Raw genomic sequence first — 141,586 nt, 5'->3', positions numbered from 1 at the left:
CCCTTGCCATGCCTTGCCTTGCCTTGCCTTTTCTTACCTTCCCTTGAATTGACTTCCCTTGCCTTACCTTCCCTTGTCTTGCCATGCCTTGCTATGATTTTCCTTCCCTTGCCATTCCTTGTCTTGCTTTGCCTTGCCCTGACTTGCCTTCCTTTGCCTTGCCTGGGCTTCACTTGCCTTGCCTTGCTTGGCCTTCCCTTGCCTTGTCTTGCCTGGCCTTCCCTTGCCTTGCCTTCCCTTCTCTGCCATGCCTTTAATTCCCTTGCCATGCCTTACCTAGCCTTGCCTTGCCTTGCCTTTTCTTGCCTGCCCTTGAATTGACTTCCCTTGCCTTACCTTCCCTTGTCTTGCCATGCCTTGCTGTGATTTTCCTTCCCTTGCCATTCCTTGTCTTGCTTTGCCTTGCCCTGACTTGCCTTCCTTCGCCTTGCCTGGGCTTCACTTGCCTTGCCTTGCCTGGCCTTCCCTTGCCTTGCCTTCCCTTCTCTGCCATGCCTTTAATTCCCTTGCCATGCCTTGCCTAGCCATGCCTTGCCTTGACTTGCCTGGCCTTGCCTTGACTTGCCTGGCCTTGCCTTGCCTTGCCTTGCCTTGCCTGGCATGGCCTGGCCTGGCCTTCCCTTGCCTTGCCATGACTTGCCTGGCCTTTCCTGGCCTAGGCAGGCCTGGACATGCCTTGCCTTGCCTAGCATTACCTTCCCTGCCCTTGCATTGCCTTGCCTTTCCTTGCATTTCCTTGCCTGGCCTGGCCTGGCCTGGCCTTGCCTGTCATGGCCTTGCCTGGCCTTGCCTTGCCTTGCCTTACCTTGAGTTGCCTTGCCTTGTCTTGCCTTGCCATTTCTTGCCTTGCCTTGCCTTGCCTTCCCTAGCCTTGCTTTGCCTTCCTTTGTCTTGCATTGCCTTGCCTTGCCTGGCCTTGCTTGACACAGATCTCTTGCTGTGTCATGTGCACTTGCCAATTACTGAGGAAAGTATCCATGGGCTGGGAAAGGAAACAGCGCAGGAGGGAATTTTTAGCTAATTGTAGCTCTTCCTGGTAAAACCTGTAGGGCTCTAGCATCTTGTTCCATAATTTCCGTGGTCACTGGAATGGGTTTCATTATTAAAAAAAGTATTTCATTTTCTACTTCCCTGTGTTCCAGGAGAAACAGCAACAAGGGCCTCCCCTTGTGCCACAGCTTGTGACACTGGGCAAGACGTGACTAGAAAAACAGATGGGCTAGAACTTGTGGAGAAGCCTGTGGCCTGTAGAGCTTCATCAGGGACAAGGACAGGTTTCTGTGTAAGCACTGACTCAGTTCAGCCCAGCTGTGCTGTAGTGAAGAGCAGCACCCCTCGCTGCCCTGTGCGGAGTCGGGGCTGGGGTGCGTGCTCCCCACCCCTTCTCTCCTGCCTCCTTTGTCTGCAGTGAAACAGAAACCATGTTCTCTGAAGAAATTCTTTCCGGGGAGGGTGGTGAGACACTGGAATGGGTTTCCCAGAGAAATCCCGCGTGCTTCTTGTGAAACTCTTTAGGATTGCTGAAAGAATCACTTCCACACATACCAGCAAAAGTGATTTTAATGTGAATTTCTAAAAGCAGGATTCCTCAGGATTTGGTGGCGAGGCCCCACTCCACCATCTACAAAAAGAGATTGTGTCAGACTCGGCAAGGATTTATCCAAGACTGGATTCAAGTGATTTATACGGCATTCAACTGAAATCATGTGTATAGAAACTGCAAACAGAAAGGAATAAGGGAGACCCTCTTGTTGAGTCACGAGGTTCAGATTGGATCTCTTTGCTTTCTAAGATCCCTCTCTGAGAGCAGTCTGCGTGCAGCTGGATTCCATCTTAGTCTCAGGCCTGGTATTCATCTAAAGGATCACAAATGCCAGCTAGCAGCAGTTTGCATTTGTAAACTCAATCACAGGATTTCTAACAGCACTTGATCACTGAAGCTAATATACACGCACCTGCAATTAAATATCCAACCTAACACAACACACTGAGATGGAGCTAGATGGCTGTGCACAGATCTAGATGCATCCCTATGCTGAAGCTGCCCTTGGTGCAGTGAAAAGTAAAAGCAGAGCACAATATTCACAGCAGCTCTGGAAGCACTCCTCAGCGGGCGAAGGGCTGAGTGTCAGTGAGCAGCAGGATCGGCCCAGCCAGATGATCTCCCTATTAGCTAAACTGGAGAGTTTAGGGAGCTCTCAGAGATGCCTCACTATGAGGGAGATGCCGCTCACAGCACACTGCGGTCCAGGAGAGCTCAAAGGATCTCTCTCTTGGCACCACCACTTGTAGGGTCGTCAGATGACGGGCTTTAGTCATCAGTCAGATTTCATCCTGGCCACAACTCTGTGTCAGTTTCAACAGTGCACAACAGCTCTGTTGCAGGCTGTCAGGGAATGCCTGATCAACCTGAAAGAGCTCCTGGTATGAGCAGGGAGTATCCAACTTTCCTGATCTCTGTGTGCTGCTCCCACCTTTGCCAGGCAACCAGAGCTCCTCGTGCAGCCAGGGAGCAGCCAGCATCCAACTCCTTGCATTGTGCAAAGGCTGGGGCCTAACAGGAACTCCTGGGGAAGCAGAGGGCTCCAGGAAATCGGGGGGAAGTGAGTCAGCACATTCCGCCCCGTAACTAAAGTCAGTTCATCTTTCTCAGAGTGGTGTGCTCACCTCTTGCCGCTGTGCCAGTAAACAGAGTAGTGCTGAATTCCAGTTATAAATTGAGGGCAATGTTTGGTTGCTTAGTTGTTAAGAATTTCTTAAATGAGTTTAAGTACAATTATATATATGGACAGGTTTCTGCATCAACATAACTTGTTCAGCTGATTTCTATGCTCTAATGTATAGCAGAATGTTTAACAACAAACAGAATAGGATATAAATTAGTGAAATTAAGGTAGGATGTAAAATTCAACTTTAAAGCCCCAGTTGCTGTTGCTGACCATCCAAGCAGGGTATCCCACCAGAGATGTTCTCATGCTCAGTGTGTGCACTTGCCAGAGATAGGTTAATGGTTGGATTCGATGTTCTCAAAGGGCCATTTTCAAATTAATTGATTGATTGTAAGAAACAAAGATTTTTAGCCTTAAATCTTTGTATCATCAGGCTGTTTCCCATGGTGTTTCCCTGGAGCCCCAGGGAGCCCTGGAAGGAGCCCGGGGGGGCAGAGGCAGAGCCACCTTGGGCTGGGCCTCTGCTGCTAAGCTGGGACCGAGGGGAGACCGGCGAGACACAGGGAGCTTAAAGGCACTTGGCAGTGGAGGATGCTGAGGAGGAGGAGGAGGAACCTTCTGAAGGAGAAACCTTCCCAGCCCTGTTTGTGGTAAGGCACTGGGTGCAGGGCAATGCAGCTGCAGTTTCTCTCTGTAGATAAGGAGGAGGATGTGCTGCAGAGCAGGGCTTCCCCTGCACCATGCAGGGACAGGACAAGGCAGGTCCCTTGTCCCGGGGCTGGCTGCAGGGTGTGAATGTGGGTGTGCAGCCGGGGGTGCCCAGCGCTGCCCTTGCAGCAGGGTCCCTGCAGCCCAAAGGCTGTGTGCAGGGGCAGGGACTCTGCTGTCTGCCAGGGTCAGCACTCGGCCTGCCCGGGAGCTCCCCATGGAGCTCGGGGGGAGCTGAGGGGAAAGGAGAAACCCCTGAGAGGGAAGGGAAGTGCTGGGTGGGTGACGCTGCTCCAATCTGCCATCACTCTGAGCACTTCTTCAGAGGGTCCCTCTGAAAGACACTGAGGCATCATTTACCTGATAGGGAAGGATGCTGAGCTTTGATGTTTTTCCCTCTTGGTGGGCAGGTAGGGCAGTGGGAGCTGGGAATTTTCTTCTCTGCTTTGGGGGAGGCATCAAGAGTCTTGTGAGGGCTTGTGTGAGCTGCTCCTGAGCCCCTGCACAGGCAGGGGTGTGCAGGGCAGAGCTGAGCACACAGCCCATGGCATGGGCTCTGGGAGCACTGAGAGGGAGCAGAGCTGGGCACAGAGCAGCAGCTCCTGGCAGGGACAGCTCCAGGCAGCAGAGATATGGATGGGCAGGGAGTGGGGGCAAAGTGCAGCCCAGCCCTGGGGAGGGTGCGTTCAGGCAGCTCTCTTGGGGTCTGGCACTGGAGGTGGCTGCTGGCCGTGCTCTGCTGCCCACAGCCCTTTGCTTCTCAGCGTGAGAGCTCTGTGGACTGTCCTTTGAAACCGTTCTCCCCTGGTCTCAGCACAGGACAGATGTCTGTGGGGGTTCTTAAGATCAATTTGTGTGTGAAGGCACCTTACAGGCAGTGCAAGTTTGAGCACAGGGCAAGTGGGAGAGGACTGATGGACACTGCAGCTCTCTTGGTTCTGCAAAGAACTGAGACTTTTTGCCTGATGCAATGCTCTTCTGATTGTACCTAGGAAGAAGCCTCAGCAGTGTAATGACATCACTTGCGACGACGCTGAACCTCTCCTCTCCTGCTAAAATGTGCTCAGTTGTGAATGTGTAAACTGAACTTCTCTATCTGACATCCCTCCTGTCCTGACCTGTCACTGCCTTTTTCTCCTCTGACACTGCCCCATGCCCAGAGGCAGCAGATGTCCAACGGCAGCTCCATCACCCAGTTCCTCCTCCTGCCATTCGCACACACGCGGGAGCTGCAGCTCTGCCACTTCTGGCTCTTCCTGGGCATCTCCCTGGCTGCGCTCCTGGGCAACGGCCTCATCATCACCAGCACAGCCTGTGACCAGTGCCTCCACACCCCCATGTACTTCTTCCTCCTCAACCTCTCCCTGCTGGACCTGGGCTGCATCTCCACCACTGTCCCCAAATCCATGGCCAATTCCCTCTGGGACACCAGGGACATCTCCTACACAGGTTGTGCTGCACAGCTCTTTTTTGTTCTCTTTTTTCTCATAGCTGAGTTTTATCTCCTCACTGCCATGTCCTACGACCGCTACGTGGCCATCTGCAAGCCCCTGCACTATGGGACCCTCCTGGGCAGCAGAGCTTGTGTCCACATGGCAGCAGCTGCCTGGGGCAGTGGGTTTCTCAATGCTCTGCTGCACACAGCCAATACATTTTCACTGCCCCTGTGCCGAGGCAATGCTGTGGAGCAGTTCTTCTGTGAAATCCCGCAGATCCTCAAGCTCTCCTGCTCACACTCCTACCTCAGGGAAGTCGGGCTTCTTGTGGTTGGTGCCCTGATTGTTGTTGGCTGTTTTGTTTTCATTGTGGGGTCCTATGTGCAGATCTTCAGGGCCGTGCTGAGGATGCCCTCTGAGCAGGGACGCCACAAAGCCTTTTCCACGTGCCTCCCTCACCTGGCCGTGCTTTCCCTCTTTGTCAACACTGCTGTCTTTGCCTACCTGAAGCCCCCCTCCATCTCCTCCCCATCCCTGGACCTGGTGGTGTCTGTGCTGTACTCGGTGGTGCCTCCAGCAGTGAACCCCCTCATCTACAGCCTGAGGAACCAGGAGCTGAAAGATGCTGTGAGGAAGCTGGTGACCAGATGTGTTTCAGCAGATACACGCTGCTAGCTTTACCCTGGAAAGGGTTTCCAGTGTAGGTCATGACAGGCCGTGCCTGTCTTTGCTGCTTTACATTTGTTTTCCTATTTCAATTTGTGATGATGTTGTGTTCATAGAAATGCCAGTTTTCATGTCCTAATTAATTTGCCACTCGTGTTGTGTGACCCACAGACTTTGTGTCACTCTGGTCTCTGATTGTATTTCAGTAAAATAAATGATCCTGCAGCAACTTCTTCTCTGTGATATGTCCTCACATGGCAGGAATGAAGGGGAATGAAAGCAGCTTTCTGGCTGCTCCAGCTCTGGGATGGCTGCTCTGTGCCTGCAGCAGGAAGAGCTCTGGGGGAGCCCAAGGGCCTGGGGCTGTTGTGCTGGTGTGGGGAGATGGGATGGCATGGGGGGGGGGGTGCAGAGCTCTCAGGGGAAATGTCTGGGTGGCCAGGAGCTGGACAGGAGGCAGCAAGGGAGGACAGCAGCATCGGGGGTCGTATGAGCAGGAGCACGGCAGGAGAACAAGGGAAGGGATGATCTGGAATCCTCCATCCAGGTTTCACATCCCCCCTTCAGGAACGTTATTGGCAAGCAGGAGTGGGTTCAGCAACGGGCCCTCAGGACAGGCAGAGGTAGGAACACGGTGCCTGTGGGGAGAGGCTGGGGAAGCTGGGCTTGTGCATCCTGGAGAAGGGAAGTCTGATGGGGACCTGAGATCTTGGGAAGGGAAGGCTGTTGGGGACTGGCTGCCTGTAGCGGCAAGGAGGACATGGAGAATACAGATCCAGGCTCCTTATCGTGGTGTCTGGTGGGAGGACAAAAGGCAGTGGGGGATAGTGACAGAGGAGAGGTTCAGTCAGGACAGAAGGAAACCTTGTTCCCATCGGCTCAGGCAAGTGCTGCATCAGGTTCCCCCACTCCCTGCCCATGTCTCTGCTGCCTGGAGCTGTCCCTGCCAGGAGCTGCTGCTCTGTGCCCAGCTCTGCTCCTTCTCAGTGCCCCCAGAGCCCATGCCAGGGGCTGTGTGCTGAGCTCTGCCCTGCACACCCCTCCCGGCAGCAGGGCTCTGCCCAGGGGCATCTCTGCCTCTGCAGGAACCTCACACCTGGCACTCAATGGATCCATCAATGGTGAATGGAGAAACATGGTCAGCCCCTGAGGAAAGACTTGAGAGCTTCTTCGCTCTTCAGTTAGTTACTGGTGGCAATGAGCAGTGTGTAGGGAGGTGAGAGAGGGTGGAGGGAAGTCAGCAAGAAGCAAGGTGGTGGTTCAGGGCTTTAACAAATCCTTACAAGCAGGACGGAGCCCAGCAATGGGGAGCAGTTGGTGTCTGTAGGTGGAGAAGGAGTAGGTGTTCCTGGAGTGTGGCTGCAGGCTCTGGACAGACAAGAGGCTGAGAACTTTCCCTCATGGGAACATGCCTCAGTGTGGCACATGGGGAACCCACTGCTGGGGGTGCCTGAACGCTGCTCATCATGCCCCATGAGCCCACCTTCCTGTCTCCCTCTCCTGCACTACCCAAACTTGCCTGGAATGCAGCATCCATCCCTGAGCCTGGGGAATGCAGGAACCTCCTGCAGTGAGGAGTCGCTGCTGCAGGGGAAGTGCAAAGCTTCTGTGAGACACTTGAGAGTGCAGGCAGAGAGTGGGGTGTGTGCAGCAGAGAGGGTGCTACAGGCAGGAAGCTGTCCCAGATGAGGTGCCCTGTCCCCAGAGCATGGGGTACCTTGCACCCAAGGACACCACCTTTTCTTTTGGCTCTTGCCAAGAAGTTCTCAATCCAGACCATTGTGTTTTCCCACTGCTCTCCCATGGTGCTTAGTTCTCTAGACTGATGGCATCACTCATTCCTCTAGAAGCCTCCTTTAGATCAGCTTGCTGAGGGGTATTCACTCCACCTGCTGAATTGACACTATAGTAGCAGCTGACAACTACTTGAAATGTGGCTGCAGAGATGATGGAGGTTTTCTTGCTAGCAGGAAGAGAAGAAAACCTCTACAAAGTTGTCCTGGGTTCAGCAGTAGCAGTCATTTTTTCTCCTTCTTGGTAGCTAGTGTAGTGCAGTGTTTTGACTTTCGGCTCGGGAACAGAGCTGATAGAGATGTTTTGGTTTGGCCAAGGACTTTGTGAGCCTCATGCTCTGCCAGGGAGGAGGGGAAGCCGGGAGGAAGCAGAGACAGGACACCTGACCCAAACTGACCAAAGAGGTATTCCATACCACAGCACGTCATGCCCAGGATGTAACTGGGAGTTAGCCGGAAGGGCTGGGAGACCTGCAGGGTTGGAGGAGGTATCGGTCGGAGCTTGGTTGGGCTTGGGGGGCGAGTTATCAGTTGGCTGGTGCTGAGGTGTTGTATTCTCTTCCCTTGTTATTTCCTTTATCATTATTATCATTGGTGGTAGCAGTAGTGATTTGTGTTATACCTTAGTTACTAAACTGTTCTTATCTCAACCCGTGGGAGTTGCATTCTTTTCGATTCTCCTCTCTGTCCCTCCGGGAGTAGGGGGAGGGAAAGAAGGGGGGGGGGTGAGTGAACGAGTTACCTGACTGGGTTTAAACCACGACAGTTCTTTTTGGCGCCCAGCATGGGGCACGAAGGGTTGAGATAACGACAGATTTGACTGGATTAATAGTCATTCGTCACAATGCTGATTTATTGGGTATCAGAGTTGTTCTTCTTGATCTCACAGCTTCGGACCGTTGTAACTTACTTAGAGCCGGTATTTGCTGTGTTAGTGTTTATCAAGTGTGGGGCCTGGGCTAAGGTTCTTGTCTCACTGTGCTTTATGGCAATGGCTTGTAATACGGGTGGGCTCCAGCAGCAGGGCGGGACGTACGTGGCCGTGGACTTGTACCTGGCCGTCCGGCTGCTCTTCACCGTCCTGGCCCTCACCCTGCTCTCCATCTTCGTGAGGCTGCGGGGAGCCGAGGGGGAGCGGCCCCGGGAGCCGGCGGCTGCCGAAGCGGCCCGGGAGAGCGGCCCCAGGGACCAAGCGGCGGCGGGAACGGGGCCAGAGGCCACGAGGGGACGGCTGCCGGTGGAGGAGATCGGGGCGGTCGCGGAGAGGAAGGAGGCGGCTGCCGAGCAGCGGGAGAAGGCGGTGGAGGAGCCGAGACCCGCCGAGGAGCCCAGCTCCGCGACGGCCGAGAGCATTCCCCGGCAGCCGCCCGCCGAGCCCCAGGAGGATGCAGGAGACCACGCAGCATTTCCCAGCAAGGCAGAGGAGGAAGAGCTGGACTCAGAGAAGCCGGTGGTGGGAGAGCCGGCAAGCACAGCAGCTACACCAGCCCCAGTGACAAGTACAGCAGCATCAACTGAGAGTTCTGAAGGTTTTGAATGGCCTTTGGGTATCCTTGGGACCTGCCTGCTGATTGTGATGGGGATCAGCATGTTGGCACACACACAGGCTGTGTTCTACCCACAACCATTTTGTCTGATCTCAAAAGTTACGCAGAGTCGGGTTTGGGTCTTGTCTGGGGTTAGACAACAATATAGGGGGACCAAGAGATTTTCCCCAAAGCTGGACAGTCATGAGTGGCAGGGTGTGGGGGACAGTATGGGCAAGTATCTAGTCCACTGGGCCCCTCCAGTGCTTTGGAAGCATCGGAGATGGAAGGCAGCTGTATGGAGTCCCCAGCAGCAAGCTGCAGAAACTGCTTAAGGGGACAGTGAATTATTTTAAGTCTGGTGGGCCCATGGCACTTCAGGCCATCAGAGCAGAGATGCAACATAGAGATGGACTCATGATCGAGGGGTGGACTTAGCAATGGACACTATTGCCCAGGTTATTCACGAGTGTGAACACTGCACACAGTCTCTCCTGCTCTGGAAGACTGTTACAAGAGATGAAGCCTGACATCATGGACCAGATGGACGCAGCAGCTTTATAGGGACTGGTCCATGCACTAAGATAAGAGTGATGGTATATTGAAAATGTGGGAACTGAGCATGACGTGAATGGTATGGAATAAGGGGTGGATAATGTCCTGGGTTCAGCAGTAGCAGTCATTTTTTCTCCTTCTTGGTAGCTGGTGCAGTGCAGTGTTTTGACTTTCAGCTCGGGAGCAGAGCTGATAACAAGGATGTTTTGGTTTGGCCAAGGACTTTGTGAGCCTCATGCTCTGCCAGGGAGGAGGGGAAGCCAGGAGGAAGCAGAGACAGGACACCTGACCCAAACTGACCAAAGAGGTATTCCATACCACAGCACGTCATGCCCAGGATGTAACTGGGAGTTAGTCAGAAGGACTGGGAGACTGCAGGGTTGGAGGAGGTATCGGTCGGAGCTTGGTCGGGCTTGGGGGGCGAGTTATCGGTCAGCTGGTGCTGAGGTGTTGTATTCTCTTCCCTTGTTATTTCCTTTATCATTATTATCATTGGTGGTAGCAGTAGTGATTTGTGTTATACCTTAGTTACTAAACTGTTCTTATCTCAACCCGTGGGAGTTGCATTCTTTTGATTCTCCTCTCCGTCCCTCCGAGAGCAGGGGGAGGGCAAGAAAGGGGGGTAAGTGAGCGAACGAATTACCTGACCGGGTTTAAACCATGACAATAGTGAAGAAATACTTCAAATGATTTTGTTTATATACAGAGCAAAGAATTCGACAGTGATGGTTCCTAAATGTGCTGTTGAGTGGAATTGTTTAGTACATATATTCAAACTTAATGTACAGTAAAGCCATGCTGCATTTGTTGCAATAAAACACATTTCTATTTTTATTCTTTTTTTTTTTCTCTAAGCATGTAGTTCTCTGTATCCACAAGACCATTAGTTGTGGGATTTCACTGCCCAAAAATGGAGTTTAATAAGCAGACATTATGTCTGATCTCAGTCTCCCTCCTTAGAAGGAACTCAAATGGCTCAAGTGAATGATGGTGCATAAAGATACAATAAAGATATATAAAGATATCAGCTGCATATAGAACGTATACCATGATTCTGATATATTTAAGTTCAGGACATCTGAATTTCAGGTGGCGGAGGCCCACCCAGCCTATGAGTCATGGCACCTCCTTATGTCAGATTTCATTTCTGTATAACTTCAATGTACTTTTTATTTGAAACTCCCCCTTTCCATTACCACCTTCATTATAAGAGGAAAATTAATAGGCTCAAAACATCCTTAGACACAACAGAGCTGATACAAGATGAGGAATTTAGTGATAAAAACTTCGAAGGTTTATACCTAATAACCTGATGACTGTCTACCTGCTTTCTACAAGTTGTTTTTCCTCCTTGTCATGCTGTTGTAAGAAGCAAAATAAGTTTATTCCAGCAATAACTGGAATATGTGTTTTTAGTCACCTTTTCAGGGAAGGGGAGCGTGTTTTGAGCTGTACCTGAAGGATTGGTGATACAGTGGGAACAAACAGGAATCACTGGTGAAAGTGTTGGCACAGAAACTCCCCAAATATAAACCTTGCTGTTAAAATATTGCCATTTGTAGAAGCTAAACCCAACCAGGGGTCAACACAGCTGTCTGCATTGCTCTTCTCCATCCATATTTGGGTTTGTTGGTGCAGGTTGTTGCTGGTTGTGCTGGTGACATTGATGGTTTCCTCCAGAAGCTCATGGGTTCCAGTGAGTCCTGCAGCATTTCTCAGCCATTCCTTTGGCCAACTGAATGGCACCACTGGAGTTCACAGACTGGAAGATAACCTGGGACACCTATAGCTCATGTGTTGGTCTGTATGTCACGCTGATGTGGAGCAGGGTGAGCCCAAACCCATCTCATTTGTCCATTTCTCAGCCAGTCCTCTAGGCTCTCAGTGATACAAATCAGTAGCCCAGTGACAGTCTCCCCAGGGAAGTGGTGGATTCCCTACAATTGGACACTTAAGCTTCAGCTGGAGAAGGTGCTGGAACATCTAGCTTAGATCAGGCTTTGCCTAGAAAGGTTGGACCAGATGATCCTTGAGGTCCCTTCCACCCTGGTGTTCTCTGGTTCTGATGGAGATCTTAGTCTGTTCATGCAACCATGTGTGGGTCTTCTCTGGACATGGCAAATCCTCCTTTGGGCTACACAGACTCTATTGATCCATCCAATTCCTCCTGAAGTATCATAGGATGTATGGACACAGGTCCGGCAGGCATGGCTTGTGTCCTTTAGGGTAGCCAGAGGGATGTATGGTAGGTCTTTGATAGTCCTGGACTCCCACGTATGAACAGTTGAGCCACCACCTTCATTTCTCCTGACTGCAATGAGACTCTTGGCAGTTAGCTCATATACCAATGCTTAATGCTGTTGGCAACTGATGGATGAATAAATCTCACTTATGGATCAAATCTGATCCAAATATGACTCTGTTCATGCTGTCGGTCTAATCTCAAAGCATGGGCTTCTAGTATTTAAAGGGAAAACTCAGCTATACTGAAAGAAACAGTGTGAATTGTAACACCCAAAAACGTTCCAGGCATTGGAAGAATCTGGTGTCTATTGAGTGTGTTGAGCAGAGGCAAACGACACTGAAGTTACCATGAATATACTATCAATTTGCTGCTACACCCCTCCAAAAATGTTATAGAAAGAACTGGATTAACATCATCCCTTTTCAAAAGAAGTTGTAATGGAATGGGTTTGGTCTTGCAATAGAAGTGGAGCAGTGGAATGACTTGTCTCTGTGCAAAAAGGAGTCAAGAATGGGTAGCTGAAACACTCTGGAAGTACCTGGAGCACAGTAAAAAGGTCTAATGGACCATCAGTCATGTTCTGACAAGTTGGTCCTAGATAGACCCCTGTGTTCCTAACCATCAGTAGCCTTTCAGGCTCATTTAGTGCTTGGAGGCTTGGGTCAGCCTTCATCTTCTATAATCCCAGCTGTCTTCTCCAGGCATCCGTCCAGAGGTAATTACCTAAGCTGCTTGCAGCAGGTGTTTAAGATAATTGACACAGACTGCCCTTTGGCTGCACCTTCTCACCTGCCCCTTGATTCTTCAAAAGGGCTTGTGAAGAACAACTTGTGCTTGCTTGGATCTCTGCTTTTCCTGTCCCTGGAGGCTGCTGAATGTTGTTACAGGTTAGAGATCTTTGTGACAACAATTAGAAGAGATTTTCCACCAGCCTGTGTGGGCAAGCTTGGAGCAAATGGCCACAGAGCAGTCCATTCCACTGTAGCTCCCTGGAAATGAATAGTGGGGATCCCTTGATGCACAGGGTGCTAATTGTCAAGTTACCCCATTCCAGTTCAAATAAAGGCATGGTTAACACTGTCCTTTGTTTTCCAGACTTTTTTCCTTCCTTGCCAGATACAAAAGCCCTGAATGGCAGAGCAGAATCTCACCTCAGCAGCAGAGTTCATTCTCAAGGGTCTCAGTGACCAAGCGGAGGTGAAGGCAGCCCTCTTTGTGCTGTTGCTGCTCATCGACACCGTCACCCTTCTGGGCAACACAGGGATAACTGTAGCCATCCGAGGTCACCCACAGCTCCACACATCCATGTACTTCTTCCTGGGCAGCCTCTCCATTGTTGACATCTGCTTCTCCTCCGTGGTAGCCCCCAGGACTTCGGTCAACTTCCTATTGGAGAAGAAGACCATTTCCTTTGCTGGCTGTATGGCTCAAGCGTTCTTCTACATCGTCTTTGTGAAAACTGAGTTTTTCCTGCTGGCTGTCATGGCCTATGGCCAGTATGTGGCCATCTGTAACCACTTGCTCTACTCCTCTGTTATGACTCGGAGGTTGTGTGTGGGACTGGTGGTAGGGTGCTACACTGGGGGTGTCCTGAACTCCATCATTCAGATGACCTTCATCATCAGGCTGCCCTTCTGCAGCTCCAATGTCATCAATCACTTCTTCTGTGATGTTCCTCCTCTCCTGGCTCTGTCCTGTGCCAGCACGTACATCAGTGAGATGATCCTCTTCTCCTTGGCTGGTGTCATTGAGCTCAGCACCATCTCTGCCATTCTGGTCTCCTACCTCTTCATCTTCTTTGCCATCCTGAGTGTCCGTTCTGCTGAGGGCAGGCAAAAAGCCTCTTCCACCTGCATGTCCCACCTGATTGTGGTGACCCCGTTGTATGGAACAACCATCTTCATGTATTTACGCCCTAGCTATAGTCACTTCCTGAACACTGACAAAGTGGTCTCTGTTTTCTACACGGTGGTGATCCCCATGCTCAACCCCCTCATCTACAGCTTGAGGAACAAAGAGATGAAGGATGCTCTGAGGAGAACTGCAGAAAGAATCACAGTGAGGTTTTGAAAACCCTGATCCAGGGATGTGGGTAACATGAGGCTTTGTTCCAGAGGCTGTGGAGCCTCCACCCATGGCCATGTTCAGAAGCTGCCTGAATGAGGCCAGGAGCAACCTGATGTGACCATGACTAGTCACTGATGTGACTATGACCAGCAGGACATAGTTATTGATCAGAAAGGACATCTAGGAGGTCTCTGTTCCTATGACTGGCAAATTATACACATAAACACATATGTATATGTGTCTATATATACAAAAGCACAATATTAAATACGTCCTAAACTATAGATTTATATATAACACAATATATTCTTATGTTAAATGTCAACACCAACACCCACGATACTGATTTTCCTTGCCTCAGTTTAGTTGGATTCTCAGTGATTTATAGGGTGGGGAGGGTCCATCTGCTGTGGGCTTTTCCCAGGAAGGATGGAAACCCAAGATCTAAATGGATGAACTGATGTTTTAATGCAGTTATGGAGCAATGGGTATTGTGCATGAGCCAAGTGAGTGAAATGCAAATTCTACAACAGGTCTGTGTTTGGAACCAGGCTGCTGAGTTAAATCACAGTCAAATTGGGCTTTGCCACCTCTTTTCAGGCAGCTGTGGAACTTCACCCTTTCAGTTTTCCTCCTCAAGTTCTGCCTTTCTCAAAGCCTTTAAGAGAAGCTCTAAGGAGTTTTCTAATTTATACCCACAGTGGTTTGTTAAAAACAAAGGCAAGAATGTTATCAGTAGAATTTGCCGCAGGAGAGTTGCACCTTGGTTTGAGGCAATAGGGATTAGAGAAATCCAAAGAGAACATGGAAACACACCAGGACCCTGAAACAACGGGAAAATCAAAGGTAATGAAAAAACCCAATCAAAAGTCTTTATTTCCTATGCAAGAAGTCATTCCTGGCACAAATTGCAGCTCCCCCATATCTTGGTTGCTGTAAAATCGCAATGCCACCAGGGAAAACAGTCACCACAGGGTTTCCCCACACACCCAAAACTTCCCTATTTCTTTAGAAGCTCATCACTCAAAGGCGAGAGATGTCCCTGATCCAGTTGTTTAAACAAGCTCCTCTGGGAATGGATTTGGAGCTGATGGGCTGATAGGAAGGAGAAGGCTTGGCTGAGTCCTGGATGGAGATTTTCCACCTGTGGTCACTTGACCTGTGGCTTCCCCAGTGGGAAAAACACTCTTTAATCCAGGGGAAAATAACCCAAACAGGGATGTGACCCTGGCCAGCACTAAGGAATAAATTTTTATTCTTTTTTTATACTTTCTTCCTTATTTATACTTTATCCTTTACATTTTATTTCTTATTATATATATATATTTATTATATATATATAATATATATATTCTTATTCTTTACTCTAATTTACTAAAGTTACCATCCTGAAGCTGACTCTTACTGTTGCCAGCAGGACATGACAGTATCCACATATGCCTGCTCTTTAGATGCCCATTTCCCCTTCAAAGCTACATTTCATCTACTTCTGAAGAAAATTCATTCCTTTTTCTATGCGATTTTTGTTCCTTCTTGGTACCATTGCTCTCTGTGGTCACCTCCAAGAGGTGCAAAATTGTCACAGGAGTCCCTCTAGGTATCAAAAGGCAGAAATTTTCAAATAAGTGGCTAGAAACTCATGGATCGGGATTTCTTATACAACACCACCACCGATTGGACATTGCTGGGAATAGCCACTCCTTTTTCTTTAAGATAAAAACTTTTTCTTACGTGCTGGGAAGCTTTGGGTACCCAAGTGGCTTGTTCTTACTCAAGAAACTGAGAGATAATAGATAAATAAACTAAGACCATCATGTTGCCTCTACAGTTGGCTGATCCTATGTAGACAGTTTATTTCCTGACCCTGTTAAAGCAATGTCAGATAGTTTAACAGCTTCAAAGTCCCCTCGCATTTAGAAATTATGCTTTAAACCCCACTTTTCCTAATGCAGTTCTTGGCTGAGGCTTCAGGTTGTATGAAATGTAGATTATTGTAGAATCATAGAGTGGTTTGGGTTGGAAAGGAGCTTGGTTCCAACCCCCTGCCATGGTCAGGGACACTACACACTAGACCATGTCATCCAAGACCCTGTGTCCAACCTGGCCTTGAGCACTGCCAGGGATGGGGCAGCCACAGCTTCTCTGGGCACCCTGTGCCAGTGCCTCAGCACCCTCACAGGGAAGAGCTTCCTTGTTATCTGTAACCTGAACTCCCCCTGTTTCAGTTCGAACCCATCACCCCTTTTCCTGTCACTACAGTCCCTGATGTAGAGTCCCTCTCCAGCATCCTTGAAGCCCCCTTCAGACACTGGAAGCTGCTCTGAGGTCTCCACACAGCTTCTCTTCTCCATGCTCAGCAACCCCAATGTTCTCAGCCTGGCTCCATACAGGAGCTGCTCCAGCCCCTGAGCGTCCTCGTGGCCTCCTTTGGACTTGATCCATGTCCTCCTGATGTTGAGGATATCAAATTCACTCTGCCTTTTAAATGCTTTTTTCATTAAATAGTCTGGGCTATCCATACACAATTTGAAGTGCTAATTCCTGGTGTTTTAAATGATTCCTTTCTCCATCAGTTGTTTCCTACAGATTCACAGATCCCTCTCAGAAAGTATCCCCATTGCACATCTTTACTCCTGACAAAGCCCTCCCAGATTTTATAATGAAAGCAAACAAAAACACATCAGATCTCAAATCAGGTAAGGTCTCAACCTTTATCCCATGGAGGTGAAGGATTTAATTCCTTGTTGTTGATGGATGTAAATCACACCCATCACCACCTAAATAATCCCTGGGGAGCAGCTGGGCTTATTTAGGTGCTCTCTGATGCTGAATTAAATGGGTGAGGATGCCTATACAGTAACCAAGTTCCTGGGTTACTGGTGGATCCATCCTGGTAACCTGCATGGGGTAGGAAACCCACCTTTTGTTGCAGAGCATTAAGTGCTAGGCAGGAATAGCCAGGGTCATTCCCTACTAGGGCTTTCTGGGAGTAAAGAGGTGATTTCTGTCCTTTCCTGGAAGGCCCTGCAGCCCCCTCTCATCTTTGGGCGCACAGTAATGGAAGCATTTCTGATTGAAATGGAAAGGCAGCTGCAAAGGAAGTTCTGCCTTTATTTTTTCCTTCTAAGTAGCAGCATGAACTGAGATAAAGGAGAGCTGGATTGTAACTACACAGAGGGTTGAACACTTCCAAGAGTGCTTCTCAAGAGGTAATCTTGTTTTTGAACACGGATATGACACACTACATACTGCTATGTACTAAACCACCTCTGGGGATTTTTGAAGGCTGGATAAAACTCTTAAAAGGGCTGATATTGTTCAAATAAGACCTTCTGGTGCCATTAATTTTAAATCCTGTTGGGTGTATCCTGACCTGGCTCTTGGGAGCACTTTGCCTGGTCTGACAGCTCCCTGGCGGTTAATGTGTAATCCCCTGACTTGTTTTACCCCTGGCTCTGTGAATATCACAAAGGACAAGGCTCTGGAAGGACGGGTAGATGCTGCATGGGAGAAGACAGAGCAGCATTACCCTTCTAGCTGGAGCCTGGAGAAGCTGGGAGTATTAAAACCCATTTCAAGTGGATCTGAGAGCAAAGAGGAAGAAATCCCTGATATGAAAACCCTGCTTTGTCCTGTGGCATCCACAGGATCCACAGGCCTTGTAGCAAACCTTACCTCCTCTGCTTTATTTCAGGGCAGCAGAAACCATCCCCTTGAGGAATCAGAGGGATGCTGGTGCTGTGAGCATGGGGCTCTTTTGCTTCATATTTTAAACAATCCTTTTCTTCACTCATTAGACAGTTTGTGCTGTAAGACTCTCGAAAGAGCAGGTAACCAAGCAGTGTGTTATAACTTTATATATCTGGCACCTTCCCCTTGTTCCTGTACTGGGATCTTGAGGATAACATCCACTATGATGGCTTTGGACTGACAGACTGGAAATTGAGATGAGCTCTTAGGCAGAAGCTCTTCCTTGTGAGGGTGCTGAGGCGCTGGCACAGGGTGCCCAGAGAAGCTGTGGCTGCCCCATCCCTGGCAGTGTTCAAGGTCAGGTTCAATGGGGCTTGGAGCAAGCTGCTCCAGTGTAAGGTGTCCCTGCCACGGGAAGGGTTGGAGCTGGAGGAGCTTTAAGGTCTCTTCCAACACAAACCTGTCTGGGATTCTATGGTTCCATGAGAGCAAGGTAACTGCTACCTAACCAGGAGGTTATGCTACAAGGTTTTGCTTGGCTGTAGGATCATAACAGCATCTGGATGTTCTCCTATCCATAATGTCAAGAGTTACATCTTGGATAACCCTAGCAACAGTCTGCTTGGTGAGTCCTAGGGCAGCTTGTTGAAAGCTTGGCCAAAAAACAAGATCTTACCAAATCGGAGTAGGAAAGGCACAAATGGAGGTCCTTTCCCCAGGAATACAGGGATAAATATTCAGTCAACTCTTCAGCAGAGTGTGGACCCACAACCTGCATGGATAATATCTAAACGAGGGCGGCAAGGTATGGGTTTTCAGATTAATTTATCTCCATTCCAGTGAGTGTGCTCAAGCTGCAAGGAGATGTGATTGCTGGGGGAAGCTGTCATGTATAGCACAAGCTGCAGCCTTAGAAACATCCCAGCTTTCATATCTGCCCTTGGATCACTTCAGACCAAGCACTTGGTTTGTCAAGCAAGAAAAAGTGAGGGTGAGCCTTTGTTAATTGTGAGCTTCAGGTCAATTGTCCCCTGGCAGGAGATGTGTGTGTCTGGGCAGGTGGATGCTGCCTCAGGGGGAGGATTGAGCCCCAGACCCAAACAGTTGGATTTTCATTACTTGGGTCACATTTTCCAGCTCCGTGGTGATGGCTCAGGAGCTGCTTTGCCTCCAGCATCTCTATGTGAGCAGTGAAAAGCAGCTCTAAATCCCCATTAATAACACCAGGAGACCACACGCATTGCTCACAGGACATCTGAAATGAGGAGTCTGGCTCTGGAGGTGGACCTCACCCCTTCAGCAAAAGGTCATCAAATAATGATGACTTAAGCATGGCTCTGCTTGTCAGATACCAGCCACGCGCACTCCTGCTTTGCTCTCTGGTGTAACTCTGTCAAGTGATGATTAATGTTAGGCAGGAAAAATCAGTGAAGATTTATTCTGCCTGTTGTAAGCTGTGATTTTTGGAGCTGCTGGTTTCTCCCAGGCAGAATTTATCTTTGATCAAGCCTGAATGTATCTTTTGTCTCCAAGTCAGGCATCGTGTCTAAAGCAAAGTGGGGTGGAGAAATCCTTGTTCTGCACCATCCTACCCTAAGGAAAGCCACATTTGCTCTCAAAGAGCTCCTCCTGGGTCACAGAGAACAGCTATTTTTTCCTCATGTACTCACCCTGGACTGGCAGCACCCAAAAGATGAGAAATAATTCCCTTTCCCCAGTAGTTACTCAGGAGTTCAAGGACTTCCATGTGTCAATGGCTTGAGAGGAACTATGAGGAACCCTGCAGTTTATTCATTCTGGTGTTGCCCTCCCTCCTTGCCTTAAAGTACCTACTAGCTTCCAGCTGTGTTGGTGGTGGTTGTGGTGTTCAGTCAAGACTGGCCTTGGTGTTTTCCTCTCTCAAAAAGAATTTACCTCATATTGACTTATATATATGTATGTGTATGTATATATGTATATATATACACCCTTTACATTGACTTAAAGTGGGGTAGCTGATTGATAGACAAAACCTGACATTCTTAATATTATTGAGGGATTTGGGCCTCTTCAGAATTTTCAGTTGCCTCTCCTGGATGTCTGCTACTCCTCTACCATCATCCCTCAAGCCTTGCTCCATGTTCTAGTGGAGAAGAAAGTGATTTCCTTCATTAGATGTGCCACCCAGCTCTTCTCATTCACAACCTATGCCACCACCGAGTGCTACATGCTGGCTGCTATGGCTTATGATCGCTACATGGCCATTTGTAATCGCCTTCTCTACTCCACAGTCATGTCCCAAAGGCTTTGCATTGGGATGTTGGCTGGTGCCTACTTAGCTGGTGTGATCAGCTCTGCCATACACATGGTTTCCATAGTTCATCTCCCATTCTGTCAGTGCAAGATGATCAGTCACTTCTTCTGTGATGGACCACCACTGCTAGCCCTCTCCTGCTCTGACACCCCTGCCATTGAGGTGATGGTTGCTGCCGTGGTGGGGTTCAAGGTACTGAGCACCACGGTCTTCATCCTCATCTCCTACTTTTTGGTCCTTTCCACTGTCATGTGAGTGTGGTCTGTGGTTGGTCAACGCAAAGCTTTCTCCACCTGTGACTCTCACTTCATCTCCACTGCTTTGTACTATGGCAGCTCCCTTTTCATGTACCTCCTGCCCATCTCCAGCCAGTCCTTGAAGCATGACGAGTTGGTCCCCATGAGAAGAAGCAGGCTGGATATTGCACCTTCAAGGATGGTTCGATATTGCACCTTGAAGAGGATGGCTGGATACAGCACCTTCAAGGACGCGTGGATATAGCACCTGCACAAAGAAGGGACTAAACATACTTGGAAGCCTGAAAACTGGAAAACACGCTTCTCCTTAAACCAAGGCTACATTCTGTGCTGGGATGGACAGGACTTTCTCTGGCTGCAGCCTGAAACCTGACAGTGACTGTGTATTGGAAAGAATGTTGTTGTCCAAAGTGATTGTTACTTAAATATTACTTGAAATTAATATATCTTATTATTTATATGCTATTAAACATAATAATAAACTTTACTTCAGGCTTCAGAGAGCAAAAAGGAGAAGGTGGTGGCTTTGCCCTGCTGACATCAAATCAACTGGTGTCTGAGCTCATGTTTTATATTAGCAAATGATTTCTGGTGTTATTTCTGGTTTTAAGGAAATATTAACTGATATTTCCAGGTATTTCAACTCCAGACCACAAGGTTTGGTCACGTGACATGACAGAGGGGATATTGAGGTGAGCTCTTAGGCAGAAGCTCTTCCCTGTGAGGGTGCTGAGGCACTGGCACAGGGTGCCCAGAAAAGCTGTGGCTGCCCCATCCCTGGCAGTGTTCAAGGCTAGGTTGGCCACAGGGGCTTGGAGCAAGCTGCTCATGTGGAAGGGGTCCCTGCCTGTGGCAGGTGTTGGAGCTGGAGGAGCTTTAATTTCCCTTCCAACACAAACCAGGCTGCATTTCTAAGAAATAAAGCTGTGACAGGCTATTGGTCAACAAAGTCCTTGTGTTAAATGGGGACAAGTCATATCTGAGCCTCTGCTCTGCTGTGAATTTAAGTAGGGGTGTAAAGAGCAGGAATGCTGGTAAAGAGGAAGGATTTGGGGTCTTCCTCTCCCCTGAACACCCAAGGTGCTGCTGGCATGGGTATACTGATGAGCCCGATGGAGCAAGTACAAAACCCAGCTGTCTGCATCTGGGACTTCAAGCTGCATTACTCCCCCTGCACAAGCACACCCAGGTATTCTCAGTGCTTCTTTTTGCCTTCATGTAGTTCTTTTCAATAATCCTTGAATTATATATTTTTCTTCTTTCCAGAATTTGATTGAGGGTTATTTCTCCCTCTGTTATACTGATTTTCCCACTTCACAAGCCTTGGTTTTAGCCCAGTACCCAATGGGGAAGAAAGACATTCAAATCCACTCAGAAATAATTTTCTGCCCTCCTCCAGTGCATCTCCTGGACTGTCAGTCTGGTGCCTTCCAGCAGAAAAACAGGTTGACATTGAAAACATCTAAAGCTATCTACATTCTTCTCTTTCTTGCTTCCCCACATTTTCATACCTCGGTTTTCTCTTCTATCTGCTCCATCCTTTGTCTTTTCTAAATGACTGGGACAAGGTTATCAGTTAATATTTCTACTAAGGGTTTTATCATGCCTCTTCATCTAGGAGAAATATTCGAGACACACCGGCACGCCGAATTCTTCAGAGGAAGACTGGGAAATCTGACTTCATCCTGCTATATCCTCAAAGCAGCCACGTTTTGAGCCAATGCTTTTGACCAAAGTGGTGTACAATCACTAGTCAAGTGCATGGAAGTAAATGCATGTGATGGAAAGGACTCCCCATGACCAGCGCAAACCATCCACACAGAGGATGCTTTGTTTTCAGCTCCCTTCAATGCAATATTAGATGAACCCTGTGGATGTAAAGGGCTTCCTCAGGAAACACAGAAAGGAAGAGGTATGTGGTAGATGGGGAAATACAAAGCAAAGTGTCCTGGGCCTGTCTTCCTGGGTAGGTCTCTGCAGGAGAACTGGTCTTGGAGGTGTTGATGCAGCCAGGAAGACTTTGGGGGAGAGAGGACTTGAGAGGTTGTTTTGCTGATCAAGTCAAACTAATTATCCGATGGAGGAGGGTCCTTTGGGAGAACAGTTTGCACAACACAAGCCTCTGAGGTAATGCTTCCTGTGAGATAAAAACCCCTCCACCAGCCAGCCTGGAGCATCCTGCTCCCAAGCATCTCTCCTTCAACCCATCACATGGTCTCCAGGAGGAGCTGCAGGCACTGCATCCACCACCACCTTCCTCTTTAACCAAGCAGGTAGAAAAGGGTTTGATGGGTGGTGGGTCCAGTTTGACCCTGGTCATGCTAACTCTCCCATGCTTTGATGGCATGTTGAATTTCACTCTTCTTCAGGGACTGTATCGATAGGGCAAGGGGTGATGGGTTTAAACTGAAACAGGGAAAATCAGGTTTGAAATAAGGAAGAAGTTCTTCCCTGTGAGGGTGCTGAGGCGTTGGCACAGGGTGCCCAGAGAAGCTGTGGCTGCCCCATCCCTGGCAGTGTTCAAGGCCAGGTCGGACACAGGGGCTTGGAGCAAGCTGCTCTAGTGGAAGGTGTCCCTTCCCATGGCAGGGTGTGGAGCTGTCTGAGCTTTAATTTCCCTTCAACCCAAACCATTCTATGATAACCCATGGTGTGAATAAAAGTGCCCTAGTATGCCTAGTAGGTTTGCTTCAAAAACACCAACCTTCCTGACCCCATCTACAACTGATTTAGCAATATTTTAGCATGAGAATATCCAAGCGTAAAGCCTTAAAATTTTGGTTTATATATGGTATGTTTTGTATTTTACACCCTTAGGTGCATATTTGGGTTGGTCATAGGCAGCTCACTGCATTCCCAGCAAAGCTCTGCTGGAGCGAAGTCCACTGATTTCCCTTAACATTATGCAGGGTGGGGGTTCTTCAAAAGCAGATAAACTTAGAACGTAAAACAAATTTCAAGTACATGGCTTTGTGTGGTGTTGAAAAGGATGCAGCACAAGTAATGAATCTATGGAAGAGCACTGATCCACTCTGAAAAATACAAAAAAAAAGGGAGAAAATAAATCCTTAACATTCCCAGAAATGAGCGAAGAAAATACAAAATCTTTTCTGTTTTCCACATTTTGTGATGTACTCATTTGGTTTTATTGTATTACGTTTGGATAGACATGATGTTTCTCACTCTTTCATTAGTGATGTATATATCAATCATTCTAGAATTATTCTCTTTTAATTTCCTGTTGTGTAATGAGCTCCTTCACCACTTTGACTTCAGATCTTGAGCTACACACAGAAATACACCATTACAAATACACCATTTTCTATTGCATTTACTTTGTGGATTATACTCCAACTAAACTTCCACATTATTTCTCTTGTAGGGATGTATTTCAGTGATTCCTTTCATTTCAATCCAAATCCATCAACTTATTGAAATGACGGACAGAGGAAACCTCACGGTTCTCTCCAGCTTCATCCTCTTGGGTTTCTCTGATGCCCCAGAGCTACAAACCGCCATCTTCACAATCTTCTTATCCCTCTACGTTTTCATGGTGCTGGGGAACCTGACGATGATCCTGCTGATCAACACTGACCCCCACCTCAACATCCCCATGTACTTCTTCCTGAGCCACTTATCTTGCATGGATGTTTGCCTTTCCTCTGCTATCATCCCAAAAGCTCTGGAGACCTTCCTGCTGGGGAGAAGCCACATCTCCTTTTGGGGTTGCTTTGCCCAGATGTATATTTTCGTGGCTCTGGCTGTCTGTGAGAGCTTCCTGCTTGGGGTAATGGCTTACGACCGATACACGGCTGTGTGCAAGCCCCTGCTCTACACCACTACCATGACCAGGGCACGTTGCCATGGCATGATGGTGCTGGTGTACACCATCGGGTTCCTCACCTCCCTGGTGCACATCACGCTGGCAGGGAGGTTGTCCTTCTGTCAGGCCAGGAGTATCAACCACTTCTTCTGTGAGCTGCCCACCCTCCTGCAGCTCTCCTGCTCAGACACAAGCACAAATGAGGTCTTCCAGGTTTACCACGCTGTGTTAAACACTGTGGGCCCTCTCCTGATGATCCTGGTGTCCTACACCTACATCCTCCACACCGTCCTGCAGATCCCTTTGGCCACGAGGAGGCTGAAGGTCTTCTCTACCTGTGCCTCCCACTTGGTTGCCATCACCATCTTCTACGCACCCGCGATCCTCACCTACGTCCAGCCTCATGAGGCATCCTCATGGGATCAGGCAAAGCTGGTGTCGCTGTGTTACTCCATCCTCACCCCAACCCTTAACCCCCTCATCTACAGCCTGAGGAACAAGGAGGTGAAGGGGGCTCTGAGGAGGCTGTGGGAGCGAAAGCTGCTGCCACATCTATGCAAGGTTTGAAAGCACATTTGGAGCTCTTCAGTACTGTGGAGGTAAGGAAGGAATATGTGGAATATGTGATTATGGAATTGAGCATTACTGGCCATTATTGGTCATTATAGCTCACTACTGGTCATTATTACAGCAAGTGCAGGGTATGGAGAACCAGCACAACGAATGGTTCTCTTCAAACTGCTTCAGGCTGTTTTAAGCAAGGCCTGAGCCTTCAGTAATTCATCCAAATAAGTATCAGGTATTTAATAACAGGCCTGAGACAGCACCATGTGTTTTGTGTCTAAATTGTGCTAAATGAAAGTAGAGCCCACAAAAAGGAGGCTCAGGCTTGAGGTAAGGCACTGACGACTGTCTACATTGCCTGATTTATAAGCATTTCCTCAATGATGAACTGGTGGAAGGTCAAGAGGATTTGATACAGCTCTGGTGTCCCCAACACAAGGAGGACATGGAGCTGCTAGAGCAAGTCCAGAGATGCAACAAGGATTCTCAGGGGCTGGAGCAGCTCCCATATGGGGCCAGGCTGAGAACACTGGGGCTGTGCAGCCTGGAGAAGAGAAGCTGCTTAGAGTCCACAGAGCAGCTTCCAGTGTCTGAATGGGACTATAAGAAACCTGCAGGAGGGCTTTGGCCAAGGGCCTGCAGGGACAGGCCAAGGGGAATGTCTTGAAGCTGCCAGAAGGGAGACTGAGATGAGCTCTTAGGCAGAAGCTCTTCCCTGTGAGGATGCTGAGGCGCTGGCACAGGGTGCCCAGAGGAGCTGTGGGTACCCCATCCCTGGCAGTGTTCAAGGCCAGGTTGGACACAGGGGCTTGAAGCAAGCTGCTCCAGTGGAAGGGGTCCCTGCCTGTGGCAGGGGTTGGAGCTGGAGGAGCTTTAAGGTCCCTTCCAACACAAACCTCTCTGGGATTCTGTGAAATAAAGCTGTGACAGTCTGTTGGTCAACAAAGCCTTTGTGCTAAATGGGGACAAGTCATATCTGAGCCTCTGCTGTGCTGCGAATTTAAGTAGGGGTGTAAAGAGCCTGAGTGCTGCTGGGAGGGAGGATCAGGGGTATTCCTCTCCCCTGAACACCCAAAGCGCTGCTTGCCTGGCTATCTTGACGAAGCTGATGGAGCAAGTGCTGTACTCAGCTGTCTGCATCTGGGACTTCAAGCTGCATTATTCACCCTGCACAAGCACACCCAGGTATTCTTAGTGCCTCTTTCTGGATTCATGTAGCTCTCTTCAATAATCTTTGAATTATATTATTCTTCTTTTCTAAATTAGGTTGAGGGTTATTTCTCCCTCTGTTACACTGATTTTCCCACTTCACAAGCCTTCGGTTTAGCCCAGTACTCAGTGGGGAAGAAAGACATTCAAAACCACACAGAAATCCTTTACTTCCCGTCCTTCAGTGCATCTCCTGGACTGTCAGTCTGATGCCTTCCAGCAGAAAAACAGGTTGACATTGAAAACATCTAAAGCCATCTGCATTCTTCTCTTTCTTCCTTCCCCGCATTTTCATAGCTTGGTGTTCTCTTCTATCTGCCCCATCCTTTGTCATTTTTAAATGTCTGGACAAGGTTATCATTCAATATTTCTACTAAGGGTTTTATAATGTCTCTTCATCTAGGAGAAGCATTCAGGACACACCGGCACTCAGGATTCTTCAGAGGAAGACTGGGAAATATGACTTCATCCTGATATATCCTCAAAGCAGCCACATTTTGAGCCAATGCTTTTGACCAAAGTGTTGTACAATCACTAGTAAAGTGTATGGAAATAAATGCATCTGATGAAAAGGACTCCCCATGACCAGCGCGAACCATCCACACAGAGGATGCTTTGTTGTGTTTGTTTTCGGCTCCCTTCAATGCAATATTAGATGATCTCTGTGGATGTAAAGGGCTTCCTCAGGGAAACACTGAAAGGAAGAGGTATGTGATAGATGGGGAAATACAAAGCAAACGGTCCTGGGCCTTTCTTCCTGGGTAGGTCTCTGCAGGAGAACTGGTCTTGGAGGTGTTGATGCAGCCAGAAGGAGTTTGGGGAATGAATGGTTCCTTCAAACAGGTTCAGGTGATTTTAAGCGTGGACTGAGTCTTGGATAATTCATCCAAATAAGTATCAGTTATTTAATAGCAGGACTGAGACAGCACCATGGTGTTTTGTGTTTAAATTGTGCTAAATGAAAGTAGTTCCCACAAAAAGGAGGCTCAGCCTTAAGGTAAGGCAGTGACCACTGTCTCCAGTGCCTGGTTGATAACTGTTCATCCCAAGCGAGCTTGAAGATCTGAGGGAAGGACCAAAGGTTCAATACAGCTCTGGTATCCCCTGCAGTTCTGATACAGTTTTGGTGTCTATAGAATACTAGAATCATAGAATAGTTAGGGTTGGAAAGTACCTTAACATCACCTAGTTCCAACCCCCCTGCCATGGGCAGGGACACCTCACACTAAACCATGCCACCCAAGTCTCTGTCCAACCTGGTCTTGAACACTGCCAGGGATGGAGCATCCACAGTCTCCCTTGGCAACCCATTCCAGTGCCTCACCACCCTCACAGGAAAGAATTTCCTCCTTATATCAGATCTGAACTTCCCCTGTTTAAGTTTTAACCCATTACCCCTTGTCCTGTCACTACAGTCCCTAATGAAGAGTCCCTCCCCAGCATCCCTATAAGGCCCCCTTCAGATTCTGGAAGGCTGCTCTGAGGTCTCCACGCAGCCTTCTCTTCTCCAGGCTGAAGAGCTCCAACTTCCTCTGCCTGTCTTCATACGGGAGGTGCTCCAGTCCATGAGCATCCTCGTGGCCTCCTCTGGACTTGTTCCAACAGTTCCATGTCCTTTTTATGTTGAGGACACAAGAACTGCACACAATGCTCCAGGTGAAGTCTCACAAGAGCAGAGCAGAGGGGCAGGATCAACTCCTTTTACCGGCTGGCCACTCTCCTTTGGATGCTGCCCAAGATACGGTTCATTTCTTGGCTGCAAGCACACACTGCTGGCTCATGGTCCTTTTCTCATTGACCAACACCCCCAAGTGCTTCTCTGCAGGGAACATAAGAAGGCCATGGAGCTGCTGGAGTAAGTCCAGAGGAGGCCATGAGGGTGCTCAGGGGCTGGAGCAGCTCCCGTATTGCGCCAGGCTGAGAACACTCGGGCTGATCAGACTGGAGAAGAGAAGCTGCTTGGAGACCTCAGAGCAGCTTCCAGCGTCTGAAGGGGGCTACAGGGATGCAGGAGAAGGACTCTTCATCAGGGAGTGTAGGGATAGGACAAGGGGTGGTGGGTTCAAACTGAAGCAGGGGGATCCAGATTGGATTTGAGGAAGGAATTCTTCACTATGAGGGTGCCGAGGTGCTGGCACAGGGTGCCCAGAGAAGCTGTGGCTGCCCCATCCCTGGCAGTGTTCAAGGCCAGGTTGGACACAGGGGCTTGGAGCAAACTGCTCTAGTGGAAATTGTCCCTGCCCATGGCAGGGGTTGGAAGTTGAGAGCTTTTAGGTCCCTTCCAACATAAACCAGTCTGGGATTCTGTGATACCTGATATGAGCATCCAATACATTTATCCCATGTAAGTGAGCTGGAGCAGTGCTAAGGACCTGTGATAGGCACACATAGGTTAGCATGTGGCCAGAAGTATGTCCCAACTAAAATCTTCCTGGGATGTCTGGTCCTCACATCTTTTCCTTTCTGGATGTTCAGTACCAGGTCTGTGCTTTATGGATTTGACCATGTCACATCCCCTTCTGTATGTCATCACATTATTGAGGGGAAAGATGCTCTAAATGAAATAGTAGATGGAGGGGTTTTAACATTTAATCCAAACACACCATTTCTGTTTAATGAACTGTACAACTGCTGGAAGAACATGTACTTGTATAATGACAAACTGAATAAATTTGTGGTTTAAAATAAGCACCTTTGGAAACCGTGGTCTTCTGCAAAGAACTGTGATGAATAATGAATGAATGCAATGGCAACCAGTCAAAATCTAATTTAAATTGGTGTGAAGTGAAATGCTCACTTTATAAGCTTTTAATCAAAGTTTCTGATGGAGTTTTCATGAAAAGTAGAGACATTTGGACAATTCCCTCAAGAAAAGAGAACACAACATGTGAAGCAACGTATTCAGATAGAATAAGAGAGGGACTATTCATCAGGGCCTGTAGGGACAAGCCAAGGGGAATGGCTTTAACCTGCCCGAGGGGAGATTGAGATGAGCTCTTAGGCAGAAGCTCTTCCCTGTGAGGGTGCTGAGGCGCTGGCACAGGGTGCCCAGAGAAGCTGTGGCTGCCCCATCCCTGGCAGTGTCACTTAGCCCAAAGTAAAGTGATGTTTTTCAGATGTACTCCTTGGGTACAAACTGGAACACAAGAGGTTCCACTTAAACTTGAGAAGAAACTTCCTACAGCAGCGTCCTGAGCTCCAGCTCCTCATGATGCTCTGGGCTTCCCAGGGAGCTGCTTGTGCTGTGTCCTCCCCATGCAGCTGCTGAGAAGGCAGGTTTGGAGATCACCCTGGTTGAGAACGCTCTCAGGAGGGAGGGGAAACCACTCTAAACATCTATGTAAGCTTGCATAGGAACAGAGTTTGGACTGGAAGGGACCTTAAAGCTCATGCAGTTCCAACCCCCTGCCATGGGCAGGGACATTTTCCACTAGAGCAGGTTACCCTAAGCCCTGTCCATCCTGCACTTTCCATAGGTCAGGAATTCCTTCCAGTGTCTAGTTAAGAAGCCCCAGCAAAGATGGAAGGAACTGGTGTTTGGCAAATGCCCGCAAGAGCATGAAGGATCAACTCTGCACTGTGAGAGCACTACTTTTCTCTGTGTTCCAGGTTGAGACGAATGATCTCCAAGCCCCAGGCTCAGCACTAATGAAGTTAATGAAGTGCAGCACTAAGGTAAAGCATGGAACCTCCCCACTGCTTTCCACAAGGGTCATTGCTCAACATCCAGGAGTGAGCCAGAGGAGCACAAACTGTGTTGTGCCATGGTGTTGGAAGAGACCTTAAATCTCACCCATTTCCAAGCCCCTGTGATGGCCGGGGACACCTTCCACTAGAGCAGGTTGCCCTGTCCAACCTGCACTTTCCATAGGTCAGGAATTCGTTCGTTACAAAGAATCCAAAGCAGAGAAGGAAGAAGCAGGTGGTTGGCAAATGCCCACAGAAGGATGAAGGATCAGCTCTGCACTGTGAAAGCACCATGTTTCTCTGTGTTCCAGGTTAAGCCGAATGATCTCCAAGCCCCAGGCTCAGCACTAACACAGGCGATGAGGTGTGGTACTAAGGTAAAGCTATTCAGGTATGCAATGTCCCTGCTGCTATCCACAGAGATTGTTGTTCAACATCTAGGAGTGAGCCAGAGGAGCACACACCACGTTGTGCCATGGTATTTAACTGCTTGAGCATCCCTTTGTTCTACCTGTGCTGGCACATGACTCTCACCAAGCTCTTCCTCATTGATCTGTGCCTGAACTCTCCATCCTGCAGGACTGTCTCTGAGCAGCTCCCACCACACAGAGGCTTCTCCACCTGGGACATCCCTGCCTCTTGGAGAGGAAACCCCCAGCCAGGAGCTCACACACAAAGCACCATCCAGCCCATGGCACAAAGCAATTGCACCCAAGTGACCGAGTTCAGCCTGGCGGGCTTCACAGAGGACCCGGTGACTCAGGTCTACTTGTTCCTGCTCTTCCTGCTCACCTACGTTGTCACCATTGTGGGCAACCTGGGCATCATCATCTTAATCAGGGCCAGCCCCCACCTCCACTCCCCCATGTATCATTTCCTGGGCAGCCTGGCCTTTGTGGACCTCTGTTTCTCCACCATCATCACCCCCAGGATGTTGGTTGACTTGATGTCAGAGAAGAAGAGCATTGCTTATGCTGGGTGTGTGGCTCAGGTGTTTCTCTTTGATATCTTTGTGGTATCTGAATGCCTCCTGCTGGCTTCAATGGCCTATGACCGTTACGTGGCCATTTGCCATCCCCTGCTGTACCCCCTTGTCATGTCCCCAAAGTGCTGTTTCCAGCTGGTGACTGTCTCGTACCTTGTGGGGCTGACCAATGGCGTGGGACAGACCATCAGCATGTCCACCCTCTCCTTCTGCAGGTCCAGCGCCATCGACCTCTTCTTTTGTGACATTTTCCCTCTCATCTCGCTCTCCACCTCTGACACCACCCTCAGCCACACCATCCTGACCACTGCAGCATCTCTCTTTGGTGTGTCCAGCAGCCTGGTTATCCTGCTCTCCTACGTGGCCATCATCGCCACCATCCTGAGCATCAATTCAGCTGAGGGCAAGCGCAAAGCCTTCTCCACCTGCACCTCCCACCTCACCACTGTCAGCATCTTCTATGGGGCATCCTTTTTTATGTATTCATTCCCCAGCTCAGACAGCTCAAGAGCAGCAGATAAATGGGCTGTGGTGATCTACACCGTGGTGACTCCCATGCTGAACCCCATGATCTACAGCCTGAGGAATAAGGAGGTGAAGGAGGCTTTGAGGAGACTCTTGAAAATAAAATGATCTTGAATTCTCCCAGTATAGGACCAGATAGAATGGAGATGTAGAGGGTAGATGCTCAGCTTTTGGTTAAGTATGAGTAACATGTTGGGGGTCTTCTGCACCCAGCCTTATGTGATGCACTGGTTGATGTGACTGAGAATACAAATAATTCCATGCTCTAAACTTTGATAAATATATTTAGTAGTTAATTTCACCTTATTGTTTAATTAGTCATTTATTTCACCTAGTCAAGACACAAGTAGACAACTACAAGTGTGCAATTCTCTTCATCTTAGGATAAGGGGGACCTTACTGCCCTCTACGCCTACCTGACAGGAGGATGGAGCCAGGAGGGGACCGTTCTCTGCTCCCAGGGAACAAGGGATGGGACAAGAGGAAACGGCCTCAAGCTGCACCAGGGCAGGTTTAGATGGAGCTGAGGAACAATTCCTGCCCCAGAGGGTGCTCAGGCATTGGAATGGGCTGCCCAGGGCAGGGCTGCAAGCACCGGCCCTGCAAGTGCTCACAAACCCTATAGACAAGGCCCCCAGTGCCATGGGTTAGGGGTGGCCTTGACAGTGCTGGGGAATGGTTGAACTTGATGAGCTTAAAGCTCTTTTCCTTTTTGCTCTCCCTTTTGCTTGGCAAATAAGAATAAACAGAGAGTGAATTCTACCATTGCACTGGATCAAACTCCATTTCTAGACAGTGTTGTTAAATTTATTGAGGGCCTTAAGAAAAGGACAAAAGCACCTTTGGCAAGAGAAATAGAGATGACAGCAAGTAAGTGTGATGCCATGCAGGCAGTATTATTAGGTTTTGATGCACAAACCTCATTCAATGATTTCCAGCACTCATTTCAGACAGCAAAGAATTTCAGTGAAATATGGTACTTGTGTGACCTCTGTTATGAATGAAGGTGCTTTGAAAGTGTTTTAAGATGTGATAGTGATGAATCCACACCAAAGAGCAGAAACTATAAAGGAATCCCCATCCACTGCTCCTCACCTTTGTTTTTGAGCTCCCTGTTGGCAGCAATAGAAGCCATGATCTCCATGGCAGCTTGATCACAACAGAGACCAGGAGCTGTGGTGTTGCTCAGCAGCCTTCAGACCTCCTGTGTGGCAGCCCATGGACGCCTGTACCGATGGCATTGCCTGCCCTGATGTCTCTCCTGTTGCTTTCCTGCACAGAGAGCTGATTGGTGATGGGCAAACATTGCATACATAAACCACCCCAAAATACTCCAATGTGTGCATTACCTCAGTCCATAGACCTGCAGCCTCTGCCAGGACCATGGTGAAACCCAGAGCCATGGCTGAGCTTTAGGGCTATCCTAGACACACATAATAACCTAGGCTGGAGGGAGAAGGTCCATGGCTGGATTCAGTTAAGTCTGGATCAAAGTGGTCTTCTCATATCTTAACAACACACAACTCACAGGCACTCAGGGTCAATCAGCTGAGTCCTGCTTTGTTCCCAAAGCCTCCTGATAATTCCCTGGTTATTATTTAACCCAGATGACAGTTGTTTTCCTGCTGAGCCTTGGGGACAACCAGGGGCAGAGGTTTCACACCCTCCCTGGCCCCTATGTCAGTGTTTGACTGCTCTTACAGTGGGGTTTTCTAACTCCCTCTGTTTCTAACTGGAATTTCCCATGCTGCAAATTCACAATAGGAAATCTCAGATTTACCCTCATCTGCAAGATAAAGCACATGGAGAACTTCCAGATGGCATCAAGTCAAAAAGAATGGGACACCATTAATCCTTGCATTAATCCTTTCTCTGTCCCTGAAATCATCAAATCATGGAACGGGTTGGGATGAAGGGACCTTAAAGCTCCTCCAGCTCCAACCCCTGCCACGGGCAGGGACCCCTTCCACTGGAGCAGCTTGCTCCAAGCCCCTGTGTCCAACCTGGCCTTGAACACTGCCAGGGATGGGGCAGCCACGGCTTCTCTGGGCACCCTGTGCCAGCGCCTCAGCACCCTCACAGGGAAGAGCTTCTGCCTAAGAGCTCATCTCAGTCTCCCCTCGGGCAGGTTAAAGCCATTCCCCTTGGCCTCTCCCTAAAGGCCCTTGTCCAAAGCCCCTCTCCAGATTTCTCATAGCCCCTCTTAAGTTATTGAAAGGCCACAATAAGGTCTCTCTGATGCCTTCTACAAAAATATTCAATGACTTTATGTCCAGCTGCTCTCTCCTTCACCATCACCAAGTGTTTAAATAGGAACATGAGCTCTTAGTGTCTTAAAAACACAAGTCTGTGGCTACAACCCTATCACTCTGCTCATTGTGGCTTCACATTGGAGCTGGTGCTGTCAAACCCCAAAGCTTTTTGCTCCTTGTTGTGTGTGTTTAAGGAAACCAGTGGTTTGCTGTGTCTAAGGACTGCCACTGCCTTCAATGGTGTTATCATCTGACCAGGAGAGCAGAGCAAACACCAAGTGAGGTTCTAGGAAGCAGAAGCAGCAGCCAGCATTGCAATACATCTTCCTGCTGGGTCATGATGAGCAAGCAATGAGGTGCCTGGCTTCTGGCATTCCTGCTGAGGAGCTCCTAATGGCTTTAGCTCCCCACTCGCAGGTGGAGCTGCTTTCACTGTAGTTAAATCTGGTTTAAAGTCAGCTGAGCAAATGCTGGGTAGGAGCTACCTCCCCTTCTTTGGGTACTTAGTGATTGGATTTAGGAATCACCTCAAATGTCCTTAGGCAAGCACTTATCTCCTTACATTTGAATGCACCATGTCACCTCTATGTGTTTACTGTGTCCATCCGCTCCCTTTATTGCTGAGGGAGATTTGGTGGGGTTCATGCCTCTCACTGCAAGGCAGACACCTCCATTGCTCCAGCTGAAGAGATCTGAATGAGCTCTGCTGATTGCATTGGACAGTCTCATCAGCTGTAATGGGACCTTGGCTCATAAATAAATAAGGAGAGACTTTCATGATTGCCTTGTAATGCAAGTCATGTCTAAAAGAGGGTGAGTGCTGTCCTCTTTGGAGATGTCTGGTATGGCTCCATTAGCTGTTGAGGTAAACTTAATCAGGGGAAGTTTAGGTTGGATATAAGAAGGAAATTCTTTCCTGTTAGGGTGGTGAGGCCCTGGAATAGGTTGCCCAGGGGGGTTGTGAATGCTCCATCCCTGGCAGTGTTCAAGGCCAGGTTGGATGAGGCATTGGGTGATATGATTTAGCGTAAGGTGTCCCTGCCCACAGCAGGGAGGTTGGATCTAGATGATCTTAAGGTCCTTTCCAACCCTAATGATTCTATGATTCTATGTAGAAATGAAAAGGTGAAATTCACTTCGGTTTTACTCCCTTTAAAACTGTTGGCCATGTTATCTTTATTTTCTTTTTGAAAAAGAATTGGGAGATATTAGAATGGCTTCTTTTAGACACTGTTGTTACTTGGAGGAACCCTTCTGAGGTCCTGGTGGAAGAAACAAGGAGATTTTCGTCAAGTACTGGTGAGTTCATCTCTGTGTCTGCCTTTACCACTATTGATGGCTTGGAAAGAGATGTTGGTGGCTTGAGATAAGCTCTTGCACATAAGCTCTTCCCTGTGAGGGTGCTGAGGTGCTGGCACAGGGTGCCCAGAGAAGCTGTGGGCCAGTTTTAGGCAGGTGGAATCAGACAGACTTCAAAAAGGGAAAATGCTGAGTCCTGCCTATGAGGAGGGCTTGCTCTAAGCACTAAGACAGGCTGGGGGGCAGCTTATCAGAGAGGGACAAGGCTCTTGTGGTGTCCACTGAGTTGAAATGAGCCATCAATGTGCAATAAATGTCTGAGCACAGGCTGGGGAATGGGGAAGTAAAAGCTGCTTTGGCAAGGGTGGAGGGAGAAGATGAATTGTGCTGAAGAAATGGTCATCTTGTTTGAAAAGGGGCTGATGGAAAGAGGGGAGTGGTAGGGGAAGGAGGAGGAATGCTCATTTCTCATCAGGCAATATAGTTATTTTAAGGTCATCCCCTCATCTTTTTAAGGTCTGCATACTTCAGGTTAACATGAACAGCAGTCATCTCGTGTACATCTATACATACATACATGTACTTTAAATAGAAGTAAGAACAGAGGAAGGAATATATGCAAGAATAATTCAGATGAGAAGGGGTTGGTTTTTTCCTTGAAGCTACAAGTACGTGGAATTGCATTCAGGGATTCTGGTCTCACTTTAGTGGACTCAAACATCACTACAGAGTCAGAAAATCACTCCAATTTGATTTCTTACCTATTTAAAGCAACACTAATACTTGTGGCAGATTAAGGCATGATATTATTGTATTTACTTGTCCTTAAATAAGAACAACTCCCACAGACAGCAAAGAAATCATCCCAAACAAGCCTCCTTCTTAAAAAGAATTTGGATGCTCATGGGAAGATGCTTATGTTTTGCAGGACCAATTCTTTCCATAACAGAGCAGCCACAGCTTTAGGATTTAAGCTTCAAGATTATTTGTTTCCATATAGGAACTGTTGCCTATTATTTTATCAAGGTATTATTTTTCAGTATATTATTTAGGACCTTCAACCATCATGGTTTTCTCTCCCAGGAATTGGGTGCACTCCTAAAGGAAACCCCAAATCCTGCATTAACCTCATGCCCTGTGTGTTCCTGTGAGCTGGGAGAAGTGATTGAACCTCTTCCCATGTTTCTTTGTCTCCTGCTGCCAAGAGAGTGGCTGGAGGAAAGCACTTGAGTGTGACCATGTTTGTCCTCTTGGGCTTCCCCAACGTGTAGAAGCTGCTCTTTGGGACTCTTTTACTCATTTCCATCAGCATGGTGGTGGGGAACCTTATGAAGACCAGCTCTCAGCTTCATGTGCCCATCTCCTTATTTCCTCATAGGCAATGTACTTATTTCCTCCGTAGGATGTAGCTGGCCATTTTGCTCTTCTGGATGGGCCTGCACCGTGGAAAGCTGCAACCATGATGACCTAGAAGCAGAGTGTAACTTCATTCCCTGTGATAAGCAGTCACGCAACTTGGTCCAGGAACAGCCTTTCAAGGCACTGTCTGAGCAGTATTGTCTTTTCCTTGGATGCCATCTGGTGCTGATGACACAGATGCTCCATGCTTCTGGCCATATGTTGTATCCAGACATGTCCAACCTATTTCATGGCTCAAAGACTCTCGGTGTTGTCCGGAGCTACCCTATCATTTCTTCTTCTCCTTATGTCTCTCCATGCAGGCAAAGGTTATTTTCCATCCCAGCTGCAGCTTACTCATGATTTCTCATTCCAGGGTTTGGGGGTTGAGTCACATTGGTCCAAGGAGTCATCTTATCTAACTGTAGGCTTTCACATCTGATTTAGGCACAGAAGGTTCCCCTTATGGAGACAAGGATGCATCTGGAGGCTTTGATTCAGCTTGGCTCTATTTTAAACATGCATATCAGGGATTTCTTCTGGAAAAAGTGGATGGTTCTCTCCACTTGCAGTGATGGGTGATGGGCAGACACAGCTACAATGTGGACTGTGTTCAGAGCAGACAGAGGCCATAGCCTGAAGAGTCAGTTTAAGTCTAATGGGAAACATCAGCTCACTGTGCTGATGTGTTGGGGTCCTTCAGAAACCCCACTCAAAAGTGAGGAGGTGCAAGCAGCTTTTCATACAACCATGGAATGGTTTGGGTTGGAAGGGAGCTTAAAGCTCATCCAGTTCCAGCCCCCTGCCACAGGCAGAAACAACTTCCAGTAGAGCAGGTTGCTGCAATCACCATCCAACCTGTCCTCAATCATTTCTGTTGGTCAATAATGTCTAATGCAGTAGAGCCTCAAAGCTCAGCATGCATAAATCACTTCCTGAACAGAATAGGAAAGCAAAATGGATGTCAGCAGTGTCCTGGCTGTGTGTTTGCTTTCACAAAGGTTGCTAATAGCAGATAGTAACTTCCTGATGAGGGGTTTCTATTCTGCATGGATGGATAGGAAATTATTGCCTAGGAGATACTAGTGTTGTTTTGCTCTTTTTAGAGCTGTAAGACAGGAACTTTTCCCCATAAACTTGTGCCTAAAGGGGTTTCAGGAAACATAGTGGCTTAGGACAGGTGCCTGTAGGAACAGGCCAAGGGGAATGGCTTTAACCTGCCCGAGCGGAGACTGAGATGAGCTCTTAGGCAGAAGCTGTTCCCTGGGAGGGTGCTGAGGCGCTGGTACAGGGTGACCAGAGAAGCTGTGGCTGCCCCATCCTTGGCAGTGTTCAAGGGCAGGTTGGACACAGGGGCTTGGAGCAAGCTGCTCTATTGGAAGGTGTCCCTGCCCGTGGCAGGGGTTGGGGCTGGAGGAGCTTTAAGGTCCCTTTCAACACAAACCAGGCTGGAATTCTATGATCCAGGCCCATGAAATTGTCCTTAATGCACAAACATGCCAACACACTGACCCTCCAACTCCTTGGCTTTGGGCCTGAACCATCTCTGTCAAGCAAGGCAGCTGTAGAAGTGAACTTTGTTGTTAACAAAGAAGAAAGTTTCTTTCTTGTTATCCCCAGCTAATTAATCTCTGATAGCTTGTTATGAAGAATGAGGGAAGTCACATCCAGGTTTTCTGAGAAGCTTTTGTGGTGCTGAGGAAGCTTCCTTGGTAAACCCCAGAAGGTCTTGTTAAAGCTGATGACTCCTGGAAGGGTGCTTGGTCCCCACTTTGGCAAAGTGAGCAGCATCACTTGTGATGGAAATAGCTGTGAGTGCTTGTATTGTGAAAGCCTGGATTTTGGGCCTGCTGGAGGGCTTTCTGTGCTCATGCAAGATTGGTCCTACTCTCTCTGTAAAGACACATCCCTGTCTTCATGACATGCGCAGATCATGTGGTTCTTGCTAATGGGGTGCTTTGTCCCTTCCTGCTTTTGACCCCTAATAAAGGGAGCTGGGGAAGCTCATTGCATTTCTCTTCACTTTTCAGCCTCCTCAAGAATACTTCATACATTGAATTTCTTGTTATTAGTTGCCTTGGGATGGATTTATTTGTGTCTCTCTTTAGTTTTTACCAGTTAAAAATGTTCTTAAACTGTTAAACTGAGGCAAGTTGAAGTCTACTACATCCATCCTCCATTTCTGACTGGCTTTCATAAATGTGATTTTCCTACCATTATGAATTTGGGATTGGAGAATAAGCATGGGTCACCTGACTCAACATCTAAAATTCATTGCCTCGTTATGTGCCAGTCAGGTCCCTTCTAGAATGGATAGAAATAAGAGGATGTTTTATCACATCCTAGGACAGCTGGTGAGGATGGATGTTGTCCAGAGCAGGTCTGAACATCAGAAGGACTTGTACCATGCACCCTCTCTCCATGGTATGTGCATCTCTGAATAGCTTTCTCTGGATTAAATGAATTCCAGTCAGGATGTGAAGGCCTCCTGGAGGACAAACTGCATCAGTTGCCCCCTCAAAACTATTTTCAGTTTGTTTTAATCCAAAAGACAGGACAAGAGGAAATGGCCTCAAGATGCACCAGGGCAGGTTTAGTTGGAGCTGAGGAGCAATTCCTGCCCCAGAGGGTGCTCAGGCATTGGAACAGGCTGCCCAGGGCAGGGCTGCAGGCACCGGCCCTGCAAGTGTTCACAAACCCTATAGACAAGGCCCTCAGTGCCATGGGTTAGTGGTGGCCTTGGCAGTGCTGTTGTAAGGGTTTGACTGGATGAGCTTGAAGGGCTTTTCCAACCTGGTTGATTCAATGAGTCTAAAAGGAGCCCAGTTCATGCAGCCTGACCCCAGCCTCTGATGGGGATGGAAACACAGTGGGGGGAGGACACTCTGTGTGTGTGTCTTCCAACTTGAACTCTTGAAACTGCTCTTTTTATCTGAACAAATACTAGAGATACAAAAACACACTTTCACTGAGCACAGATGGAGACACAAAACTGTGATTTAATGACTCAGCTTTTAATTATCTAAATTCGAAGAAGGTGAAACTACTTCAGATCTCCTAATCCCTCATCCCAACACTCTTAAAAGAGGTATTTTAGTTTTCCTTTCAGTTGGACTAAAACTTCATATAGGGGGAAAACATATAAGATAATTGAAGGACTAAGAAACCACTTTCTTTGCATGTTTTCCTATAAGTGGTGGTGGAAACTATCACTTAAGTTGCAGGGAAGGAGTCAGATGCAATGAAATGCCCCAGGTCAGGTTTGGTCTCCCTTATATAGAAATGTGGTGTCATTTGCTCTGTCCTGAAGTGCCCAGGACCTTGGCAAGCACTTGACATGTACATCCTGCAACCTTCAGAAGGGTTGGGTCATTCTGGAGCAACATCTGAAAGCTCAGAGTGAGCTTCAGGGGCATCTCCAGGGTGTTAATAGTTAATGTTCAGGCAACTGAACTCTGTCTCAGATGCCTTTATGCTTCCTGACATGGTTCATCCAATCTGATCCACCTACCCATGCTCATGTGAATGTTTCACTGGGATAATGGTCTAGGACTATGGAATTATGTCTGTGTGGTGCAGTCATCATCATGAAGAAATAACTGGGACAGCTCAGGAACAGACACACGTTACTTCATGACTTCTGGTTACCCCAAGCAGTGGTAAGTGCTCCATCCCTGGCAGTGTTCAAGGGCAGGTTGGACACAGTTGCTTGGAGCAAGCTGCTCTAGCGAAAGGTGACCCTGCTCGTGGCAGGGGGTTGGGACTGGATGATCTGAAGGGACTATATGGTATCTAAAGATGAGAATTGCTAACTAATTGTTAGGTTAACAAGGCTGTCATATGAATATCATCTTTAATGTTCATGTCAATAGAGGCCAGGTTTTGAATCATCTCCACAAAAAACAAAATCCTTCTCCAAAACATTTAGGCTGATCTAACAGCACCTGAAGCACAGGGCAAAGAGACCCATGTCCAGCTCTTCCTACCAAAAAGGTGCTTGTTATTTGAGGTATCAGAACCATTTATGCAGAGGACCCCCATCATGTATTTGACGTGGGAAGTTTGTGTCTACAGCCAGGGGTGGCTGCATTTTATAGATCCCTTTTCTGCAAAGATTGAAACAGAATTCGTACAATGATGCTCTCAGTATGAAATGTATTTCCAAAACCTCAAGCCTGTTTCTTGTGTTGCTGGAATTCACCATGCTGCCTCCCCGGCATCTTAAACTGAGGTTTCTATTGCCAGCTCACTGAGCAGGTTCCTCCACACAGGACTATGGCAATCCAGTCCTCTATTAGTGAAGTAGCATCCAGTCTGGGTAAATGTTTGAGCATTTCAGTTGTCTCTGCTTTGCAAACTTTCTTAAACCCAAGAGGAAATAAGGACACCAGAGTGGGCTAATTCATCAAGCAGCAATGAGCCCTACACAGGACACTGCACATCTAGACTCCTGTTTCTACAGAAGCTCAGACCAGATGATCGTTTGAGGCCCAGCCTGGGCTTTCTGTGGCTCTATGATTCTATATGTATAGTGTAAGCCAAAATAGCCAACAAAATGGAAGAAAACAAGATATGGTGAAGATTTTGAAGGAAGCCCTCTGATATCAAAGGTGCCAAGCCCTTTAGCATTTAATGATACAGATTCTGGCTCCTTCATTGACTGCAGGTCAAAGCCACGTTGCCCCACCACCGATGACCGTGTATGCTTTCATACTGTTGTTTTTCTGAGCACATAAAAATTCTGTTCACCATCCATATACTTTCCCAATAGAAGTTAATTCTCACTCACAGCAGGTAAGGGAAAGATACTTTCCCCTATCAATGTGTTTTGGATTTATTGAGACCCAGACAGCTCTCACTTACCATCAATTCTTTGTTCTTTCATTTATGGAAGCTTCCGACAAAGTTAATTCTAATGTGAAATAGACAATTTGGTTTTTGCGGTGTGCTTGAGCATGAGTAGGGCGTGGACATGGGATATGGGTGCTTATCTCCAAGTGGAATTTCATTTCTCTCACCATTTAGGTAAAAGGTTATGTCAGATGAATGTAAAACACCACTTAAAATGAATGGGAGGAGATCCTGATGTGCCCGAAATGTCCCTAACACTGGGTGGTCTCAGCACAGTTCATCATCCTCTATTATGAATTATATTGTCTACAACTTTTTCCTTTAAATGAAATCTCCTATGAAGCTGCAGCCTGGGGAGGGATTCCCTTTAACATTCAAAGGCGCAGCTTGAGATCTTGATTCCCACCAGCTTCTGTTCCTTGAAAGGCACAAACAAATGCAATGAATCTTTTGAAACCTTTTCTGTGACTCTTTTTCAACAAGCAAATGTAAAACTACACTTCATCTTCCCTGACACCCCAGCAGCTTTAATAAAGAGATCACAGGTAAGAGTGAGGAATTTTATTGGAGCTGAGGGACAAGGTCAAGAATCTTGCAAGAAAAATAGATATTTATCAGTGACAAAAGTTATAACTGAGCAAAGCTGATTGGTGTTTCCTGTGAGGGAAAGAGGCCTGGGATAATTGAGGGTAATTTCTTCCTACATGCTGCTAACTATGAAGTGAAATGAAGTATGAGGTTCCTCTCCTTTTGGTTTCCTTCCAAGGAAGGAAATTGGGATTTGGGGGATCTATATCTCATTAAAAACTGTAATTGAGTTTTGTGCAGGAAGCATGGAAGGATCTAAATGAAATCATGGGGATTACTGGGAAAAATTCCATTGTTTTAGTGCCCCATAGGCTTTCTCACTTGAGATGAACTCTTCATGTCCTGGATGACAGAAAGCTTCTGTGTTGCCAGCAGCTGAAAATCCTCCTCCCGCATTCACCAGAGACCCCAAAACCACCCTGTTCCTCAGGCTGTAGATGAAGGGGTTGAGCATGGGGATGAGCACAGCATAGAAGATGGAGGCCACCTTATCCAGGCTCCTGTGGCTAGGAGGAGGTTGTAGGTACATGAAGAATCCTGTCCCAAAGTACATGGAAACAGCCACCAAATGGGAGGCACAGGTGTGGAAGGCTCTGGCCCTGCTCTGTGCTGAGCACATCCTCAGCACAGTGCGGATGATAGAGATGTAGGAGAGCAAAATGACCACACTTGCACACACCACATTGATGGTGATGAAGCCAAAGATGACCATCTCACTGCTGTGAGTGTCACAGCACACAAGCTTCAGCACAGGAACTTCGTCGCAGAAGAAGTGGTCAATGCTGTTGGGACCACAGAAGGAACCTCCAAACACGCACCATGTGTAGATGATGGCACTGAGGAAGGCAAATAGGTAGGATGATGCTATCAGTTGCCAGTAAACGTGGCTGGAGATGATGGTCACATAAAGCAGGGGCTGGCAGATAGCAATGTGCCAGTCGTAGGCCATGGCCAGCAGGTGACACTCAATAGCTGCAAAGAAAGCAAAGGTGAGGAACTGTGTCATGCAGCCAGTGGAAGAAATGGTTTTGTCCTCTGATAACAGGTCTGCCAGCATCCTGGGGGAGATGACTGTGGAATAGCAGATGTCAGTGAAGGCAAAATGGGTGAGGAAGAAGTACATGGGGGTGTGGAGGCTGGGAGAAACCCGAACCAAGATGATAATCCCAACATTCCCCACCTGAGTGACAATGTAAATCAATAGAAACAAGACAAAAAGAGGGGTCTGCAGACATGGGCTGTCTGTAATTCCCAAGAGAATGAATTCAATCTGGGTGTGATTTCCTCTCATGACCAGGTGGTCCCTGCTGAGGCAAAAGGAAGAGAAACATCAAACTGATCAAAAATGGAGATTCAGATCTGGACCACATCTATCTCCATTCAATGACCACTATACCTGCCACACATTAGATTATTCTAATATATTTTCTAACCAAAATTATATCATATATTATGTTTTTCAGATGAGGTAATCAGAAAAGAACAGGTAGTTCATTGAAGCTGTAAATGGCATTTTTATTTTTCTATGCTGGGACAATTAACACTGGCTTTAGTCAAGCAGGTGTGTTTTCAGGTTTCAGCAAAGAATCAGATCTTTATTCACTTTCAGTTTGAAGGAAATTTGTGTCAGAAGACACCTCAGAGGATCCTCATAGGATTGCACGTAAACGTGAAGCAAGAGAATTTCTCAGTCTCAGTGAAAGCCCAGCTTACACATGCATGACTTCCAGACACTTTTCTTTGTCTTTTGATTGTCATTCCAGTCACCAAATCACATTTAACAAACTATTTGAGATCATTAACAACAAATAACATTGACTTTGTTAAACTCATGATTTATACCTTCCTGAGCTCCAGCATGATAAAGCATCCTAAACCTATGGGCATTCAGTTTCTTGCTTTAAAAAACAGTTGCTGTTATAACAAGCTGATTCTAAAGGCTGATTTGTTAGTGACTATATTCTGCCGACAGTCTGAACTGTTGCATTTCTGTATAACAGAATAAGATTCATCCTCATTTAACTCTTGAATAAATCAATGTATCTGGCTTAAGCTGCCTTTGTAAAAGAAACACAACCTGCATCAGACGTTGCTCCATATTATTATAAAGAAAACCCACATTGGTAAGGTTGCTTTCTGACACAGCTTTACCACAGATTACACGAGGACATGCAGACACAAGCCCACTGCCTAAGTGCAGGTGAGGCTCTGCTTTGTGTTGGTGTTACCTCCTGTGACTTCCTTCTGCCACCGAGTGATGGGTGCCAAGGATTTATCCCCAACGCAGCAGAGAACTTCTATGTGTCGGCATCAGCTCTGTTGCACCTGATGTGAAGGGAGGTGAGCTCCTGCCAGACTCCAAGAGCCCAGCTCGTGGTGTTGGTGCTGTAAATACAGTTGCATGTGCTCTCCTGGGAGGAAGCCTCCAGGGTGCTCATGCTTTCCCAGAGGAAAAGAAAGAGAAGGAAAAGCAAAGGGTATGAAATCAGCTCTGAAAGGCATTGTGGTGCTTGAGCATCTGAGAGTCATGGAGTGGGTGAGCCATGCCTGAGCACAGCTGCACAGCAGCAGTAATGAGTAGCTCATAGGATGCTTCCAACATACTAGTGGACCATGCAAATGTTTTGGTCTGAACATACTGACACAATGAAAATGGGTTTAGAGACATTCCAGATCTTGCACACGGTCCTCAAATGGGACATGAAGAAGTGACTCCATCTCTGAAGCTGCTGATGTCCCTCTGTGGAGGGACAGTTTTCCAGCCCAAATGGGGTTACCCACATGTAGTGCCTGGATGTCCAACAGCTGAGCTGGTGCCTCTGGACTTCCACTGTATTCAAGGGTGAAAAACAGGCATTTTGAGGCAGGGAAGAATTGTCCCAGGCTGAACTAATAGGCCTTTATCCCCCTGACCAGCCTCAGCTGGGGCTCCATCCCCACTCTCTTCCTGTTGTTTCCCCCATCTCTATTTAAACTCAGAACAGGCAGATTGAGCTTTACTAGAGGAGTTCTGGTTTCCAGTTTAGTAGGAGTTCAGCACACCTATGCAATCTTTTGGTGGTCACCTAGGATTTCTCATATATCTTCCTCGCAATTTTTTCACCTGATCCTGAACAAGGGATTGACTTGACCTGACTTGGCTTGGTCTTGAATCTGCCTCCTCATCACCAGCTTTCCTGATGCTATGGAGCTGTGGTTGAACTTGGCCCAGTTCTCTGTTCCTGCCCTGCTTCTCTTGCTCAGGTACCGTGAGATGGTCCCTGCACACCAGGGTGTTCTCTCTTGGTTCCGTTTAGACAGATAAAGGAGACAAACCCCTGTGGCAGACCCCAGGCTCCTGCAGAGTAGAACCCATCACCCTCTGCACCTGACAGCCCAGCCAGTGCTCACTGCTCTGACAGTCATTTTCCATCCAGAACATGTCCCTACAGGAACAAATTAGGAGGAAGTTTTTCAGTGATGAAAAGTAGAGTAACAAGTTGATCCTTACATTCAAGCATTGTTATCTTTTCCTTAGTGCCTTTTCCTTTACCAAGTATAACATTAGACTTTCAGTCTTCAGCAGATCGGCAACACTTTGGTTTGGAAGTATCTTTCGGGCGATGTTTATCTGCTGGTTTTGTGACAGAGGACACCAGAGCTTCAGTGACACCAGGGACTTTGGTTTCCCCAACCTCTTCCTTAGGCTTGCAGGCTTGGTTTGGAACCATTTCTAGGTCTTGCTTTCTTCCTATGACTGGTTTGTGCAACAAGACCACAGATAATCTGATTTATCTACACTCTTTTATTGCCCTTAGTGGTTATTTTTTTTTCCCTGTGTCCTGGTCTTTTCTGATCTACACTTGACATTAGAACCTGGCTCCTTGCTAGCCCTGTCAAAAATATCTTCCAAAACTGTCAGCATCTCCAGGTGATAGCTTAAAATCTGCATTGTGACACCTTTCAAACTGCAAACTCCAGCACCTCACTGCACACCATGGGGCAGGATGAAGGATGCTGGGGCTCTGCAGGAAACAATGTACATTCTCATATGGATGCTGATGGCTTCTGCCCCTGGTGGTACTCTGGTGATGGAGGCACTGGGCAAGGGCTGAAATCCCTCCCTGCTCTGCATGGAGCTGCCTCCAAACTGGGATTCAGCTTTCACTTCTTTGGGATCAGTGCTTAAATCCTTCTTATGTCCATCATAGCGGAGAGGAGAGCCTCTGCCCTCCATGTGCTGCAGGGTGGCCACAGGGGCTGTGTGAGCAGTGCGAGGATTTGGGACCAGGACTGATGCAAAGCAAGGAGGGACCATCTCCTCACATCTCCCCTGTATCCATCACTACACATTCATACACATACGCCATGCCCTGTGGAGAACTGACTCAGTCCCATTCATCTCCCACTGTCAGCCAGGCTGTGGCTGTGGGGCTGGTATTGAACAGGGAGATGAGGAGGTGAGAGATGCAGAGTTGACAACAGGAGGACGGTGGAGGGGGGTCATCCGCAGCATCGCACCATGTCCTGCAGCTCCTGTGAATGGTTTTACTGCTGGAGAGAGAGAGAAAGGGGAGGATGTGGCTCTGGAAGGGGTTGGAACCCCAAATGATGCCCAGATTGTGCGGGTTTGCTCCCAGTGTGCACTGCCAGGGGATCTGGCCGATCTCTGGTGGGAATCCGTGTGACATGCACTTTCCTTTCATGTTTGGCTGTAGAAGGAGGTTCCCCATAACCCCCATGAAAGCTTTAACCTGTCAGAGGGGAGACTGAGATGAGCTCTTAGGCAGAAGCTCTTCCCTGTGAGGGTGCTGAGGTGCTGGCCAGGGTGCCCAGAGAAGCTGTGGCTGCCCCATCCCTGGCAGTGTTCAAGACCAGGTTGGACACAGGGGCTTGGAGCAAGCTGCTTTAGTAAAGGGTGTCCCTGCCTGTGGCAGAGGTTGGAACTGGAAGAGCTTTAAGGTCCTTTCCAACACAAAACAGCCTGGGATTCTGTGACAGGCTTGAGAGCATCCATCAGAGCCACCACCGACAAGGGCAACCCTAAAGCACCCTTCAGAAGGGCCCTTTTCCCCTGTTGCTGCCCATTTCAGTCCTTTACCACACTCCTCACTGTTCCTCCCCATCTCCTTCCTTTCACTTTTGGGCACCGCTCCCTCAGGCTCTCCTTTCTTTCTTGTGCCTGATGGGTGGAAGAAGGTGAATGTCATCATCAAGGAGAGCACAAGGACTGGGGCTGCCTCAGGCCCACTGTGATGAAGATCCAAATTCCCCAGGAAGCTTTCTCCAGGCAGAGGAAGGACAGGAGGGTGACCATGAGCAGCCAGCACAGAGGTACCAAGGCCAAGTCATTCCTGACCAACCTGAGTGCCTTGGGTGATGTGAGCATTGATGTTTGCATGGACAAGAAGTAGAGGACAGCATTTACCTCGTCGTTAGCAAGGTCACCACGATCTTCTGTTGGCTCCTTTGCAGCCAAACTTCTGAGCTATGGTTTGAGTACAAGGAATTGAAGATGGGTGGAAAGCTGGTTCACTGCGCATGGTGCCTGGCATTGGTGAGGGACCCTGGTACCAGCTCCCACTGGCAAGGTTCCTCTCAGCTCCCTGCCATGATAATGTCAACCATGGCCCTTATGAAGCTGTAACTGTCTCAGAAATGCTCCAAAAGTGGATGTCAAAGGTGGAGTTTTTCTCTGTTTTGCTCTAAGGGAGCCGAAAGCCCTGTTGCTCGCTCAAGCTCAGGTCATCTCCTCTGGGTACATTCTCCTTCTCCAAACTAATCAACACAGAGAAGAGATAATGACCTGCTTTGGGCTTTGTCACCCTCCTGGGGCACAAATAGATTCACAGTCCCACATCCCCACATCACTTGAAATAGGAAGAGGGTTTGCTGATGCTGGCTCATTCCCAGGCTCCCTGCACAGCTCCAGGCACGTTCATCTTCACATCCATCTCCAGGAGCATCAGGAGGGCAGCAGAGACAGAGCTGAGATGTAAGTGAGGGGCAGCATCTTCCAGCCCATCATTCTCCTGTGATTCTCTCTTGCCAACAAGCAGCAGCTCCTGTCTTCATCTCCTGCCCTGCTGCAGGGTCCTGGGCTTCTTGATGATGCTCTGGGCTTCCCAGGGAGCTGCTTGTGCTGTGTGCTCCCCACGTTGCTGCTGAGAAGGCAGGTTTGGAGATCACCCTGGTGGAGAACACCCTCAGGAGGCTTCCTCTCCTCAGTGACCACAGATGTTTCCTGGATGAGCACCAGAAGCTTTCCTGTACAGGACATTCAGGGTGCTCCCCATTGCTGAGATGAGGCAGCTCCAAAAGATTACTTTTTTTCCCCAAAACATGGGTTCAAGAAGAGTTTGCTGAGCTCTGGGGTTTGCCCATTTGTATTGGAGACTCAAGGGAAAGGTTAAAGAACCATGAAAATGTTTTAGATCTGACAGAGTGTGTCAAGGGGGAGGGAAAACTGATACTAACCACTGTGTAAAGTTGCATAGGATCATAGTATGGTTTGTGTTGGAAGAGACCTTAAATCTCACCCAGTTCCAAGCCCCTGTGATGGCCAGGGACACGTTCCACTAGAGCAGGTTGCCCTGTCCAACCTGCACTTTCCATAGGTCAGGAATTCATTCCAGTTAGGAAGAAACTCAAGCAGAGAGGGAAGAAGCGGGTGGTTGGGAAAAGCCCAAAAGAGGATGAGGGATCAGCTCTGCACTGCGAAAGCACCACGTTTCTCTGTGTTCCAGGTTGAGCCGGATGGTCTCCAAGCCCCAGGTTCAGCACTATCACAGGCGAGGAAGTGCAGCACTAAGGTAAAGCTACCTGGGTGTGCAACCTTCCCACTGCTTTCCAGAGTGGTCATTGCTCAACATCTCAAGGTGAGCCACAGGAGCACACACCACGTTGTGCCATGGTGTTCAACTGCTTGAGCACCCCTTTGTTCTACCTGTGCTGGCACACGACTTTCACCAACCTGTTCCCCACTGAGCTGTGCCTGAACTCTCCCTTTCCATCCTGCGGGACTGTCTCTGATCAGCTCCCACCACACAGAGGCTTTTCCACCTGGGACATCCCTGCCTCTTGGAGAAGAAAGCCCCAGCCAGGAGCTCACCCACAGAGCACCATCCAGCCCATGGCACAAAGCAATTGCACCCAAGCAACCGAGTTCAGTCTGGCAGGGTTCACAGAGGACCCGGTGACTCAGGTCTACTTGTTCCTGCTCTTCCTGCTCACCTACGTTGTCACCATTGTGGGCAACCTGGGCATCATCATCTTAATCAGGGCCAGCCACCTCCTCCACTCCCCCATGTATTATTTCCTGGGCAATCTGGCCTCTGTAGACCTCTGTTCTTCCACTGTCATCACCCCCAAGTTGCTGGTTGACTTGATGTCAGAGAAGAAGAGCATTGCTTATGCTGGGTGTGTGGCTCAGGTCTTCCTCTTTCAGCTTCTTGGGATAACTGAATGCTTCCTGCTGGTTTCGATGGCCTATGACCGTTACGTGGCCATTTGCCATCCCCTGCTGTACCCCCTTGTCATGTCCCCAAAGTGCTGTTTCCAGCTGGTGACTGCCTCGTACCTCATGGGGCTGACCAATGGCGTGGGACAGACCATCAGCATGTCCACCCTGTCCTTCTGCAGCTCCAGCACCATCGACCTCTTCTTCTGTGACATTTCCCCCCTCATCTCACTTTCCACCTCTGACACCACCCTCAGCCACACCATCCTGACCACTGCAGCATCTCTCTTTGGTGTGTCCAGCATCCTGGTTATCCTGCTCTCCTACGTGGCCATCATCGCCACCATCCTGAGCATCAATTCAGCCGAGGGCAAGCGCAAATCCTTCTCCACCTGCACCTCCCATTTCACTACTGTCAGCATCTTCTATGGGGCATCCTTTTTTATGTGTTTATTCCCCAGCTCAGACAGCTCTAGAGCAGCAGATAAATGGGCTGTGGTGCTCTACACCGTGGTGACTCCCATGCTGAACCCCTTGATCTACAGCCTGAGGAATAAGGAGGTGAAGGAGGCATTGAGGAAGCTCACAAAAATAAGATGATCTTGAATGGTGCAAGTTTACGGCCAGACAGAATGGAGATGTGGGGTAGATGCTCGGGTATCAGTTAAGTATGGACAACATGTTGGGTGTCTTCTGAAACCAGACTTACATGATGCACTGGTTGATATGATTGAAAATACAAATAATTTCACTCTCTAAACTTTGATAATTATATTTAGTAGTTTATTTCACTTAATTAGTTAATTTGTACTTTATTTCACCTAACGAAGAAACAGGTAGACAACTACAAGCATGCTCTCCTCTTCATCTCAGGAAAAGGGGGGACTTGATGGCTGCCTACACCTGCCTGAAAGGAGGATGGAGCCAGGAGGGGGCTAGGCTCTGCTCCCACGGAACAAGGGATGGGACAACAGGAAATGGCCTCAGGCTGCACCAGGGCAGGTTTAGATGGAGCTGAGGAGCAATTCCTGCCTCAGAGGGTGCTCAGGCATTGGAACAGGCTGCCCAGGGCAGGGCTGCAGGCACCGGCCCTGCAAGTGCTCACAAACCCCTCAGTGCCATGGGTTAGGGGTGGCCTCGACAGGGCAAGGGAACACTTGGAGTGCATGAACTTAAAGATCTTTTCTTTTTTGCTCTCCCTTTTGCTTGGCAAATGAGAATAAACTGTGAATTCTACCGTTCCAGTGGATCAAACTCCATTTCTAGACAGTGTTGTTAAATCATTAAGGGCCTTAAGAAAAGGACAAAAACACCTTTAGCAAGAACACCAGAAATGATAGCAAATAAGTGTGATGCCATGCAGTCAGTATTATTAGGTTTTGATGGACAAAATGATTTCCAGCACCATACACCTCATTTCATTTTAGACAGCAAAGAATTTAAGTGAAATATGGTACTTGTATTATGACTGAACGCGCTTTGAAAGCGTTTTAAGAAGTGATAGTGATGAATCCCCACCAAAGGGCAGAAACTATCAAGGAATCCCCATCCACTGCTCCACACCTTTGCTTTCCATTCCCCTGTTGGCAGCAATAGAAGCTGTTGCAGAATGGCTCTGAGAGCAAGGCCATGAATCCTTGGAGGTCTTCTGCGAGCAAAGCAAAGTGTAGGCCTCACATGTACGTGACTTAAGCTGAAGGACACACTGTCCTTGAGCTCTGGGGAAAGTACCGAGAACTGAATTGCAGCTGATGTAATGAGGAAGATCCTTGAAAACAGAAACCGGATGTGGGAGGAGAATGTAAATGAAACCGTTTAGAACTAACCAATGCTGTTGTGACTAGTAGGCATAATTAACACTATGAGGCTATAAGCGATGTGCGACATGAGTAAAGTAGAAGCTTGCTTATCACTCATATTGGGTTGTCGTGTCTTGCTTCTCCTCACCATCAGCAGAAGCCATGATCTCCATGGCAGCCTGATCACAACAGAGCACAGGAGCTGTGGTGCTGTTCAGCAGCCTTCAGACCTCCTACGTGGCAGCCCCTGGCAGCCTGGAGCGATGGCATTGCCTGGCCTGATGTCTCTCCTGTTGATTTCCTGCTCAGAAAGCTGAATGGTGGTAGGCAAACACAGTATACATAAAACACCACAAAACACATCACTTTGTGCATTACCTCAGCCCATGGAGCTGCAGCCTCTGCCAGGACCGTGGTGAAACCTGGAGCCATGGCTGAGCCTTAGGACTATCCTAAGGACCCACATTAACCTAGGCTGGAGGGAGAAGGTCCATGGCTGGATTCAGTTAAGTCAGGATCTAAGTGGTTTTCTCATTTCTTAACAACACACAACTAACAGGCACCCAGGGTCAATCAGCTGAATCCTGCTTTGTTCCCAGAGCTTCCTGATAATTCCCTGGTTATTATTTAACCCAGCCAACGGTTGTTTTCCTCCTGAGCCTTGGGGACAAGCAGGGGCAGAGGTTTCACACCCTCCCTGGCCCCTATGTCAGTGTTTGACTGCTCTTACAGCGGGGTTTTCTAACTCCCTCTGTTTCTAACTGGAATTTCCCATGCTGCATATTCACAATAGGAAATCTGAGATTTACCCTCATCTGTAAGATAACGCACATGGAGAACTTCCAGATGGCATCAAGTGAAAAAGAATGGGACACCATTAATTCTTGCATTAATCTTTTATCTGTCCCTGAAATCATAGAAGCATGGAATGGTTTGGGTTGGAAGGGACCTTAAAGCTCATCCAGCTCCAACCCCTGCCACGGGCAGGGACCCCTTCCACTGGAGCAGCTTGCTCCAAGCCCCTGTGTCCAACCTGGCCTTGAACACTGCCAGGGATGGGGCAGCCACTGCTTCTCTGGGCATCCTGTGCCAGTGCCTCAGCACCTTCACAGGGAAGAGCTTCTGCCTCAGAGCTCATCTCAGTCTCCCCTCGGGCAGGTTAAAGCCATTCCCCTTGGCCTCTCCCTAAAAGCCCTTTTTCAAAGCCCCTCTCCAGATTTCTTGTAGCCCCTCTTAAGGGATTCAAAGGCCACAATAAGGTCTCTCTAGTGCCTTCTGCAACAATATTCAATGACTTTATGTCCAGCTTCTCTCTCCTTCACCATCACCAAGTGTTTAAATAGGAACATGAGCTCTTAGTGTCTTAAAACACAAGTCTGTGGCTACAACCCTATCACTCTGCTCACTGTGGCTTCACATTGGAGCTGCTGCTATCAAACCCCAAAGATTTTTGCTCCTTGTTGTGTGTGTTTAAGGAAACCAGTGGTTTGCTGTGTCTAAGGGCTGCCACTGCCTTCAATGGTGTTATCATCTGACCAGGAGAGCAGAGCAAACACCAAGTGAGGTTCTAGGAAGCAGAAGCAGCAGCCAGCATTGCAATGCATCTTCCTGCTGGGTCATGATGAGCAGGCAATGAGGTGCCTGGCTTCTGGCATTCCTGCTGAGGAGCTCCTAATGGCTTTAGCTCCCCACTCTCAGGTGGAGCTGCTTTCATTGTAGTTAAATCTGGTTTAAAGGCAGCTGAGCAAATGCTGGGTAGGAGCTACCTCCCCTTCTTTGGGTACTTAGTGATTGGATTTAGGAATCATTTCCTATGTCCTTAGGGAAGCACTTATCCCTTAAATTGGAATGCACCATGTCATCTCTATGTGTTTACTGTGTCCATTAGCCCCCTTTATTGCTGAGGGAGATTTGGTGGGGTTCATTCCTCTCACTGCAAGGCAGACACCAGCATTGCTCCAGCTGAAGAGATCTGAATGAGCTCTGCTGATTGCATTGGCCTGAGTCTCCTTAGCTGTAATGGGACCTTGGCTCATAAACAGATAAGGAGAGACTTTCATGTTTGGCTTGTAATGTAAGTCATGTCTAAAAGAGGGTGAGTGCTGTCCTCTTTGGAGATGTCTGGTATGGCTCCCTTAGCTGTTTAGGTAAAAATGTCATGAAGCAAGGGGAACATTTTTTTTTCCATTTTGATTGGAAAGGATTTCAAGGCTTGGATTTTGAATGTGTGGATTCTACACTGAGGATGTGGTTCCTCTCCAGTGTCTGGTATCTAGATGTATAAGAAGAACCAGGAACACAGAGTACCAAGCTTTTCTCTCCAGGGTAGCTGGAAACTGAGCTAATTCCCTTCATTACAAGGGGTAATGGGTTAAAACTTAAACAGGGGAAGTTTAGGTTAGATATAAGAAGGAAATTCTTTCCTGTTAGGGTGGTGAGGCACTGGAATAGGTTGCCCAGGGAGGTTGTGAATGCTCCATCCCTGGCAGTGTTCAAGGCCAGGTTAGACAAGGCATTGGGTGATACGATTTAGCGTTAGGTGTCCCTGCCCACGGCAGGGGGGTTGGAACTAGATGGTCTTAAGGTCCTTTCCAACCCTAACGATTCTATGATTCTATGTAGAAATGAAAAGGTGAAATTCACTTTGGTTTTACTCCCTTTAAAACTGTTGGCCATGTTATCTTTATTTTCTTTTTGAAAAAGAATTGGGAGATATTAGAATGGCTTCTTTTAGACACTGTTATTACTTGGAGGAACCCTTCTGAGGTCCTGGTGGAAGAAACAAGGAGATTTTCGTCAAGTACTGGTGAGTTCATCTCTGTGTCTGCCTTTACCAGTATTGATGGTTTGATAAAGAGATGTTGGTGGCTTGAGATGAGCTCTTAGGCAGAAGCTCTTCCCTGTGAGGGTGCTGAGGCACTGCCACAGGGTGCCCAGAGAAGCTGTGGGCCAGTTTTAGGTCCAAAATGGGCAGGTGGAATCAGACAGACTTCAAAAAGAGAAAATGCTGAGTCCTGCCTATGAGGAGGACTTGCTCTAAGCACTAAGACAGGCTGGGGGGACCTTATCAGAGAGGGACAAGGCTCTTGTGGTGTCCACTGAGTTGAAACGAGCCATCAATGTGTCCTTGCAGCAAAGGCACCCACCAGCACCCTGAGAAGAGCATTGGTGGTGAGTCAAGGGACTTTGTGCAATGAACATCTGAGCACAGGCTGGGGAATGGGGAAGTAAAAGCTGCTTTGGCAAGGGTGGAGGGAGAAGATGAATTGTGCTGAAGAAATGGTCATCTTGCTTGAAAAGGGGCTGATGGAAAGAGGGGAGTGGGAGGGGAAGGAGCAGGAATGCTCATTTCTCATCAGGCAATATGCTTATTTGAAGGTCATCTCATCTTTTTAAGGTCTGCATATTTCAGGTTAACATGAACAGCAGTCATCTTGTGTACATCTATACATACATACATGTTCTTTAAATAGAAGTAAGAACAGAGGAAGAAATATATGGAAGAATAATTCAGATGAGAAGGGGTTGGTTTTTCCCTTGAAGCTACAAGTACATGGAATTGCATTCAGGGATTCTGGTCTCATTTTAGTTGACTCAAACATCACTACAGAGTCAGAAAATCACTCCAATTTGATTTCTTATCTATTTAATGCAACACTAATTCTTGTGGCAGATTAAGGCATGATATTATTGTATTTACTTGTCCTTAAATAAGAACAACTCCCACAGACAGCAAAGAAATCATCCCAAACAAGCCTCCTTCTTAAAAAGATTTTGGATGCTTATGGGAAGATGCTTATGTTTTGCAGGACCAATTCTTTCCATAACAGGACAGCCACAGCTTTAGGATTTAAGCTCTAAGATTATTTGTTTCCATATAGGAACTATTGCCTATTATTTTATCAAGGTATTATTTTTAATATATTATTTAGGACCTTCAACCATCATGGTTTTATCTCCCAGGAATTGGGTGCAGTCCTAAAGAAAACCCCAAATCCTGCATTAACCTCATGCCCTGTGTGTTCCTGTGAGCTGGGAGAAGTGATTGAACCTCTTCCCATGTTTCTTTGTCTCCTGCTGCCAAGAGAGTGGCTGGAGGAAAGCACTTGAGTGTGACCACGTTTGTCCTCTTGGGCTTCCCCAACGTGTAGAAGCTGCTCTTTGGAACTGTTTTACTCATCTCCAACACCATGGTGGTGGGGAACCTTATGACGACCAGCTCTCAGCTTCATGTGCCCATCTACTTCTTTCCTCATAGGAAACATACTTATTTCCTCCATAGGATTTATCTGGGTGTCTTGCTTTCCTGGATTGGCCTGCTTCATGGAAAGCTGCCACCATGCTGACCTCGAAACAGAGTGTAACTTCATTCCCTGTGATAAGCAGTCACGCAACTTGGTTCGGGAACAACCTTTCAAGGCACTCTCTGAGCAGGGTTGGATTTTCCTTGGATGCCATCTGGTGCTGACGACACAGATGCTCCATGCTTCTGGCCATATGTTGTATGCAGACGTGCCCAACTTGTTTCATGGCTCAAAGATTCTCAGTGTGGTCTGGAACTACCTTATCACTTCTTCATTAACTTATATCTGTCCATCCAGGCCAAGCTTATTTTCCATCCCAGCTGCAGCTTACTCATGATTTCTCATTCCAGGGTTTGGGGGTTGAGTCACATCAGTCCAAGGAGTCATCCTATCTAACTGTAGGCTTTCACATCTGAATTAGAAACAGAAGGTTCCTCTTATAGAGACAAGGATGCATCTGGGGCCTTTGATTCAGCTTGGATCTATTTTAAGCTTCCATATCAGGGAAGCTGGTCATTTTGCTCTTCTGGATTGGCCTGCACCATGGAAAGCTGCCAGCATGCTGACCTAGGAGCACAGCGGAACTTCATCCCCTGTGATAAGCAGTCACCCAACTTGGTGCAGGAACAGCCTTTCAAGGCACTGTCTAAGCAGGGTTGGATTTTCCTTGGATGCCATCTGGTGCTGATGACACAGATGCTCCATGCTTCTGGCCATATGTTGTATCCAGACATGTCCAACTTATTTCATGGCTCAAAGACTCTTAGTGTTGTCCGGAACTACCCTATCACTCCTTCATTTCCTTATGTCTGTCCATCTAGGCCAAGCTTATTTTCCATCCCAGCTGCAGCTTACTCATGATTTCTCATTCCAGGGTTTGATGGTTGAGTCACATTGGTCAAAGGAGCAATAGTATCTAATTGTAGGTTTCCACATCTGAATTAGTCACAGAAGGTTCCCCTTATGGAGACAAGGATGCATCTGGGGGCCTTGATTCAGCTTGGCTCTATTTTAAACATGCATATCAGGGATTTCTTCTGGAAAAAGTGGATGGTGCTCTGCATTTGCAGTGAAGAGTGATGCGCAGACACAGCTACAATGTGGGTTGTGTTCAGAGCAGACAGAGGCCATCGCCTGAAGAGTAAGTTTAAGTCTAATGGGAAACATCAGCTCACTGTGCTGATGTGTTGAGGTCCTTCAGAAACCCCACTCAAAAGTGGGGAGGTGCAAGCAGCTTCTCATACAATAATAGAATGGTTTGGTTTGGAAGGCAGCTTAAAGCTCATGAAATTCCAGCTCCCTGCCACACCTTCCACTAGACCAAGTTGCTGCAATCACCATCCAACCTGTCCTCAATCATTTCTCTTGGTCAATAATGTCTAATGCAGTAGAGCCTCAAAGCTCAGCATGCATAAATCACTTCCTGCACAGAATAGGAAAGAAAAATGGATGTCGGCAGCATTCTGGCTGTGTGTTTGCTTTTATAAAGGTTGCTAATAGCAGATATTAAATTCCTGATGAGGGGTTTCTATTCTGCATGGATGGATAGGAAATTATTGCCTAGAAGATACTAGTGTTGGTTTGCTATTTTTAGAGCCATAAGAAAGGAACTTTTCCCCATAAACCTGTGCCTAAAAGGGGTTTCAGGAAACATGGAGAGGGGCTTAGGACAGGTGCCTGCAGGAAAAGGCCAGGGGGAATGGCTTTAACCTGTCAGAGGGGAGACTGAGATGAGCTCTTAGGCAGAAGCTCTTCCCTGTGAGGGTGCTGAGGTGCTGGCACAGGGTGCCCAGAGAAGCTGTGGCTGCCCCATCCTTGGCAGTGTTCAAGGGCAGGTTGGACACAGGGGCTTGGAGCAAGCTGCTCCAGTGGAAGGTGTCCCTGCCCGTGGCAGGGGTTGGAGCTGGAGGAGCTTTAAGGTCCCTTTCAACACAAACCAGGCTGGGATTCTATGATCCAGGCCCATGAAATTGTCCTTAATACACAAACATGCCTTACGCACTGACCCTCCAACTCACTGGCTTTGGGCATGAGCCATCTCTGTCAAGCAAGGCAGCTGTAGAAGTGAACTTTGCTGTTAACGAAGAAGAAAGTTTCTTTCTTGTTATCCCCAGCTAATTAATCTCTGATGGCTTGTTATGAAGAGTGAGGGAAGTCACATCCAAGTTTTCTGAGAAGCTTTTGTGGTGATGAGGAAACTTCCTTGGTAAACCCCAGAAGGTCTTGTTAAAGCTGATGACACCTGGAAGGGTGCTTGGTCCCCAGGGACCACTTCTTGCTTTGGCAAAGTGAGCAGCATCACTTGTGATGGAAATAGCTGTGAGTGCTTGTATTGTGAAAGCCTGGATTTTGGGCCTGCTGGAGGGCTTTCTGTGCCCATACAAGCTTGGTCCTACTCTCTCTCTAAAGACACATCCCTGTCTTCATGACATGTGCAGATAATGTGGTTCTTGCTAATGGGTTGCTTTGTCCCTTCCTGCTTTTGACCCCTAATAAAGGGAGCTGGGGAAGCTCATTGCATTTCTCTTCACTTTTGGGCCTCCTCAAGGACACTTCATACATTGAATTTCTTGTTACTAGTTGTCTTGGGATGGATTTATTTGTGTCTCTCTTTAGTTCTTTACCTGTTAAAAATGTCCTTAAACTGTTATTCCTACCATTATGAATTTGGGATTGGAGAATAAACATGGGAATGGGGTCACCTGACTCAACATCTAGAATTCCTTGCCTAGTTATGAGATAGTCAGGACCCTTCTAGAACGGATGGGAATAAGAGGATGTTTTATTACATCCTAGGACAGCTGGTGAGGATGGATGTGGTCCAGAGCAGGTCTGAACATCAGAAGGATTTGTACCATGCACCCTCTCTCCATGGTATGTGCATCTCCGAATAGCTTTCTCTAGATTAAATGAATTCCAGTCAGGATGTGAAGGCCTCCTAGAGGTCAAACTGGATCAGCTGCCCCTCTCAAACCTATTTTCAGTTTGTTTTAATCCAAAAGACAGGACAAGAGGAAACAGCCTCAAGCTGCACCAGGGCAGGTTTAGATGGAGCTGAGGAACAATTCCTGCCCCAAAGGGTGCTCAGGCATTGGAACAGGCTGCCCAGGACACGGCTGCAGTCATCATCCCTACAAGTGTTCACACACTGTGTAGATGTGGCCCTCAGTGCCATGGGTCAGTGGTGGCCTTGGCAGTGCTGGGGTAAGGGTTGGACTGGGTGAGCCTGAAGGAATTTTCCAACCTGGTTGATTTAATGAGTCTAAAAGGAGGTACAGAAACACACCTTCACTGAGCACAGGTGGGGACACAAAACTCTGATTTAATGACTCAACTTTTATTTACCTAAATTTGAAGAAGATGAAACTACTCCAGATCTCCTAATCCCTCCTCCCAACAGTCTTGAAAGCTTTGTTTTAGTTTTCCTTTCAGTTGGACTAAAACTTTATAAAAGAAAAGGAAAAGATAATTGAAGAACTAAGAAACCCCTTTTTCTGCATGCTTTCCTGTAAGTGGTGGTGGAAACTACCAGTTAAGTTGCAGGGAAGGATACAGATGCAGTGAAATGCTCCAGGTCAGGTTTGGTTGCCCTCATATAGATATGTGGTGCTATTTGCTCTGTCCTGAAGGGCCCAGGACATTGCCATGCACTTGACATGTGCATCATGCCACTTTCAGAAGGGTTTGGCTGCTTTGGAGCAACATCTGAAAGCTCAGAAGGAGACCGAGGGGCCCCTCCATGGCGTTAATGGTCAATGTTCAGGCAACTGAGGTCAGTCCCAGTTGCCTTTCTGCTTCCTGACATGGGTTCATCTAATCTGACCTGCTCTACCTGTGCTGATGTGTATATTTCATTGGGATAATAGTCTAGGACTATGGAATTGTGTGTCTGTGGTGCTGGCATCATCGTGAAGAAATAACTTGGGCAGCTCAGGAACAGGCACACGTTACTTCATGACTTCTGGTTGCCCAAAGCAGTGGTAAGTGCTCCATTCCTGGCAGCGTTCAAGGGCAGGTTGGACACAGGGGCTTGGAGCAAGCTGCTGTAGTGGAAGGTGTCCCTGCCCGTCACTGGGGGTTGGGACTGGATGATCTTACTGTACTTTTGTGCCCAAAGCTGTCCATGATTCTCTGACACATGTAGCTCTCGCTGAGCTACTTTTTTGGGCATAAGTAATGAATGTTTAATTCAGATAAAGCACAGTGCAAAGGTGATGTGCAACAATCCCAACTGCTGCTAACATCCCATTTTGTAACAGATATATATTGCATATGGGGAGAGGTGGGAAGGAGAGGAGGTCTGTCTGCACAGTGCCATCTCCTGTCCCTCATGATGCACTTCAAGATCAGGAGAGCTTGTGCTCCTACATAGACTGTGATAAGTAACAAAGGAAGGCACAAGCAAGACAAGGTCTGTGCGCTTCTTGCTGTGTGCATCATTAGGGACATAACCCCTGGGTTTCTTCTGTTAGGAAGCTGTCTGTCTCTTCATCAGTGTCTTCAGTGCCTCCTTCACCTCCTGGCTCCTCAGGCTGTAGATGAAGGGGTTCAGCATGGGAGTCACCACCGTGTAAAGCACAGATACCACCTTGTCCCTCTCCAGCACATAGGAGGAACTGGGACGAGTGTAGAGGATGGAGCCATAGTAAAGGGTGATGGTGGTGAAGTGGGTGGCAGAGGTGGAGAAGGCTTTGCACTGCCCCTCAGTTGAGCACATCCTCAGGATAACAACCGAGATGGAGACATAGGACCTGAGGATGAGTGCAGAAGGGAGGATGGTGTTGAAGGTCAGGATGAAGTAGAGGAGGGACTGGTAGCTGTCTGTCACATCACAGGAGAGCTTCACCAGTGGGAGCAGGTCACAAAGAAGTCATCGATGACGTTGGAGTCACAAAAGCTGGGGGTGAACGTGTAGCTGGCAATGAGGGTAGAGTTGGCAAAGCCACTGAGGTAGGAGGTGACCACCAGCCCTATGCAGAGCTTCTTGGTCATGGCTGCAGCATGGAGCAGTGGGTTGGAGATGGCCACGTACCTGTCATAGGCCATGGCTGCCAGCAGGTAGCTCTCGGTGCAGGCCAAGCCACCGGAGACAAAGAACTGAGCAGCACACCCAGCAAATGAGGTGCTCTTGTCCTCAGAGATGCAGTTCAGAAGGATCTTGGGGGTGTAGACACAGGAATACCAGAGGTCCAGGAAGGACAAATTGCCAGTGAAAAAGTCCATTGGGATATGGAGGCGTGAGCTATGGCATATCACCACTATGAGGGTGATGTTGCTCATGAGGGTGTGTCCTGGGTTCAGCAGTAGCAGTCATTTTTCTCCTTCTTGGTAGCTGGTGCAGTGCTGTGTTTTGACTTTTGGCCTGGGAACAGAGCTGATAACAGTGATGTTTTGGTTTGGCCAAGGACTTCGTGAGCCTCATGCTCTGCCAGGGAGGAGGGGAAGCCAGGAGGAAGCAGAGACAGGACACCTGACCCAAGCTAGCCAAAGAGGTATTCCATACCGCAGCACCCCGGTTGCCTGCGCTGGGCTGGATGTTCAAAGGCAGGGTCTCCTCTACACATCATGCAACTGATGCTACATGGAGTAAATGGGCTGCGTTAATTACACAACGAACTCGAATAGGAAATCTCAGTAGTCCAGGCATTCTAGAAGTCATCATGGACTGGCCAGAGGGCAAAGATTTTGGAATGTCACCAAAGGAGGAGGTGGTGCGTGCTGAAGAGGCCCCACCAGATAATGAACTGTCAGCAAGTGAAAAGCAGTATGCCTTGTTTACTGATGGCTCTTGCCGTATTGTGGGAAAGCATCGGAGATGGAAGGCAGCTGTATGGAGTCCTGGATGACAAGTTGCAGAAACTGCTGAAGGAGAGGGTGAATCGAGCCTCGAGTTTGCCGAGGTGAAAGCCATCCAGCTGGCCCTGGACATTGCTGAACGAGAAAAGTGGCCAGTACTTTATCTCTATACTGACTCATGGATGGTGGCAAATGCCCTGTGGGGGTGGTTGAAGCAATGGAAGCAGAGCAACTGGCAACGCAGACGTAAACCCATCTGGGCTGCTGCCCTGTGTCAAGATATTGCTGCCAGGGTGCAGAACCTGGTGGTGAAGGTACGTCATGTAGATGCCCATGTACCCAAGAGTCGGGCCACTGAGGAACACCAGAACAACCAACAAGTGGATAAAGCGGCTAAGATTGAAGTGGCTCAGATGGACTTAGATTGGCAACATAAAGGTGAATTATTTTTGGCCCGGTGGGCCCATGACACTTCAGGCTGTCAGGGCAGAGATGCAACATATAGATGGGCCCGTGATCGAAGGGTGGACTTAACAATGGACACTATTGCCCAGGTTATTCATGAGTGTGAAACATGTGCTGCAATTAAACAAGCCAAGCAGTTAAAGCCTCTTTGGTATGGAGGACGATGGTTGAAGTATAAATATGGGGAGGCCTGGCAGATTGGCTATATCACACTGCCACCAACCCGCCAAGGCAAGCGCCATGTGCTTACCATGGTGGAAGCAACCACCGGGTGGCTGGAAACATACGCTGTGCCCCATGCCACTGCCCGGAACACTATCCTGGGCCTTGAGAAACAGATTTTGTGGAGACACGGCACCCCAGAGAGAATTGAGTCAGACAGTGGGACTCATTTCCAGAATAACCTTATAGATATTTGGGCCAAAGAGCATGGCATTGAGTGGGTATATCACATCCCCTACCATGCACCAGCCTCTGGGAAAATCAAACAGTACAATGGGCTGTTAAAAACTACACTGAGAGCAATGGGTGGGGGTACTTCCAAGCACTGGGATACACACTTACCAAAGGCCACCTGGTTGGTCAACACCAGAGGATCTGCCAACAGGGCTGGCCCAGCCCAGTCAGAACTTTTACATATTGTAGAGGGGGACAAAGTTCCCGTGGTGCATATGAAGAATTTGCTGGGCAAGACAGTCTGAGTTATTCTTGCTTCAGGTAAAGGCAAACCCACACGTGGGATTGCTTTTGCTCAGGGACCTGGATATACTTGGTGGGTAATGCAGGAAGATGGGGAAGTCCGATGTATACCTCAAGGGGATTTGATTTTAGGGGAAAACAGCCAGTGAACTCAATTGTATGCTGTTGCCTGCTGTGTAATACTTTTATAGCCCATCAACTAGATGTTTCCAGGTCACCAGCGACTGGCCCTGACTTCCCTCCAGCCATCATCCCAACAGAGAATGAACTTTGAACATCATGGGCCGAATGGACTCGGCAGCATTATAGGGATTGGCCCATGCACTAAGAAAATGATCTTTTCCTCTTGGTCTGTATGTATATGGATGTATATATGTGGGAGAGCGATGGTGTATTGAAAATGTGGGATCTGAGCACGACGTGAATGGTATGGAATAAGGGGTGGATAATGTCCTGGGTTCAGCAGTAGCAGTCATGTTTTTCCTTTGTGGTAGCTGGTGCAGTGCTGTGTTTTGACTTCCAGAGGAGGTTAGAAATAGGTGGGCTTTAAGCTCCCTCCAACCCACACAGTTCTGAGACCTCTTTGGCTGAGCTGGATGTTTGCAGTGGTAGGAAGGAAGGTGCAGGATGACAGACACAGCTCTGCTGCCTCCAGGCTGGGATGTTCTGGTCACACAGCAATTTAGCATCTTCCCAATGCTCAATCACAGCACCTACCATGCTCATCCTCTGGCAGCTCAGTGGCTCTGCTTCTCCTCCCGTTTCCTTACTTTGCACTGCACATCCTTCTGGGAGCAAATGGGATTTTATGCATTTCCTTGCATTAGCCCAAAGTAAAGTGATGTATTTTGGATGTACCTCCTCAAAACCCTTCATCCCTCCTTGAACTTGCCTCTGGATGAATCACTGCTTGAATCAGTGCAACTTCTAAAGCTAAACTGAAGAGGGAAATTCCTCATGGGCTTATTTTTGCCACCTCCTATGATATCACATCTTTCCCCCCCCAAAAAAAAACAAAACCCAAGAGATGACAAGAGAATATTTATCAGAGACCTATATTGAGGGGATGCTTAACATCACTGAGCCTCTGCAGAGTTTAAAGCATGGTTAGGATGTGCTGTACCTGCTCCTGTAAAGACATTCAGTTCCTTCCTCCTCCAGACAGCTGACACAAAATGAGTTAAAAAGGGAAAGATTAGGAGTTCTATCAACCAACTGGGACCAGGTTGGTCAATGAGCAGCTCGCAATGAGGTTATTTGCTGTTGCTTTTCTAAGGGCATCTTTAACATCCTTGTTCCTCAAGCTGTAGATCAGATGGTTGAGCATAGGGACAAGGAGGGTGTAAAACACAGCGGTGACTTTCTCTGTCTCCAGGGAGTACTTGGAAGCTGATTGCATGTGGCTGAGCCCAGCAGGGACATAGAACAAGGTAACGGTCAGGAGGTGGGAGGCACAAGTAGAGAAGGCTTTGTGCCTTCCTTCAGCAGACCTAATCCTCAGGATGGACAAAAGGATGTATACATAGGAGGTGATGATGAGGACCAGCACAGATATGGAAATGCTCCCATGAAGAATTACAAGCAAAAGCTCGTTGAGGTGGCTGTTGGAGCAAGAGAGCTTCAGAAAAGGGTTAGTGTCACAGAAGTAATGGTTGATGGTGTTTGGACCGCAGAAAGGCAACAGCAGCAAGCAACAGGTTTGGATTAGGGAGTTCAAAATCCCCCCTCCCCCATGTATGATGCAGCCACCAGCTGAACATAGACCCCGTGGGGCATGGAAATCGTGTAGAGCAGTGGGTTGCAGATGGCTACATAGCGGTCATAAGATATCACAGCCAGCAAGAGCACCTCTGTGGTCACAAACATGAGGAAGAAGAAATGCTGCAGGAAGCAGGCAGGGTAAGAGATGGTTTTGTTTTCCACCAAGAAGGCAAGAAGCAGCTTTGGAGCAAAGACAGAGGAGTAGCAAAGATCAACAACAGAGAGATTGCAGAGGAAGAAGTACATGGGGGTGTGCAGCCGGGGGCTTGTCTTGATCACTGCCATCAGCCCAAGGTTGCCCATGAGAGTGATGAGATAAATCATGAAGAAGATTACAGAGAGGAGTCTGCATCTTGGGCTTGCTTGTCAGGTCGAGGAGGATGAAGTGGGTCACTGCAGTGTGGTTGCCTTCAGCCCTGTTACTGTATTGCATGGCAGCATCCCTGCGGGAAGGAGGAAAGATGGAGTGAAATAGGGAAGAGCAATGCCATGTGGCTTGCATGTACTCTGTTAGGCTGGACATTAAAACAATAAAGATTTGATAGTTGAGGCAACATCTAACTGTGGTTCTTGGTGAATCTTCACAGGCAGAGAAACGCATTCAAAAGCCCTTCAGAAATCTCTTAATCATGAGGCTAAATCAGACCTTTTCTTTTAAAAACCCAAACCCAATCTTTGAAAACTGGAGAAGAAGTGAAGAACTTGCAAACTGGTCATCACATTTCATTAGGGAGGCAGAAAAAGGGACTGTGCATTCCATTTGCTCCATGAGAAAGACTAAACACATCTGAGTGTGATGCCCCAGGAGCCCTGAATCCATCACCCCAGCTCTGATACAGCATTGCTGGATCCCCAGCTGCCCACAACAACTCATTGAGTGAGATACTCGAGTCTCAGGAGGTTTCCCTAGCAGACTGGGGCAGAGAGTCCTGTCCTAGACAGCAAAAATAGGCTAAGCTGACACACTGCTGTCAATAGAATCGTAGAACAGTTAAGGTTGGAAAGGACCTTAAGATCATCCAGTTCCAACCCCCCTGCCATGGGCAGAGACACCTCACACTAAACCACCTCACCCAAGGCTCTGTCCAACCTGGCCTTGAACACTGCCAGGGATGGAGCATTCACAACCTCCCTGGGCAACCCATTCCAGTGCCTCACCACCCTTACAGTAAAGAACTTCTTCCTTAGATCCAACCTAAACTTCCCCTATTTAAGTTTTAACCCATTCTCCTTTGTCCTATCACTATTAGCAGTTTTGGTCAGGTTCCAGCACAGAGAGAAATATTCCCCTCAGTGTGGCAGATGAGTCTAACAGAGAGTCAGTGCACTTAACTTCTGTTACCTGCTCCAGCTCAGGTATTAAAAGGCTTTAAACTACATGTGTTGGGGGAGGGGAGCATCATTCCATTCCAACACACCCAGTCAGTTGCCAGCACCTATAATAAATGCCTGGAGCAATGTAGAGATATCCCAGGCACTCCAGCCAATAAGCCGGCTTCAGTTGGAGCTCGGCTCAGATGCCTCTATACAAATGCCCGTAGCATGGGGAACAAACAAGAGGAATTAGAGATGCGGGCACGTCTACAGGGGTATGATATAATAGGCATCACAGAAACATGGTGGGATGGCTCCTATGACTGGAGTGTTGCGATAGAAGGTTACAGGCGCTTTGGGAAGGACAGGCCTGGCAGGCGGGGAGGGGGAGTTGCCCTTTATGTTAGGGATAGGCTAAAGAGTATGGAACTCTGTCTGGGGGCAGGTGAGCAGTCCACAGAGAGTTTGTGGGTCAGGGTTAAAGGGAATATAGCTCTGGGAGGCATTACTGTGGGGATCTGTTACAGACCGCCTGATCAAGGAGAACCTGTGGATGAAGCACTCTATAGACAGATAGGAAAAGCCTCATGCTCGCAGGCCCTTGTTCTTATGGGTGACTTCAACCACCCTGACATCTGTTGGAATGACGGTAAAGCCCACCACAAGCAATCCAGGAGGTTCCTCGATTGTGTAGAAGACAACTTCCTTCTGCAAGTAATAGAGGAGCCGACAAGGAGAGGTGCCATGCTTGACCTCGTGCTCACCAACAGGGAAGGGCTTGTTGGAAATGTGACGCTCCAGGGCAGCCTTGGATGCAGCGATCATGAGATGCTTGAATTTGAGATCCTCAGGACAGTGAGAAGAGTGTGCAGCAAGCTCACTGCCCTGGACTTCAAAAGAGCAGACTTTGGCCTCTTCAGGAACCTGCTTCGGAAGGTTCCATGGGATCCAGCCCTAGAGGGCAGGGGGGCCCAATACTCTTGGTTGATATTCAAGGATCACCTGCTACAAGCTCAGGAGTGTTGCATCCCAACCAGAAGGATGTGCAGCAGGAGGGCCAGGAGACCTCCTTGGATGGATACGGAGCTCCTGAGGAAAATTCAAATGAAAAAAGAGGCTTATAATAGGTGGAAGCAAGGACAGGTGGCATGGGAAGAGTACAGGGATGTTGTCCGGGAAGCTAGGGACTAGGTTAGGAAAGCTAAGGGCCAGTTAGTATTAAACTTGGCTAGGGGTATTAAGGAAAACAGGAAGGGATTCTACAGGTACATAGCAAATAAAAAACAGACAAGGGAGAACGTAGGCTCCCTCAGGAAGCTGTCGGGAAAACTAGCGACACAGGACTTGGAGAAGGCTGAGGTTCTGAATGACTTCTTTGCCTCAGTCTTCACTGGCAAAGGCTCTGACCACACCACCCAAGTCTCGGAAAGCAGATGCAGGGACTGTGAGAATGAAGACCTTGGGCCCAATGTAGGAGAGGAACTGGTTCGAGACCATCTTTAAAATCTGAACGTGCACGTGTCCATGGGTCCTGATGAGATGCATCCACGGGTCCTGAAGGAGCTGGTGAATGAAGTTGCGAAGCTGCTGGCCATCATATTTGAGAAATCATGGAAGTCAGGTGAAGTTCCAATGACTGGAAAAAGGGAAATATAACCCCCATTTTCAAGAAGGGGAAAATGGATGACCCGGGGAATTACAGAGCAGTCAGTCTCACCTCTGTGCCTGGCAAAATCTTGGAGCAGGTTCTCCACGAAGGCATGCTAAGGCACATGAAAATCAACAAGGTGCTTGGTGACAGCCAGCATGGCTTCACTAAGGGGAAATCCTGCCTGAGCAATGTGGTGGCCTTCTATGATGGGGCTACAGAACTGATGGACAGGGGTAGAGCAGTTGATGGCATCTACCTGGACTTGTGCAAAGCGTTCGACACTGTCCCACACGGCATCCTTGTCTCTAAACTGGAGAGACATCAATTTGATGGATGGACCACTCGGTGGATAAAGAACTGGCTGGATGGCCGCACACAAAGAGTTGTGGTCAATGGCTCAATGTCCGGCTGGAGACCAGTAACGAGTGGGGTCCCTCAGGGATCGGTGTTGGGACCAGTCTTGTTCAACATTTCGTTGCTGACATGGACAGTGGGATTGAGTGCGCCCTCAGCAAGTTTGCCGATGACACCGAGCTGTGTGGTTCGGTTGATATGCTGGAGGGAAGGAATGCCATCCAGAGGGACCTTGACACGCTTGTGAGGTGGGCTGATGGCAACCTCATGAGGTTTAACCATGCCAAGTGCAAGGTCCTACACCTGGGTCGGAGCAGTCCCAGGCACAGCTACAGGTTGGGCAGAGAAGAGATTCAGAGCAGCCCTGCAGAGAAGGACTTGGGGGTGTTGGCTGATGAGAAAATGAACATGAGCTGGCTTCAGTGTGTGCTTGCAGCCGAGAAAGCCAACAGTATCCTGGGCTGCATCAGAAGGAGCGTGACCAGCAGGTCGAAGGAGGTGATCCTGCCCCTCTCCTCTGCTCTTGTGAGACCTCACCTGGAGTATTGTGCGCAGTTCTGGTGTCCTCAACATAAAAAGGACATGGAACTGTTGGAACAAGTCCAGAGGAGGGCACGAGGATGATCAGGGGACTGGAGCACCTCCTGTATGAAGACAGGCTGAGGAAGTTGGGGCTGTTCAGCCTGGAGAAGAGAAGCCTGTGTGGAGACCTCAAAGCAGCTTCCAGTATTTGAAGGGGGCCTATAGGGATGCTGTGGAGGGACTCTTCATTAGGGACTGTAATGATAGGACAAGGGCAACAGGTTAAACCTGAAAGAGGGGAAGTTTAGGTTGGATATACGGAAGAAATTCCTTCCTGTGAGGGTGGTGAGGCACTGGAATGGGTTGCCCAGGGAGGTTGTGAATGCTCCATCCCTGGCAGTGTTTAAGGCCAGGTTGGACGAGGCCTTGGGTGATATGGTTTAGTGTGAGGTGTCCCTGTCCATGGCAGGGGCTTCGGAACTTGATGATCTTAAGGTCCTTTCCAACCCTAACGATTCTATGATTCTATGAACTGAGGGTAGGACCAAAGGGTTTGATACATCTCTGGTGTCCCCAACACAGGGAGGACTTGGAGCTGCTGGAGCAAGTCCAGAGGAGGCAACGAGGATGGTCAAGGGCTGGAGCTCCTCCCATATGGAGCCAGACTGAGAACATTGGGTCTGTTCAGACTGGAGAAGAGAAGCTGTGTGGAGACCTCAGAGCATCTTCCAGTGTTTGACAGGGCCTACAGGAAACCTGAAGAAGGTCTTTGGCCAAGGGCCAGTAGGGACTGGCCAAGGGGAATGGCTTTAACCTCCCAGAGGGGAGACTGAGATGAGCTCTTAGGCAGAAGCTCTTCCCTGTGAGGGTGCTGAGGCGCTGGCATAGGGTGCGCAGAGAAGCTGTGGCTGCCCCATCCCTGGCAGTGTTCAAGGCCAGGTTGGACACAGGGGCTTGGAGCAAGCTGCTCTAGTGGAAGGTGTCCATGCCTGTGGCAAGGGTTGGAACTGGATGCCCTTTAAGCTCCCTTCCTACACAAAACAGGCTGTGATTCTAAGAAATAAAGCTCTGACAGTCTGTTGGTCAACAAAGCCCTTGTGCTAAATGGGGAGAAGTCATGTCTGAGCATCTGCTCTGCTGCAAATTTAAGTAGGGGTGTAAAGGGCCTGAGTGCTGTTAGGTGGGGGGATCTGGGGTCCTCCTTCCACCTGAACAGCCAGGGTGCTGATGGCCTGGGTCCCCTGGAAAGGGCTCCCCAAGACCAGCACAAATCATCCACAGAGAGGATGCTTTGTTGTGCTTGTTTTCAGCTCCCTTCAATGCAATATTAGATGATCCCTGTGGATGTAAAGGGCTTCTTCAGGGAAACACTGAAAGGAAGAGGTATGTGATAGATGGGGAAATACAAAGCAAACTGTCCTGGGCCTGTCTTCCTGGGAAGAACTGGTCTTGGAGGTGTTGATGCAGCCAGAAGGAGTTTGGGGAGAGAGGAATTGAGAGGTTGTTTTGCTGATCAAGTCAAACTAATTATCCGATGGAGGAGGGTCCTTTGGGAGAACAGTTTGCACAACACAAGCCTCTGAGGTAATGCCTCCTGTGAGATAAAACCCCTCCACCAGCCAGCCTGGAGCATCCTGCTCGCAGGCATCTCTCCTTCAACCCATCGCATGAGCTCCAGGACGAGCTGCAGGCACTGCATCCACCACCACCTTCCTCTTTAACCAAGCAGGTAGAAAAGGGTTTGATGGGTGGTGGGTCCAGTTTGACCCTGGTCATGCTAACTCTCCCATGCTTTGATGGCATGTTGAATTTCACTCTTCTTCAGGGACTGTATCGATAGGGCAAGGGGTGATGGGTTTAAACTGAAACAGGGAAAATCAGGTTTGAAATAAGGAAGAAGTTCTTCCCTGTGAGGGTGCTGAGGCGTTGGCACAGGGTGCCCAGAGAAGCTGTGGCTGCCCCATCCCTGGCAGTGTTCAAGGCCAGGTCGGACACAGGGGCTTGGAGCAAGCTGCTCTAGTGGAAGGTGTCCCTTCCCATGGCAGGGTGTGGAGCTGTCTGAGCTTTAATTTCCCTTCAACCCAAACCATTCTATGATAACCCATGGCGTGAATAAAAGTGCCCTAGTACGGGGTAAGTTTGCTTCAAAAACACCAATGTTCCTGACCCCATCTACAACTGATTTAGCAATATTTTAGCATGAGAATATCCAAGCTAAAGCCTTAAGATTTAGGTTTATATATGGCATATTTTGTGTTTTACACCCTTAGGTGGATATTTGGGTTGGTCATAGGAAGCTCACTGCAACCACAGCAAAGCTCTGCTGGAGCCAAGTCCACTGCTTTCCCTTAACATTATGCAGGGTGGGGGTTCTTCAAAAGGAGATAAACTTAGAACTTAGAACAAATTTCAAGTACAAGGCTTTGTGTGGTGTTGAAAAGGATGCAGCACAAGTAATGAAGCTACAGAAGAGCACTGATCCACTCTGAAAAAAAAAACCAAAAAAGAGAGAAAAATAAACCTTAAAATTCCCAGAAATCAGTGAAGAAAATACAAAATCTTTTCTGTTTTCCACATTTTGAGATGCACTTCTTTGATTTTATTGTATTACGTTTGGATAGAGTGATGTTTTGCAGTGTTTCATTAGTGATGTGTGTATCAATCATGGTAAAATTATTCTCTTTTAATTTCAGGCTGTGTAATGAGCTCCTTCACCTCTTTGACTTCAGATCTTTGGCTACACACAGAAATACACGATTACAAATACACCATTTTCCATTGCATTGACTTTATGGATTAAACTCCAACTAAACTTCCACATTATTTCTCTTGTAGTGATGTATTTCAGTGATTCCTTTCATTTCAATCCAAATCCATCAACTTGTTGAAATGACAGATACAGGAAACCTCACTGTTCTAAACAGCTTCATCCTCTTGGGTTTCTCTGATGCCCCAGAGCTACAAACCACCATCTTCACAGTCTTCTTATCCCTCTATGTTTTCACGGTATTGGGGAACCTGATGATGATCCTGCTGATCAACACTGACCCCCACCTCCACATTCCCATGTACTTCTTCCTGAGCCACTTATCTTGCATGGATGTTTGCCTTTCCTCCGCTATCATCCCAAAAGCCCTGGAGACCTTCCTGCTGGGGAGAAGCCACATCTCCTTTTGGGGTTGCTTTGCCCAGATGTATATTTTCGTGGCTCTGGCTGTCTGTGAGAGCTTCCTGCTTGGGGTAATGGCTTACGACCGATACACAGCTGTGTGCAAGCCCCTGCTCTACACCACTACCATGACCAGGGCGCGTTGCTATGGCATGATGGTGCTGGTGTACACCATCGGGTTCCTCACCTCCCTGGTGCACATCACGCTGGCAGGGAGGTTGTCCTTCTGTCAGGCCAGGAGCATCAACCACTTCTTCTGTGAGCTGCCCACCCTCCTGCAGCTCTCCTGCTCAGACACCCACAGAAACAAGTTTGTGCTGGTGTCCAGTGTTACGTTTAACGGCATGGTCTCTCTCCTGATGATCCTGGTGTCCTACATCTACATCCTCCACACCGTCTTGCAGATCCCTTTGGCCACGAGGAGGGTGAAGGTCTTCTCTACCTGCGCCTCCCACTTGGCTGCCATCACCATCTTCTACGCACCTGCGATCCTCACCTATGTCCAGCCTCATGAGGCATCCTCATGGGATCAGGCAAAGCTGGTGTCGGTGTGTTACTGCATCCTCACCCCAACCCTCAACCCCCTCATCTACAGCTTGAGGAACAAGGAGGTGAAGGGGGCTCTGAGGAGGCTGTGGGAGCGAAAGCTGCTGCCACATCTATGCAGGGTTTGAAAGCACATTTGGAGCTCTTCAGTACTGTGGAGGTAAGGAAGGAATATGTGGAATATGTGATTACGGAATTGAGCATTACTGGCCATTATTGGTCATTATAGCTCACTACTGGTCATTATTACAGCAAGTGCAGGGTATGGAAGCCAACACAACGAATGGTTCTCTTCAAACAGCTTCAGGTGGTTTTAAGCGAGGCCTGAGCCTTCAGTAATTCATCCAAATAAGTATCAGGTATTTAATAGCAGGCCTGAGACAGCACCATTGTGTCTTGTGTTTAAATTGTGCTAAATGAAATTAGAGCCCACAAAAAGAGGCTCAGACTTCACATAAGGCACTGACCACTGTCTCCATTGCCTGATTTATAAGCATTTCCTCAATGATGAACTGCGGGAAGGGCAAGAGGATTTGATACAGCTCTGGTGTCCCCAACACAAGGTGGACATGAAGCTGCTGGAGCAAGTCCAGAGATGCAACAAGGATGCTCAGGGGCTGGAGCAGCTCCTGTATGGAGCCAAGCTGAGCACATTTGGGCTGTGCAGCCTGGAGAACAGAAGCTGTGTGGAGACGTCAGAGCAGCTCCCAGTGTCCAAAGAGGGCTACAAAAAACCTGCAGGAGGCCAAGGGGAATGGCTTGAACCTGCCAGAGGGGAGACTGAGATGAGCTCTCAGGCACAAGCTCTTCTCTCTGAGGTTGCTGAGACGCTGGCACAGGGTGCCCAGAGAAGCTGTGGCTGCCCCATCCCTGGCAGTGTTCAAGGCCAAGTTGGACACAGGGGCTTGGAGCAAGCTTCCCTAGTACAAGGTGTCCCTGCCCGTGGCAGGGGTTGGAGCTGGATGAGCTTTGAGGTCCCTTCCAACACAAACTAGGATGCGATTCTAAGAAATAAAGCTCTGACAGTCTGTTGGTCAACAAAGCCTTTGTGCTAAATGGGGACAAGTCATATCTGAGCCTCTGCTCAGCTGAGAATTTAAGTAGGGGTGTAAAGAGCCTGAGTGCAGGTGAGCGGGAGGATCAGGGGTCCTCCTCTCCCCTGAACACCCAAGGTGCTGCTTGCCTGGCTATCTTGACGAAGCTGATAGAGCAAGTGCAGTACTCAGCTGTCTGCTTCTGGGATTTCAAGCTGCATTATTCACCCTGCACAAGCACACCCAGGTATTCTCAGTGCCTCTTTCCGGATTCATGTAGTTCTTTTCAATAATCTTTTAATTAAATTATTCTTCTTTTCTAAATTAGGTTGAGGGTTATTTCTCCCTCTGTTACACTGATTTTCCCACTTCACAAGCCTTCGGTTTAGCCCAGTACTCAGTGGGGAAGAAAGACATTCAAAACCACACAGAAATCCTTTTCTACCCTCCTCCAGTGCATCTCCCCGACTGTCAGTCTGGTGCCTTCGAGCAGAAAAACAGGTTGACATTGTAAACATCTAAAGCCATCTACATTCTTCTCTTTCTTCCTTCCCCACACTTTCATAGCTCAATTTTCTCCTCTCATTGCCCCATCCTTTGACTTTTCTAAATGTCTGGGACAAGGTTTTTATTTAATATTTCTCCTAAGGGTTTTATCATGTCTCTTCATCTAGGAGAAGCATTCAGGACACACCGGCACTCGGGATTCTTCAGATGAAGACTGGGAAATATGACTTCATCCTGTTATATCCTCAAAGCAGCCACGTTTTGAGCCAATGCTTTTGACCAAAGTGTTGTACAATCATTAGTAAAGTGTCTGGAAATAAATGAATCTGATGGAAAGGACTCCCCATGACCAGCGCAAACCATCCACACAGAGGATGCTTTGTTGTGTTTGTTTTCAGCTCCCTTCAATGCAATATTAGATGATCCCTGTGGATGTAAAGGGCTTCCTCAGGAAACACTGAAAGGAAGAGGTATGTGATAGATGGGCAAGGACAGAGCAAACTGTCCTGGGCCTGTCTTCCTGGGTAGGTCTCTGCAGGAGAACTGGTCTTGGACGTATTGATGCAGCCAGAAGGAGTTTGGGAAACAAATGGTTTTCTTCAAACAGCTTCAGGTGATTTTAAGCATGGACTGAGTCTTTGATAATTCATCCAAATAAGTATCAGTTATTTAATAGCAGGAGTGAGACAGCACCATGGTGTTTTGTGTCTAAATTGTGCTAAATGAAAGTAGTTCCCACAAAAAGGAGGCTCAGCCTTGAGGTAAGGCAGTGACCACTTTCTCCATTGCCTGGTTGATAACTGTTCATCCCAAGTGAGCTTGAAGATCTGAGGGAAGGACCAAAGGTTCAATACAGCTCTGGTATCCCCTGCAGTTCTGATACAGTTTTGGTGTCTGTAGAATCCTAGAATCATAAAATAGTTAGGGTTGGAAAGGACCTTAAGATCATCCAGTTCCAACCCCCTGATATGGGCAGGGACACCTCACACTAACCCATCTCACCCAAGGCTCTGTCCAACCTGGCCTTGAACACCACCAGGGATGGAGCATTCACAACCTCCCTGGGCAACCCATTCCAGTGCCTCACCCCCCTCACATTAAAGAATTTCTTCCTTATATCCGACCTAAACTTCCCCTGTTTAAGTTTGAACCCGTTACCCTTCTCCTATCACTACAGTCCCTAATGAAGAGTCCCTCCCCAGCATCCCTATAGGCCCCCTTCAGATACTGGAAGACTGCTATGAGGTCTCCACACAGGCTTCTCTTCTCCAGGTGAACAGCCCCAACTTTCTTAGCCTGTCTTCATACGGGAGGTGCTCCAGTCCATGAGCATCCTCGTGGCCTCCTCTGGACTTGTTCCAACAGTTCCATGTCCTTTTTATGTTGAGGACACCAGAACTGCACACAATGCTCCAGGTGAGGTCTTACAAGAGCAGAGCAGAGGGGCAGGATCACCTCCTTTGACCTGCTGGTCACGCTCCTTTGGATGCAGCCCAGCATACGCTTGGCTTTCTGGGCTGCAAGCACACACTGCTGGCTCATGTTCATTTTCTCATCGACCAGCACCCCCAAGTCCTTCTCTGCAGGGAACATAAGAAGGCCATGGAGCTGCTGGAGGAAGTCCAGAGGAGGCCACGAGGATGCTTAGGGGCTGGAGCAGCTCCCGTATGGCGCCAGGCTGAGAACACTGGGGCTGTTGAGCCTGGAGAAGAGAAGCTGCGTGGAGACCTCAGAGCAGCTTCCAGTGTCTGAAGGGGGCTACAAGGATGCAGGAGAGGGACTCTTCATCAGGGTCTGTAGGAAAAGAACAAGGGGTGATGGGTTCAGACTGAAACAGGGGGGATCCAGATTGGATGTAAGGAAGGAATTCTTCACTATGAGGGTGCTGACGTGCTGGCACAGGGTGCCCAGAGAAGCTGTGGCTGCCCCATCCCTGGCAGTGTTCAAGGGCAGGTTGGACACAGGGGCTTGGAGCAAGCTGCTCCAGTGGAAGGTGTTGGGGTCGGAGCTGGATGAGCTTTAAGCTCCCTTCCAACACAAACCATTCCATGATTCCATGATTTTGCATAACTGAGGAGGGATGATTCTCATTAACACAATAAAGGAGCTCTTTGCTTCTTTCTGCTCCATTCTTTCATCCTCTGCGCACAGGAATACATCTGAGGAAGCTTAATGCAGAGCTGCTGCTGTGTTTAGGGCATTGGGTGGTGGAAAACCCAGTTCCCCTCTCCTTGAGACATCAGGGAGTGCAGCCACAGTAATTGCCATGGCCAGCATCACCTGGGTCCTTCTCACACACCCTCTGACATAGGCTCAGGCTCTATTTAAGCTCAGTCCTGGCAGTGGGCCCACTTCCAGGGCTGTGCTGTAACTGGGCTTGCTCCTGGTCTGTAGCAACCATGAACCTGACTCTCAGTTTCCCCTGGGCTATCAGTGGAAGCTGCTGCTGTGCTCAGGCACAAGGGGACAGTGCTCTGCTTTGTGGCCACTTTCAGCTCCCAGCTTGCCTTCCCATTGAGAATAATTGGTCCTGGCTGCTCCCTTGAGGCAACTTGCATCATGCAAACAGCACAAACAACTCTTCATGAGGGGCAAGACCCTCTGGTGTCCAAGCTAGGGACAAGGCAAGCTCTAATGGAAACTAAGTGTTATAAATATCTCCTCCTCCTTGTCTGTGTCTGTCTCTTAGGGAAAATGACCCCTATTCAACTGGGTGCTCCAGATAGATTTTGTTGCACTCTACATCAGGCATCCAAATGCAAACTCCTACATCTGAGGGGGAAAAAACAAGTTACAATTCTAGGTATAGCATACAGTGGGTATGCTTAGTCATATTTTACATGTCCAACTAACAGAAATGGTGCTGGGAGTCTCTCTTTTTATTTTTAGCTATGAAAAACACAACGTCAGGACTAACTTGGGTGCAGCCATGTGCAAAGTACCATGAAGTAACAGATGATCCCCCCTATCCTGCAATGCATCCAGGTCTCTATTTGCTACAGGAAGAGCTTATTGCTGAAGGTCTCTAACAGGTTGCAGTTGGTTATTTCTGCTTTGCAGAGCATGAAGTTCTGCAGCATTCCTCAGTGGTACCTTCTCAGTTAACAGGTTGTGTTGGGGAAGAGTTGAGGGGGAGGAAATATCACTTACAGCAGCCCCACAACAAGAAAATAGGGGAAAAAAACATACTTCTCCCTAAAGTCATTACATTCAATCATACTAAAATCCTTGGCAATAGGGGAAAATCCTACTCTCAGCTGCTACTTCTCCTAAACCAGATATGAGATGAAGCCCACAGCAAGGAGGTTAGAAATGGGGGGCCTTTAAGCTCCCTCCAACGCACACAGTGCTGTGAAACCTCTTTGGCTGAGCTGGATGTTTGCAGTGGTAGGAAGGAAGGTGCAGGATGACAGACACAGCTGTGCTGCCTCCAGTCTGGGATGTTCTGGTCACACAGCAATTTAGCATCTTCCCAATGCTCAATCACAGCAGGTACCATGCTCATCCTCTGGCAGCTCAGTGGCTCTGCTTCTCCTCCCATTTCCTTACTTTGCACTGCACATCCTTCTGGAAGCAAATGGGATTTTATGCATTTCCTTGCATTAGCCCAAAGTAAAGTGATGTTTTTCAGATATACCTCCTCAAAACCCTTCATCCCTCCTTGAACTTACCTCTGGATAAATGACTGCTTGAATCAGTGCAACTTCTAAAGCTAAACTGAAGAGGGAAATTCCTCATGGGCTTATTTTTGCCATCTCCTATGATATCACATCTATTTTCCCCAAAACAAAAACCCAAGAGATGACAAGAGAATATTTATCAGAGACCAATATTGAGGGGATGCTTAACATCACCGAGTCTCTGCAGAGTTTAAAACATGGTTAGAATGTGCTGTACCTGCTCCTGTAAAGACATTCAGTTCCTTCCTCCTCCAGACAGCTGACACCAAATGAGTTAAAAAGGGAAAGATTAGGAGTTCTATCAACCAGCTGGGACTGGGTTGGTCAATGAGCAGCTCACAATGAAGTTACTTGCTTTTGCGTTTCTAAGGGCATCTTTAATATCCTTGTTCCTCAAGGTGTAGATCAGAGGGTTGAACATAGGGACAAGGAGGGTGTAAAACACAGCGGTGACTTTCTCTGTCTCCAGGGAGTACTTGGAAGCTGATTGCATGTGGCTGAGCCCAGCAGGGACGTAGAACAAGGTAAAGGTCAGGAGGTGGGAGGCACAAGTAGAGAAGGCTTTGTGCCTTCCTTCAGCAGACCTAATCCTCAGGATGGACAAGAGGATATATACATAGGAGGTGATGATGAGGACCAGCACAGACACGGAAATGCTCCCATGAAGAATTACAAGCAAAAGCTCATTGAGGTGGCTGTTGGAGCAAGAGAGCTCCAGCAAAGGGTTAGTGTCACAGAAGTAATGGTTGATGGTGTTTGGACTGCAGAAAGGCAACAGCAGCAAGCAACAGGTTTGGATTAGGGAGTTCAAAATCTTCCCCCCCCCCATGTATGATGCAGCCACCAGCTGAACACAGACCCCTGGGGCATGGAAATCGTGTAGAGCAGTGGGTTGCAGATGGCTACATAGCAGTCATAAGCCATCACAGCCAGCAAGAGCACCTCTGTGGTCACAAACATGAGGAGGTAGAAATGCTGCAGGAAGCAGGCAGGGTAAGAGATGGTTTTGTTTTCCACCAAGAAGGCAAGAAGCAGCTTTGGAGCAAAGACAGAGGAGTAGCAAAGATCGAGAACAGAGATTGCAGAGGAAGAAGTACATGGGGGTGTGCAGCCGGGGGCTTGTCTTGATCAGTGCCATCAGCCCAAGGTTGCCCATGAGAGTGATGAGATAAATCATGAAGAAGATTACAAAGAGAGGAGTCTGCAGCTTGGGCTTGCTTGTCAGGTCGAGGAGGATGAAGTGGGTCACTGCAGTGTGGTTGCCTTCAGCCCTGTTACTGTATTGCATGGCAGCATCCCTGTGGGAATGAGGAAAGATGGAGTAAAATAGGGAAGAGCAATGCCATGTGGCTTGCATGTACTCCGTTAGGCTGGACACTAGAACAATAAAGATTTGATAGTTGAGGCAACATCTAACTGTGGTTCTTGGTGAATCTTCACAGGCAGAGAAACGCATTCAAAAGCCCTTCAGAAATCCCTTAATCATGAGGCGAAATCAGACCTTTTCTTTTAAAAACCCAAACCCAATCTTGAACCATTTGAAAACTGGAGAAGAGGTGAAGAACTTGCAAACTGGTCATCACATTTCATTAGGGAGGCAGAAAAAGGGACTGTACATTCCATTTGCTCCATGAGAAAGACTAAACACATCTGAGTGTGATGCCCCAGGAGCCCTGAATCCATCACCCCAGCTCTGATACAGCATTGCTGGATCCCCAGCTGCCCACAGCAACTCAATGAGTGAGATACCCCAGACCCAGGAGGTTTCCCTAGCAGCCTGGGGCAGAAAGTCCTGTCCTAGACAGCAAAAAATAGGCTGAGCTGGCACATTGCTGTCAGTAGAATTGTAGAACAGTTAAGGTTGGAAAGGACCTTAAGATCATCCAGTTCCAACCCCCCTGCCATGGGCAGAGACACCTAATGCTAAATCATATTACCCAAGGCCTCGTCCAACCTGGCCTTGAACACTGCCAGGGATGGAGCATTCACAACCTCCCTGGGCAACCCATTCCAGTGCCTCACCACCTCAACAGGAAAGAATTTCCTTCTTATATCCAACCTAAACTTCCCCTGTTTCAGTTTTAACCCTTTACCCCTTGTCCTGTCACTACAGTCCCTAATGAAGAGTCCCTACCCAGCATCCCTATAGGCCCCCTTCAGATACTGGAAGGCTGCTATGAGGTCTCCACGCAGCCTTCTCTTCTCCAGGCTGAACAGCCCCAACTTTCTCAGCCTGTCTTCATACGGGAGGTGCTCCAGTCCCCTGCTCATCCTCGTGGCCCTTCTCTGGACTTGTTCCAACAGTTCCATGTCCTTTTTATGTTGAGGACACCAGAACTGCACACAATACTCCAGGTGAGGTCTCAGAAGAGCAGAGTACAGGGGCATTATCACCTCCTTCGACCTGTGTTAAATGTGTTAAATGTGTTAATGTGTTAAATGAGGAGGAATCTTACTTTGTTATAAAGAAATAAAAATTTCAGATTGCCAACAGAATATAATCACTAACAAATCAGAATTTGGAATCAGTGCATTTTAAATATCAACTCTGTTTTTAAGGAAGCAAATTAGTGCCCATGGGTTTAGGATGTTTTATTGTCCATTTAACCAATGTTAATGTTATCTGTTGTAAATGATCTGAAATAGTTTGATAAATGCAATTTGGTGACATGAATGATAGTTAAAAGTCAAGGCAATATATTTAGAGGACATTAATGTGTAAGATGGGATTACCCTGGGACTGGGGCTTTCTCTTGCTCCAGGTTTACATTCACTGCTATGAGGTCCCTGTGAGGTGTCTTCCAGCACAAATTGCTGCCAAACCGAAAGTGAATAAAAATCTGATTCTTTCAGCATACCTGAAAACACACGTGTTTGAATAAATCCATAGTTTTAGGTATCCCAGCAACAAGTGCCATTTGTTGCTTCTACGTGCTCCCTGTCCTATTGAAAGTACCGCAAGTGAAAAACATATATATAATGTGGGATAGAAAATACAGTAAACTATATTAATTGCACCAGAGCATCAAAGTTAAACTAGTGACTGACTGTAGTTAGATCCACTCCTGAATATCTCTTTTTAATCAGTGTGATGTTTTAATTCCTTTTATCTCAGCAGGTAACACCTGGTCATGGGAGGAAATCACACACAGACTGAATTCATCCTGTTGGGAATTACAGACAACCCATATGCACAGACCCCACTTTTTGTCTTGTTTCTATTGATTTATATTGTCACTTTGGTGGGGAACTTTGGGATCACCGTCTTGGTTCGGGTTTCTCCCAGCCTCCACACCCCCATGTACTTCTTCCTCACCCATTTTGCCTTCACTGACATCTGCTGTTCCACAGTCATCTCCCCCAGGATGCTGGCAGACCTGTTATCAGAGGACAAAACCATTTCTTTCACTGGCTGCATGATGCAGTTCCTCACCTTTGTTTTCTTTGCTGCTATTGAGTGTCAGCTCCTGGCCGTGATGGCCTACGACCGGCACGTTGCTATCTGTCACCCCCTGCTTTATGTGACCATCATCTCCAGCCCTGTCTGCTGGCAGCTGGTAGCATCATCCTACCTATTTGCCTTCCTCAGTGCCATCATCTGCACATGGTGCCTGTTTGGAGGTTCCTTCTGTGGTCCCAACCGCATTGACCACTTCTTCTGCGAGCTTTTCCCTGTGATAACTCGTGTGCTCTGACACCCACAGCAGTGAGATGCTCATCTTTGCCTTCGTCACCATCAATGCGGTGGGTGCAAGTGTGGTTATTTTTCTCTCCTACATGTCTATCATCCGCACTGTGCTGAGGATGTGCTCAGCACAGAGCAGGGCCAGAGCCTTCCACACCTGTGCCTCCCATTTGATGGCTGTTTCCATGTACTTTGGGACAGGATTCTTCATGTACCTACAACCTCCTTCTAGCCACAGGAGTCTGGATAAGGTGGCCTCCATCTTCTATGCTGTGCTCATCCCCATGCTCAACCCCTTCATCTACAGCCTGAGGAACAGGGAGGTGATGGGGTCTCTGGTGAAATGCGGGAGGAGGATTTTCAGCTGCTGGCAACACAAAAACTTTCTGTCATCCAGGACATGAACAGTTCATCTCAAGTGAGAAAGCCTATGGGGCACTAAAACAATGGAATTTTTCCCAATAATCCCCATGATCCTTCCATGCTTCCTGCACAAAACTCAATTACAGTTTTTAATGAGATATAGATCCCCCAAATCACAATTTCCTTCCTTGGAAGGAAACCAAAAGGAGAGGAACCTCATACTTCATTTCACTTCATAGTTAGCAGCCTGTAGGAAGAAATTACCCTCAATTATCCCAGGCCTCTTTTCCTCACAGAAAACACCAATCAGCTTTATTCAGTTATAGCTTTTGTCACTGATAAATATCTATTTTTCTTGCAAGATTCTTGACCTTGTCCCTCAGCTCCAATAAAATTCCTCCCTCTTACCTGTGAGCTCTTTATTAAAGCTGCTGGGGTGGGAGGGAAGGTGAAGTGTAGTTTTACATTTGCTTGTTGAAAAAGAGTCACAGAAAAGGTTTCAAAAGATTCATTGCATTTGTTTGTGCCTTTCAAGGAACAGAAACTGGTGGGAATCAAGATCTCAAGCTGCGCCTTTGAATGTTAAAGGGAATCCCTCCCCAGGCTGCAGCTTCATAGGAGATTTCATTTAAAGGAAAAAGTTATAGACAATTTAATTCATAATGGAGGATGATGAACTGTGCTGAGACCACCCAGTGTTAGGGACATTTCGGGCACATCAAGACCTCCTCCCATTCATTGTAAGTGGTGTTTTACATTCATCTGAAATAACCTTTTACCTAAATGGTGAGAGAAATGAAATTCCACTTGGAGATAAGCACCCATATCCCATGTCCACGCCCTACTCATGCTCAAGCACACCGTGAAAACCAAATTGTCTATTTCACATTAGAATTAACTTTGTAGGAAGCTTCCATAAATGAAAGAACAAAGAATTGATGGTAAGTGAGAGCTGTCTGGGTCTCAATAAAGCCAAAACACACTGATGGGGGAAAGTATCTTTCCCTTACCTCCTGTGAGTGGCAATTAACTTATATTGGGAAAGTATATGGATGGTGAACAGAATTTTTATGTGCTCAGAAAAACAACAGTATGAAAGCATAAACTGTCATAGGTGTGGGGGCAACGTGGCTTTGACCTGCAGTCAATGAAGGAGCCAGAATCTGTATCATTAAATGCTAAAGGGCTTGGCACCTTGGATATCAGAGGGCTTCCTTCAAAATCTTCACCATATCTTGTTTTCTTCCATTTTGTTGGATATTTTGGCTTACACTATACATATAGAATCATAGAGCCACAGAAAGCCCAGGCTGGGCCTCAAAAGATCATCTGGTCTGAGCTTCTGTGAAAACAGGAGTCTAGATGAGCGGTGTCCTGTGTAGGGCTCATCGCTGCTTGATGAATTAGCCCACTCTGGTGTTCTTATTTCCTCTTGGGTTTAAGAAAGTTTCCATTTCAGAGACAACTGAAATGCTCAAACATTTACCCAGACTGGATGCTACTTCACTAATAGAGCTCTAGATTGCCTAGTCTTGTGTGGAGGAACCTGCTCAGTGAGCTGGCAATAGAAACCTCAGTTTAACATGCCGGGGAGGAAGCATGGTGAATTCCAGCAACACAAGAAACAGGCTTGAGGTTTTGGAAATACATTTCATACTGAGAGCATCATTGTACGAATTCTGTTTCAATCTTTGCAGAGAAGGGATCTATAAAATGCAGCCACCCCTGGCTCTAGAGACAAACTTCCCGCATCAAATACATGACGGGGGTCCTCTCCATGAAAAGTTCTGATACCTCAAATAGCAAGCACCTTTTTGGTAGGAAGAGCTGGACATGGGTCTCTTTGTCCTGTGCTTCAGGTGCTGTTAGATCAGCCTAAATGTTTTGGAGAAGAATATTGTTTTTTGTGGAGATGATTCAAAACCGGGCCTCTATTGACATGAACATTAAAGATGATATTCATATGACAGTCTTGTTAACCTAACAATTAGTTAGCAATTCTCATCTTTAGATACCATATGGTCCCTTCAGATCATCCAGTCCCAACCCCCTGCCACAGGCAGGGTCACCTTTCGCTAGAGCAGCTTGCTCCAAGCCCCTGTGTCCAACCTGCCCTTGAACACTGCCAGGGATGGAGCATTTACCACTCTTTTGGGCAACCAGAAGTCATGAAGTAACGTGTGTCTGTTCCTGAGCTGTCCCAGTTATTTCTTCACTATGATGACTGCACCACACAGACATAATTCCATAGTCCTAGACCATTATCCCAGTGAAACATTCACATGAGCATGGGTAGGTGGATCAGATTGGATGAACCATGTCAGGAAGCATAAAGGCATCTGGGACAGAGTTCAGTTGCCTGAACATTGACTATTAACACCATGGAAATGCCCCTGGGGCTCACTCTGAGCTTTCAGATGTGGCTCCAGAATGACCCAACCCTTCTGAAGGTTGCAGGATGTACATGTCAAGTGCTTGCCAAGGTCCTGGGCACTTCAGGACAGAGGAAATGGCACCACATTTCTATATAAGGGAGACCAAACCTGACCTGGGGCATTTCACTGCATCTGTCTCCTTCCCTTCAACTTAAATGATAGTTTTCCCCACCACTTCTAGGAAAACATGCAAAGAAAGTGGTTTCTTAGTCCTTCAATTATCTTATATGTTTTCCCCCTATATGAAGTTTTAGTCCAACTTAAAGGAAAACTAAAATACCTCTTTTAAGAGTGTTGGGAGGAGGGATTAGGAGATCTGAAGTAGTTTCACCTTCTTCGAATTTAGATAATTAAAAGCTGAGTCATTAAATCACAGTTTTGTGTCTCTATCTGTGCTCAGTGAAGGTGTGTTTCTGTATCTCTAGTATTTGTTCAGATAAAAAAAGCAGTTTCAAGAGTTCAAGTTGGAAGACACACACACAGAGTGTCCTCCACTCACTGTGTTTCCATCCCCATCAGAGGCTGGGGTCAGGCTGCATGAACTGGGCTCCTTTTAGACTCATTGAATGAACCAGGTTGGAAAAGCCCTTCAAGCTCATCCAGTCAAACCCTTACAACAGCACTGCCAAGGCCACCACTAACCCATGGCACTGAGGGCCTTGTCTATAGGGTTTGTGAACACTTGCAGGGCTGGTGCCTGCAGCCCTGCCCTGGGCAGCCTGTTCCAATGCCTGAGCACCTTCTGGGGCAGGAATTGCTCCTTAGCTCCATCTAAGCCTGCCCTGGTGCAGCTTGAGGCCGTTTCCTCTTGTCCTGTCTTTTGGATTAAAACAAACTGAAAATAGTTTTGAGGGGGCAACTGATGCAGTTTGACCTCTAGGAGGCCTTCAGATCCTGACCGGAATTAGTTTAATCCAGAGAAAGCTATTCTGAGATGCATATACATGTCCTTCTGATGTTCAGACCTGCTCTGGACCACATGCATTCGCACCAGCTGTCCTAGGATGTGATAAAACATCCTTTTATTCCCAACCACCCAAGAAGGGACCTGACTATCTCATAACTAGACAATGAATTTCAGATGTTGAGTCAGGTGACCCCATTGCCATGCTTATTCTCCAATCCCAAATTCATAATGGTAGGAAAATCACATTTATGAAAGCCAGTCAGAAATGGAGGATGGATGTAGTGGACTACAACTTGCCTCAGTTTAACAGTTTAAGAACATTTTTAACAGGTAAAGAACTAAAGAGAGACACAAATAAATCCATCCCAAGGCAACTAATAACAAGAAATTCAATGTATGAAGTGTCCTTGAGGAGGCTGAAAAGTGAAGAGAAATGGAATGAGCCTCTCCAGCTCCCTTTATTAGGGGTCAAAAGCAGGAAGGGACAAAGCACCCCATTAGCAAGAACCACATGATCTGCGCATGTCATGAAGACAGGGATGTGTCTTTACAGAGAGAGTAGGACCAATCTTGCATGGGAACAGAAAGCCCTCCAGCAGGCCCAAAATCCAGGCTTTCACAATACAAGCACTCACAGCTATTTCCATCACAAGTGATGCTGCTCACTTTGCCAAAGCAAGAAGTGGTCCCTGGGGACCAAGCACCCTTCCAGGAGTCATCAGCTTTAACAAGACCTTCTGGGGTTTACCAAGGAAGCTTCCTCATCACCACAAAAGCTTCTCAGAAAACTTGGATGTGACTTCCCTCACTCTTCATAACAAGCCATCAGAGATCAATTAGCTGGAGATAACAAGAAAGAAACTTTCTTCTTTGCTAACAACAAAGTTCACTTCTACAGCTGCCTTGCTTGACAGAGATGGTTCATGCCCAGAGCCAGTGAGTTGGAGGGTCAGTGTGTTGGCATGTTTGTGTATTAAGGACAATTTCATGGGCCTGGATCATAGAATCCCAGCCTGCTTTGCGTTGAAAGGGACCTTAAAGCTCCTCCAGCTCCAACCCCAACACCTTCCACTGGAGCAGCTTGCTCCAAGCCCCTGTGTCCAACCTGCCCTTGAACACTGCCAGGGATGGGGCAGCCACAGCTTCTCTGGGCACCCTGTGCCAGCACCTCAGCACCCTCCCAGGGAAGAGCTTCTGCCTAAGAGCTCATCTCAGTCTCCCCTCTGACAGGTTAAAGCCATTCCCCTTAGCCTGTTCCTACAGGCACCTGTCCTAAGCCCCTCTCCATGTTTCCTGAAACCCCTTTAGGCACAGGTTTATGGGGAAAAGTTCCTTTCTTATGGCTCTAAAAAGAGCAAACCAACACTAGTATCTTCTAGGCAATAATTTCGTATCCATCCATGCAGAATTTAAACCCCTCATCAGGAAGTTAATATCTGGTATTAGCAACCTTTATAAAAGCAAACACACAACCAGGACACTGCCTACCTCCATTTTGCTTTCCTATTCTATCCAGGAAGTGATTTATGCATGCTGAGCTTTGAGGCTCTACTGCATTAGACATTATTGACCAAGAGAAATGATTGAGGACAGGTTGGATGGGGCTTGCAGCAACCTGCTCTACTGGAAGGTGTTTCTGCCTGTGGCAGGGGGCTGGAACTGGGTGAGCTTTAAGCTCCCTTCCAACCCAAACCATTCCATGGTTGTATGAAAAGCTGCTTGCACCTCCTCACCTTTGAGTGGGGTTCCTGAAGGACCCCAACACATCAGCACAGTGAGCTGATGTTTCCCATTACTTAAACTGACTCTTCAGGCTATGGCCTGTGTTTGCTCTGAACACAACCCACATTGTAGCTGTGTCTGCCCAGCACCCATCACTGCAAGTGGAGAGAACCATCCACTTTTTCCAGAAGAAATCCCTGATATGGATGTTTAAAATAGATCCAAGCTGAATCAAAGACCCCAGGTGCATCCTTGTCTCCATAAGGGGAACCTTCTGTGACTAATTCAGATGTGGAAACCTACAATTAGATACTACCACTCCTTTGACCAATGTGACTCAACCATCAAACCCTGGAATGAGAAATCATGAGTAAGCTGCAGCTGGGATGGAAAATAAGCTTGGCCTGGATGGACAGATGTAAGTTAATGAAGAAGTGATAGGGTAGTTCTGGACAACACAGAGTCTTTGAGCCATGAAATAGGTTGGACATGTCTGGATACAACATATGGCCAGAAGCATGAAGCATCTGTGTCGTCAGCTCCAGATGATATCCAAGGAAAAGACAAGCCTGCTCAGATAGTACCTTGAAAGGCTGTTCCCGAACCAAGTTGGGTGACTGCTTATCACAGGGGATGAAGTTCCGCTGTGCTCCTAGGTCAGCATGGTGGCAGCTTTCCACGGTGCAGGCCAATCCAGAAGAGCAAAATGCAGGCCAATCCAGAAGAGCAAAATGCCCAGCTACATCCTACGGAGGAAGTAAGTACATTTCCCATGAGGAAATAAGTAGATGGGCACATGAAGCTGAGAGCTGGTCTTCATAATGTTCCCCACCACCATGGGGATGGAGATGAGTAAAACACTCACAAAGAGCAGCTTCTACACGTTGGGGAAACCCAAGAAGACAAACGTGGTCACACTCAAGTGCTTTCCTCCAGCCGCTCTCTTGGCAGCAGGAGACAAAGAAACATGGGAAGAGGTTGAATCACTTCTCCCAGCTCACAGGAACACACAGGGCATGAGGTTAATGCAGGATTTGGGGTTTCCTTTAGGACTGCACCCAATTCCTGGGAGAGAAAACCATGATGGTTGAAGGTCCTAAATAATATACTGAAAAATAATACCTTGATAAAAGAATAGTCAATAGTTCCTATATGGAAAAAAATAATCTTGAAGCTTAAATCCTAAAGCTGTGGCTGCTCTGTTATGGAAAGAATTGGTCCTGCAAAACAAAAGCATCTTCCCATGGGCATCCAAATTCTTTTTAAGAAGGAGGCTTGTTTGGGATAATTTCTTTGCTGTCTGTGGGAGTTGTTCTTATTTAAGGACAAGTAAATAGAATAATATCATGCCTTAATCTGCCACAAGAATTAGTGTTGCATTAAATAGATAAGAAATCAAATTGGAGTGATTTTCTGACTCTGTAGTGATGTTTGAGTCGATTAAAGTGAGACCAGAATCCCTGAATGCAATTCCATGTACTTGTAGCTTCAAGGGAAAAACCAACCCCTTCTCATCTGAATTATTCTTCCATATATTTCTTCCTCTGTTCTTCCTTATATTTAGAGAACATGTGTGTATATATAGATGTACACGAGATGACTGCTGTTCATGTTAACTTGAAATATGGAGGCCTTAAAAAGATGAGATGACCTTCAAATAAACATGTTGCCTGTTGAGAAATGAGCATTCATCCTCCTTCCCCTACCACTCCCTCTTTCCATCAGCCCCTTTTCAAGCAAGATGGCCATTTCTTCAGCACAATTCATCTTCTCCCTCCACCCTTCCCAAAGCAGCTTTTACTTCTCCATTCCCCAGCCCGTGGTCAGATGTTCATTGCACATTGATGGCTCATTTCAACTCAGTGGACACCACAAGAGCCTCGTCCCTCTCTGATAAGGTGCCCCCCAGCCTGTCTTAGTGCTTAGAGCAAGTCCTCCTCATAGGCAGGACTCAGCATTTTCTCTTTTTGAAGTCTGTCTGATTCCACCTGCCCATTTTGGACCCAAAACTGGCCTTTGAAACAACATTTTGCATTATATGCCTCCAAATTTAAATAACCTCAGGGTGGCTTTTTACTGCTTGCAAAAGGAAGAGTGGGACTTGTTCCTTGTAGAAAAAAGCAGCTGACAGGAGCCAGGGCTTTAACACCTTCAAATGGGTTCAGAAGATCCAGCTGAAGTTGTCTACACCCACCTCAGGCAGGAGGAGAAGATAGTTGCTGTTTCCCATTGCTAAGGGCTCACACACTCAATGGCCATCTCCTCATCCTCATTCTCCTCCTTCCCCTTGTGTAGTACTTACATAAGTAAGTTGCAGATACATAAAGAGTAGACATCTCAAACACACACCTTGCATCTAACACCACTGAAACCAGCCATTCTCAATACCACAGCTTGTCTAAACAAAGGGCAAAACATCACCCATCCCACATCAAATACCCACATCTTATCACACACAGAAGCATGCTTTTCTCTGTGGTCTCTGCTTTACACACACATGCTGACACTGCAGGTGGCTAAAGATTGATGACTTACATTAAAAGCCAAACACCAGAGTCTCTCCTTATCTATTTATGATCCGAAGTCCAATTACAGCAGATGAGACTCAGGCCAATGCAATGAGCAGAGCTCATTCAGATCTCTTCAGCTGGAGCAATGGAGGTGTCTGCCTTGCAGTGAGAGGCATGAACCCCACCAAATCTCCCTCAACACTAAAGGGAGCTGATGGACCCAGTAAACACATAGGGGTGACATGGTGCATTCAAATGTAAGGAGATAAGTGCTTGCCCAAGGACATAGGAGATGATTCCCAAATCCAATCACTAAGCACCCAAAAAGGGGAGGTAGCTCCTACCCAGCATTTGCTCAGTTGCTTTTAAACCAGATTTAACTACAATGAAAGCAGCTCCACCTGAGAGTTTGGGAGCTAAAGCCATTAGGAGCTCCTCAGCAGGAATGCCAGAAGCCAGGCACCTCATTGCCTGCTCATCATGACCCAGCAGGAAGACGCATTGCAATGCTGGCTGCTGCTTCTGCTTCCTAGAACCTCACTTGGTGTTTCTTCTGCTCTCATGATCAGATGATAACACCATTGAAGGTAATGGCAGCCCTTAGACACAGCAAACCACTGGTTTCATTAAACATACACAACAAGGAGCAAAAAGCTTTCGGTTTTGAGAGCAGCAGCTCCAATGTGAAGCCACAATGAGCAGAGCGATAGGGTTGTAACCACAGACTTGTGTTTTCAAGCCATTAACTGTTCATGTTCCTATTTAAACACTTGGTGATGATGAAGGAGAGACCAGCTGGACATAAAGCCATTGATTATTCTTGTAGAAGGCACGTATTCTTAGTGCCTCTTTTTGCCTTCATGTTGTTCTTTTCAATAATCTTAAAATTATGTATTTTTCTTCTTTTCTAAATTTGATTGAGAGTTATTTCTCCCTCTGTTATATTGATATTCCCACTTCACAAGCCTTGGTTTTAGCCCAGTACTCAATGGGGAAGAAAGACATTCAAAACCACACAGAAATCCTTTTCTACCCTCCTTCAGTGCATCTCCTGGACTGTCAGTCCTGTGCCTTCCAGCAGAAAAACAGGTTGACATTGAAAACATTTAAAGCCACCTGTGTACTTCTCCTTCTTCCTTTCCCACACTTTCATAGCTTGGTTTTCTCGCCTGATTGCTCCATCCTTTGTCATTTCTAAATGTCTGGGACAAGGTTATCAGTTAATATTTCCCCTAAGGGTTTTATAATGTCTCTTCATCTAGGAGAAGCATTCAGGACACACCAGCACTCAGGATTCTTCAGATGAAGACTGGGAATTATGACTTCATCCTGATATATCCACAAATCAGCAATGTAGAACAATGCTTTTGACCAAACTATTGTACAATCACTAGTCAAGTGTATGGAAATAAATGCATGTGATAGAAAGGACTCCCCATGACCAGTGCAAACCATCCACACAGAGGATACTTTGTTGTGCTTGTTTTCAGCTCCCTTCAATTCAATATTAGATGATCTCTGTGGATGTAAAGGGCTTTCTCAGGAAACACAGAAAGGAAGAGGTATGTGATAGATGGGGAAAGACAGAGCAAACTGTCCTGGGCCTGTCTTCCTGGGTAGGTCTCTGCAGGAGAACTGGTCTTGGAGGTGTTGATGCAGCCAGGAAGACTTTGGGGAGAGAGGACTTGAGAGGTTGTTTTGCTGATCAAGTCAAACTAATTATCCGATGGAGGAGGGTCCTTTGGGAGAACAGTTTGCACAACACAAGCCTCTGAGGTAATGCCTCCTGTGAGATAAAACCCCTCCACCAGCCAGCCTGGAGCATCCTGCTCCCAAGCATCTCTCCTTCAACCCATCGCATGGTCTCCAGGAGGAGCTGCAGGCACTGCATCCACCACCACCTTCTTCTTTAACCAAGCAGGTACAAAAGGGTTTGATGGGTGGTGGGTCCAGTTTGACCCTGGTCATGCTGCCTCTCATATGCTTGATGGCATGTTGAATTTTACTCTTCTTCAGGGACTGTATTGATAGGGCAAGGGGTGATGGGTTTAAACTGAAACAGGGAAATTCAGGTTGGAGATTAGGAAGATGTTCTTCTTTGTGAGGGTGCTGAGGCACTGGCACAGGGTGCCCAGAGAAGCTGTGGCTGCCCCATCCCTGGCAGTGTTCATGGCCATGTTGGATAAAGGGGCTTGGGGGCTTGGGGCAAGCTGCTCTAGTGGAAGGGGTCCCTTCCCATGGCAGTGGGTTGGGGCTGGGTGAGCTTTAATTTCCCTTCAACCCAAAGAGCTCTATGATAGCCCATGGTGTGAATAAAAGTGCCCTAGTACATGGTAGCTTTGCTTCAAACCCAACCCCCCCTCCCCCCCGCCCCCATTCCTGGCCCTATGCACAAGTGATTTAGGGTTATTTTAGTAGCTATGTAGCCATTCATAGATGGATATTCCATCAGATAATTCATATGCAGAGGTATTGAATGGCAGCGATGATAATATCCAAGCTAAAGCCTTAAAATTTTGGTTTATATATCATATATTTAACACCTCCAGGTGGATATTTGGGTTTTTCATAGCACGCTCAATACAATCAAAGCAAAAGCTCTGCTGGAACCAAGACCACTGCTTTCCCTTAACCTTATGCAGGGTGGGGGTTCTTCAGAAGCAAATAAGCTTAGAACTTAAATGAAAGAAAATTTCAAGTACTTGTCTTTGTGTTGTGATGAAAAGGATCCACCCCAACTAATGAAGCTATGGAAGAGCACTCATCCAGTTGGAAATATACAAAAGAGAGAGAAAAGAATTCCTTAAAATTCCCAGAAATAAAGAAAATACAAAAAAAGAGAAAAAAAAATCCTTAAAATTCCCAGAAGTCAGTGAAGAAAATACAACATCTTTTCTGTTTTCCACATTTTGTGATGTATTTATTTGATTTTATTGTATTAACCCAGGACAGATGGACATGATGATTCTCAGTGTATCAGTTGTGCAGTGTATATCAATCATTGTAGAATTATTCTCTTTTAATTTCAGGTTGTGTAATGAGCTCCTTCACCTCTTTGACTTCAGATCTTGAGCTACAGACAGAAATACACCATTACAAATACACCATTTTCCATTGCATTTACTTTATGGATTAAACTCCAACTAAACTTCCACATTATTTCTCTCATAGGTGTGTATTTCACTGATTCCTTTCATTTTAATCCAAATCCATCAACTTGTTGAAATGACAGATACAGGAAACCTCACGGTTCTCTCCAGCTTCATCCTCTTGGGTTTCTCTGATGCCCCAGAGCTACAAAACACCATCTTCACAGTCTTCTTATCCCTCTATGTTTTAATGGTGCTGGGGAACCTGACGATGATCCTGCTGATCAACACTGACCCCCACCTCCACATCCCCATGTACTTCTTCCTGACCCACTTATCTTGCATAGATTTTTGCCTTTCCTCTGCTATCATCCCAAAAGCTCTGGAGACCTTCCTGCTGGGGGGAAGCCACATCTCCTTTTGGGGTTGCTTTGCCCAGATGTATATTTTCCTGGCTCTGCTTGTCTGTGAGAGCTTTCTCTATGGGGTAATGGCTTACGACAGATATACGGCTGTGTGCAAGCCCCTACTCTACACCACTACCATGACCAGGGCGCGTTGCTATGGCATGATGGTGCTGGTGTACGCCATCGGGTTCCTCACCTCCCTGGTGCACATCACACTGGCAGGGAGGTTGTCCTTCTGTCAGGCCAGGAGCATCAACCACTTCTGCTGTGAGCTGCCCACCCTCCTGCAGCTCTCCTGCTCAGACACAAGCACAAATGAGGTCTTGCAGGTATACAACGCTGTGTTTAACGCCATGGTCTCTCTCCTGATGATCCTGGTGTCCTACACCTACATCCTCCACACCGTCTTGCAGATCCCTTTGGCCACAAGGAGGCTGAAGGTCTTCTCTACCTGCATCTCCCACTTGGCTGCCATCACCATCTTCTATGCACCCGGGATCCTCACCTACGTCCAGCCTCATGAGGCATCCTCATGGGATCAGGCAAAGCTGGTGTCGCTGTTTTACTCCATCCTCACCCCAACCCTCAACCCCCTCATCTACAGCCTGAGGAACAAGGAGGTGAAGGGGGCTCTGAGGAGGCTGTGGGAGCGAAAGCTGCTGCCACATCTATGCAGGGTTTGAAAGCACATTTGGAGCTCTTCAGTACTGTGGAGGTAAGGAAGGAATATGTGGAATATGTGATCATGGAACTGATCATTACTGGCCATTATTGGTCATTATAGCTCACTACTGGTCATTATTGCAGCAAGTGCAGGCTATGGAGAACCAGCACAACGAATGGTTCTCTTCAAGTAGCCTCAGGTTGTTTTAAGCGAGGCCTGAGCCTTCAGTAATTCATCCAAATAAGTATCAGGTATTTAATAACAGGCCTGAGACAGCACCATGTGTTTTGTGTCTAAATTGTGCTAAATGAAAGTAGAGCCCAGAAAAAGGAGGCTCAGGCTTGAGGTAAGGCACTGACCACTGTCTCCATTGCCTACTTGATAAGCATTTCCTCAATGATGAACTGGTGGAAGGTCAAGAGGATTTGATACAGCTCTGGTGTCCCCAACACAAGGAGGACATGGAGCTGCTGGAGCAAGTCCAGAGATGCAACAAGGATGCTCAGGGGCTGGAGCACTTCCCGTATGAGGCCAGGCTGAGAACACTGGGGCTGTGCAGCCTGGAGAAGAGAAGCTGCTTAGAGTCCACAGAGCAGCTTCCAGTGTCTGAAGGGGACTACAAGAAACCTGCACGAGGTCTTTGGCCAAGGGCCTGTAGGGACAGGCCAAGGGGAATGGCTTGAACCTGCCCGAGGGGAGACTGAGATGAGCTCTTAGGCTGAAGCTCTTCCCTGTGAGGGTGCTGAGGCGCTGGCACAGGGTGCCCAGAGAAGCTGTGGGTACCCCATCCCTGGCAGTGTTCAAGGGCAGGTTGGACACAGGGGCTTGAAGCAAGCTGCTCCAGTGGAAGGGGTCCCTGCCGGGGCAGGACTTAGGAGCTTGATGACCTTCAAGTTCCTTTCTAACACTAACCATTCCATGAATCTATGTTTCTAGGTTAGCCCTGAGGCTCAGCCATGGATCCAGGTTACCATGGCCCTGGCAGAGGGTGCATCTCTATGGGCTGGGGTAATGCACACATTGGCAGATTTTGGTGGGTTTTCATGCATATATTGGTTTTCCACCACAAATCAACTCTCTGTGCAGGAAGGCAGCAGTAGAGACATCAGGGCAGGCAATGCCATTGATGCAGGCTGCTATGGGCTGCCACATATCAAGTCTGAAGGCTGATGAGCAACACAATAGCTCCTATGATCTTTTCTGGTCAGGATGCCATGGAGATCATTGCTGTGTACAGGGAGATGCAAGCAAAGGTGTGGAGAGTGGACAGTGGTTTCCTTGGTGGGGTTTGCCCTTTTTTGAGTATTCATCACTACATCTTAAAGTTCTTTCAAAGTGTTAGAGAGGGTGAAGTTTTACAATAAAATAATAGTATAAAATAGTAAAATGATTATATTTGAGAAATTTATAAATGAATAGCAAGGCTTTGTATATTAGAAGACGTCGTAACTTTGCCGTTTTGTATCACAGTTACTCTATAACTAAATGTTACAATGGTAGTCTTGGTAGCAAGAGCTAACATAACTGTATATGGTGAGGGGAGTATGGGCGTATGTATTGTAAAACTCTACCCAAGCAGAACCTAAGTTTAAGATAGCCAAAAAACGGCATACCAGAAGCATCCTGGTGAAGGTAAGAGAATGCTAACGTCCACAAGATGACTGGGACCTGGCCAAGTAGAGAAAAGGTGAAGGGGACAACCTGAGGAAGATTTCTTACTTCATCTGAGGAAGACTCCTTACTTCATCAGGGCGACCACCAGAGGGGGCAGCACAAGTGCAGAAGAGGCTGATGTCGTAATAGACTGATTTAGCAATCCTTGATGCATATGTATTGGTTGATGATGTAATCTGTGTTGAATATGTATTAGTTAAGAAATGTTTAGTGTATAAATCGCTAACGTGATGTGACGGGAGTCGGAACCAGATTTGAGTGCGTACCCCTGGTTCCCGGTGCCTCAATAAAGCACCTCATAACCATCCTGGTGTTTATGTGTTTGTCTTGACGCTAACAAAAGTGCCTTCATTCATTCAAGAGGTCACCTGGACTGTATCATATTTAGTACCATATTTAAGTACCATATTTAAATTAAAGTCTTTGCTGTCTGAAATGAAATGAGGTGAATGGTGCTGGTTCAGTGCAGCGTTTTGACTTCCGGCTTGGGAACAGAGCTGATAACAATGATGTTTTGGTTTGGCCAAGGACTTTGTGAGCCTCATGTTCTGCCAGGGAGGAGGGGAAGCCGGGAGGAAGCAGAGACAGGACACCTGACCCAAACTGACCAAAGAGGTATTCCATACCACAGCACGTCATGCCCGGGAGGTGGCTGGGAGTTAGCCGGAAGGGCTGGGAGACTGCGGGGTTGAAGGAGATACCGGTCAGAGCTTGGTCGGGCTGGGGGGCGCGAGTTATTGGTTGGCTGGTGGTGAGGTGTTGTATTCTCTTCCCTTGTTATTTCCTTTATCATTATTACTATTGGTAGTAGCAGTAGTGATCTGTGTTATACCTTAGTTACTAAACTGTTCTTATCTCAACCTGTGGGAGTTGCATTCTTTTCGATTCTCCTCTCCGTCCCTCCGGGAGTAGGGGGAGGGAAAGAAGCGGGGGAGTGAGTGAAGGAGTTACCTGACTGGGTTTAAACCACGACAAATGGGAAGGTTCCACTCATCTCAGTTCTCAGCCTGGGGCTTGGAGACCATCCAGCTCAACCTGGAACACAGAGAAACATGGTGCTTTCACATTGCAGAGTTGATCCCTCATCATCTTGTGGGCATTTCCCAGCCACCCGCTTCTTCCCTCTCTGCTGGGACCTCTTCGCAACTGGAATTCCTGACCTATGGAAAGTGCATTTTTGGATGGGGCTCGCAGCAATGTGCTCCATTGGAAGGTGACCCTGCTCGAGGCAGGGGTTGGAGCTGGATCATTTTCAAGATCCCTTCCAACAAAAACCATTCTGTGATTCCAGTCATCCTTACACAGAGGTTTAGATTGGTTTCCCCTCCCTCCTGACAAACTTTGTTTGCTTTAAAACCTTTTTCTGGGTTCTTTGGCTGTTCCTCAACACATTAACAGAAGGGGGCAATCCCCAGAACTCAGCAATCTCTCCTTGACATTTTGCTTTCTTGGGGAGAAAATAAATTTTTGAACCTGCCTCAACTCAGCAATGGGGAGCACCCTGAATGTCCTGTACAGGAAAGCTTCTGGTGCTCATCCAGGAAACCTTTGCGGTCAGTGAGGAGAGGAAACTTCCTGAGTGTGTTCTCCCCCAGGGTGATCTCCAAATCTGCCTTCTCAGCAGCAGCATGGGGATCACACAGCACAAGCAGCTCCTTGGGAAGCCCAGAGCATCATCAAGAAGCCCACGACCCTGCAGCAGGGCAGGAGATGAAGACAGGAGCTGCTGCTTGTTGGCAAGAGAGAACCACAGGAGAATGATGGGCTGAAAGATGCTGCCCCTCACTTAAATCTCAGCTCTGTCTCTGCTGCCCTCCTGTTGCTCTCGGAGATGGATGTGAAGATGAACGTGCCTGGAGCTGTGCAGGGAGCCTGGGAATGAACCAGCATCAGCAAACCCCCTTCCTATTTCATGTGATGTGGGGATGTGGGACTGTGAATCTCTTTGGGCCAAAGGGGGTGACAAAGCCCAAAGCAGGTAATTATCTCTTCTCTGTGCTGCTTGGTTTGGAGAAGAAATGTACCCAGAGGAGATGACCTCAGCTTGAGCAAGCAACAGGTCCTTGGGCTCCCTTAGAGCAAACCACAGAACAAGCCCACCTTTCACATCCACTTTTGGAGCATTTCTGAGGCAGTTACAGCTTCACAAGGGCCATTGTTTACCTTATCACAGAATTATAGTGTCGTTTGTGTTGGAAAGGACCTTAAGATCATCTAGTTCCACCCCCCCTGCCATGGGCTGGGACACCTCACGCTAAACCATGGCAAGGAGCTGAGGGGAAACTTGCCAAGGGGAGCTGTTACCAGTGTCCATCAGCAATCCCAGCACCACAGGCAATGAACCAGCTTTCCACCCACCTTCATATACACACAGACCAAGAGAAAGGGATCATTTTCTTAGTGCATGGACCAATCCCTATAATGCTGCAGAGTCCATTCGGTCCATGGTGTCAGATTCCATCTCCTGTAACCATCTTTCAGGGCAGGAAAGGCTGTGTGCAGTATTGGATCCTTGCCTGCTGATGCTGGTTGTTCCTTTACTGCGGAACTCATCCGATTCTATCAAAGTTTATTCTCTGTTGGGATGATGGCTGGAGGGAAGTCAGGGCTAGTCGCTGGTGACCTGGAGACATCTAGTTGATGAGCTATAAAAGTATTACACAGCAGGCAACAGCATACAAGTAAGTTCATTGGCTGTTTTCCCCTAAAATCAAATCCCCTTGAGGTATACATCGGACTTCCCCATCTTCCTGCATTACCCCCCAAGTATATCCAGGTCCCTGAGCAAAAGCAATCCCACGAGTGGGTTTGCCTGTACCTGAAGCATGAATTACCCACACTGTCTTCCCCAGCAAATTCTTCATATGCACCAAGGGAACTTTGTCCCCCTCTACAATATGTAAAAGTTCTGACTGGGCTGGGCCAGCCCTGTTGGCAGATCCTCTGGTGTTGACCAACCAGGTGGCCTTTGGTAAGTGTGTATCCCAATGCTTGAAAGTTCCCCCACCCATTGCTCTCAGTGTAGTTTTTAACAGCCCATTGTACCGTTCGATTTTCCCAGAGGCTGGTGCATGGTAGGGGATGTGATATACCCACTCAATGCCATGCTCTTTGGCCCAAATATCTATAAGGTTATTCCAGAAATGAGTCCCATTGTCTGACTCAATTCTCTCTGGGGTGCCGTGTCGCCACAAAATCTGTTTCTCAAGGCCCAGGATGGTGTTCCGGGCAGTGGCATGGGGCACAGCGTATGTTTCCAGCCACCCGGTGGTTGCTTCCACCATGGTAAGCACATGGCGCTTGCCTTGGCGGGTTGGTGGCAGTGTGATATAGTCAATCTGCCAGGCCTCCCCATATTTATACTTCAACCATCGTCCTCCATACCAAAGAGGCTTTAACCGCTTGGCTTGTTTATTTGCAGCACATGTTTCACACTCATGAATAACCTGGGCAATAGTGTCCATTGTTAAGTCCACCCCTCGATCACGAGCCCATCTATATGTTGCATCTCTGCCCTGATGGCCTGAAGTGTCATGGGCCCACCGGGCCAAAAATAATTCACCTTTATGTTGCCAATCTAAGTCCATCTGAGCCACTTCAATCTTAGCCGCTTTATCCACTTGTTGGTTGTTCTGGTGTTCCTCAGTGGCCCGACTCTTGGGTACATGGGCATCTACATGACGTACCTTCACCACCAGGTTCTGCACCCTGGCAGCAATATCTTGACACAGGGCAGCAGCCCAGATGGGTTTACGTCTGCGTTGCCAGTTGCTCTGCTTCCATTGCTTCAACCACCCCCACAGGGCATTTGCCACCATCCATGAGTCAGTATAGAGGTAAAGTACTGGCCACCTTTCTCGTTCAGCAATGTCCAGGGCCAGCTGGATGGCTTTCACCTCAGCAAACTGACTTGATTCACCCTCTCCGTCAGCAGTTTCTGCAACTTGTCGTCCAGGACTCCATACAGCTGCGTTCCATCTCCGATGCTTTCCCACAATACGGCAAGAGCCATCAGTAAACAAGGCATACTGCTTTTCACTTGCTGACAGTTTATTATATGGTGGGGCCTCTTCAGTGCGCACCACGTCCTCCTCTGGTGACATTCCAAAATCTTTGCCCTCTGGCCAGTCCATGATGACTTCTAGAATGCCTGGACGACTGAGATTTCCTATTCGAGTTCGTTGTGTAATTAGTGCAGCCCATTTACTCCATGTAGCATCAGTTGCATGATGTGTAGAGGAGACCCTGCCTTTGAACATCCAGCCCAGCACGGGCAACCGGGGTGCCAGGAGGAGCTGTGCTTCAGTGCCAATCACTTCCGAAGCAGCTCAAACCCCTTCATAGGCTGCCAGTATCTCTTTCTCAGTTGGGGTATAGCTGGCCTCAGATCCTTTATATCCCCGACTCCAAAAGCCGAGGGGTCGACCTCGAGTCTCCCCTGGAGCTTTCTGCCAGAGGCTCCAGGTAGGACCGTTCTCCCCAGCAGCAGTGTACAGTACATTTTTTACATCTGGTCCGGTCCGGACTGGTCCAAGGGCTACTGCATGAACTATCTCGCGTTTAATTTGCTCAAAGGCTTGTTGCTGCTCAAGACCCCATTTAAAATCATTCTTCTTCTGGGTCACACGGTAGAGAGGGCTTACAATCGAACTGTAATTTGGGATGTGCATTCTCCAGAACCCCACAGCACCCAAGAAAGCTTGCATTTTTTTCCTATTAGTTGGTGGAGACATTGCTGTTATCTTGTTGATCACATCTGTGGGGATCTGTCTACGTCCATCTTGCCATTTTATTCCCAAAAATTGAATCTCCTGTGCAGGTCCCTTGACCTTACTCCGTTTGATGGAAAAACCAGCTTTCAGCAGGATTTGGATTATTTTCCTCTCTTTCTCAAAGACTTCTTCCGCTGTATCGCCCCACACAATAATGTCATCAATGTATTGCAGGTGTTCTGGAGCTTGCCCCTGTTCCAGTGCAGTCTGGATCAGCCCGTGGCAAATGGTAGGGCTGTGTTTCCACCCCTGGGGCAGTCGGTTCCAAGTGAACTGGACACCCCTCCAAGTAAAAGCAAACTGTGGCCTGCACTCTGCTGCCAAAGGAATGGAGAAAAATGCATTGGCAATATCAATCGTGGCATACCACTTGGCTGCCTTTGACTCTAGTTCATACTGAAGTTCTAGCATGTCCGGTACGGCAGCACTCAATGGTGGTGTGACTTCATTCAGGCCACTGTTAGTTAGTCTCCATTCTCCATTAGACTTTTGCACTGGCCATATGGGGCTATTAAAGGGTGAGCGGGTCCTGCTGATCACCCCCTGACTCTCCAGTCTACGGATCAGTCGATGGATGGGAATCAGGGAGTCTCGGTTGGTGCGATACTGCCGCCGGTGCACTGTTGTGGTCGCAATTGGCACTTGTTGTTCTTCAACTTTCAGCAGCCCCAAAACAGAAGGATCTTCTGAGAGACCAGGCAAGGTGGACAGCTGCTCAATTTCCTCAGTCTCCAAAGCAGCAATACCAAAAACCCATTGCTACACTTTTGGGTCTTTGAAGTACCCTCTCTTGAGGTAGTCTATGCCGAGGATGCATGGAGCCTCTGGACCAGTCACAATAGGGTGCTTCTGCCATTCCCTCCCAGTCAGGCTGATTTCAGCCTCCAGAGCAGTCAACTCTTGGGATCCTCCTGTTACTCCAGAAATATAGATGGGTTCCCCCCCTTGCCAACTTGATGGCATCAGGGTACACTGTGCGCTGGTATCTACTAGAGTCTTATACTTCTGTGGGACTGATGTGCCAGGCCATCTGATCCACACAGTCCAGTAAATCCAATTGTCCCCTACCTCCACCTGGCTGGAGGCAGGGCCCCTCTAATGGTCATCACAGCATTGGACACTTAAATCGGGGTAAAAGGGATTATTCTTCGTTATCATTGAATTGCTGAGGTGAGTAGACGCCTGAGAGAGGACGCCTTCAACACCGGAGCGGGGGGAGATCAGGGTCCAGGAGCCTCAACTCAGAGCAACAAGAGCCACTGAGGGAGCCTCAAGTCCTCGAGAGGACCTGCCCAGGAGCTGTCAGCTCATCTTACGCGAGCAGCTGACTCACACGGGGCGGAGCCTGAAGCAGTGGCACCAACCCTAACTGGTTAATGACCTGCCCCTGGGAGCGCGAGCAACCAGGAGCCCGGCGAACAGAGCGGGTCGAGGCAGTTTGCGTGGCAGTTCGCACCTCCCGCGTGAAGACAGGCTGAGGAAGTTGGGGCTGTAAACCTGGAGAAGAGAAGGCTGCGGGGAGACCTCAGAGCAGCTTCCAGTATCTGAAGGGGGTCTATAGGGATGCTGGAGAGGGAATCTTCATTAGGGACTGTAGTGACAGGACAAGGGGTAATGGGTTAAAACTTAAACAGGGAAAGTCTAGATTGGATCTAAGAAGGAAATTCTTTCCTGTTAGGGTGGTGAGGCACTGGAATGGGTTGCCCAGGGAGGTTGTGAATGCTCCATTCCTGGCAGCATTCAAGGCCAGGTTGGACGAGGCCTTGGGTGATATGATTTTGTGTGAGGTGTCCCTGTCCATGGCAGGGGGTTTGGAACTTGATGATCTTAAGGTGATTTCCAACCATAACTATTCTATGATTCTATGAGGATTTGTTCCAGAGGCTGTGGAGCCTCCACCCATGGACATGTTCAGAAGCTGCCTGAATGAGGCCAGGAGCAACCGGATGCGGCCATGCCTAGCATGACCATGACTAGTCACTGATGTGACTATGACCAGCAGGACGTAGTTATTGGTCAGAAAGGACATCTAGGAGGTCTCTATTCCTATGATGGGCAAGTTATACACATAAACACATATATATGTGTGTATATATATCAAAACACAATATTAAATGCATTCTAAACTATATATATATAGCACAGTATATTCTTGTGTTAAATGTCAACACCAACACACACAATACTAGTTTTCCTTGCCTCAGTTTAGTTGGGGTCTCAGTGATTTGTAGGGTGGGGAGGGCCCAGCTGCTATGGGCTTTTCCCAGGAAGGATGGAAACCCAAGATCTAAATGAATGAACTGATCTTTTAATGCAGTTATGGAGCAATGGGATATTGTGCGTGAGCCAAGTGAGTGAAATGCAAATTCTTCAACAGGTCTGTGTTTGGAACCAGGCTGCTGAGTTAAATCACAGTCAAATTGGGCTTTGCCACTTCTTTTCAGGCAGCTGTGGAACTTCACCCTTTCAGTTTTCCTCCTCAAGTTCTGCCTTTCTCAAAGCCTTTAAGAGAATCTCTAAGGAGTTTTCTAATTTATACCCACAGTGGTTTGTTAAAAACAAAGGCAAGAATGTTATCAGCAGAATTTGCCGCAGGAGAGTTGCACTTTGGTTTGAGGCAATGGGGATTAGAGAAACAACGGGAAAATTGAAGGTAATGGAAAAACCCAACCAAAAGTCTTTATTTCCTATGCAAGAAGTCATTCCTGGCACAAATTGCAGCTCCCCCATATCTTGGTTGCTATAAAATCACAATGCCACCAGGGGAAACAGTCACCACAGGGTTTCCCCACACACCCAAAACTTCCCTATTTCTTTAACAGCTCATCACTCAAAGGTGAGAGATGTCCCTGATCCAACTGTGTTAACAAGCTCCTCTGGGAATGGATTTGGAGCTGATGGGCTGATAGGAAGGAGAAGGCTTGGCTGAGTCCTGGATGGGGATTTTCCACCTGTGGTCACTTGAGCTGTGGCATCACCAGTGGGAAAAACACTCTTTAATCCAGGGGAAAATAACCCAAACAAGGATGTGACCCTGGCCAGCACTAAGAAATAAATCTTTATTCTTCTTTTATACTTTATAATTTACATTGTATTTGTTATATATATTTAATTTATATATATATATATTATCTATATATTCTTATTCTCTACTCTTATTCTTTGTTCTAACTGTTTACTAAAGTTACCAGCCTGACGCTGACTCGTACTGTTGCCAGCAGGACATGACAGTACCCACATATGCCTGCTCTTTAGATGCCCCTTTCCCCTTCAAAGCTGCATTTCATCTACTTCTGAACAAAATCCACTCCTTTTCCTGTGTGATTTTTGTTCCTTATTGGTACCATTGCTGTCTGTGGTCACCTCCAAGAGGTGCAAAATGGTCACAGGAGTCCCTTTAGGTATCAAAAGGCAGAAGATTTGATATAAGTGGCTAGAAACTCATGGATCAGGATTTCTTATACAACACCACCATCTATTGGACGTTGCTGGAATAGTCACTCCTTTCATTTAAGATAAAACCACCTTTTTCTTACGTGCTGGGAAGCTTTGGGTAGCCAAGTGGCTTGTTCTCAGAAAACTGAGAAATAATAGATAAATAAACTAAGGCCATCATGTTGCCTCTACAGTTGGCTGATCCTATGTAGACAGTTTATTTCCTGACCCTGTTAAGGCAATGTCAGATGGTTTAACAGCTTCAAAGTCCTCTCACATTTAGAAATGATGCTTTAAACCCCACTTTTCCTAGTGCAGTTCTTGGCTGAGGCTTCAGGTTGTATGAAATGTAGATTATTGTAGAATCATAGAGTGGTTTGGGTTGGCAAGGAGCTTGGTTCCAACCCCCTGCCATGGTCAGGGACACCAAACACTAGACCATGTCACCCAAGACTCTGTGTCCAACTTGACCTAGAACATTGCCAGGCATGGGGCAGCCACAGCTTCTCTGGGCACCCTGTGCCAGCGCCTCAGCACCCTCATAGGGAAGAGCTTCTTTGTTATCTGTAACCTGAACTCCCCCTGTTTCACTTTGAACCCATCACCCCTTGTCCTGTCACTACAGTCCCTGATGAAGAGTCCCTCTCCAGCACCCTTGTAGCCCCCTTCAGACACTGGAAGCTGCTGTTAGGTCTCCACACAGCTTCTTTTCTCCATTCTGCACAGCCCCAGTGTTCTCAGCCTGGCTCCATACAGGAGCTGCTCCATCCCCTGATCATCCTCGTGGCCTCCTCTGCACTTGCTCCATGTCCTTCTGTTGTTGAGGATATCAAATTCACTCTGCCTTTTAAATGTTTTTTTTCATTAAATAGCCTGTGCTATCCATACACAATTTGAAGTGCTAATTCCTGGTGTTTTAAATGATTCCTTTCTCCATCTAGATCCTTCCTCTAGATCCACAGATCCCTCTCAGAAAGTATCCCCATTGCACATCTTTACTCCTGACAAAGCCATCCCAGATTTCATAATGAAAGCAAACGAAAACACATCAGATCTCAAACCAGGTAAGGTCTCAACCTTTATCCCATGGAGGTGAAGGATTTAATTCCTTGTTGTTGATGTATGTAAATCACACCCATCACCACCTAAATAATCCCAGGGGAGCAGCTGGGCTCTCTGATGCTGAATTAAATGGGTGAGGATGCCTATAGAGTAACCAAGTTCCTGGGCTACTGGTGGATCCATCCTGGTAACCTGCATGGGGTAGGAAACCCACCTTTTGTTACAGAGCATTAAGTGCTAGGCAGGAATAGCCAGGGTCATTCCCTACTAGGGCTTTTGGGGAGTAAAGAAGTGACTTCTGTCCTTTCCTGGAAGGCCCTGCAGCCCCCTCTCATCTTTGGGAGCACAGTAATGGAAGCATTTCTGATTGAAAAGTAAAGGCAGCTGCATCAAAATGAAAAGGAAGTTGTGCTTTTATATTTTCATTCTAAGTAGCAGCATAAGCTGAGATAAAGGAGAGCTGGATTTCTCGTATGCTGAGGGTTGAACATGTCTAAGAGTGCTTCCCAAGAGGGAATCTTGTTTTTGAATACGGCTATGACACACTACATATTGCTATGTACTAAGAAACTAGATTTGGGGATTTTTGAAGGCTGGATAAAACTCTTAAAGGCAACAATTTTGGGCTGGTATTGTTCAAATAAGACCTTCTGGTGCCATTAATTTTAAAACCTGTTGGGTGTATCCTGACCTGGCTCTTGGGAGCCCTTTGGGCTGACCCTTGCCTGGTCTGACAGCTCCCTGGTGCTTAATGTGTAATCCCCTGACTTGTTTTACCCCTGGCTCTATGAATACCACAAAGGACAAGGCTCTGGAAGGACGGGTAGATGCTGCATGGGAGAAGACAGAGCAGCATTACCCTTCTAGCTGGAGCCTGGAGAAGCTGGGAGTATTAAAACTCATTTCAAGTGGATCTGAGAGCAAAGAGGAAGAAATCCCTGATATGAAAACCCCGCTTTGTCCTGTGGCATCCACAGGATCCAGAGGCCTTGTAGCAAACCTTACCTCCTCTGCTTTATTTCAGGGCAGCAGAAACTATCACCTTGAGGAATCAGAGGGATGTTGGTGCTGTGAGCATGGGGCTCTTTTGCTTCATATTTTGAACGATCCTTTTCTTCACTCATTAGACAGTTTGTGCTGTAAGACTCTCGAAAGAGCAGGTAACCAAGCAGTGTGTTATAACTTCATATATCTGGCACCTTCCCCTTGTTCCTGTACTGAGATCTTGAGGATAACATCCACTATGATGGCTTTAGACTGCCAGACTGGAAATTGAGATGAGCTCTTAGGCAGAAGCTCTTCCCTGTGAGGGTGCTGAGGTGTTGGCACAGGGTGCCCAGAGAAGCTGTGGCTGCCCCATCCCTGGCAGTGTTGAAGGTCCGGTTCGATGGGGCTTGGAGCAAGCTGCTCTAGTTGAAGGGGTCCCTGCCACGGGAAGGGGTGGAGCTGGATGAGCGTTAAGGTCTCTTCCAACACAAATAACTCTGGGATTCTATGGTTCCATGAGAGCAAGCTAACTGCTACCTAACCAGGAGGTTATGCTACAAGGTTTTGCTTGGCTGTAGGATCATAACAGCATCTGGATGTTCTCCTATCCATAATGTCAAGAGTTACATCTTGGATAATACTAGCAGCAGTCTGCTTGGTGAGTCCTAGGGCAGCTTGTTGAAAGCTTGGCCAAAAATCAAGATCTTACCAAATCGGAGTAGGAAAGCCACAAATGGAGGTCCTTTCCCCAGGAATACAGAGATAAATATTCAGTTAACTCTTCAGCAGAGTGTGGACCCACAACCTGCATGGATAATATCTAAACGAGGGCGGCAAGGTATGGGTTTTCAGATTAATTTATCTCCATTCCAGTGAATGTGCTCAAGCTGCAGGGAGTGTGTGTCTGGGCAGGTGGATGCTGCCTCAGGGGGAGGATTGAGCCCCAGGCCCAAACAATTTGATTTTCATTACTTGGGTCACATCTTCCAGCTCCGTGGTGATGGCTCAGGAGCTGCTTTGCCTCCAGCATCTCTATGTGAGCAGTGAAAAGCAGCTCTAAATCCCCATTAATAACACCAGGAGACCGCACGCGTTGCTCACAGGACATCTGAACTGAGGAGTCTGGCTCTGGAGGGGGAGCTCACCCCTTCAGCAAAAGGTCATCAAATAATGATGACTCTTAAGCATGGCTCTGCTTGTCAGATACCAGCCACGCACACTCCTGCTTTGCTCTCTGGTGTAACTCTGTCAAGTGATGATTAATGTTAGGCAGGAAAAATCAATGAGGATTTATTCTACCTGTCGTAAGCTGTGATATTAGGAGCTGCTGATTTCTCCAAGGCAGAATTTATGTTTGATCAAGCCTGAATGTATCTTTTGTCTCCAAGTTAGGCATTGTGTCTAAAGCAAAGTGGGGTGAGAAATCCTGGTTCTGCACCATCCTACCCTAAGGAAAGCCACATTTGCTCTCAAAGAGCTCCTCCTGGGTCACAGAGAACAGCTATTTATTCCTCATGTACTTACACTGGACTGGCAGCACCCAAAAGATGAGAAATAATTCCCTTTTCCCAGCAGTTACTCAGAAATTCAAGGACTTCCATGTGTCAATGGCTTGAGAGGAACTAGGAGGAACCCTGCAGTTTATTCATTCTGGTGTTGCCCTCCCTCCTTTGCCTTAAAATATCTACTTGCTTCTAAGTGTGTTTGTGATGGTTGTGGTGTTTAGCCTTGGGAACTTGGTGTTTTCCTCTCTCAAAGAGAATTTACCTTACATTGACTTGCATGTATGTAAGTGGTGTAACTGATTGATAGACAAAACCTGACATTCTTAGCATTATTGAGGGATTTGGGCCTATTCAGCATTTCAATTTGAAGACATAAATCAGGCAAACTGCTTATAGGTTCAATATGGTTGAAGATAATTATACGTCCCCCTCTGAGCTTATTCTCCTGGGCTTCACAAACAGGGAATACTTGCGGGTGATGTGCTTTGTCTTAATCCTTGCCATCTATGTGGTTACCTTCATAGGAAACCTGCAATTAATTACATTAATCAGAACGGATTCCTGCCTACACACCCCCATGTACTTCTTCCTAAGCCACTTGTCTCTCCTGGATGTCTGCTACTCCTCTACCATCATCCCTCAAGCCTTGCTCCATGTTCTAGTGGAGAAGAAGGTGATTTCTTTCATTAGATGTGCCAATCAGCTCTTCTGCTTTGCAACCTGTACCACCACCGAGTGCTATGTGCTGGCTGCTATGGCTTACGATCGCTACATGGCCATTTGTAACCCCCTTCTCTACTCCATGGTCATGTCCCAAAGGCTTTGCATAGGGATGTTGGCTGGTGCCTACTTAGCCGGCGTGATCAGCTCTACCATACACACGGTTTCCATATCTCGTCTCCCGTTCTGTCGGTCCAAGACAATCAATCACTTCTTCTGTGATGGACCACAACTGCTAGCCCTCTCCTGCTCTGACACCCCTGCCATTGAGGTGATGGTTGCTGCCGTGGTGGGGTTCAAGGTACTGAGCACCACGGTCTTCATCCTCATCTCCTACTTGTCGGTCCTTTCCACTGTCATGCGGATGCAGTCTGTGGTTGGTCAACGCAAAGCTTTCTCCACCTGTGCCTCTCACTTCATCTCCATTGCTTTGTACTACGGCAGCTCCCTCTTCATGTACCTGTGCCCCAGCTCCAGCCAGTCCTCAAAGCATGACGAGGTGGTCTCCATGACGCACTCTGTGGCTGTCCCCATACTGAATCCACTCATCGACAGCCTAAGAAATGCAGATATGAAGAATGCCATGAGGAAAGCAAAAAGTAAAGTCCTCTGCTCTTTGTCCATTCATGGTTCCTAGTCAGCTGAAAGGCGTGGGCTACCCTGCCCTGGTGAGAAGCAGCAGGATGGATATTGCACCTTCAGGGATGGCTGGATATTGGACGTTAAAGAGGATGGCTGGATATAGCACCTTCAAGGACGGGTGGATATTGCACCTTCACAAAGCAGGGACTAAACATACTTGGAAGCATGACAGCTGGAAAACACGCTTCTCCTTAAACCAAGGCTACATTCTGTGCTGGCATGGACAGGACTTTCTCAGGCTGCAGCCTGAAACCTGACAGTGTGTCGTGGTTTAAACCCAGTCAGGTAACTTGTTCACTCACTCCCAGTGAGTGGTGCCGAGCTGACAACAATCAAGGTCCGTGTCCGTCTCCTCCCCCCCCCCCCCACCGGGGCTCTCCCCTTCCCCGCTCCTGGAGGAACGGGGTGGAGGATCGAGAGAGTGCAACTCCTACAGGTTGAGACAAGAACAGTCCAGCAACAAATCACCACCGCTACTATCAGCTAAAACAATGATAAGGGAAAATAACAAGGGAAGAGAATACGATACCACCGGCCAAGAAAGCGAGTTCCACCCGGAAGCCCGTGTCCTTCCGGGTAACTCCCAGTTACCCCCCACCCCGGGCATGACGTGCTGTGGTATGGAATACCTCCCTGGCTAGCCCGGGTCAGGCGCCCCGTCTCTGCTTCCTCACAGCTTCCCCTCCTCCCTGGCAGAGCATGAGCCTCACAGAGTCCTTGGTCAGGGTAAACATCACTTAGCAACAACCGAAAACATCGGCTTCACCAACACTGTTCTCAAACTAGAAGTCAAAACACAGCACTGCACCAGTTAACACAAAGGAAAAAAACATGACTGCTACTGCTGAACCCAGGACAAGGTTGCACAGCACATTGGAGGTTTCTGAGTGCAGGAAGATTGCAAAGAGCAACTGATAAAAGTTCTTGTCAAGTGTTTGTTTTCATATGTTTAAGTTTAGAAATTCCTGTGCCTTCTGGAATGCCCGGCACAGGGATCACAAGAACCTGCCAGGGCCCAGCCGCCTTCCGCAATGCCTGGTGAGCTTCCGTGATCCTTGCCGGAGCCAGGCAGGTCCCCTTGTGCTCAGCTCCCAGAGACAGCACCAGCAGCTGCAGTGCCCAGGGGCTGCTCCTGCCCTGCCACCTTCTCAGCACCTCTGACACCAGCAGCTCCTGCACACAGAAGACTCCGGCTTCCACCCCTGCACCTCTTCAGGCAGAGCTGTGCTCCAAGCACATGAACAAGCCCAGTGCCTCCTCCTCACCCATCCATCCCCTGCTCCTACAGCTGTGATGGCACCAGCACAGCTCCTGACAGCTTCTCCTCCCTTCCCAGCACGCACCCACAATGTGTTTGAGGCCAACACTAAAACAGGATTGCAAAGTCAAAGAACATGGACCTGGATGTGCAGGGCAGCCCCAGGAGATGCAGCCTCCCGAGGGAGGGGTCTCCTCCACACTGGTTACTGTGGGGCTCTGGCAACTTAAAAAGCCCACGCTCACCGTGGGGGCCCCATCACAATGGGCGTCTCCACAGCGACCGCCACAGCTTTGTGATGGCTGGAGAGTATGGAACTGCCTGGGGACAGGTGAGCAGCCAACAGAGAGTTTGTGGGTGAGAGATAAAGGGAGAAAAGCGATGGGGGACATTACTGTGGGGATCTGTTACAGACTGCCTGATCAAGGAGAACCTGCGGATGAAGCACTCTATAGACAGATAGGAACAGCCTCACACTCACAGGCCCTTGTTCTCATGGGTGACTTCAACCACCCTGACATCTGTTGGAAGGAGGGTATGGCCTGGCACAAGCACTCCAGGAGGTTCCTTGATTGTGTAGAAGACAACTTCCTCCTGCAAGTAATAGAGGAGCTGACAAGGAGAGGTGCCATGCTTGACCTCGTGCTCACCAACAGGGAAGGGCTCATTGGAAATGTGACGCTCCAGGGCAGCCTTGGATGCAGCGATCATGAGATGCTCGAATTTGAGATCCTCAGGACAGTGAGGAGAGCGTGCAGCAAGCTCACTGCCCTGGACTTCAAAAGAGCAGACTTTGGCCTCTTCAGGAACCTGCTTCGGAAGGTTCCATGGGATACAGCCCTAGAGGGCAGGGGGGCCCAAGACTCTTGGTTGATATTCAAGGATCACCTGCTACAAGCTCAGGAGTGCTGCATCCCAACTAGAAGGAAGTGCAGCAGGAGGGCCAGGAGGCCTCCTTGGATGGATAAGGAGCTCCTGGGGAAAATTCAAATGAAAAAGGAGGCTTATAATAAGTGGAAGCAAGGACAAGTGGCATGGGAAGAGTACAGGGATGTTGTTTGGGAAGCTAGGGACCAGGTTAGGAAAGCTAAGGCCCAGTTAGAATTAAACCTAGCTAGAGGTATTAAAGATAACAGGAAGGGATTCTACAAGTATGTAGCAAATAAAAAACAGACTAGGGAGAAAGTAGGCCCCCTCAGGAAGCTCTTGGGAGAACTGGCTACACAGGATTTGGAGAAGGCTGAGGTTCTGAATGACTTCTTTGCCTTGGTCTTCACTGGCAAAGGCTCTGACCGCACCACCCAAGTCTTGGAAGGCAGATGCAGGAACTGTGAAAATGAAGAACTTACACCACTGTAGGAGAGGAACTGGTTCGAGACCATCTTAAAAATCTGAATGAGCGTTTGACACTGTCCCACACAACATCCTTGTCTCTAAATTGGAGAGACATCAATTTGATGGATGGACCACTCGGTGGATAAAGAACTGGCTGGATGGCTGCATGCAAAGAGTTGTGGTCAATGGCTCAATGTCCGGCTGGAGACCAGTAACGAGTGGGGTGCCTCAGGGATCGGTATTGGGACTGGTCTTGTTTAACATCTCTTTCGCTGACATGGACAGTGGGATTGAGTGCACCCTCAGCAAGTTTGCCGATGCCACCGAGCTGTGTGGTTCGGTTGATACCCTGGAGGGAAGGAATGCCATCCAGAGGGACCTTGACACGCTTGTGAGGTGGGCTGATGCCAACCTCATGTAGTTTAAGCATGCCAAGTGCACGGTCCTACACCTGGGTGGGAGCAATCCCAGGCACAGCTACAGGTTGGGCAGAGAAGAGATTCAGAGCAGCCCAAAGAGAAGGACTTGAGGGTGTTGGTTGATGGGAAAATGAACATAGGCTGGCAGTGTGCGCTTGCAGCCCAGAAAGCAACCATATCCTGGGCTGCATCAAAAGAAGCATGACCAGCAGGTGAAAGGAGGTGATCCTGCCCCTCTACTCTGCTCTTGTGAGACCTCACCTGGAATATTGTGTGCAGTTCTGGTGTCCTCAACATAAAAAGGACATGGAACTGTTGGAACAAGTCCAGAGGAGGCCACGAGGATGATCAGGGGACTGGAGCACCTCCCGTATGAAGACAGGCTGAGGAAGTTGGGGCTCTTCAGCCTGGAGAAGAGAAGGCTGCGTGGAGACCTCATAGCAGCCTTCCAGTGTCTGAATGGGGCCTATAGGGATGCTGGAGAGGGACTCTTCATTAAGGACTGTAGTAACAGGACAAGGGGTAACGGGTAAAACTTCAACAGGGGAAGTTTAAGTTCGATATAAGAAGGAAATTCTTTCCTGTGAGGGTGGTGAGGCCGTGGAATAGGTTGCCCAGGGAGGTTGTGAATGCTCCATCCCTGGCAGTGTTCAAGACCAGGTTGGACGAGGCCTTGGGTGATATGGTTTAGCATAAGGTGTCCCTGCCCACGGCAGGGGGGTTGGAACTAGATGATCTTAAGGTCCTTTCCAACCCTAATGATTCTATGATTCTATAAAACAAGCCAGGAGGTGAGAAAATCAGTTTTTTCTCAAGATAGAGATCATTCTGTGCAGTACAGTCATGCAGATCCACACATTGAGTCCAAGTCTGTTTGTGTCACATTATGTGTAATACCAGTTTTATACATTTTATTTGTATTCCTGTCACACATACGTATATTTACACACATACACACATAGTACGCATATTGGAGGTGAGGGACAAGGTCAAGAATCTTGCAAGAAAAGTGGATATTTATCAGTGACAAAAGTGAGAATTGAATAAAGCTGATTGGTGTTTCCTGTGAGGAAAAAGAGGCCTGGGATAATTCAAGGTAATCTGTTCCTACACGCTGGTGGCTGAGAAGTGAAATGAAGTTTGAAGTTGCTGCTCCTCTTGGTGTCCTTCCTAGGAATACGCGATGGGGGTTCTATTTCTCATTAAATGCTCTCATTGACTGTTGTGCAGGAACTGTGAAAGAACTTACATAAAGTCATGAGGATTAGTGGAAAATCCCATTAGTTTAGGCGTTCTCACTTGATGTATTCATGTCCTGCATGATACAAGTCTTGCATGTTGCCAGTGGTTGAACAACCTCCTTCTGCACTTCAGCAGAGGGCACTTCACCTCCTTGATCCTCAGGGTGTAGATGAATGGGTTTAGCGTTGGGGTGACCACGGTGTAAAAGACGGACCATCTCAGTGCTGTGCGTGTCAGAGCACACGAGCTTTAGCACAGGAACATCGTCACAGAAGAAGTGGTCAATGTGGTTGGGACCACAGAAAGAACCCCCAACCACGCACCATGTGCAGATGATGGCACTGAGAAAGGCAAATAGGTAGGATGATGCTACCAGCTGCCAGCAGACGCCTCTGGAGATGAAGGTCACATAAAGCAGGGGGTGGCAGATAGCAATGTGCCAGTCGTAGGCCATCATGGCCAGCAGGTGACACTCAATGGCAGCAAAGAATGCAAAGGTGAGGAATTGCATCATGCAGCCGGTGAAAGAAATGGTTTTGTCCTCTGATAACAGGTCTGCCAGCATCCTGGGGCAGATGACTGTAGAACAGCAGATGTCAGTGAAGGCAAAATGGGAGAGGAAGAAGTATATGGGGGTATGGAGGCTGGGAGACACCCGAACCAAGATGATAATGCCAAAGTTCCCCTCCAAAGCGACAATGTAAATCAGGAGAAACAAGACAAAAGGAGGGGTCTGCGCACATGGTCTGTCTGTAATTCCCAAGAAGACAAATTTAGTCTGCGTGTGATTTCCTTCCATGACCAGGTGTTACCTACCAAGGCAAAAGGAAGGAAAACATCAAAATCATTGCAAACAGAAATTCACTTTTGGACCATACTTAACTACAATCGATCACCAGTTTAACAGCCATGCTTTGGCATTTTGGTGTTTTGTATTGTATTTTGTAAACCCAAATTATATGATTTTGTTCTTCATTTGAGGTACTTAGAAAAAAACAGAGAGTGCGATGAAGCAAAAAATGCCATTTTTGTTCTTCTATGCTGAGAAACATAAACTATGGATTTATTCAAGCACCTGATTTTTCAGGTTTGAGTGAAGAATCAGATCTTTATTCACTTTCAGATTGGAGGCAGTTTGTGTCAGAAGACAGCTTAGAGGAAACTCATAGGAGCTCAAGTAAACCTTGAGCAAGAGAAAGTCACATTCCCATTGAAATTGTAGCTTACACATTAATGACCTCCAGATATTTTCCCTTGGCTTTTAATTCTAATGCCAGTCTCAAAATCGCATATATCGAAGTGTTATCTATAATTCAAAAAGGATAAAATTCACATCGCTAAAGTCATGATTTCTACCTTTCTGAGTTCCAGCATGCTGAAGCACCCTCAACCTATGGGCATTATGTTGCTTGCCTTAGAAAAGAGTTGGTGTTATAAGAGGCTGAATCCAAAGGCTGATTTGTTAGTGACCATATTCTGTTGACAACCTGAAATGCTGCATTTCTTTATGACAAAATAAGATTCATCCTCATTTAACTCTTGAGTAATTCAGTTCATCTTGCTTTAGCTGCCTATGTAAAAGAAAACAACCTGCATAAGCCAATGCTCCCTCTTATTATAAAGAAAACCCGCATTGGTAAGGCTGTTTTCCAATGCAGCTTTCCCAAAGGCAACCCGAGGACATGCAGAAGCAAGCCCACTGCCTCAATGCAGGTGAGACTCTGCTTTGTGTTGGTGTTACATCCTGTGACTTCCTTCTGCCACCGAGTAATGGGAGCCACAGGTTAGTCCCCAACGCAGCAGAGAACGCCTACGTGCCGGCATCAGCTCTGTTAAGCACCTGATGTGAAGAGAGGTGAGCTCCTACCAGACTCCAAGAGCCCAGCTTGTGGTGCTGGGGCTGTAAATACAGTTGCATGTGCTCTGCTGGGAGGAAGCCTCCAGGGCTGCTCATGATTTACCAGAGGAAAACAAAACAAAGGGTGTGAAATCACCTCTGAAAGGCATTGTGGTGCTTGGGCATCTGAGAGACATGGCGTGGATGAGCCAAACCGGAGCACAGCTACACAGCAGCAGCAGTGATGAGCAGCTCATAGGATGCTTCTGACATACTTATGGACTATGCCAAACTTTCTGTCTGTCATTGGCAACAGAATGAAAATGGTTTAGAGCCATTTCTGATCTTGCACAGGATCCCCAAATGGGACAGGAAGCACAAGTGACTCCTTCTCTGGAGCTTCTGATGTTCCTCCTTGGACACTGGCGAGCCCAGTTTTCCATCCCCAGTGGGCTTATCCACTTGTAGAGCCTGGATGGCCAACAGCTGAGCTGATGCTTTGGGGCTTCCACTCTATTGAAGGATGAGAAATGGGTATTTGAGGCAAGGATGAATTGTCACAGGGTGAACTAATAGGCCTTTATCCCCCTGAGCAGCCACAGCTGGGGCTCCGTCCCCACCCTCCACCCATTTGCCCACCATCTCTATTTTAACTCAGCCCAGGGAAGTTGGGTTATGTTTGAGGTTTTGTTTTCATTTTAGCAGGAGTTGTGCACATCTATGGAATCCTTTGATGGTGACCAAAGCTTGCTCATGTATCTTCCTAGCAATTGCTGGACCTCACCCTGTTCAGGGGATTGACTTGGCTTGATCTGACATTCTTTGGCTTAGTCCTGGACCTGTGTCTTCCGTATCATCACCAACCTGCCTGATGATTGGAGTCTTGGCTGAACTTGGCCCAGGTCTCTGTTCCTGTCCTACTTCTCTTGCTCAGGTACTGTGGGATGCTCACTGTGCACCACAGTGTTCCTTTTTGGCTCTACTTAAAGAGATTAAAGAAAGACACTCCTGTGGCATTCCTCATGCTCCTGCAGAGCAGAACCCAGCACACTGCTCTCAACAGCTCGGCCAGGGCTCACTGCTCTGGCATTCCCTCTCTCTCTAGATTATGTACTTAAATGGGCAAATTTGGAGCTATTCTTCTGTGTTAGGGAAGTTGAGTAATCAAGTTCATGTATTATTCTCTTGTCCTTGGTGCTTTCTCCTTTACCAAGTGTGATGTGAGACTTTTATGGAGAGGACCACTTTTATGTATGTGGTGTGGGAAGTTTGTGTCCACCCCCGGGAATCTCTGCATTTTGTAGATCATTTCTCTGCAAAGATTGAAGCAGAATCATGCAATGATTGTCTCGGTGTAAAATGTATTTCCAAAACCTCCAGCCTGTTTCTTGTGTTTCTGGAATTCAGAGTTCTGCCTCCCCTGTACATTAGACTTAGGTTCCTATTGCCAGTTCACTGAGTTGGATCCACCACACACAAGACTATGGCAAACCAGAGCTCTCTTAGGAGCATGGCATCAAGTGTCGGTAAACCTTTGAGCATTTCAGTTGTCTCTGCTTTGGAAAATTTGTTAAACCGAACAGGAAATAAGGACACCAGAGTGGGGTAATTCATCAGGCAGTGGTGAGCCCTACACATCACGCTTCTCATCTAGACTCCCTTTCCCACAAAAGCTTGAACCAGATGATCTTTTGAGGTCCAGCTTGGGCTTTCTGTGCCTCTATGATTTTATGTGTACAGTGTAAGCAAAGACATCCAACTAACTAGAAGGAGGAAAAGAAGTTATGGTGAAGGTTTTCAAGGAAGCTCTTTGATATTAAAAGTCTCTGACACCTTAAGTTCTTCAGCATTTAATTGCATTTCTGCTGTCTCCATCAGTGGACACAGGTAGAAACCACTTTTCCCTGAGACCTCAGACAACATCTCCTCTCTTGCTGTGGTTTGGCAGAGCAAACAAAAGAGACTGTTCACCATCCATACACTTATCAAATACAAGTTAATTCCCACTCAACAGGTAAAGGAAAGCTGTTATCCCCCATCTGTGTGTTTTGGCTTTTCTCAGACCCAGACAGTTCTCAGTTACCAGGAATTCTGTGCTCGAGATTGCCTTTCATCTATGGAAACAAGCCGCAGGTTTCATTTGTCAGTAAAATACACCATTTGTGTTCCGTGGTGTACTTTATCATGAGCTGGGCATGGACATGGGATGTGGGTACTTATCTCCAGCTGGAATTCCATTTATCTCACCATTTAAGTATAGGGCACTTAAGATGAATTGAAGGACTCCCTGATGTGCCCAGAATGTCCTTAACACTGGGTGGTCTCAGAACAGTTCACTCTTTATTATATATTATATTAACATTAATGAAACATAGTAATTAATTATATTGACATTAGTTACAATGTATTAATTAAATCTACAATTTCTTCCTTTATAGAATCATAAAATAATTAGGGTTGGAAAGGACCTTAAGATCATCTAGTTCCAACCTCCCTGCCGTGGGCAGGGACACCTTACACTAAATCAGATCACCCAAGACCTCATCTCTTGTGAAGCTGCAGCCTGGGGAGGGATTCCTCTTCATATTCAAAGGTGCAGCTTGAGACCTTGATTCCCACCAGCTTCTTCTCTTTGAAAGGCACAAACAAATGCAATGAATCTTTTGTAACCTTTTCTCTGACTCTTTTTCAGCAAGCAAATGTAAAACTACACTTCCTCTTCCCTCCCACCCCAGCAGCTTTAATAAAGAGCTCACAGGTAAGAGTGAGGAATTTTATTAGAGCTGAAGGACAAGGTCAAAAATCTTGCAAAAAAAAAAAAAAAGATATTATCAGTGACAAAAGTTATAACCAAGTAAAGCTGATTGGTATTTCCTGTGAGAAGAGGCCTGGAATAATTGAGGGTAAATTCTTCCTAGAGGAGGATAACAGCAAAATGTAATGAAGTTTGAGGTTGCTGTTCCTCTTGGGTTCCTTCCAATGCAGATGTGATTTGGGGGAGTCTCTTTCTCATCCAATACTGTCATTGGCTTTTGTGCAGGGACAGTGTAAGAACCTACATAAAGTCATGAGGATTAGTGGGAAATCCCATTGTTTCAGTGCCCCATAAGCTTTCTCACTTGACATGAAATCTTCATGTCCTGGATAATACAACTCTTCTGTGTTGCCAGTGGTTGAAGAACCTTCTCCTGCACTTGATCAGAGCCTCCTTCACCTCCTTATTCCTCAGGCTGTAGATAAATGGGTTAAGCATGGGGTTGACCACAGCATAGAGGATGGAAGCCACCTTATCCAGGCTCCTGTGGCTAGATGGAGGTTGTAGGTACATGAAGAATGCTGACCCATATAACAAGGCAACAGCCATCAAATGGGAGGTGCAGGTATGGAAGGCTCTGGCCCTGCTCTGTGCTGAGCACACCCTCAGCACAGTATCACAGTATCACAGTATCACAGTATGTTAGAGATTGGAAGGGACCTCGAAAGATCATCTAGTCCAATCCCCCTGCCGGAGCAGGAACACCTAGATAATGTTACACAGGAATGCGTCCAGGCGGGTTTTGAATGTCTCCAGGGAAGGAGACTCCACAACCTCCCTGGGCAGCCTGTTCCAGTGTTCCGTCACCCTCACTGAGAAGAAGTTTCTTCTCAAGTTTAAGTGGAACCTCTTGTGTTCCAGTTTGTACCCATTACCCCTTGTCCTATCATTGTTTGCCACCGAGTAGAGCCTGGCTCCGTCCTCGTGACACTCCCCCTTTATATATTTATAGACACTGATAAGGTCACCCCTCAGTCTCCTCTTCTCCAAACTATAGAGACCCAGCTCCCTCAGTCTTTCCTCATAAGGGAGATGTTCCACTCCCTTAATCATCTTTGTTGCCCTGCGCTGGACTCTCTCCAGCAGCTCCCTGTCCTTCTTGAACTGAGGGGCCCAGAACTGGACACAATACTCCAGATGGGGTCTCACCAGGGCAGAGTAGAGGGGAAGGAGGACCTCTCTCGACCTACTAACCACCGCCCTTCTAATACACCCCAGGATGCCATTGGCCTTCTTAGCCACAAGGGCACAGTGTTGGCTCATGGTCATCCTGTTGTCCACTAGTACCCCCAGGTCCCTCTCCCCTACACTGCTCTCTAACAGGTCGTTCCCCAACCTATACTGGAACCTGGGGTTGTTCCTGCCCAGATGCAGGACTCTACACTTTCCCTTGTTATATTTCATCAAGTTACTCCCTGCCCAACTCTCCAGCCTATCCAGGTCTCGCTGGATGGCAGCACAGCCTTCTGGCGTATCAGCCACTCCTCCCAGCTTAGTGTCATCAGCAAACTTGCTGATAGTACACTCAATTCCCTCATCTAAATCATTGATGAATATATTAAATAATACCGGTCCCAGTACTGACCCTTGAGGCACTCCACTAGTTACAGGCCTCCAACTAGACTCAGCCCCATAGACTACAACTCTCTGGCTTCTCTCCTTCAGCCAGTTCGCAGTCCACCTCACTACCTGATCATCCAGTCCACACTTCCTCATTTTAGCCGCGAGGATGCTGTGGGAGACTGTGTCAAATGCTTTGCTGAGGTCAAGGTAGACCACATCCACCGCTCTGCCATCATCCATCCACCGTGTTATTTCCTCATAAAAGGCTAAGAGATTGGTCAAACATGATTTCCCCCTGGTGAAGCCATGTTGACTGCCCCTCATAACCTTCTTATCCTTGATATGCCTGAAGATGGTACCAAGGATAAGGTGTTCCATCACTTTCCCAGGGATGGAGGTGAGGCTGACCGGTCTGTAGTTACCCGGGTCCTCCTTCTTGCCCTTTTTGAAGACTGGAGTGACATTTGCTTTCCTCCAGTCCTCAGGCACCTCTCCCGTTTCCCAAGACTTGGTAAGGATGATGGAGAGTGGTCTAGCAATGACTTCCGCCAGTTCCCTCAGCACCCGCGGGTGCATCCCATCTGGACCCATGGATTTATGGATGTCCAGATTGCTCAACTGGTCTCTAACCCATTCCTCATCGACTAAGGCAAACCGCTCCGTCGACCTGACTTCATCTAAGGTCTCAGGGGTACAGGGCTCTTCAGGACTGCCCGCAGCAGAGTAGACAGAGACAAAGAAGGCATTCAGTAACTCTGCCATCTCTTTATCTTCTGTCACCAGGGCACCCATCCCGTTCATCAGTGGGCCTACATTGCCTCTGGTGTTAGTTTTGTCTGCCATGTATTTAAAAAAGCTCTTTTTGCTGTCCTTGACCCTTCTTGCCAGGTTTAATTCTAAGGATGCCTTAGTCCTCCTAGCTGCCTTCCTACATCCTCTAGCAGCAGCCTTATATTCCTCCCAAGTGGCCAGCCCCTCCTTCCATGACCTGTAAACTCTCCTCTTCCACTTGAGCATACCCAGCAATTCCCTGTTTAGCCACGCAGGTCTCTTGGCCCTCTTCCTTGACTTCCTACGTGTCGGGATGCTCCGATCTTGAGCACGGAAAAAGCAGTCCTTGAATGTCAACCAACTATCTTGGGCCCCTTTACCTTCAAGCAGCCTTGCCCATGGGATTTCCCCTAGCAATTGCTTGAAAAGGCCAAAGTTTGCCCTGCTAAAGTCCAGGGTTGCAATTCTACTTGCTATTCTACTAGTCCTGCCACACAAGATCCTGAACTCCACCATCTCGTGGTCGCTGCAACCAAGGCAGCCCTCAACCCTTACTGCTTCGACCAGATCCTCCTTGTTAGTGAGGATGAGATCCAGCAGCGCTCCTCTCCTGGTCGGCTCATCCACCATTTGCAGGAGGAAGTTATCATCCATACACTGGAGGAACCTCCTGGACTGTGGCTGGGTTGCCGAGTGGTCCTTCCAGCAAACATCAGGGAAGTTAAAATCCCCCACGACGACCACGGCCTGTGACTGTGAGGCCGCTCTCAGCTGCCTGTAGAAGGCCTCGTCAACTTCCTCACCCTGATGCGGTGGTCTGTAACAGACACCTACAACAGTATCCCCCCTGCCAGCCTGCCCCTTAATTCTCACCCACAGACTCTCAACTTGCTCATCATCTGTCCCTGGACAGAACTCGGTGCACTGTAGTTCCTCCCGCACATAAAGTGCAACCCCACCACCCCGCCTGGCTGGCCTGTCTTTCCTGAAAAGGACATAGCCTTCCATGACTATATTCCAGTCATGTGAGCTGTCCCACCACGTCTCTGTAATTGCCACCAGATCATAATCTCCTGACTTAACACAGGTTTCCAACTCCTCCTGCTTATTTCCCATGCTGCGCGCATTGGTGTACAGGCATTTCAGGGAGCGAGCTGAGCACACCGATTTCACCCTAGGATTGTAGGAGGCCTCCCAGTCTTCATTAATTCTGGAGCGCTGCCCCACTGGGGCAAGCCCAGCTACAAGCCCATCCCCCTTCGAATCTAGTTTAAAGCTCTCCAAATGAGCCCTGCTAATTCGTGCCCCAGCATCCTTTTCCCTCTGTGAGACAAACCTTTCTCACTTGTCATTGTCCAGACTGGTGCCCTATAAAACCAGCCGTTATCAAAGAACCCAAAGCCCTGCCTGTAGCACCAGTCTTGAAGCCAATTGTTCATGAACTGAATCTTCCCATTCCTTCCCACATCATCAGTGGAAGATGGAAGGAGTGAGGAGAAGATCACTTGAGCCCCAGACTCTTTCACCATCCGCCCCAAGGCCCTGTAGTCTTTCTTCATCCCCCTCAGACTGCGGGAAGCAGCTTCCTCCCCACCTGTCTGGAAGACCAGCAGCGGGTAATAGTCTGTCGGGTGCACCAGGTTGGGGAGCGCCCTGGTGATATCCCTGATCCGGGCTCCAGGCAGACTACACACTTCCCTATGATGAGGGTCAACTCTGCATATCGGGCCCTCTGTTCCTCTCAGAAGGGAATCCCCTACTACAATGACCCTTCTTTCTTTCTTAACAGAGGCAGTCTTGAGGTGCAAAGTCGACTCCCTTTTCCTATGTGGCCTTGTGGGCTGGCCTTGCCCCACATTCTCACCTACCTCTCCTTCAAGATCCAGGGCCTCGAACCTATTACGGAGGGACACCTGGGGAAGCAGGGCAGGAAGGGGGGAGGGTTTCCCACGACGTCGAACTGGAACTCGCTTCCAACCCTCGCCGTCTTTTTGGTCCCCTACCTCTGCGCAACAGCTACAGGGCAGGGGCTGCCTCGGGCCATCCCCCTCTGTGTGAGAAGGCAGGGGGTCCTTCCCCTTTTGGGGGGTATCTCCCTGGAACCGTTTCGACTGGCCCGCCAGGGAGTTACTCCACCAGTCGATCTCCCTTTCACACTCCCTGATGGTCCTCAGCGTCTCAACCTCCTCCTTAAGTCTTGCCACCAGGCTAAGCAGATCTTCTACCTGCTCACACCTCATGCAGGTGGAATGCTGTCCTCCCTCCTCCGGCAGCAGCAGGCTCTGGCACTCCCTGCACCCAGAGACCTGAACAGCCACGGTCTGGGACGGGGTCTCTGTCTGAGTTGCTGTACTCACCTTACTGCAAGCTCTCTTTCTGGAGGCAACCATATTGGCGCGCAGTCTGGGACACCAGCAACACGACCTGCTTGTTCCTCCCTGTGCCCGGTGGACAGCGACGTGTCGCTGCCCTCTCAAAGGCTTTTTCAAGGCAAGCAGCAGGGGAGTGGTCGCCGTCACCGTGGGAACGCCCCCCGCCACGTCAGCCTCTCTCTCGCAAGGGCTGCTGGGGCTTCGGGGATCGGGAGATGTCGGGAATCGCGATGTCTCTGCGCTATCCCCTCTGATTTTCCTAATCTCCGTTGACCCTCGCGTCGCTGAAGCGTGCCGGCTGTGGCTCTAGCTAGGCTAGCTCCGATCAGCTGACTGAATGCTAGTAGCGAGTTTAGGCCGCTTTTAAATCTCCCGCCGTCACCGTGGAAACGCCCCCCGCCACGTCAGCCTCTCTCTCGCAAGGGCTGCTGGGGCTTCGGGGATCGGGAGATGTCGGGAATCGCGATGTCTCTGCGCTATCCCCTCTGATTTTCCTAATCTCCGTTGACCCTCGCGTCGCTGAAGCGTGCCGGCTGTGGCTCTAGCTAGGCTAGCTCCGATCAGCTGACTGAATGCACGTTGCGGATGATAGAGATGTAGGAGAGCAAAATGATAACGCTCGTACCCACTACGTTGATGGTGACGAAGGCAAAGATGACCATCTCACTGCTGTGTGTGTCAGAGCACACGAGCTTTAGCACAGGAACAACGTCACAGAAGAAGTGGTCAATGCGGTTGGGACCACAGAAGGAACCTCCAAACGTGCACCATGTGCAGATGATGGCACTGAGGAAGGCAAATGCGTAGGATGATGCTACCAGCTGCCAGCAGACGCGTCTGGAGATGATGGTCACGTAAAGCAGGGGCTGGCAGATAGCAACGTGCCGATCGTAGGCCATCGTGGCCAGCAGGTGACACTCAATAACAGCAAAGTGTGTAAAGCTTTGAGACTGCATCATGCAGCCGTTAAAAGAAATGGTTTTGTCCTCTGATAACAGGTCTGCCAGCATCCTGGGGGAGATGACTGTGGAATAGCAGATGTCAGTGAAGGCAAAATGGGAGAGGAAGAAGTACATGGGGGTCTGGAGGCTGGAAGACACCCGAACCAAGATGATAATGCCGAAGTTCCCCACCAAAATGACAATGTAATTCAGCAGAAACAACACGAACAGAGGGATCTGAGCACCCGGGCTGTCTGTAATTCCTGAAAGGATGAATTTAATCTGGGTTTGATTTCCTCCCATGATCTGGTGTTACCTGCTGAGGCAAAAGGAAGAGAAACATTTTTTTAAAAACGGAGATTCATTTTTGGACCATGTTTAACTACAGTCAATCACCACTGTAAGTGCCACATTTTGGTTGAATTCATATACTGTACTATATTTTTAACCCAAAATCGTACGGTTTTTGGTTTTCAGTTAGTGTATTTATAAGAGAACAGGAAGCACACTGAAGTAACAAATGGCATTTTTGGTTTTCTATGCTCTAACACTTAAAACGATGGATTTATTTAGGCACTTTTGGACCATATTTTAATCCAAACAATGACCAGTTTAACTGCCACATTACTGTATATACTACTATATTAACTAACCCAAATTATATATATTTTATGTTATTCAACTGAGGTATCTTGAAAAGAACATGGACTGCATTCAAGGCACAAATGCTATTTTCAGTGCTAGGACTCTTAAAACTATGAATTTATTCAAGCACATGTGTTTTCAGATTAAAGAAAAGAATCAGATCTTTCTTCACTTTCACTTTTCAGTATTCAGAGTTAATTTGGTCAGAAGACACCTGAAAACCTCATAGTAGCGCATGTGATCCAGGGGGAAAGAAAGTCCCAGTCCTAGTGAAATCCATCTTACACATGAATAAACTGCACACATTTTCCCTTGGCTTTTGGTTATCATTCCAGTCACCAAATCACATTTATTAAACTATTTGAGATTATTCGTAACAGATAAAATTCACATGATTTATACCTTTCTGAGCTCCAGCACACTGAAGCATCCTAAACCTATGAGCATTAAGCTGCTTGCATTGAAAAGGAGTTGATGTTACAATGTACTTATTTGTTAGTGACTATATTCTGCTGACAATCTGCAATGTTGCATTTCTTTATAACAAAATAAGATTCATCCTCATTTAACTCTTGAATAAATTGGTGCATGTTTCTTTTGCTGCATATGTGAAAGAAAACAACCTGCATTCACCATTGCTCCCTCTAATTATAAAGAAAAAACACACTGGTAAGGTTGATTTCTGATGTAGCTTTCCCAAAGAGGACATGAGGACATGAAGAAGAAATACCACTGCTTCAATGAAGGTGAGGCTCTGCTTTGTGTTGGCATTACCTCCTGTGACTTCCTTCTGCCACCGAGTGATGGGAGCCACGGGTTAATCCCCAAAGCAGCAGAGAACATCTGTGTGCCAGCATCAGCTCTGTTAAGCACCTGATGTGAGGAGAGGTGAGCTCCTGCCAGACTCCAAGAGCCCAGCTTGTGGTGCTGGGGCTGTAAATACAGTTGCATGTGCTCTCCTGGGAGGAAGCCTCCAGGGCTGCTCATGCTTTACCAGAGGAAAACAAAGAAAAGGAAAAGCAAAGGGTGTGAAATCACATCTGAAAGGCATTGTGGTGCTTGGGCATCTGAGACATGATGTGGATGAGTCATTCCTGAGCGCAGCTACACAGCAGCAGTGATCAGCAGCTCATAGGATGCTTCTGACATACCTGTGGACCATACAAAGTTTTCAGTTTGACCTTGTCAACAGAATGAGAATGGGTTTAGAGACATTTCAGATCTTGCAGAGGGTCCCTAAATGCAACGTGAAGTACAAGTGACTCCATCTATGGAGCTGCTGCTGCCCCTCTGCACACTTGAGTGCCCAATTTTCCATCCTCTGTGGGATTATCCACATGTAGTGCCTGAATGTCCAACACCTGAGCTGGTGCTTTAGGGCTTCCACTGTATTCAAGGGTGAGAAATGGGCATTTGAGGCAGTGATGAATTGTCCCAGGGTGAGCTAATAGGCCTTTATCCCCCTGAGCAGACTCAGCTGGGGCTCCACTCCCACCCTCGGCCCATTTGCCCCCATCTCTGTTTAAGCTCAGCCCAAGGTGGTTGGACTATATTTGAGTTTTTGTTTCCATTTTAGCAGGAGTTGTGCACATCTATGGAATACTTTGAGGGTGATCTGAGGTTTCTTATGGACTTTCCTAGCAATTGCTGGACCTAAACCTGACCAGGGGATTGACTTGACCTGTGTTGGCTTGGTTTTGGACCTGCCTCATAGTCCCTAACTTGCTTGATGCTCTGGAATCTTGGCTGAACTTGGCCTAGGTCTCTGTTCCTGCTCTGTTTCTCTTGCTCAGGTACCGTGGGATGGTCCCTGCACACAGTGGTGTTCTCCTTTGGTTCAATTTTGATAGATTGAAGAGACAAACCCCTATGGCACTCCCCATGTTCCTGCAGAGTAGAACACATTACCCTCTGTCCCCAACAGCCCAGCCGCTGCTCACTGCTCTGGCAGTCCCTCTCCATCCAGACCATATCCCTGCATGGGCACAAGAGGAGATAGTCTATTCAGTGAGGGAATTAGAGTGATCAATTGAACTTTACACTCGAGTGTTATTCTCCAGTCATTAGTATCACCTCCATTTTCCAAATATAATTGTAGAATAATGTTTTTGAGTAGGTGAGTAACACTGTGGTTTGGTAATGGGTTCCCAGTCTTAGTAAAAGCTCATAAAGCTGTCCAGCTTGAGGGTTTCTGTAGTTACAAGGTGCTGAGATGTCATCACTAAGAGATGCTCTTTGTCAATAACCTCACAGCAATTTCTGATTTCAGTGCATTCTGGCTCCCAGAAGACAGCCCATCTCAGGGGTTGAGGCAGTAATAGCTCCAGATGCCTGACTTGTGAAGTCCCTTAGGCAACTTTCCAATTATATTTAAAGGGGGGAGAAAACAAGACTGGTATGGGGTGATGTGCCCAATGGGACTGCTTATGTCAACCATCTAAGCTGGAAAGCAATAAATAGTGAAGACAGGAGCCTCTGGGAGACACAGCCATACATGGACAGGCAACACCATGTAGAACTAAACAGGGAAGGAATGGAGACTTGGAGGATTTCATGGAATGGTGAAGCACAGCATCATAGAATCACAAATTTTCTTCTCTGAAGCTCTGGTATATAAAGCAAGCTGGGAGGTGGAAAAATACTATCAAGACAGAGATGTTTCTGTGTAATAGTCATGCAAATGGGCAAGGAAGATCTGCTTAGAGGCAATGCCGAAGGAATGTAGCAGTGATTGTCACAGGAGCTTAAATTGCCTTTTCTCTTTGCAAACATCTCCTTGCTTAGTGGTAATGGTTATACAGGGACAAATATAAACATGTACATAAGAAATGCCTAATATCTTATGTATTTACCCCCTCTCCTGACACAATCCTTTTTGGGGATGTATTTTATCCTATTTAAGAGATCAGCATAGACAATTTCAATAGGATATGCTCTATTTGTCTGCATTGTGGCCTTTCTAGTTCCCCTAAGCAATGATAAGGTGTAGGTTCTGTCTTTGAATGATTTCCTTGGAGAAAGGAATAAGAGGTAGGCACATACCAGTAGTCAATAGCAGTGACTCCCTGCATGGGCAGGTGGTTGTGGACCACCTAAGCATCCTGCCAAGGTGCCTGGCTGTGTTTCATTAGAGAATGTCTTCATTATCTACAGAGTACAGGATTAAACCCCACTAATAGTTCAGCAAGGGATTAAGCCATCATAACCAAGCCACAGAAACCACCCTGCTGCCTGGGAACTGGGAGCCTCTTGGACACTGATGGCCTGGGAAAACTGGACTACGGTGACAGAGTTTGTTTTCAAGGGGTTCACAGATTGCCTCGACTTCCAGGTTACACTCTTTGTGCTTTTCCTGCTCATTTATGTCACCACCGTGATAGGAAACCTTGGCATCGTTGCTGCAGTCTGGCTCGATTCCCAGCTTCAGAGCCCCATGTCCTTCTTCCTCAGCCACTTGTCCTTCTTGGACCTGTGCTACTCCTCCGTGGTGACACCCAAAATGCTGCTGAACCTCTTGTCTGAAAGGAAGACTATTTCTTTTGCTGGCTGCTTCCTGCAGCTCTATTTTTATGCTGCTTTTGCAATCACAGAGTGCTACCTCCTGGCTGGGATGGCGTATGACAGCTATGTTGCCATCTGCAACCCCTTGCGTTACCCCATCCTCATGTCCAAGAAGGTCTGTGTTTCCCTCTTAGCTGGGTCCTATGCAGTTGGGCTTTTTAATTCAGCCGTCTTCACAGGCTTTGCATTGAGGGTGTCTTTCTGTGGCCCCAATGTCATTGACCACTTCTTCTGCGATGGGCCACCACTCTCAAAGTTGGCTTGCTCTGATACTTCCCTCAACCAAGTGTTGCTGTTTGCTTTTGGGGACTTCAGTGAGGTCACCACAATATCAGTCATCCTCATCTCCTATGGCCACATCCTCTTCGCCGTCATGAGGACAGGCTCTGTGCTGGGCAAAGCTTTTGGTACCTGTGCATCCCACCTACTGGCTGTCACCATCTTCTATGGGACCCTTATCTTCATGTACCTACGGCCCAGCTCCAGCTACAACGTGGGCAGGGACAAAATAGTTTCTGTCTTTTACACCACGGTGACCCCAATGTTGAACCCTTTCATCTACAGTCTGAGGAACAAGGAGACAAAGAGTGCTCTGAAGAGAACAGTGGGGAGAACGATTATTTCCCTGCCAAAGTCGCCATTTGGATGGGAGTGGGGTTGGTGTTTTTGAGTCTTTTTGAGGTTGGAGAGAAGCTGTGATAATACTTCTGTATATTATTGTCCATTTTGTAGACCAGCTTTATCGATGTGGGAGTAATTTGCTATACATTTGCCTCTTGATAGTGTATTTCATAACAGGAGAAACACATACTCACTGAAGAGCCACCAAAGGTTGATTTATGATGAAACATGCTAAAGTGTCCAACTTGTTCCTGAATATTTGAAGGCAAGAATGTGTTGGGTTTTCCTATGTACCTGCCATTGCTTAAGCAACCCCAAATCGCTTCTTTCTTGAAGGGAAATATGATGACAAGGCTCGGTCCTGTTAAAATAACCCATTTATGAGATTTCTGCTGAGGACTTGGACTATTTTCTCAGCTGTCTTTTCAAGAGCCCACTTGTGGTCTCTTACAGCTGGGACATCATTCACCAGTATGGTGGACACTCTACCAAGTGCTGTACCTCTTCCAGCCATGCGATGTGATCTATGGACTTAAGGTGAATTTCAGTGCTTCCAGGTAATCCCCGTGACAGATGGGAGCATGCAGGAGAACACACAGAGCAGACCAAGGAGGCTTGGAGGAGAGAGGAGGAAGAAAAGTTCCCTAAAGCTGCAGGAAACAGGGAAGCTGGAGAGGAGCTTCTCGGAATTTTCTTCCCTGATCAACGACCCATCAAAGAATGTTCAAAGGTATTTGAAGATTTCCCTGCTGCGCTTTAATCCTTCAAAGTGCTTTTTATAGTGAAGAAATACTTCAAATGACTTTGTTAATATGCAGAGCAAAGGATTGTACAGTGATGGTTCCTAAATGTGCTGTTGAGTGGAATTGTTTAGTACATATATTCAAACTTAATGTACATTAAAGCCATGCTGCATTAGTTGCAATAAAACACATTTTTACTGTTATTCTCTTTTTTTTTTTTTCTCTAAGCATGTAGTTCTCTGTATCCACAAGAGCATTAGTTGTGGGATTTAACTGGCCAAAAGTGAAGTTTAATAAGTAGATATTATATCTGATCTCAGTCTCCCTCCTTAGAAGGAACTCAAATGGCTCAAGTGAATGATGGTGCATAAAGATATAATAAAGATATATAAAGGTATCAGCTGCATATAGAATGTATATCATGATTCTGATATATTTAACTTCAGGACATCTGAATTTCAGGTGGATAAGGCCCACCCAGCCTATGGGTCATGGTACTTCCTTAGGTTAGATTTCAGTTCTACGTAACTTCAATGTATTTTTTATTTGAAACTCCCCCTTTCCATTACCACCATCATTATAAGAGGAAAATTATTAGGCTCAAAACATCCTTAGACACAACAGAGCTGATACAAGATGAGGAATTTAGTGATAAACACTTTGAAGGTTTATACCTAATAACCTAAAGACTGTCTATCTGCTTTCTACAAGTTGTTTTTCCTCCTTGTCATGCTGTTGTAAGAAGCAAAATAAGTTTATTCCAGCAATAACTGGAATATGTGTTTTTATTCACCTTTTCAGGGAAGGGGAGGGTGTTTTGAGCTGTACCTGAAGGATTGGTGATACAGTGGGAACAAACAGGAATCACTGGTGAAAGTGTTGGCACAGAAACTCCTCAAATATAAACCTTGCTGTTAAAATATTGCCATTTGTAGAAGCTAAACCCAACCAGGGGTCAACACAGCTGTCTGCATTGCTCTTCTCCATCCATATTTGGGTTTGTTGGTGCAGGTTGTTGCTGGTTGTGCTGGTGACATTGATGGTTTCCTCCAGAAGCTCATGGGTTCCAGTGAGTCCTGCAGCATTTCTCAGCCATTCCTTTGGCCAACTGAATGGCACCACTGGAGTTCACAGACTTGAAGATAACCTGGGACACCTATAGCTCATGTGTTGGTCTGTATGTCACGCTGATGGGGAGCAAGGTGAGCCCAAACCCATCTCATTTGTCCATCTCTCAGCCAGTCCTCTAGGCTCTCAGTGATACAAATCAGTAGCTCAGTGACAGTCTCCCCAGGAAAGTGGTGGATTCCCTAACATTGGACAGTAGCCTTTCAGGCTCATTTAGTGATTGAAGGTTTGGGTCAGCCTTCATCTTCTATAATACCACCTGTCTTCTCCAGGCATCCATTCAGAGGTAATTACCTAAGCTGCTTGCAGCAAGTGTTTAAGATAATTGACATAGACTGCCCTTTGGCTGCACCTTCTCACCTGCCCCTTGATTCTTCAAAAGGACTTGTGAAGAACACTTTGTGCTTGTTTGGATCTCTGCTTTTCCTGTCCCTGGAGGCTGCTGAATGTTGTAACAGGTTAGAAATCTTTGTGACAACAATTAGAAGAGATTTTCCATCAGCCTGTGTGCACAGCTAAGCCTTTATTAGCAGTTTAGGCTGTTGTGACTCATGGGTTCTCATTCAGGGGCCAGCAATATATAACCAAGGTTCACATGTCTTAGAGCCCTGAATTGTAGCCAAAACTGTGACAAATACTTGTTCCCCAAGTGTTTGTGTCTGTTGCCTGCAAAGACCTGCAGGGAGAGATATAAAAGTAACACATTGGTGCAAGTGAAGAACTTCACCTGGTGATGAAAATAGGCTGGAAGGTCTTGGAGGTTCAGGAGAGACATTCTTGTGTGGAAGCTAGGAGGATGCCTTCAAGAGAGAATCCCCTTGATTTGCTGTGCAGATATCCAGTGTCATCTAATGTGGAAGAGAATTTACAGCTGTAAGAGGTGACCCCCTTCCACAGGTATGTGAGACCATACAATGAAAGGTCCATGTTAGCCCTGCTCTGGTAGAAATCACTGCAGCAACTGGGGAGGCTGCTCAGAATTGTGCCAGGTAAAGATTTGCTCCTCTGTGTTGGTTTTAAAGAGATGAAATATTCCTGCTGGGATGTACTTATAGAATCCCAGCCTGCTTTGGGTTGGAAGGGAGTTTAAAGCTCATCCAGCTCCAACCCCTGCCACGGGCAGGGACACCTTCCACTAGAACAGCTTCCTCCAATCCCCTGTGTCCAACCTGACCTTGAACACTGCCAGGGATGGGGCAGCCACAGCTTCTCTGGGCACCCTGTGCCAGTGCCTCAGCACCTTCCCAGGGAAGAGCTTCTGCCTAAGAGCTCATCTCAGTCTCCCCTCTGGCAGGTTCAAGCCATTCTCCTTGGCCTGTCCCTACAGGCCCCTGTCCAAAGCCCTTCTCCATCTTTCTTTTCGCCCATTTAGCCACTGCTGCTTATCATGGTGCTTATGGTATGTTTAAGGAACCTTGCAAAATAGGAGATGAGCAAACTCACAAGGACAGATGAACCTAACCACTGGCCCTGAAACAGTGATACTCACTTTAAAATGTAAAGAATATTTCTACAAAGAAATATTCTGTTGATGGAGAATGGATCTTCGCTGAGTCTTCCGGTCCTGACACTCATCTGGTGGGGTAAGATTTTAATTCTCATCTTTAATCCTGTAAAGATTTAGTTGTTTTATTCTGAACCTTCATGTTATCAGGGACAGAAACCTGTAATTCACACTTTTTTTTCATGAGGGTGAGCAGCTTAACTTAGTGCCTAACTTAGACAACCGGAGTTGAGTGAGTTTGGCTTAGCAGAGCTCAATGGTCTCATCATGGTGTTGATTCCTCCTAATCGTATATTCTCTTAATAGTACTAAGGGAATAACATCTTCAGACCCAAATTTTGCTCATGGTCTCCTGGCATCACCTCCCCAAGGTTTCCAAGACTGTAATATTAAACTCTTCATGTCCTGAATGAGTTTTAGGGTCATGCAGCACCCCTTCCCTTCTCCTTCCTTAATTCCCAGCAAGTTAAAGGCTCTTTTTCCTTCATCTCAATGACTTTTCCAAAACCACCCAAGGAAAGCTACAGTGCTTTTAGTCTTATATGAGTTATAGCCAGAAGCTGCTTCCAAAATCAGTGCTGTCTTCAGAGAAACTTGATCACAGGAGATCAAGGGCAGAGCTGATGGCTTGGTCTGTGTCACATCAATCCCTCTCTGCTGCTGTAGCCATTGGTCTCATCACCTCATTTTGTAGGTACCAAATGGGATTGAGTGATACAAATGAATCTGCTCAGAGGTGTTTGGGGAAGCTGGGATGCTCTCACTTCAGAAGGGGCCTCCTCTTTCCTTGGGCTGTGTAAGAGGGCAAGCTTGGAGCAGATGGCCAGAGCAGTCCATTCCACTGTAGCTCCCTGGAAATGGATAGTGGGGATGCCATTGGTGCACAGGGTGCTAATTGTCAAGTTATCCCATTCCAGTTCAAATAAAGGCATGGTTTCCACTGTCCTGTATTTTCAAGACTTTTTTCCTTCCTTGCCAGATACAAAAGCCCTGAATGGCAGAGCAGAATCACACCTCAGTAGCAGAGTTCATCCTCAAGGGTCTCAGTGACCAAGCAGAGACGAAGGCAGCCCTTTTTGTGCTGTTGCTGCTCATCTACACCATCACCCTTCTGGACAATGCAGGGATAATTGTAGCCATCCGAGGTCACCCACAGCTCCACACATCCATGTAGTTCTTCCTGGGCAGCCTCTCCATTGTTGACATCTGCTTCTCCTCCGTGGTAGCCCCCAGGACTTTGGTCAACTTTCTATTGGGGAAGAAGACCATTTCCTTTGCTGGCTGTATGGGTCAAGCTTTCTTCTACATCGTCTTTGTGACAACTGAGTGTTTCGTGCTGGCTGTCATGGCCTATGACCGGTACATGGCCTTCTGCAACCCCCTGCTCTACTCCTCTGTTATGACTCGGAGGTTATGTGTGGGACTGGTGGTTGGGTGCTATATTGGGGGTGTCCTGAACTCCATCATTCAGATGACCTTCATCATCAGGCTGCCCTTCTGCAGCTCCAATGTCATCAACCACTTCTTCTGTGATGTTCCTCCTCTCCTGGCTCTGTCCTGTGCCAGCACGTACATCAATGAGATGATCCTCTTCTCCTTGGCTGGTGTCATTGAGCTCAGCACCATCTCTGCCATTCTGGTCTCCTACCTCTTCATCTTCTTTGCCATCCTGTGGGTCCGTAATGCTGAGAGCAGGAAAAAAGCCTTTTCCACCTGCATGTCCCACCTGATTGTGGTGACCATGTTGTATGGAACAACCATCTTCATGTATTTACGCCCTAGCTCTAGTTACTCCCTGAACACTGACAAAGTGGTCTCTGTTTTCTACACAGTGGTGATCCCCATGCTCAATCCCCTCATCTAGAGCTTGAGGAACAAAGAGATGAAGGATGCTCTGTGGAGAACTGCAGAAAGAATCACAGTGAGGTTTTGAAAACCCTGATCCAGGGATGTGGGTAACATGAGGCTTTGTTCCAGAGGCTGTGGAGCCTCCACCCATGGACATGTTCAGAAGCTGCCTGAATGAGGCCAGGAGCAACCTGATGTGACCATGACTAGTCACTGATGTGACTATGACCAGCAGGACATAGTTATTGTGCAGAAAGGACATCTAGGAGGTCTCTGTTCCTATGACTTGCAAATTATACACATAAACACGTATGTATGTGTGTATATATATCAAAACACAATATTAAATGCATCCTAACCTATATATTTATATATAACACAATATATTCTTGTGTTAAATGTCAACACCAACACACACGATACTGATTTTTCTTGCCTCAGTTTAGTTGGGGTCTCAGTGATTAATGGGCTGGGTAGGGGAGGCAGCTCCTATGAAAAGCTTTTCCCAGGAAGGATGGAAATCCAAGATCTAAATGGATGAGCTGATGTTTTAATGCAGTTGTGGAGCAATGGGATATCGTGCATGAGTCAAGTGAGTGAAATGCAAATTCTTCATCGGGTTTGTGTTTGGAACCAGGCTGCTGAGTTAAATCACAGTCAAATTGGGCTTTGCCGCCTCTTTTCAGGCAGCTGTAGAACTTCACCCTTTCAGTTTTCCTCAAGTTCCGCCTTTCTCAACGCCTTTAAGACAAGCTCTAAGGAGTTTTCTAATTTATACCCACAGTAGTTTGTTAAAAACAAAGGCAAGAATGTTATCAGTAGAGCTTGCTGCAGGAGAGTTGCGCTTTGGTTTGAGGCAATGGGGATTAAAGAAACCCAAAGCAAACATGGAAACACACCAACACCCTGAAACAACAGGGAAATCAAAGGTAATGAAGAAACCCAACCCAAAGTCCTTATTTCCTATTCAAGAAGTCGTTCCTGGCACAAATTGGAGCCCGCCCCCCCCAAAAAACCTGGTTGCTATAAAATCGCAATGCCACCAGGGAAAACAGTCACCACAGGGTTTCCCCACACACCCAAAACTTCCCTATTTCTTTAGCAGCTCATCACTCAAAGGTGAGAGATGTCCCTGATCCAACTGTGTTAACAAGCTCCTCTGGGAATGGATTTGGAGCTGATGGGTTTTTAGGAAGGAGAAGGCTTGGCTGAGTCCTGGATGGAGATTTTCCACCTGTGGTCACTTGAGCTGAGGCATCTCCAGTGGGAAAAACACTCTTTAATCCAGGGGAAAATAACCCAAACAGGGATGTGACCCTGGCCAGCACTAAGATCTTTATTCTTTTTTTAAACTTTTTTCTTTATTTATACTTTATTCTTTATCCTTTACATTTTATTTCTTATTATATATATATTTATTATATATATTATATATATATTCTTATTCTTTACTCTTATTCTTTGTTCTTACTGTTTACTAAAGTTACCAGCCTGACGCTGACTCTTACTATTGCCAGCAGGACATGACAGTATCCACATATGCCTGCTCTTTAGATGCCCATTTCGCCTTCAAAGCTGTATTCATCTACTTCTGAACAAAATCCATTCCTTTTCCTCTGTGATTTTTGTTACTTCTTGATACCATTACTCTCTGTGGTCACCTCCAAGAGGTGCAAAATGGTCACAGGTGTCCCTCTAGGTATCAGAAGGCCAAAGATTTGAAATAACTGTCTAGAAACTCATGGATCAGGATTTCTTATACAACACCACCATCTATTGGACGTTGCTGGGAATATCCACTCCTTTTTATTTTAGATAAAATCTTTTTTCTTACGTGCTGGGAGTGCTTTTTTCTTACGTGCTTGTCTTACAAGCCAAGTGGCTTGTTCTTGCCCAGGAAACTGAGAAATTATAGATAAATAAACTAAGGCCATCATGTTGCCTCTACAGTTGGCTGATCCTATGTAGACAGTTTATTTCCTGACCCTGTTAAGGCAATGTCAGATAGTTTAACAGCTTCAAAGTCCCCTCACATTTAGAAATGATGCTTTAAACCCCACTTTTCCTAGTGCAGTTCTTGGCTGAGGCTTCAGGTTGTATGAAATGTAGATTATTGTAGAATCATAGAGTGGTTTGGGTTGGAAAGGACCTTGGTTCCAACCCCCTGCCATGGTCAGGGACGCCGCACACTAGACCATGTCATCCAAGACCCTGTGTCCAACCTGACCTAGAACATTGCCAGGCATGGGGCAGCCACAGCTTCTCTGGGCACCCTGTGCCAGCGCCTCAGCACCCTCACAGGGAACAGCTTCTGCTTTACATCCAACCTGAACTCCCCCTGTTTCACTTTGAACCCATCACTCCTTGTCTTGTCACTCCAGTCCCTGATGAAGAGTCCCTCTCCAGCATCCTTGTAGCCCCCTTCAGACACTGGAAGCTGCTCTGAGGTCTCCACACAGCTTCTTTTCTCCATTCTGCACAGCCCCAGTGTTCTCAGCCTGGCTCCATACAGGAGCTGCTTCAGCCCCTGATCATCCTCATGGCCTCCTCTGCACTTTATCCATGTCCTTCTGTTGCTGAGGATATCAAAATCACTCTGCCTTTTAAATGGTTTTTCTCTTAAATATTCTGTGCTATCCATACACAATTTGAAGTGCTAATTCATGGTGTTTTAAATGATTCCTTTCTCCATCAGTTGTTTCCTACAGATTCACAGATCCCTCTCAGAAAGTATCCCCATTGCACATCTTTACTCCTGACAAAGCCATCCCAGATTTTATAATGAAAGCAAACAAAAAAAAACATCAGATCTCAAATCAGGTAAGGTCTCAACCTTTATCCCATGGAGGTGAAGGATTTAATTCCTTGTTGTTGATATACGTAAATCACACCCATCAGCACCTAAATAATCCCTGGGGAGCAGCTGGGCTTATTTAGGTGCTCTCTGGTGCTGAATTGAATGGGTGAGGATGCCTATACAGTAACCAAGTTCCTGGGCTACTGGTAGATCCATCCTGGTAACCTGCATGGGGTAGGAAACCCACCTTTTGTTACAGAACATTAAGTGCTAGGCAGGAATAACCAGGGTCATTCCCTACTAGGGCTTTTGGGGAGTAAAGAGGTGACTTCTGTCCTTTCCTGGAAGGCCCTGCAGCCCCCCCTCTCATCTTTGGGAGCACAGTAATGGAAGCATTTCTGATTGAAAAGTAAAGGCAGCTGCTTCAAAATGAAAAGGAAGTTGTGCTTTTATATTTTCATTCTAAGTAGCAGCATAAACTGAGATAAAGGAGAGCTGTATTTTCCCTACACTGAGGGTTGAACACATCTAAGAGTGCTTCCCAAGAGGTAATCTTGTTTTTGAATACGAATATGAGACAGTACATACTGCTATGTACTAAAAAAACTACCTTTGGGGATGTTTGAAGGCTGGATAAAACTCTTAAAGGCAACGATTTTGGGCTGATATTGTTCAAATAAGACCTTCCGGTGCCATTAATTTTAAAACCTGTTGGGTGTATCCTGACCTGGCTCTTGGGAGCCCTTTGGGCTGACCCTTGCCTGGTCTGACAGCTCCCCCGTGGTTAATGTGTAATCCCCTGACTTGTTTAACCCCTGGCTCTGTGAATACCACAAAGGACAAGGCTCTGGAAGGACGGGTAGATGCTGCATGGGGGAAGACAGAGCAGCATTACCCTTCTAGCTGGAGCCTGGAGAAGCTGGGAGTATTAAAACCCATTTCAAGTGGATCTGAGAGCAAAGAGGAAGAAATCCCTGATATGAAAACCCTGCTTTGTCCTGTGGCCTCCACAGGATCCACAGCCCTTGTAGCAAACCTTACTTCCTCTGCTTTATTTCAGGGCAGCAGAAACCATCCCCTTGAGGAACCAGAGGGATGCTGGTGGTGTGAGCATGGGGCTCTTTTGCTTCCTATTTTAAACGATCCTTTTCTTTACTCATTTGATAGTTTGTGCTGTATGACTCTCGAAAGAGCAGCTAACCAGTGCGTTATAACTTTATATATCTGGCACCTTCCCCTTGTGCCTGTACTGAAATCTTGAGGATGACATCCACCATGATGGCTTTGGACTGCCTGAGGGGACACTGAGATGAGCTCTTAGGCAGAAGCTCTTCCCTGTGAGGGTGCTGAGGTGCTGGCACAGGGTGCCCCGAGAAGCTGTGGCTGCCCCATCCCTGGCAGTGTTCAAGGCCAGGTTGGACACAGGGGCTTGGAGCAAGCTGCTCTAGTGGAAGGGGTCCCTGCCCGTGGCAGGGGCTGGTGCTGGATGAGCCTTAAATTCCCTTCCAAAACAAACCTCTCTGGGATTCTATGGTTCTATGAGAACAAGCTCACTGCTACCTAACCAGGAGGTTGTGCTGCCAGGTTTTTCTTTGCTGTAGGATCTCAACAGCAGTCGGTTGTTCCCTTATCCATGTCAAGAGTTACATCTTGGATAACACTAGCAACAGTCTGCTTGGTGAGTCCTATTGCAGCTTGTTGAAAGCTTGGCCAAAAAGCAAGATCTTACCAAATCGGAGTAGGAAAGCCACAAATGGAACTCCTTTCCCCAGGAATACAGAGATAAATATTCAGTTAACTCTTCAGCAGAGTGTGGACCCACAACCTGCATGAATAATATCTAAATGAAGTGAGCAAGGTATGGGTTTTCAGATTAATTTATCTCCATTCCAGTGAGTGTGCGCAAGCTGCAGGGAGATGTGATTGCTGGGGGAAGCTGTCGTGTATAGCACAAGCTGCAGCCTTAGAAACATCCCAGCTTTCATATCTGCACCTTGGATCACTTCAGACCAAGCACTTGGTTTGTCAAGCAAGAAAAAGCGAGGGTGAGCCTTTGTTAATTGTGAGCTTCAGGTCAATTCTCCACTGGCAGGAGATGTGTGTGTCTGGGCAGGTGGATGCTGCCTCAGGGGGAGGATTGAGCCCCAGACCCAAACAGTTGGATTTTCATTACTTGGGTCACATCTTCCAGCTCCATGGTGATGTTTCAGGAGCTGCTTTGCCTCCGGCATCTCTATGTGAGCAGTGAAAAGCAGCTCTAAATCCCAATTAATAACACCAGGAGACCACCCGCGTTGCTCACAGGACATCTGAAATGAGGAGTCTGGCTCTGGAGGGGGAGCTCACCCCTTCAGCAAAGGGTCATCAAATAATGATGACTTAAGCATGGCTCTGCTTGTCAGATACCAGCCACGCGCACTCCTGCTTTGCTCCCTGGTGTAACTCTGTCAAGTGATGATTAATGTTAGGCCGGAAAAATCAATGGAGATTTATTCTGCCTGTTGTAAGCTGTGATATTTGGAGCTGCTGATTTCTCCCTGGGAGAACTTATCTTTGGTCAAACCCGAATGTATCTTTTGTCTCCAAGTTAGCATAGTGTCTAAAGCAAAGTAGGGTGAGAAATCCTGGTTCTGCACTATCCTACCCTAAGGAAAGCCACATTTGCTCTCAAAGAGCTCCTCCTGGGTCACAGAAAACAGCTATTTATTCCTCATGTACTTACACTGGACTGGCAGCACCCAAAAGATGAGAAATAATTCCCTTTTCCCAGCAGTTACTGGGGAATTCAAGGACTTCCATGTGTCAATGGCTTGATTGGAACTATGAGGAACCCTGCAGTTTATTCATTCTGGTGTTGCCCTCCCTCCTTTGCCTTAAAGTATCTACTTGCTTCTAAGTGTGTTCGTGATGGTTGTGGTGTTTAGCCTTGGGAACTTGGTGTTTTCCTCTCTCAAAGAGAATTTACCTTATATTGACTTGTATGTATGTAAGTGGTGTAACTGATTGATAGACAAAACCTGACATTCTTAACATTATTGAGGGATTTGGGCCTATTCAGCATTTCAATTTGAAGACATAAATCAGGCAAACTGCTTATAGGTTCACTATGGTTGAAGATAATTATACGTCCCCCTCTGAGCTTATTCTCCTGGGCTTCACAAAACAGGGAAGACCTGTGGGTGATGTGCTTTGTCTTATTCCTTGCCATCTATGTGGTTACCTTCATAGGAAACCTGGGAGTAATTGCATTAATCAGAATGGATTCCTGCCTACACACCCCCATGTACTTCTTCCTAAGCCACTTCTCTCTCCTGGATGTCTGCTGCTCCTCTACCATCATCCCTCAAGCCTTGCTCCATGTTCTATGGAGCAGGTGATTTCCTTCATTAGATGTGCCACTCAGCTCTTCTGCTTTGCAACCTGTGCCACCACCGAGTGCTATGTGCTGGCTGCTATGGCTTACGATCACTACGTGGCCATTTGTAACCCCCTTCTCTACTCCATGGTCATGTCCCAAAGGCTTTGCATTGGGATGTTGGCTGGTGCCTACTTAGCTGGCGTGATCAGCTCTACCATACACACGGTTTCCATATCTCGTCTGCTGTTCTGTCGGTCCAAGACGATCAATCACTTCTTCTGTGATGGACCACCACTGCTAGCCCTCTCCTGCTCTGACACCCCTGCCATTGAGGTGATGGCTGCTGCCGTGGTGGGGTTCAAGGTACTGAGCACCACGGTCTTCATCCTCATCTCCTACTTGTCGGTCCTTTCCATTGTCATGCGGATGCAGTCTGTGGTTGGTCAACGCAAAGCTTTCTCCACCTGTGCCTCTCACTTCATCTCCATTGCTTTCTACTACGGCAGCTTCCTCTTCATGTACCTGCACCCCATCTCCAGCAAGTCCTCAAAGCATGATGAGGTGGTCTCCATGACGCACTCTGTGGCTGTCCCCATACTGAATCCACTCATCTACAGCCTAAGAAATGCAGATATGAAGAATGCCATGAGGAAAGCAAAAAGTAGAGTCCTCTGCTCTTTGTCCACTCATGGTTCCTAGTCAGCTGAAAGGAGAGGGCTACCCTGCCCTGGTGAGGAGAACAAGCAGGCTGGATATTGCACCTTCAAGGATGGCTGGATATTACACGTTGAAGAGGATGGTTGGATATAGCACCTTCAAGGATGGGTGGATATAGCACCTTCCCAAAGAAGGAACTAAACATACTTGGAATCATGACAGCTGGAAAACACGCTTCTCCTTAAACCAAGGCTACATTCTGTGCTGGCATGGACAGGACTTTCTCTGGCTGCAGCCTGAGACCTGACAGTGACTGTGTACTGGAAAGAAAGTTGTTGTCCAAAGTCATTGTTACTTAAATATTACTTGAAGTTAATATATTTTATTATTTAAACGTTATTAGACATAGCAATAAACTTTCTTTCAGGGTTCAGATTGCAAAAGGGAGAAGGTAGCTGGCGTCTTTGCCCTGCTGGCATCAAACCAGCAGATATCTAAGCTCATGTTTTATATTAGCAAATGATTTCTGGTGTTATTTCTGGTTTTAAGGAAATATTAACTGATATTTCCAGGTATTTCAACTCCAGCCCACAAGGTTTGGTGACGTGAAATGACAGAGGGGATTTTGAGATGAGCTCTTAGGCAAAAGCTCTTCCCTGGGAGGGTGCTGAGGCACTGGCAAAGGGTGCCCAGAGAAGCTGTGGCTGCCCCATCCCTGGCAGTGTTCAAGGCCAGGTTGGACACAGGGGCTTGGAGCAAGCTTCCCTAGTACAAGGTGTCCCTGCCCGTGGCAGGGGTTGGAACTGGAGGGCCTTTAAGGTCCCTTCCAACACAAACCAGGCTGCAATTCTAAGAAATAAAGCTGTCAGTCTCTTGAAGTCAAAGCCCTTGTGGGAAATGGGGACAAGTCATATCTGAGCCTCTGCTCTGCTGTGATTTTAAGTAGGGTTGTAAAAAACCTGAGTGCTGTTAGGAGGGAGGATTTGGGGTCCTCCTCCCCCCTGAAAAGCCAAGGTTCTGCTGGCCTGGGTCCCCTGACAAAGCTGATGGAGCAAGTGCAGTACCCACCTGTCTGCATATGGGACTTCAAGCTGCATTACTCACCCTGCACAAGTGCACCCAGGCATTCTTAGTGGCCTTTTTTGCCTTCATGTTGTTCCTTTAAATGATCTTTGAATTATATATTTTTCTTCTTTCCAGAAATTGATTGAGAGTTATTTCTCTCTCTGTTATATTGATTTTCCCACTTCATAAGCCTTTGCTTTAGCCCAGTACCCAATGGGGAAGAAAGACATTCAAAACCACTCAGAAATCCTTTTCTGCCTTCCTCCAGTCCATCTCCTGGACTGTCAGTCTGTTGCTTTCTAGCAGAAAACAAGGTTTGCATTGAAAACATTTAAAGCGACCTGTTTGCCCCATCCTTTGTGTTTTCTAAATGTCTGGGACAAGGTTATCAGTTAATTTTTTTACCAAGGGTTTTATAATATCTCTTCATGTAGGAGAAGCATTCAGGACACACCAGCACTCAGGATTCTTCAGATGAAGGCTGGGAAATCTGACTTCATCCTGCTATATCCTCAAAGCAGCCACATTTTGAGCCAATGCTTTTGACCAAAGTGTTGTACAATCACTAGTCAAGTGTATGGAAATAAAGCTGTCTTTTGGAAACTAATCCCCATGAGCACCTCAAACCATCCACACAGAGGATGCTTTGTTGTGTTTTCAGCTCCCTTCAATGCAATATTAGATGATCTCTGTGGAAGTAAAGGGAAACACTGAAAGGAAGAGGTATGTGATAGATGGGGAAAGACAGAGCAAACTGTCCTGGGCCTGCCTTCCTGGGTAGGTCTCTGCAGGAGAACTGGTCTTGGAGGTGTTAATGCAGCCAGAAGGAGTTTGGGGAGAGAGGAATTGAGAGGTTGTTTTGCTGATCAAGTCAAACTAATTATCCGAGGGAGGAGGATCCTTGGGAGAACAGTTTGCACAACACAAGCCTCTGAGGTAATGCCTCCTGTGAGATAAAACCCCTCCACCAGCCAGCCTGGAGCATCCTGCTCCCAAGCATCTCTCCTTCAACCCATCGCATGGTCTCCAGGAGGAGCTGCAGGCACTGCATCCACCACCACCTTTCTCTTTAACCAAGCAGGTACAAAAGGGTTTGATGGGTGGTGGGTCCAGTTTGACCCTGGTCATGCTGCCTCTCCCATGCTTTGATGACATGTTGAATTTCACTCTTCTTCAGGGACTGTAGCGATAGGGCAAGGGGTGATGGGTTTAAACTGAAACAGGAAAAATTAGGTTTGAAATAAGGAAGAAGTGCTTTACTGTGAGGGTGCTGAGATGCTGGCACAGGGTGCCCAGAGAAGCTGAGGCTGCCCCATCCCTGGCAGTGTTCAAGGCCAGGTTGGACACGGGGGCTTGGAGCAAGCTGCTCTAGTGGAAGGGGTCCCTGCCCGTGGGAGGGTTTGGATCTGGGTGAGCTTTAATTTCCCTTCAACCCAAACCATTCCATGATAACCCATGGTGTGAATAAAAGTGTCCTAGTATGCCTAGTAGGTTTGCTTCAAAAACACCAGCACTCCTGACCCCATCTACAACAGATTTAGCGATATTTTAGCATGAGAATATCCAAGCTAAAGCCTTAAAATTTTCCTTTATATTTGGTGTATTTTGTATTTTAAACCCTCTAGGTGGATATTTGGGTTGGTCATAGGAAGCTCACTGCAATCACAGCAGAGCTCTGCTGGAGCCAAGTCCACTGCTTTCCCTTAACCTTATTCAGGGTGAGGGTCCCTCAAAAGCAGATAAACTTAGAACCAAAAGCAAATTTCAAGTACATGGCTTTGTGTTGTGATGAAAACAATGCAGCACAAGTGATGAATCTACAGAAGAGCACTGATCCACTCTGAAAAATACAAAAAGGAGAAAAAAAAATCCTTAAAATTCCCAGAAATCAGTGAAGAAAATACAAAATCTTTTCTGTTTTCCACATTCTGAGATGTATTTATTAGATTTTATTGTATTACACTTTGATAGACATGATGTTTCCCTGTGTATCATTAGTGCAGTGTATATCAATCATGGTAGAATTATTCTCTTTGAATTTCAGGCTCTGTAATGAGCTCCTTCGCTTCTCTGACTTCAGATCTTGGGCTGCACACAGAAATACACCGTTACAAATACACCATTTTCCATTGCATTTACTTTATGGATTATATTCCAACTAAACTTCCACATTATTTCTTTTGTAGTTATGTATTTCACTGATTCCTTTCAATCCAAATCCATCAACTTGTTGAAATGACAGATACAGGAAACCTCACTGTTTTCTCCAGCTTCATCCTCTTGGGTTTCTCTGATGCCCCAGAGCTACAAAACACCATCTTCACAGTCTTCTTCTCCGTCTATGTTTTCATGGTGCTGGGGAACCTGACGATGATCCTGCTGATCAACACTGACCCCCACCT

General features: G+C 47.4%; 10 protein-coding genes and 5 pseudogenes across 10 annotated transcripts; 11 read left to right on the top strand and 4 right to left on the bottom strand.

Annotated features, from left to right (window-relative positions):
• Positions 1 to 4,526: 4,526 nt before the first annotated feature.
• LOC133282472 (olfactory receptor 14C36-like) lies at positions 4,527 to 5,488 on the top strand. The gene has a single exon (XM_061478466.1). It carries the CDS (start codon positions 4,547 to 4,549, stop codon positions 5,486 to 5,488), a length of 942 nt encoding a protein of 313 aa, XP_061334450.1. The 5' UTR covers positions 4,527 to 4,546.
• A 7,241-nt stretch (positions 5,489 to 12,729) lies between these two features.
• On the top strand, positions 12,730 to 13,668 carry LOC133282471 (olfactory receptor 5J3-like). The gene has a single exon (XM_061478465.1). It carries the CDS (start codon positions 12,730 to 12,732, stop codon positions 13,666 to 13,668), a length of 939 nt encoding a protein of 312 aa, XP_061334449.1.
• A 9,673-nt stretch (positions 13,669 to 23,341) lies between these two features.
• Positions 23,342 to 24,271, top strand: LOC133282470 (olfactory receptor 8I2-like; the record flags this gene model as incomplete). Its single annotated transcript, XM_061478464.1, has 1 exon — positions 23,342 to 24,271. A coding segment is annotated over exon 1 (930 nt), but the record flags the coding sequence as incomplete, so codon positions are not given.
• A 5,602-nt stretch (positions 24,272 to 29,873) lies between these two features.
• LOC133282469 (olfactory receptor 5G9-like) lies at positions 29,874 to 30,806 on the top strand. Its single transcript, XM_061478463.1, has one exon. It carries the CDS (start codon positions 29,880 to 29,882, stop codon positions 30,804 to 30,806), a length of 927 nt encoding a protein of 308 aa, XP_061334447.1. The 5' UTR covers positions 29,874 to 29,879.
• Positions 30,807 to 48,371: 17,565 nt separating this feature from the next.
• LOC133282468 (olfactory receptor 5G25-like) lies at positions 48,372 to 54,474 on the top strand. Its single transcript, XM_061478461.1, has 2 exons — positions 48,372 to 49,037; positions 54,409 to 54,474. The coding sequence occupies exons 1-2, from the start codon at positions 48,372 to 48,374 to the stop codon at positions 54,472 to 54,474; spliced, it is 732 nt and encodes a 243-aa protein (XP_061334445.1).
• A 4,621-nt stretch (positions 54,475 to 59,095) lies between these two features.
• LOC133282467 (olfactory receptor 9G19-like) lies at positions 59,096 to 62,546 on the bottom strand (annotated as a pseudogene).
• Positions 62,547 to 62,794: 248 nt separating this feature from the next.
• Positions 62,795 to 63,781, bottom strand: LOC133282466 (olfactory receptor 5J3-like; annotated as a pseudogene).
• Positions 63,782 to 70,078: 6,297 nt separating this feature from the next.
• Positions 70,079 to 71,008, top strand: LOC133282465 (olfactory receptor 8I2-like; the record flags this gene model as incomplete). Its single annotated transcript, XM_061478460.1, has 1 exon — positions 70,079 to 71,008. A coding segment is annotated over exon 1 (930 nt), but the record flags the coding sequence as incomplete, so codon positions are not given.
• A 5,418-nt stretch (positions 71,009 to 76,426) lies between these two features.
• LOC133282464 (olfactory receptor 5J3-like) lies at positions 76,427 to 77,413 on the bottom strand (annotated as a pseudogene).
• A 1,843-nt stretch (positions 77,414 to 79,256) lies between these two features.
• On the top strand, positions 79,257 to 80,214 carry LOC133282463 (olfactory receptor 5AP2-like; annotated as a pseudogene).
• A 25,531-nt stretch (positions 80,215 to 105,745) lies between these two features.
• On the top strand, positions 105,746 to 106,699 carry LOC133282400 (olfactory receptor 8U3-like). The gene has a single exon (XM_061478412.1). The coding sequence runs from the start codon at positions 105,746 to 105,748 to the stop codon at positions 106,697 to 106,699; it is 954 nt and encodes a 317-aa protein (XP_061334396.1).
• A 9,229-nt stretch (positions 106,700 to 115,928) lies between these two features.
• Positions 115,929 to 121,560, bottom strand: LOC133282462 (olfactory receptor 8U3-like). The gene is made up of 2 exons (XM_061478459.1): positions 120,904 to 121,560; positions 115,929 to 116,231 (listed from the first exon to the last, which is right to left on the bottom strand). Exons 1-2 carry the CDS (start codon positions 121,558 to 121,560, stop codon positions 115,929 to 115,931), a joined length of 960 nt encoding a protein of 319 aa, XP_061334443.1.
• Positions 121,561 to 125,161: 3,601 nt separating this feature from the next.
• On the top strand, positions 125,162 to 126,133 carry LOC133282461 (olfactory receptor 5AP2-like). Its single transcript, XM_061478457.1, has one exon. It carries the CDS (start codon positions 125,162 to 125,164, stop codon positions 126,131 to 126,133), a length of 972 nt encoding a protein of 323 aa, XP_061334441.1.
• A 4,320-nt stretch (positions 126,134 to 130,453) lies between these two features.
• On the top strand, positions 130,454 to 131,323 carry LOC133282460 (olfactory receptor 5J3-like; annotated as a pseudogene).
• Positions 131,324 to 137,558: 6,235 nt separating this feature from the next.
• Positions 137,559 to 138,161, top strand: LOC133282459 (olfactory receptor 9G4-like). Its single transcript, XM_061478456.1, has one exon. The coding sequence runs from the start codon at positions 137,559 to 137,561 to the stop codon at positions 138,159 to 138,161; it is 603 nt and encodes a 200-aa protein (XP_061334440.1).
• Positions 138,162 to 141,586: the final 3,425 nt, after the last annotated feature.

The sequence above is a fragment of the Pezoporus flaviventris genome, unplaced genomic scaffold (assembly GCF_033815535.1).
Source record: "Pezoporus flaviventris isolate CSIRO_AGI_PZ_B2104156 unplaced genomic scaffold, CSIRO_AGI_Pfla_v1 ptg000123l, whole genome shotgun sequence".
Lineage (NCBI taxonomy): Eukaryota > Metazoa > Chordata > Aves > Psittaciformes > Psittacidae > Pezoporus > Pezoporus flaviventris.
The sequence above is the reverse complement of the archived record's forward strand: the minus strand, read 5'-3'. Positions and strand labels throughout refer to the sequence as shown.

What these genes read in the sequence shown, in the direction of transcription:
- LOC133282472 (XM_061478466.1), top strand. Translation starts at nt 4,547, where the DNA reads ATGTCCAACGGCAGCTCCATCACCCAGTTCCTCCTCCTGCCATTCGCA.
- LOC133282471 (XM_061478465.1), top strand. Translation starts at nt 12,730, where the DNA reads ATGGCAGAGCAGAATCTCACCTCAGCAGCAGAGTTCATTCTCAAGGGT.
- LOC133282469 (XM_061478463.1), top strand. Translation starts at nt 29,880, where the DNA reads ATGGCACAAAGCAATTGCACCCAAGTGACCGAGTTCAGCCTGGCGGGC.
- LOC133282468 (XM_061478461.1), top strand. Translation starts at nt 48,372, where the DNA reads ATGTATTATTTCCTGGGCAATCTGGCCTCTGTAGACCTCTGTTCTTCC. An exon ending in CTGTGGTGCTCTACACCGTG is followed by an intron (nt 49,038 to 54,408) that starts GTGACTCCCATG and finishes CCTGCTGCCAAG; the next exon opens with AGAGTGGCTGGAGGAAAGCA.
- LOC133282400 (XM_061478412.1), top strand. Translation starts at nt 105,746, where the DNA reads ATGGTTGAAGATAATTATACGTCCCCCTCTGAGCTTATTCTCCTGGGC.
- LOC133282462 (XM_061478459.1), bottom strand. Translation starts at nt 121,560, where the DNA reads ATGGGAGGAAATCAAACCCAGATTAAATTCATCCTTTCAGGAATTACA. An exon ending in TGCTCTCCTACATCTCTATC is followed by an intron (nt 116,232 to 120,903) that starts ATCCGCAACGTG and finishes ATACTGTGATAC; the next exon opens with TGTGATACTGTGCTGAGGGT.
- LOC133282461 (XM_061478457.1), top strand. Translation starts at nt 125,162, where the DNA reads ATGGCCTGGGAAAACTGGACTACGGTGACAGAGTTTGTTTTCAAGGGG.
- LOC133282459 (XM_061478456.1), top strand. Translation starts at nt 137,559, where the DNA reads ATGGCTTACGATCACTACGTGGCCATTTGTAACCCCCTTCTCTACTCC.